The sequence below is a fragment of the Pan troglodytes genome, chromosome 7 (genome assembly GCF_028858775.2).
Source record: "Pan troglodytes isolate AG18354 chromosome 7, NHGRI_mPanTro3-v2.0_pri, whole genome shotgun sequence".
NCBI lineage: Eukaryota > Metazoa > Chordata > Mammalia > Primates > Hominidae > Pan > Pan troglodytes.
The window spans coordinates 51,398,871-51,543,049 of record NC_072405.2 but is presented as its reverse complement, the minus strand read 5'-3'; the positions used below and the strand labels follow the sequence as shown (position 1 = coordinate 51,543,049).

Below are 144,179 nucleotides of genomic sequence, written 5' to 3'. Positions count from 1 at the left end.
TCCTGATACCAAAGCCAGACAAAGCACAAAAAAAGAGAACTAAAGCACGATATCCCTTATGAAAATATAGGCAAAAATCTCAGCAAAATGCTAGCAATACTAACAAAATACTAGCAGCACTACTGTATAATCAAAGGATTGTAAACTATCACCAAGTGAGATTTATCCCAAAAATGCAAGTGTGGCTCAGCATATTAAAAATCGATCAGTGTAATATACTATAACAGTAAAATGAATAAGCACATGATTATTTCAATTGATGCAGAAAAAGCATTGATGATATACAACTCTCTTTTATGATAAAACTACCCAATAAACTAGGCATAGAAGGGAACTTCTGCAACATGACAATGGGATATAAAAAACCGACAGTTAATATCGTGCTCAATGATGAAACACTGAAAGCTGTTTTCCTAACATCTAGAACAGGACAAGGATGGTGCATTTGCCAATTCTATTCAGCATAGCACTGGAAATTCTAGCCAGAGCAATTAGGCAAGACAAAGAAATAAAAGGCATCTAAATTAGAAATGAAAAATAGAAGTAAAATTATATCTACACATGATCTTATGTGTATAAAGCTCTAAAGAATACCCAAAACCCATCAGAACTAATAAAAGAGGAAGGAAGCAAGACAAACACATGCTAATTAGTTGTATTTCTATATAGTTGTAATGAACTATGAAAACATTTTTAAAATTCCATTTATAATAGCATCAAAGAATAAGATATTCAGGCATAAATCTAAACATGGTGGTATGCACAAAACTTCACTGAAAGAAACTGAAGAGTTTAAATAACTGGAAAGACATTCTGTGTTCATGGGTTGTAAGACAATATTTGATGACCATACAATCTAAAGTAATCTAGAGATTCAATACGATACCATCAAAATCTCAAAGACATTTTTTGCAGACACAGAGAAACCCATTATAAAATTCATACAAAAATTCAAAGAATCTGACATAGGCAAAACCATCTTGAAAAAGAACATTGGAAAACTCACATTTTCCAGTTTCACAACCTACTACAAATCTACAGTAATCAAGAGGGTGTGGTACTGGCATAAAATCAATAGACATTTAAAATAACAGAATAGAATTGAGATCCTAGAAATTAGTCCTCATATATATGGTCAATGACTGTTCAGCAAGGAGGCCAAGACCAGTCAATGGAGGAAAGAACACTCTCTTCAACAGCTGGATATCCATGCACAAGAGTGAAGTTAGACCCCTACCTTGCACTATATACAAAAATTAACTCTAAATTAACAAAAGACTTAAATGTAAGGACTAAAAATATGTAACTCTTCGAAGAAAACACACACGTAAATCTTTATGACCTTTGAGTTTTAAATGCTTTTTGAAATACGACACAAAAGCACAGATAACAAAAGAAAAAATACGTAAGTTAGAGTTAATCAAAATCAAAAACTTTTATGCATCAAAGGACACTGTCAAGGGAGTGAAAAGACAACCCGTAGTATGTGAGAAAATATTTATCTGATAAAAGCAAAACATATATCCGATAAAAGCTTAATATCTCACAACTTAACAACAAAATTTCTAACATTCCAATTAAAAAATAGGCAAAGGACTTGAATAGACATTTCTCCAAAGAAGATATACAAATGTCTAATAAGGACAAAAAAAATGCTAAACACCATTATTCGTTAATAAAGTGCAAATCAAAACCAAAATGAAATACCAATTTCCATCCTCCAATATAGCTTTCATAACAACAATGAAACAGAAAATAAATGTTGCTAAGGATGTGGAGAAAATGAAGCCCTCATGAATTGGCTGCTAAAAACAGAAAATGATGCAGTTGCTGTGGAGAGCAGTTCGGTGGTTCCTCACAGAATCACACATAGACCCAGAAATGCCACTCCTAGGTATTATACACAAAAAAGTTGACAGCAGGATCTGGAACAGACATTTTTACACCAAAGTTTATTGTAGCATTATTTGCCATAGCCAAAAGGCAGGGACAGCCCATGTCCATCAACAAATGAATGGATAAACAAAATATGATACATATATAATAGAATATTATTCATCCATTAAAGGGAATGAAGTTCTCATACATGCAACATGGGTGAAACTTGGAAACGTGATGCTAAGTAAGCCAGACATAAAAAGACAAATGTTGTGTGATTCCATTGATATGAAATATCTAGAATAGGCAAATTTGTGAAGACAGAACAAAGATAAGTGTTTACCAGAGACTGGGGAAAGGAAGTAATGGTGAGTAACTGTTTAATGGGTACTTTATTTTGGCTTGTGATAAATAGGATGGTTGTACAACACTGTGAATGTACTTAATGCTACTGAATTATATACTTAAAATTGTTAAAATTTTAACACAATAAAAAATTAACATATATATCTGAGAATTATTCATTGTTATTTAGAAGTTCTTTGCTCAATTGCCAAATATTAAGGTTTTCTGAATATATTTTTGTTGTTGATGTTTAATTTAGTCCTATTTTGCTCAGTATACAAACCCTCTATGATTTAAATCATTTTATATTTATTGAGAATTATTTTATGGTCCAGTATTTGATCTATCTTGATTAATGTTCCACAGACACTTAAAAAAGTAGATCTGATTATCGTCACCTTTACTGTTGATGTCTGTTTCACACATTTTGAAGTTTCATTAGGCTCACCCATTTAATATTGTTAATTTTATGAACTGGCCTATTTTGATTGTGACTTGACCCCTTTATCTTTGGCAGTACTCCTGTTTGGAAGACCACTTTATCTAATATTAATATGGGCACACCAATTCTTTTAGGATGAGCATTTGTATGACACATTTATACCCATACTTTTGCCTACGTGTTGTTTCTATATCTAAAATATGCTTCTTGTGAACAGCATAGGGTTGGGTCTTGTTTATTTATTTTTTTAACCTCATAAGTAATCCGAACTTTAAAATTGAGATATCCAGCCCTTCTATATTTATTTATGTATTAGAAACAGGGTCTGGCTCTGTCACACAGGCTGGGCTGCAGTAGCATGATCATAGCTCGTTGTAACCTCAAACTCCTGGGCTCAAAGGATCCTCTTGCCTCAGCCTTCTGAGTAGCTAGGACTGCAGGGACATGGCACCATGCCCAGCTAATTTTTTATTTTTTTAAAAAAATTTTCTTTGGGAGGCCGAGGTGGGCAGATCACAAGGTCGGGAGATTGAGACCATCCTGGCTAACACAGTGAAACCCCGTCTCTACTAAAAAAAAATACAAAAAATTAGCCGGGCATGGTGGTGGGAGCCTGTAGTCCCAGTTACTCAGGAGGCTGAGGCAGTAGAATGGCATGAACCCAGGAGGCGGAGCTTGCAGTGAGCCCGAGATCGCGCCACTGCAGTCCAGCCTGGGCGACAGAGTGAGACTCCGTCTCAAAAAAAAAAAAAAAATTTTGACCGGGCACACGGTGGCTCACGCCTGTAATCCCAGCACTTTGGAAGGCCGAGGCGGGTGGATCACCTGAAGTCAGGAGTTCGAGACCAACCTGACCAATATGGAGAAACCCCGTTTCTACTAAAAATACAAAATTAGCCGGGCGTGGTGGCACATGCCTGTAATCCCAGCTACTCGGGAGGCTGAGGCAGGAGAATCGCTTGAACCTTGGAGGCGGAGGTTGTAGTGAGCCAAGATCGTGCCATTGCACTCCAGCCTAGGCAACGAGAATGAAACGCCCTCAAAAAAAGAAAAAAAAAAAAACACAGTGCAGAGACAGAGACAGCATCTCACTGCCAGGGCTGGTCTCAAACTCCTGGTCTCAAGTCATCCTCCCACCTCAGCTCCCAGAGTGCTGGGATTACAGGCATGAGCCATGAAGCCTGGGCTCTTTTATATTTAATGTAATTATAGAAATGACTAGGTTTAAGCGTACCCTGTTGTTATTTGTTTTCTATTTCTTCTTTTTTTTAAACTATTCTTTCTTTAGTGTGCCTATTTTTTAGTCTTCTGTTTTATCACTTCTGCTGGCTTCTTAGCTATATCTGTTTGTTTTCATTTTTTTTGTTAATTGAAAGATTACAATATGTAGGCCAGGCACAGTGGCTCACGACTGTAACCCCAGCACTTTGGAAGGCCGAGGCGGGCAGATCATTTGAGGTCAGGAGTTCGAGACCAGCCTAGCCAACATGGTGAAACCCTGTCTCTACTAAAAATTCAAAAATTAGCCGGGCATGGTGGCAGGCACCTGTAATCCCAGCTACTCAGGAGGCTGAGGCAGGAGAGTTGCTTGAACCTGGGACGTGGAGGTTGCAGTGAGCTGAGATCATGCCACTGCACTACAGCCTGGGTGACAGAGCTAGGCTCTGTCTCAAAAAAAAAAAAAAAGAAAGAAAGAAAGATTGCAATATGTATATTTATCACAGTCTATCTTGAATTAATATTTTAACATTTTTGTTTAAGGCAAGAGCCTTAAAATGGTATAATTCCAATTACTCTCCTCTGTCCTTTATGCTAGTTTTTTTCAATTTTTTATGTATGTTTGTTGTGAGTTGTCAGAAATTAGTATTGGATTTTGTCAAAATGCTTTTATGTCTTTTGAGATGATTCTATTGATTTACTACTTTATTTTATTTATATGATGTACTATGTTCATTGGGTTTTAGATAGTAAATCAAATTTGCATTACTAGGATTAATTCCAGAGAGTTACAGTGTATCACCATTTTACATGTTGTTGGATTTAATTTGCTTCCATTTTGTTAAATACGTTTGCATGTAAACTTATGACAGATATTGCTTGGTGCTTTTCCTCTGATGTCGCCATCCTGCCTTGGTATCAAGCTAATACTGGCTTTCTAAAATGTTTGGGCATATGCTCTTTTCTCCATTTGCTGAAAATGTTTGTGTATGACTGGTATTCTTTCTTCCTTAAATATTAGATGGAATTCACAGATTTAAGCCATCTGGCACTACACTCTTCTTCAGGGGAATATATTTAGTTACTAATTCAATTTTTTTTTACTTTATATACATCTATTAAGATTTTCTATTTTGTTTTTAAGTCAGTTTTGCTACTTAATATCTATCTAGGAATTTTATTATTTCATTTATGTTGTTAAACTTGTTGACATTAGTTGTTCATCATTACCTTAAATACTTTTTTATTTTATTTTATTTTATTTTATTTTATTTTATTTTTTGAGATGGAGCCTTGCTCTGTCACCCAGGCTGGAGTGCAGTAGCACAATCTTGGCTCACTGCAAACTCTGCCTCCCAGGTTCAAGCGATTCTCCTACCTCAGTCTTCCCAGTAGCTGGGACTACAGGCCTGTGCCACCACACCCCAGCTAATTTTTTTTTTCTTTTTTTTTTTGTATTTTTAGTAGTGATGGGGTTTCACCATGTTGGCCAGGCTGGTCTCGAACTCCTGACCTCAAACGATCCACCCGCCTCAACCTCCCAAAGTGCTGGGATTACAAGCGTGAGCCACCATGTCAGCCTTAAATTCTTTTTAAATTTCTGTTGAATCTGTTGTGAGGTTCTGCCTTTCATTCCTGATATTGACAATCTGTGCCTTCTCTTTTTCATCTTGATGAGTCCAGTAAAATCTCTACCAGTTGCGTTATTTCAAAGATACAATTTTAGGTTTCATTGTTTTCTCTATTGTTTTTGTGTTTCCTGTTTCACTAATTGTTGTTCTGATTATTATTATTTCTTTTATTTTATTTATTTTTGTTTTTGTTTTTGTTTCTTAAGTTCAAAGATTAGGTAATTGATTTGAGATGCTCTTCCTTTCTAGTAAAACATTTGAATTCATAAGTTTCCCTGTAAGCATTGCTTTAGCTTCTTTCCATGTATTTTGATTTATTGTGTTATTCTTTTCAATCCACTCCAGATATTTTCTGATTTCCCTTGTGATTTCTTGTTGAAATGATGGATGGTTCAGAGCTATTTTGTTTAATATTTGTTCTGTTTAATTTTTTAATACACATGTGTACATATCTATTATTTTATATTGTGTTTTCTGATACACGTATTAGATGTTTTCTTTTGGAGGTGAGAAAAAGGGCAGCATAGGTAAGAGAAAGAGAAATAAGGTTGGCTAGAAATGGGAGTCAGTGGTTATTACTTTATGAGAAACCACAAAACTATAGTAAATTAGTGGGAAACAATTATCTGCTTGAGATAGAACACTTTTCTGGATGAGCCAAAAATAGGTATCCCACTTCAGAGTAGATTATGGGAAGAGAAGCTTAATTTCTCAGCTTCCTCCTACCTTCTTTTTCCATTGACAAAGTATTCCCCATAGGACATTAACTCCCTCATACCTCCAGAATGTATCATTCTTTCAATAGTGAGTTCAAATGCCAAAGCCCAAGCTATTTTATGGGTTGCTAGTTCCTATAGAGGAAAAAACTGGAATCTCTGGGCAATCACTGCTGGACCTGGCTGTGTATCAGAGGCTATACTCCTAGGACAGACAGCACACTGGTTGTCACCAGGCAGCAAAGCTACTTGGGCCTGAGCAGGAAACCACAGGGCATGGCTGGTGGCAGAGTAGATGGCCAAGGATACATGAGACAGGTGCGCTAAGGAAACCAGTGACAGATCTGTGTCAGATCTACATACATACTTATTGATGTATAATTACAAACTTAGAAAATTATTGTGAAAGATCCACACAAGAAAGTTAACCTTTGGGAAAATTACAGCATGAACAGAAGAGGGAGCTTTTACTGCCTTTTTTTTTTTTTTTTTTTTTTCCGAAATGGAGTCTTGTTTGCCCTGTCGCCCAGGCTAGAGTGCAGTGGCGCGATCTCGGCTCACTGCAACCTCTGCCTCCCAGGATCAAGCGATTCTCCTGCCTCAGCCTCCTGAGTAGCTGGGACTATAGGCACATGCCACCACGCCCAGCTAATTGCTTTTACTGCTTTACATGAATTTCAATAATAATATTATGGGTGATTTAAAATTTTTTAAATATATTTTAGAAAAATTAAAAATGGTTGTTACATTAAATTATTGTACATTCATACAATGAATGTCTTTGCAGCTATTTAGATACATCTCAAAAAAATTAATCGTTTAAAAAAGCACCATGTTCATAATAGGTAAAAAAATATTGAACAGTATACAGTCATCCCTCATTTTATTGTGCTTTGCAGATATTGAGTGTTTTACAAATTGAAGGTTTCTGGCAACCCTGCATCAAACACTTCTATTGGCATCATTTTTCCAACAGCATGTACTTACTTCATGCCTGTGTGTCACATTTTGGTAATTCACATATTATTTCAAACTTTTTCCTTTCTGTTATATCTGTTATGGTGATCTGTAATTCGTGATTTCCAATGTTAATACCGTACTCGTTTGGGGTGCCATGAACTGTGCCCATAGAAGACAGCAAACCTAATCAATATGTGTTGCATGTGTTCTGCCTGCTACATTGACCACCCATTCTGCTCTTTTTGCCATCTCTCTCCCTTGGCCTCTCTATTACCTGAGACACAACAATCTTAGGCCAATTAATAGCTCTAAAATGGTCTCTAAGTATTCAAATAAAAGGAAGAGTTGCATTTCTCTCACTTTAAATCAAAAGCTAGAAATGATTAAGCTTAGTGAGGAAGACATGTCAAAAACTGAGATAGCCTTAAAGCTAGGCCTCTTGCACCAAACAGTTAGCTAAGTTATGAATGCAAATAAAAGTTCCTGAAAAAAATCAAAAGTGCTGGTCCAGTAAACACATGAATGATAAGAAAGCAAACAGTCTTACTGCTGATATGGAGAAATTTTGAGTGGTCTGAATAGAAGATCAAACCAGCCATAATGCTCCTTAAGCCAAAGCCTAATCCAGAGAAACGCCCTAACTCTCTTCAATTCTGTAAAAGCTGAGAGAGGTGAGGAAGCGACAGAAGCTGCAGAAGAAAAGTTTGAAGTTAGCAGAAGTTGGTTCATGAGGTTTAAGGAAAGAAGTCACCTCCGTAACATGAAAGTGCAAGGCAAGGCAGCAAGAGCCGATAGAGAAGCTGTAGCAAGTTACCTTGATCTAGCTAAGGTCACTGAGGAAAGTGACCACACCAAATGACAGACTGTCAGTGCAGCTGAAATAGCCTTGCATTGGAAGAAGATGTCTCCTAGGACTTTCATAGCTAAGAAGCGAAGTCAATGCCTGGTTTCACAGCTTCAAAGGACAGACTGACTCTCTTATTAGTGGGTAATGCAGCTGGACACTTTAGGTTGAAGCCAGTACTCATTTACCATTCAGAAAATCCTAGGGACCTTAGGAATGATGCTAAACCTACTCTGCCTTTGCTCTGGAAATGGAACAAAGCCTGATGACAGCATATCTGTTTGCAATGTGGTTTACTTAATATTTTAAGCCAACTGCTGAGACCTACTGCTCAGAAAAAAAAGATATTTTTTTCAAACTTTACCATACATTAATAATGTACCTAGTTACCCAAGAGCTATGACAGAGATGCACAAGGAGATTCATATTGTTTTAGGTCTGCTAACAGAATATCCATTCTACAGCCCATGGATCAGCAAGAAGTAAATTTGACTTTCAAGTCATATTATCTGAGAAATAAATTTCAACTATTCGATAGTACAACAAGCTGACTATACTCAATAGTAACTTAATTGTACAATTTAAAATAACTAAAACAGTATAATTGAATTATTTGTAACAATGCATAAATGCTGAGGGGATGGACACCCCATTCTCCATGATGTGATTATTACTCATTGCATGCATGTATCAAAACATCTCATGTACCCCATAAATATATACACCTACTATATACCCACCAACATTAAATTTTTTTTAATTAAAAAAAGAAAGAAATTTCATAAGATTATAGCTGCCACAGATAGTGATTCCTCAGAGAGATTTGGGCCAAGCAAATTTAAAACCTTTTAGAAAGAATGTACTGTTCTTGCAATAGTTTACTGAGAATGATTTCCAATTTCATCCATGTCGCTACAAAGGACATGAACTCATCATTTTTTATGGCTGCATAGTATTCCATGGTGTATATGTGCCACATTTTCTTAATCCAGTCTATCATTTAGTGGGTGCAGCACACCAGCATGGCACATGTATACATATGTAACTAACCTGCACATTGTGCACATGTACCCTAAAACTTAAAGTATAATAATAATAAATAAATAAGTAAAAAAAAAAAAAAAAAGAATGTACTGTTCTAGATGCCATTAAGAACATTCGTGATTCATGGAGGCTGGGCACGGTGGCTCATGCCTGTAATCCCAGCACTTTGGGAGGCTGAGATGGGAAGATTTCTTGAGGCCAGGAGTTCAACACCAGCCTGGTCAACATAGTAAGACCCCATCTCTATGTATACAAAAAAAAAAAGAATATTTGTGATTCATGGGAGGAGGTCAAAATATCAACATTAATAGGAGTTTAGAAGAAGTTGCTTCCAACCTTCATTGATGACTTTGAGGGATTCAAGACTTTAGTGGAAGAAGGAAGCACTGCTGTGGTGGAAATAGAAAGAGACCTAGAATCAGCAGTGGAGCTTGAAGATGTGACTGAATTGCTGCAATCTCATCATAAAATTTTACTGGATCTTCTGGAATGATTTGCATGGATGAGCCAAGAAAATGCTATTAACAGTGTTTAGATAACTGCAAAGGAATTCAAATATTAAATAAATTTAGTTGATGAAGCAATGGCAGGGTTATATAAGATGAACCCCAATTTTGAAAGAAATGCTACTGTAGGGTAAAATGCTATCAAACAGCATTGCATGCTACAGAGAAATCTTCCCTTAAAAGATGTCAGTAAATGTAGCAAACTTCATTGTTTTCTTATTTTAAGAAATTACCACAGCCCCCCAACCTTTAGCAACCACCACCCTGATTGGTCAGCAGCCATGAAAATTGAGGTAAGAGCTTCCACCAACAAAAAGGTTATAACTTGCTGAAGGTCCAGATGATTATTAGCATTTTTTAGCAATATAGTATTTTCAATTAAGTTATGTACATTGATGTTTAGACATAATGCCATTGCACACTTAATATACTACACTATAGAGTAAACATAACTTTTCTATGTGTCAGAAACCAAAAAGTCTGTGTTACTCACTTTATTGCAATATTCACTTTATTGTTGTGGTTTGGAACTGAACGCACAATATTTCTGAGGTATGCCTGTATAGAGAAAATAATTGAAAATGTAATCAATGTTTAAGGTTTTTAAATAGAAATTGCCATAAATATCTGCTGTTAATATTTGACCATGTGAATAAACTGATTAGAAAGTATGGAGAGAAAGAAAATACTATAAAAAGAATAAGATAAAATACATAATATAAATGAAACTGAATGTTTAGCTATCATAAACAAAATAGATTACAGAAAAATAATTCTATATAAAAAAGACTTGTGGAAGAACAGTGGTTTTGGACACTGACAAATGCAATTTTGAGTTCTGCCATTGCCATCTTGAAATTCATCCTGTTTGAGCTCTCATTTTCTTGCCTGTTAATAATTTTTAAAAAATCAGTATCTCACAGGGTACCTATTATGAAGAATAACAAGAACGTATTTTCAATGCTTTGGATAAATTGAAGGGATAACGATGTGAAAACGGAAGAGAAAGTTTAAACAAACTTTGTTTGATGGTGTCAAATGAAGGAAATTTATTTATACTATTGTTGTCTTTTCCCATGTAAATTAGTTGAGCTTACTCTGCTGTTAATTATCCAACTTCAATAAGAACAGTAAAACTTTTATTATATAACTGACTACTATTTCATGTGGGGGAGTTAATAACAACTTAGAAAGAAAATTTAAGATATTTGGTCAATGTGTGTCCTGCTTAAAAAACTATTATGTTACCACAGAATATTTACTTCTTTTTTTTTTTCTGTGAAGGAGTCTCACTCTGTCACTCAGGCTGGAATGCAGTGACATGATCTCAGCTCACTACAACCTCTGCCTCCCAGGTTCAAGTGATTCTCCTGCCTCAGTCTCCCAAGTAGTGGGGCTACAGGCACCTGCTACCATGTCTGGCTACTTTTTGCATTTTTAGTGGAGATGGGGTTTCACCATGTTGGCCAGGCTTGTTTTGAACTCTCGACCTCAAGTAATCCACCCGCCTCAGCCTCCCAAAGTGCTAGGATTACAGGCGTGAGCCACTGTGCCTGGCCAGAATATTCACTTCTATTTGTTTTGCTTTTAACACTCAAAACCACATGATGGAGTAACTTTGACACTCAAAATTAGCCTAATATGGCTTCAGAGAAATGAGAACAAACAATATTCATGGATTCAAATAATTTTTACAATTTTCTTTAAAAAAAAGACATGATTGTTAACTATCATAAGTCATGTTATAAAATGCTATTTTAATTTCTTGGATCTTTAAGGGAAACAAGATATTTTATTTAACATCTATACAAGAAGAGAGTATTCTTATTTCCTTATAATGCTTAAATCTCTAAGAAACTGAATTTTAAATGGGTGTCAAAACTTCGGCATGATAATTATAAGATAAGTAATTTGTAAGACAGTAATATTTGAGCAGTCATAACTTTTCTAACTAATTTGCATTATGATTATTACTCCTAGCATCAAATTTCAATTATAATCTATTAAATGTCATTGATATAATTTGGAAATTAAGTGTTTGCAGAAACTCAATTTTGAATTACAAACATGTAAATACATTCTGGTATTTCTAAATTTAAGACTCTCTTTTAAAGTAGACTTAAAGATAAAAGCATATATAACTTTTATCCAATTTGTGAGTCAATTCGGAAAATGCCAGGGGTTAATTTTAAGTAAACATTCACTGTCTAATAAACACATGAGATTAAAGCATTAAAAATCTGTGAACATAATTACTTTTGGGGCCCTAAAGATGATAACATTGCAATTCAGCCTTAGCAAAGATGACAGAAAAAGTTCTTACTATGTTAAATGACTTGGAAACTTCCCCCAAATCATAAGCTCAGTACAATATTTTTCTTTTTTTTTTTTTGAGACGGAGTCTCGCTCTGTCACCCAGACTGGAGTGCAGTGGCGCAATCTCAGCTCACTGCAAGGTCCGCCTCCCGGGTTCACACCATTCTCCTGCCTCAGCCTCCCAAGTAGCTGGGACTACAGGCACTCGCCACCATGCCTGGCTAATTTTTTGTATTTTGTTTTTTTTTTTTTAGTAGAGACAGGGTTTCACTGTGTTAGCCAGGAAGGTCTCCATCTCCTGACCTCGTGATCCACCCACCTCGGCCTCCCAAAGTACTGGGATTACAGGTGTGAGACAATATTTTTTATCTTAAATACATAATGTTTAAATTCCATCCCCACAATTATCATTCTCTCCCACTGCCTAGGAATACATTTAACCAAGGACGTGAAAGATCTCCACAAGGAGAACTACACAACAAAGATGAGGTAATTGTAGATGACACAAACAAATGGGAAAATATCCCATTATTATGGATCTGAAGAAGTAATATTAAAATGACTATACTGCCCAAAGCTATGTACAGATTCAGTGTAATCCCTATCAAAATATCAATGTCATTTTTCACAGAATTAAAAAAAAATCCTAAAATTCGTATGGAACCAAAAAAACCTGAAGAGGTAAAGCAATCCTAAGCAAAAAGAACAAAGCTGCAGGTATCATATTACATGGCTTCAAATTATACTACAAAGCTATAGCAACCAAACAGCATGGTACAGGTATAAAAATAGATCAATGGAACAAAAGAAAGAAGCCAAAAATAAAGTCACATGTCTACAGCCAACTGATTTTGACAAAATCAACACAAATATACACTGGAAAAAGGACACCATTTTCACTCAGGGGGGCTGGGAAAATCAGGTATTTATATCCAAAAGAATGAAACTGGGCACATACCTCTCACCATATACAAAAATCAACCCAAGATGGACCAAAACTTAAATATAAGTTGTAGAACTATAAACATAGCAGAAGAAACCTGGGAAAAACTCTTTTGAACAGTTTGTCCACACAAAGAATTTATTAGTAAGACCTCAAAAGTACAAGTAACAAAAATAAAAATATAGAAATGGGTCTTAGTAAACTAAAAAACTTCTACAGAACAAAAGAAATAATAAACAGAGTGAATAGACAACCTGCAGAATAGGAGGAAATATTTGCAAACTATGCATCTGACAGAGGACTGATACCTAGAATTTCCAAGGAACTAAAGCAACTCCATACACACACCAAAAAAAAAAATAACCCCACCAAAAAGCGGGCAAAGATTGTTGTACAGATTATACTAAAAATAAATAAATAAAATAAAAAGTGGGCAAAGAACATGAATAGATATTTTTCAAAAGAAGCCATACAAATGGCCATGAAGTGTATGAAAAAATGCGCAACATTACTAATCATGAGAGAAATGCAAATTAAAACCACAGTGAGACACTATCTCACACCAGTCAGAATGGCAATTATTAAAAAGTCAAAAAATAACAGATTCTGGTGAGGAGGTGGAGAAAAGGAAACACTTATACACTGTTAGTGGGAACTAAATTAGTACAACCTCTATGGAAAAGAGTATGTAAGTGTTTCAAAGAACTAAAAATAGAACTACCCTTCGATCCAGCAATTCTACTGCTGGATATGTACACAAAGGAAAAATATTATATCAAAAAGATACCTGCACTTGTATGCTCAGAGCAGCACTTAGATTGATTCCATATCTTTGCTATTGTCCATCAATGGATGACTGAATAAAGAAAATGTGGTATGTATATAATGGATTACTCTTCAGCCATAAAAAGAATAAAATCCACAATAGTCCCATCTAACAAATCTGTACATGTATTCCTATGTCTAAGATAAACTACAAAATTAAAAAATAAATAAAATCATGTCCTTTTTTTGAGACAGAGTTTCATTCTTGTTGCCCAGGCTGGAGTGCAATGGCAAGATCTAGGATCACTGCAACCTCCACCTCCTAGGTTCAAGTGATTCTCCTGCCTCAGCCTCCCAAGTAGCTGGGACTACAGGCATGCACTAACCACACCCGGCTAATTTTGTATTTTTAGCAGAGACAGGGTTTCACCATGTTGGCCAGACTGGTCTCGAACTCCTGACCTCAAGTGATCCACTCGCCTCAGCCTCCCAAAGTGCTGGGATTACAGGTGTGAGCCACCGTGCCCAGCCTTGAAATCATGTCTTTTGCAGCAATGTGGATGGAAATGGAGGTTATTATCTCAAGTAAAATAAAAGAAACAAAGTCAAATATTCCATGTTCTCACTTATAAATGGGAGCTAAATAACATGTACTCATGGATATAGAAAGTGGAATAATAGTCATTGGAGGTCAGGCACGCTGGCTCAAGCCTGTAATCCCAGCACTATGGGAGGCTAAAGTGGGCAGATCACCTGAGGTCAGGAGTTTGAGACCAGCCTGGCCAACATGGTGAAACCCCGTCTCTACTATAAATACAAAAATTAGCCGGGTGTGATAGCGTGCACCTGTAGTCCGAGCCACCCAGAGGCTGAGGCAGTAGAATTGCTTGAATCTAGGAGGCGGGAGGTTGCAGTGAGCCGGGATCCCGCCATTGCATTCCAGCCTAGGCGACAGAGGGAAACTCCATCTCAAAAAAATATATATATATATAGTCATTGGAGACTCAGAAGGGTGGGTGAGTGGGAGGGTGTAAGGGATGAGAAATTACTTGGTGGATACAATGTGCACTATTCAGGTGATAAACCAAACTTCATCACCACCCAGTGTATCCATGTAACAAAACTACACTTGAACCGCTTAAATTTATACAAATAAAAATTAAAACATGCATGACAGAGGACCTTAATTTTTCTTTTTTCCTTTTTTTTTTTTTTTTTTTTGAGATGGAGCTTCACTTCACTCTTTTTGCCCAGGCTGGATTACAATGGCAAAATCTTGGCTCACTGCAACCTCTGCCTCCCAGGTTCAAGCAAGTCTCCTGCCTCAGCCTCTCGAGTAACTGGGCTTACAGGCGTGTACCACCATGCCCAGCTAATTTTTGTATTTTTAGTAGAGATGGGGTTTCACCATGTTGGCCAGGCTGGTCTTGAACTTCTGACCTCAGGCGATCTGCCCACCTTGGCCCTCAAAGTGCTGGGATTACAGGTGTGAGCCACCGCGCCCAGCCAAAATCAGTTGTGAATTAATTTTTAAACATATACCTGGCAGGGGTCCCAGGAGTGGGGGGACCATTATTGCATGCTTTGAAATTTGAGGGTCCCATTCTGCTTATTAATCTCTTGAGAGCAAAAAACAGAACAAACAAAAAACTCTACAATGCCTATGAGAAAATATTTTGGGTTTGTACTGGTGTTTTGTTTTACATGTGCTTAACACAGAATTTTGTTTTACTTGGTGGGGAGGCTGCGATCTAATTGCCTGGTTGTGACCAATTTTTCCCTAGATGCATAAAATTTTTCTTAAGACTGGCAGGCCACTAGGGATCACCTTGCCTGCCCATGTACCAGTTGAGTAATCCTTACAGAAGAGACTTTTTCTTCCAAGACACATCCCTCATAGAACATTGGTGACTGCCCTAATGGCTTTTTATTTTATTTTAATTTTATTTTATTTTATTTTATTTTATTTTAGACAGTCTTGCTCTGTCACCCAGGCTGGAGTGCAATGGCGCAATCTCGGCTCACTACAACCTCTGCCTCCTGGGTTCAAGAGATTCTCCTGCCTCAGCCTCCCAAGTAGCTGGGATTACAGGTGTGCACCACAACGCCCAGCTAATTTTTGTATTTTTAGTAGAGACGGGGTTTCGCCATGTTGGCCAGGTTTGTCTCAAACTTCTGACCTCAGGTGATTCACCTGCCTTGGCCTCCCAAACCATTGGGATTACAGGCGTGAGCCACAGCACCTAGCCAATTGCTTCTAATATTTAAATTTTTTATAGTTATATTCATATGTCCTATATTTTTGTAATATGTGGCTCAAACCATGGTAAGTTCTCATATCACCTTTATGCACCTTTCCTAAAAACTATTGGGAAGATAGACTACTTTAAGATTCAAATAGTTTAGGTAGCATCAGTTTATCAATCAGTTCATTAGTAGAATTCCTTTCTGGATCATATGAACTTGGTGCTTTTGTGTATGTGAGGGACTCTGATAAACGTCTGTTTCTTTTATATATATTGTACAATTTAGAACTTCTATCTCTCTGGGGGTAAATGTTGATAAAATATATATTTATAGAATATATAACATCTACATTTGCAGGTTAATTTACATTGGATTGCCCAAATGTGTTTCCATTTATTTTTCCTATCAGTATTGGACTTCAAGTTGCTGTTTGCACTGTAACCTGCTGACACATCCTTCTCAAGTTCTTGGCATGATCCCATTTCTCTATTCATAATCAAATGATAGTTTGACACAGGAATCTGAGGATTAGCAGAAAATTGGATTTTCCATAGGAGACCATCTCAGGAAAGCACAGACTCCGGCAAGACGCGTGTGCTCTGCTGCCAACCCCTCAGTCTGGACTCAGCCCTTCCTGCTCCCTCCTTGGGAGCCTCTTCCTGTTGCCTCCAGGGATCGTGGAAAGCAAGAACTTCTGCCAAACACTCTCATCTCTCTGGAGATGCCCACTAGAAAATTATACTTGTTTTTGGTCATTGGTAACTGTGACAACGTTTCTTTAAAATATCTTTAGCTCCCCAAGTGTGCACTGTCATTGTTGCCACAGGTGAAATTCTCATTGAAGTGCTGAGAAATGGTGAGGTCACAGGACAAAAACCCATATCTGAGAGCTGGCTGCCTCCCTCCGCACACTCATCTGCTGGCTGTCCTGAGCATAACCCTGCACCCATTGTCCCAGCAGCAAGGGAAAAATCAGGTGAGTATTTTCCATTTCAGTCTAGAAGGCATAGCCTGCACCAGAAGGAAGTGTACTGGGAGATGGAGCAAAGGCTTTTGTCTGGGAAATGGGAATCTTCTGGGCTAGAAACTAAGTCAGTGCCAACACAATGCAGGGAAAGGGAAATAATCACTGGGTCATGGGCTGGACTCATGGAGAAGGAATGGAAGTCAAGACCATAAACCAGCCCCTAACTGCTTCTCATTTAATGTAATCCTCGCTGTTCATCATTGTTGGTTTCAATAAAGTCATTAAATCTTTTTTTGTTTGTTTGAGGCAGGGTCTCTTTCTGTTGCTCAGGCCAGAGTACAATTGTGGCCCACTGCAGCCTTGACTCAAATGATCCTCCCACCTCAGCCTTCTGAGTAGCTGGGACCACAGGCATGTGCCACAACATTCAGCAAATTTTAAAAATTTTTTTGTAGAGACAGGCTCTCCCTATGTTGCTCAGGCTGGTCTCCTGGCCTCAAGCAATCCTCTTGCCTCAACCTCCAAAAGTTTTGGGGTTATAGGCATGAGCCATCATACCCGGCCTATTTTTAAGTTCTCTAATATAATTTGGAAATTAATTTGCCAGCTGCTCTCTCTTATCTACATGAACATTTCTAAGATTTGTAGACTTGTTTCCATGACACCTCCATGCCTGTGATCATGTATAAGATGTAGCTGATTCAATTATCTTACTCTGTTCAGAAATAGTAAATATAGTGTTTTCACCAACTCTGTGCATAGAATATACCAAATGGAGACCGTAACTGTGTCGTGACAGAAAAAAAATCTGTTGTCTCTTTATTATGGTGAGGCTGTTTTCCTTCATGAAATCAGCAAAGAAAGGTAACTGACCTTAGGTTTTTGTATTCAGAAAAAAAGTTACACTCTTCAGCAGTTTTCAGAATTGCATTATTTTGTGATCTTTCCTCTGGTTTAAAAATGTTTTCATGCCATTCACAGTCTCAGTGCTCATCTTAGTACTATTTTGAGTCAATGTACAATCTTTACCTCTAGTTTTTCTTTTGCATGGTGGACTCGTGTTTTAATATAGTGAACCAGTCTGACATTGAAATACTATATTTGATATTTTTGCATTCACAAATACTCATTTTCTTTCTACACTCATGGTAATTTAGTTTCTCCTGCAATGTTTTCCCTCCTACTCATTTTCCTGCTCCCTTGCTTAGCGCATGCCCATTCTATTGTATGCTCCTTCCTGGTTAAGATGGAAAAGAACCTCCTCTTTTAATTCCATTTGTGCATTCAATAAATTCCATTTGGTTTATATAATTATTCTTTTAAGGTTATACTAAAATCAGCCCATCTATATTTTACTTGGATCTCTAATCACTATAATGTTTGCCTAGAAAACAAGCAATGTTGTTTTCAATCACAATTGAAAAGAAAAACAAGACTCACAACCATTCTTTAAAAAACTCATGAGATACAAAATATTTTTTTAAGTATGTGGATTGTTTTAAAAAATAAATATGTCTGGGCCGGGCACAGTGGCTCATGCCTGTAATCCCAGCACTTTGGGAGGCCGTGGAGGGCAGATCACCTGAGGTCAGGAGTTTGTGACCAGCCTGGCCAACATGGTGAAACCCCGTCTCTACTAAACATACAAAAATTAGCCAGGTGTGGTGGCACGCACCTGTAATCCCAGCTACTTGGGAGGCTGAGGTGGGAGAATCACTTGAACGTGGGAGGCAGAGGTTGCAGTGAGCCGCGATGGTGCCACTGCACTCCACTCCATCTCAAAATAAATAAATAAATAAATATATCTGCTGCTAAGACAGCATAGTGGTCAAGTACACTAGCAGCTTCTGACACTGCCTCTTACAAGGAAGTGATTTTGGGAGTGTCATTCAGCTTTCCTGTGCCCAAGATTGCCTCACCTGTCAAATGGGAACAATAAAGCCCTTCAGAGAATTGTTGTAACAGTTATACATAAAACACTGTTATAACACTCTTATGCTAGGAATATGTATCTATATACATATATATTTTTATAGCAAAACTCTCAGAAAAAGGAAAATGAAATTTAATAGGAAATTAATGGTTTGAAAACTATGGTCCACAAGAGTGGATTTCAGTTGTCATGGTACCACAGGCCTCCTGTTTTCATGCAGGATCCTCTCACTCTGAATAGGATGATCAGTCATTGAAAAATGGCAAATGGCCTCCAGGGATGTGACAATAGGAATGATCTTCTTATCTCAGGCCACAGTAGGATTCCTGGGCAATTGCTTTCTTCTTTATCATTATAGTTTCCTTTATTTCACCAGATGCACATTAAAGTCCACAGATCTGATTCTCCAGCACCTGACTATAGCCAACTCCTTGGTCATTCTCTCTAAAGGAGTCCCACAAACAATGGCCATTTCCTCAGTGACATTGGGTGCAAATTTGTTTTCTGTTTCCACAGAGTGGGCAGGGGTGTGTGCATGGGCACCACCTGATTTCTGAGTATCTTCCAGGCCATCACGATCGGCCCCACAAATTCCACGTGGGCAGAGCTGAAACTATAAGCTCCCAGATACATTGGGGCCTTCACCCTCCTGTGCTAGGTGCTGAACATGCTGGTAAATACCATTTTTCTTAGGAGTATGACTGACAACTGGAGTAACAAACATAACACACGGAAAAGAGATTTGGGATATTGTTGTGCAGTAAGTAATAACAGAATTACAGGATTACTACATACAACGTTGTCATGATCCTACGATGTTTTGTGTTTGGGCCTCATGACCTAGGCCAGCAGGTCCATGGTCTTTATTCGGCACAGGCACAGGGAGTGGGTCCAACACCTTCACAGGACTAACCTCCCCACCAGGTCCTCCCCTGAGTTCAGAGTGACCCAAAGCATCCTTGTTCTAGTGAGCACCTTTGCATCATTCTATACCCTCTCCTCTGTCTTCACACCATTTTTGGCTAAGTACCCTAACCCCAGCTGGTGGCTGGTGAACACGTCTGCACTGACCACTGCCTGTTTCCCCACAGTCAGCCCCTTTGTCCTCATGGGCCATGACCAGGGCATTCGGGCTCAGCTCTGCCTGATGTGGAAGGACTAGACAATCTCCTAAGCTAGTCGCATAGCTCTAATTTATGTGGTCTGTCTTGATTGTTTCTACACTGTGCAGTTATTTACTCTCCCTGTGCCGATGTTGAAGCACCACTGTGAGCAGTCACATGACAGAGAGTGTGATCTGGAAACAGATCCTCTGCCTTCGTAGGATTGTCATGGGGTGAGAATGGCAGGTGTAGACTAAATGTTTTGAAAATGATTTTATAATTTTTTTTTTGAGACTGAGTTTCATTCTTGTCAGCCAGGCTGGAGTGCAGTGGCGCCATCTCGGCTGACTGCAACCTCCGCCTCCCAGGTTCAAGCGATTCTCCTACCTCAGCCTCCTAAGTAGCTGGGATTACAAGCACCCGCTACCACGCCCAGCTAATTTTTTGTATTTTTAGTACAGATGGGGTTTCACCATGTTGGCCAGGCTGGTCACAAACTCCTGACCTCAGGTGATCCACCTGCCTCGGTCTCCCAAAGTGCTGGTATAACTTTCATTTATTAAACATTTTAGTGGAGAAGTTTAGAAGCTAAAAACTCTTTTCTCTTTTTTAAATGGGCCTCTAATAACTTGGAGACAACGGAAAGCTTATACGAGTATGTAATGTAGAACTGATTAATTAAAAATATCCTGAAATTAACTGGACACAGAAATATAAGAAGAGTTTAATAAAATGGAAAAGACTGAGTAATTGCTTATCAAGAAAGTGAAAAGGAAAAGCAGGAACACCACAGCAAGTGGCCTGGAATGAAGCATGAAGGAAAACAGTGTATCAGATACTGCAGGACATCAAAGACCAGTTTTGTCATTTTACCTTAAATCCTGAAAAGAAAGTTAATCATTTGAGATATGTGATTTTTTTGTGGGAAGAGAGTAGCATATTTTTCAAATATTTTCAGGTAAAAGTAAACAGAATGGCCTGGGTGGGGCAAAGTGAGCACAAGAATTTTTTTTTTTTTTTTTTTTTTTTTTTTTTTTTTTTTTTTTTTGAGACGGAGTCTCACTGTTTCCCAGGCTGGAGTGCAATGGTGTGATCTCGGCTCACTGCAACCTCCACCTCCTGGGTTCAAGCGATTCTCCTGCCTCAGCCTCCCGACAAGCTGGGATTACAGGCGCCTGCCACCACACCCGGCTAATTTTTATATGTTTTAGTAGAGACGGGGTTTCACTGTGTTAGCCAGGCTCGTCTCAAACTCCTGACCTCAGGTGATCCACCTGCCTCGGCCTCCCAAAGTGCTGTGATTACAGGCCTGATCCACCATGCCCGGCCAAGAATCTTATCAAGAAGTTTTAATTAGAACTTGATTCACAGCTAATAAATATTAGAATTGTGGTCGGGCATGGTGGCTCATGTCTGTAATCCCAGCACTTTGAAAGGCCAAGGTAGGTGGATCACCTGAGATCAGGAGTTTGAGACCAGCCTGACCAATATGGTGAAACCCTGTCTCTACTAAAAATTACAAAAATTAGCCAGGTGAGGTGGTGCATGCCTGTAATCCCAGCTACTTGGGAGGCTGAGGTGGGAGGATCACTTGAACCAGGAGTCAAGAGGCTGCAGTGAGCCGAGATTGTGCCATTGCACTCCAGCATGGGTGACAGAACAAGACTTCATCTCAAAAAAAAAAAAAAGAGGGAGAGGGATCATAGAGAAAACCAACTGGTTTTTGGAACACTTTGAAGGTAGAATATTCTGTATTCTTATCTCTCAAGTGATAATCTCAATTAGCCTGCTCCAAAGAAAGAAGTGGGATGAACTACACATTCTGAACTTTGGGAAGGAATCTATGGTGGAACCATCCACTGTCCATGGAGGAGCTGAAGACAAGGTATCTGGGAAAAACGGCCATGGCTTCATTTTTTAGGGAAGATAATTGCTGGTTTGAATAGTAAGGGGGAACTTTTGACAGAATCATAAGATAAAATGTACAGTTCTTTGACCACAGTGAAAAACTTTAACAGACCCTTTGTGATGTGATTATATTTGTGATAACACAGATAACATTTATTGATGATTCAAAATTTTCAACAATACGACACACATGCTTGTCCTAATTGACATATGCTGAATCTGAGCTTTGTATCACATTTTTCAGCACAATGAAACCATTGAAATATTTCGTTCTCAAAGAAAGTTGTTTTTTTTTTTTGCTTTTTCATGCTGGTTATTATTGATATAAAATAAAAAAATAGGAACTTACAAGGCTTAATTATGAAAATACTTTGTTTTTATTATAAATGTCTGTACTTTTTGATAAAAACTCCAACTTTATAGTTTGAATGTAATTTTATTTTATTTATTTTTTTTGTTATTATTATACTTGTTTAAGTACATGTGCACAATGTGCAGTTTACATGTGTATACATGTGCCATGCTGGTGTGCTGCACCCATTAACTCGTCATTTAGCATTAGGTATATCAAAGAAAGTTTTTTTGTTTGTTTTGTTTTGTTTTGTTTTTTGAGACGGAGTCTTGCACTGTAGCCCAGGCTGGAGTGCAGTGGTACGATCTCGGCTCACTGCAAGCTCCGCCTCCCGGGTTCAAACCATTCTTCTGCCTCAGCCTCCCCAGTAGCTGGGACTACAGGCACCTGCCACCACGCCTGGTTAATTTTTTTGTATTTTTAGTAGAGACGGGATTTCACCGTGTTAGCCAGGATGGTCTCGATCTCCTGACCTTGTGATCTGCCCTCCTCAGCCTCCCAAAGTGCTGGGATTACAGGCATGAGCCACTGCGCCTGGCCTCAAAGAAAGTTTTACCAAGCATAAAATATTTTAACCGAAGAGATTAGCTTTGCTACTTATAATGTAATAATATTTGTAAATAATATATTAAAGAATTTTAAATTTTAAAGATTAAAACTAGGCAATATTCCTAATAAATATTATTTTTTACACGAGAAGACAATATAACTCCTCCAAATCAAAGTTGTGCACGCTATTTGATTCAAGAGTTTTAGGCAAAATAAGATAACTGCAAATTCAATTACTAGAATAAAGGATGCCGACAATATGCATGCTTGATGTCAGTCTCTGGAACTTATACATAGAAGCATAGGCTAAATACAGTAATGTGTAACAACAAAGCATAAGGTAGACAGTAAAATATAGAATAATTATTACATAGAATATAACAAAAAAGGAATAAAATTATGATAAAATACACAGACCTAGTGCAATGGTGAGAAAAAGATGAAGAGACTAACTTAAATATTAATAAACACGATTAAACAATTGATAGTTTTTAAACCCGTAGAGACTAATATAAATAACCTTATGGTAATAAATTAGAAAACAGAGAAAAGTGATTTCTATATAATATAGTTGCCATTCTATGGCTGCACTCATCACTGCCTGTTTTCCCACAGTCAGCCCCTTTGTCCTCGTGGGCCATGACCAGGGCATCCAGGCTTAGCTCTGCCTGCTGTGGAAGGACTAGACAATCTCCTAAGTTAGTCGCATAGCTCTAGTTTATGTGGGCTGCCTTGATTGCTTCTACACTGTGCAGTTATTTACTCTCCCCATGCCGAGGTTGAAGCACCACTGTGAGCAGTCCCGTGACAGAAAGTGTGATCCAGAAACGGAGCCTCTGCCCTCCTAGGAGGTGTCAACTCAACTCAACTGGGAATAATTAGAAACTAAAAAAAAATTTTTTTTTTAATATTTGGAAGCATTCACCAAAAGTGGTCATTGTTTTCAATGACACTTTTTCCCATGTTTTTCAAGTTTAGGTATTCATCTTTCAAATCTATTTCATTAATCATGAAAAAAAAGAAAAGCCATGGAAAGATTGTGTGTGCTATTAGATCCACTATACCCAAACTTTTAAAATAGGCCAGGAAGAATTATGAATTTTGACATAAAATTACTAGCTAAGTATACAAAATGATGACAGATGGTTTATTTCAAAAATGCAGAGTATGCTAATAAGAAAATCAAATCTATCATCCAGTACATTGCAAATAAATGAGACAACTACATTCACTGAGGAAATCATTTTATACCCTTGTAAATGTCCTTCATGTGTAAATTAACTTGGGATAAATATTCTGAGGACTTTCAATTATTAGTGATGACAACACATCAGGATAGAGAAATAAATGATACAAGAGGGCAATGAGCACAGAAGACATTCTCAACATCCACTTCACCCCTGTTAGCATGGGTGTAGTTCAGAAGACAGACAAGTGTGGGTGAAAACATGAGGAAACTAGAACCCCATGCAGTGCTGGGGGGTTGGTGAAATGAGGCAGCCATTTTGGAAAACATTTTGGAAGTTTCTCCCAAGGTTAACATAGGGTTATCATATGGCCCAGCAATTCCACTCCTGAAGATATACCCAACAGAAATGAAAACATATGCCCACACAAAGACTTGATATGCTTTTCATACGAGGATTATTGATTATCACCAAAAAGTGGAAACCACCCAAATGTCCATCAATGGAAGACTAGATACACAGCTGAGACACATTCATGCAATGGACAATTAGCCATACAAAGGAATGAAGCACTGATATGTGCCACTACATGGACGGCTATTTAAAACAACATGATCAATGACAAAAGGCAGACATCAAAGCCAGAGACTTTATTAATCTAGTTGTATAAAATGCCCAGAATAGGCAAATCCATAGGAACAGAAAGTGGATTAGTGGTTACCAGGGCCTTGGGGAGTGAGGGGAGCAATAGGAAACGAGCACTTAATGGGTGTGAGGTTTCTTTTGGGGGTGTCATACTGTTCTGGAACTACATAGTGATGATTGTAAAATCTTGTGAACACAACAAAAAGCACTGAGTTGTAAATTCTAACATGATTAATATATTAAATGTTATATAAATTTTATCTTAATAAAAAGAATTAAATAAACTCCAAACCCTTGTGCCAAAAGTGGAAACAGCTTTTCAGCTATAAATGTGGCAAAAAACTCATCAACATGAAATTAACAGAATGGAAAATTGAAATGAGAAAAGCAGAGTCAACAAATTTCCACTGATGTTTTGCAGTCACGCAGGAGAGCCAAGAAAAGACACGCCCAGGCTTCAGTTATGCATTTGATGCAACTTTCTGTCATAGAAATTTATCTGGTCCTAGTAGTTGAATCAATTGGGCATATTGGTGTGACCTTAAAAATGCTTAAAATATATCTTTTTAAAAAAATTAAGTCTGGCACTCATAAAGATACAAACACATGTTAAAATATTTTATTTAACTTATAAGAGATTAGCAGATACAATAACCAGTAGAAAAAAAGAATCCAACAAACAGAGGAATATTAACCAGGAGTATTTAAATTAGTATGTAAATGGGAAGAAAGCTCATTTCCTTCCTCTGTGAGAGGAGAGAAAATTGACCCTGGACTGGACAACACATTGTGCATGTCTATCAGTGACCTAAAACTCAAAAAGGGTTGCAAAACACACATAGAGTGCAGGCTAGAGTCAGATAACCTGGCGTGGTATCTTCTAAAGAGGGTAAGGTTTTCCACTGAAGAACACATTTTTCTTTTTTTCTTTTTTCTTTTTTTTTTGAGATAGGGTCTCACTCTGTCACCCAGGCTGGAGTGCAGTGGTGCAATCTCGGCTCACTGCAACCTCTACCTCCTAGGCTCAAGCAATCCTCCCACCTCAGCCTCCCGAGTAGCTGTGACCATAAGCGATGCCACCACACCCGGCTAATTTTTTGTATTTTTGCTAGAGACGGGGTTTTGCCATGTTCCCCAGGCTGGTCTCAAACTCCTGAGCTCAAGTGATCCACCTGCCTCAGCCTCCCGAAGTGCTGGGATTACAGGCATGAGCTACCACCAGCCAGAACGCATTTCTTTCTACAATAAAAAGTCAAATGAAAGGTTAGGTTTGGTCACTAGGATGACCAGGGTCCTATCATGGGCACTTATAGGCCAAGTGGACACCAATGGCATCCCAGTGAGGGGCTGGCCCACAGGAACACAACGGTGGGAGTGAGCACTGGCATCTTGAGTGGCCCAGGCCAGGGGCAGGATCAAGCTGGGCCAATCGGAGCAAAGCTCCCTGTCTTCATCCTTTTTGTGCTGCTATCACACAACCTAAGAATGGATAATCTATAAAGAAAAGGGGTTTATTTAGCTCAGAGTTCTACAGGCTGCGAACTATAAGAGGCATGGGGCTGGCATCTGCTCGGCTTCTAGAGAGGACCTCGTGCTGCCTCCACTCATGGTGGAGAGTGGAAGGTGTGTGCAAAGAGATCACACGGCAAGAGGTGAATCAAGAGAGAAACCAAGAGAGCCAGACTCTTTCTAACAACCTGCCCTTGCAGGAAATAATGACAGTGAGAACTCACCCCTGGAAGAGGGCATTCTTTATGAGGGTCCACACCCATGACCTAAAATCCCCCACTAGGGCCCACCTCCCAACCCTGCCACATTGGCATCAAATTTCACAAGAGATTTTTTATTTTTGTGTTTCTGAGATGGAGTCTCGCTCTGTCACCCAGGCTGGAATGCAGTGGCATGATCTTGGCTCACTGCAACCTCCACATCCCAGGTTCAAGCAATTCTCCTGCCTCAGCCTCCCGAGTAGCTGGGACTACAGGTGCGCACCACCACGCTGGGCTAATTTTTGTATTTTTAGTAGAGACAGAGTTTTGCCATGTTGTCCAGGCTGGTGTCTCAAACTCCTGACCTCAAGTGATCCCCCCACCTCAGTCTCCGAAAGTGCTGGGATTATAGGTGTGAGCCACTGCACCCAGCTCAACATGAGTTTTGTTGGGGACAAATAACATCCGAGCCACACCATTCACCAAACCTTGTGTCTAGAAAAAGGAGACTTTTAGAGGTCCTATAGGCTTAGGAAGCTGCCTGGCATCCTCTCAGCAGGAGCAGAGCTGCCATACCCCCTGAACTCTGTGGACCCCTCTTGTGGGAGATCCACTGTGCCCAGTGGCTTGGCCCATGCACGCCTGATTTCCTCACTGCCACTGTTGAGGACCTGATGGCTGACACCTTGGTGGGTAATGAAGCCCACAAAAGCCACAGAAGGTGCAGCTATATTGTAATATAATATAAAGTGTATATATAAAAATTATACATAATAGGTATTATATAGTGTAGGTACATATATATGTAAATATTCTGGCCAAAGACATGTATTCAAGTGATTACTAGTTATTAAATATTCATGATCATACTTATTTATAAATACATTTTATTACAAACACAATTACTTATCTCAGATGAAACACCTAATCTGTCTAATCATTACATATTTTACAGAGCTTCATAGAGTTATCAGTGGCTGAATAAATGCTTTTTGAGATAAAATATATTCCACGTAAAGTCTTATCCAAGAGATAGACTCAAAACCCATGTAAGTCTTTTTTTTTTTTTTTTTTTTTGAGATGGTGTTTCAATCTTTCGCCCAGGCTGGAGTGAAGTGGTACTATCTCCTCTCACTGCAACCTCCACCCCCCCAGGTTCAAATGATTCTCCTGCCTCAGCCTCCTGAGTAGCTGGGATTACAGGCACCCACCACCACATCTGGCTAATTTTTATATTTTTAGTAGAGACAGGGTTTCACCATGTTGGCCAGGCTGGTCTCAAACTCCTGACCTCAGGTGATCCACCCACCTCGGCCTCCCAAAGTGCTGGGATTACAGGCGTGAGCCACCGTGCCCGGCCTGAACCCATATAAGCCTTACAAGCACTTTCATGGACTGCATTAAGATAAAAATGGGTGTCTCCCTCCTTCCCAGTGAAGTAAAAAAAAAAGTTACAAATAGGTGTCCCGTCAAATGTTGTAACAATCTTAACCCCATTCTCATGAGTGGCAACGTTTGAGGTTTTCTCCTGTTCATCAAAGGCTCAAATGACACCCTCTGCTGCTTGTGGCATTTTCGTAGAGAGCTGGCATGAGGCTGCCTAGCTCACCTAAAGTACGATCAGATGACCTGTCTTTGAGATATCAGTTTACCATTTACCAGCCATTTAATCCTGTCTATTTATTTATTCCATCTAAATGGCAGTTTCCTCATGTAAAATAAGGATAATGAGTTCCTCCATTGTTGAGTTAGCCCAAAGAATAAGTCACCTGGAGCCTATAACCTGCTGTTAGCACACGGCTTGGCACACCATGCCCTGAGTAAACAGTGCATCTGTCTTCTGTATACTCCAGATACTCACGTGTGCCTCCCAAAGACGCACCTGGGCTGGGTCCTCATATAATTCCCGGATTCTTGAGTCCCAGGCTATGAAACCACACCCTACTGAGCTTTGTAGCGTGTCAATCAGAGGAGGAGGACAGAGCTGGGTGAGTGAAGTGCAATCCACGCTGGTTTCCTCTCTTCCCCACTGCCTGGTGACCCATGCACTCCGCCTCTTCCCACCATCAGTCAAAGCAGCAGGACCTGGCTTGTCTTTGCCTCCTTTGCAAAGATGACCTAAGAATGAGATAAGTACTATTGGGATTGTGCTTAGAATTCATTGAATATGTGCTTCTATAATACAAAAGGCTTCATTGTCACATAGTGTTCATTAATACCCATATTTACAGAACTCTCATTGGTCATATGTCACCCAAACAAATTTTTTATTTACTATAGAGAGCCATGAAGCACGCTCAGCATTAGCTCAGTAAGCACAGACCATGGTGATTCACACCTGTCTGAGTCAGGGGCTGACTTAAGATTGCACCATCCCCTGTGCAAGGGTGTGGGGGCACAAGGGGCCAGAAGGGGCTAGGGTGAGGAGAGGGTTTGGGTGATGGGATTTTTCTCTAAGGGTTGTGCTACCTTCTCCCCTGTGGGCATCCCAGCATTTGGAGAGCACCCAGGATCCGGAATTTACTCCTTTCTGCCCATTTGCCACCACTCTAGACCCTACAGTCCTCTGGGGCTTCCACCTACCCTGCACCTAGAGCTCCCCGTGTGCTCCAGGGGACTACACAGGATGGTTAACTGAACACCTATCTCCAAAGAGTTACTCTCCTCTCTCAAGTACCCATTCATACTTGGCTTAATCTTTCAAGATGCTGAAGTTGGATACTGGTGGATGGGTGATTACGGAGTGCAGAGGGAATGGGCACCTCCATGCTGGTAAGAAAGCCACTAACAAAGCACATTTTCCTTTAGTTTCTAGCAGCCTCTTGCCACTCACAGATCAACCATATCAACTTCTAGTGCTTTGGATTCATTCAAGGCTCAGTGTCAGCTCTGGGGACCCCTTACCCCTTTTTCCTAGCAGGAGAAACATGAACAAGCAAAGTACTCAGGCTGCTTGTTTCAATCCTGTCTCACCCACTCGTCACTACATTCGCAGACAGGACAGTGCAGGACACTCATCCCCACCTTGCTCACCACTTGGCCAAGAGAATTCACAGGTCCTCTTACCAGGCCTACAAAGGGGCCAGAAAGTCATCTCTCAGCATCCCAGACTCATTACCAAAACTTTCCATAAGTGTGCAGCTTCTTCAATTCCATCCTATTGTAAGTCGTCATATTAACCTGCCATTTTCATGGATGCCAGTAGAAGCCATGGGATATTAGCTCCTTTTCAGGAGTTTGATGTGCAAAGACTCTCTCCTATTCCTTAGGTTATCTCATCACTCTATTTCCTTTGCTGGGCAGAAGCTTTTTGCTTTGATGTAATCCCATTTGTCTTAATTTTTCTTTTGTTATCCGTACTTTTGGGGGTCACATCCAAAACACTATCGCCCAGACCAATGTCATAGAGATTTTCCCCAGTGTGTTCATCTAGTCGTTTTAGTTTCAGGGAGTGTGGTCACCACAGACATTTTCTGAAATAACACTGCTGTCAGCATAGTGTAAGAGTAACATTCAAGAGACAGCTGTAATACCTATGTCTTTTTTTTTTTTTTTTTCTTTTGAGACGGAGTTTCGCTCTTGTCTCCCAGGCTGGAGTGCAATGGCACAATCTCGGCTCACTGCAACCTCTGCCTCCCAGATTCAAGCCATTCTTCTGCCTCAGCCTCCCAAATAACTGGGATTACAGGCATGCACCACCACACTCAGCTAATTTTTGTATTTTTAGTAAAGATGGGATTTCACCATGTTGGTCAGGCTAGTCTCAAACTCCTGACCTTAGGTGATCCACCCACCTCAACCTCCCAAAGTGCTGGGATTACAGGCATGAGCCACCACACCTGGCCTGTAATACCTCTCTTTAAGCATTCCTTAAGTGCATTACGGTGCAGTCATCACATCACTCACTGCCAAAACATTGTTCTTAACATAGTATGTATGTAGAATACCACAAAGCAGCTTTAAAACACGTGTCTTAGTACTTTGCTATAGGCATTATTTTATGGTCATCACATCCATTCTTTGAAACAACACTGTATGCGACATAGTGTACAAGTAGCCTTCTAAGAAATATATTTTAAACAAGTGTCTTTTAGCCCAACTCTGCATGCATTAGAGTGTGGGCTTCACCTCCACCTGAAGTAACACTGTTCTCCACATGGTGTATGAGAAACATGATGACAAACAGCTGTGAAATGTGTGTCTCTGCATCCACCTCATGCATTACTTGGGGGTTTTCATATCCGTTCTGTGTAATAAGACTACAACAACATAGTGTACGTGTAGCATTCTTAGAAATATCTGTAAACATGTGTCTTTTAATGCTACATACAGAGTGCTCACCACATCCATTCTTGGAAACGACACTGATCTCAACATAGTGTGTACATAGCTTTCTAAGAAACATCTTTAAATATGTCTTTACACTATAGGTATTATTGTGTTACCACCATATCCAGTCTCTGAAATAAAACTATTTGCAACATAGTGTATAGAAAGCATTCTAAGAAACAGCTTTTAAACATGTTTATGTATACAGTATAGTCACCATGTCTATACTGTTAAATAACACTCTCCCAACACAGTGTGTGAGTAGCATTCTAATCAACTGGGTTTTTTTTTTAATTTTTTATTTCTCTTCTTCCTTAGAATCAGGCATAACTATGTATCTCACAGGTTGGTGTGATAAACCAAGCAAATAATACTTGTCTAGTACCTAGCATTTAGTTAGGGCCGAATGCATACAGCTACTGGTATTTATTTTACCAGATACATATTTTAATTATTTTTCATAAATTTACAGCTAAGCCCAAGTGCATATTGATTAATCCTGATGCATATTATAGAATAATAGTATGCTAGGAGATTGGCTGTTGATTACTCCCCAGAAGTAGCCAAACTGCAAAGTCTCATGGCACATTCCTTAAGACTGCCTTTGCAAGCTTGGGGTGTTCACAAAACCACTGTCAGATACAGTAATTCACAGAAGGACTCACAGAGTTCAGTGGAAGCTATTATACTCATGGTTATAGTGTATTACAGGGCAAGGGTACAAACTCATATCAGCCAAAGGAGGAGACCCACAGAGCTGAGTCTGGGAGATTTATAAATGCAAAGCTTCCACTGTCCTCCGGATGTGTTAGCCTACCTGCATGGATACACAACACCACACTAGGAGTATTTTTAGCCAGGGAAGCCCACCCACACTCTGCTGTCCAGAGATCTGACCGGGGCTTTCCTATGTAGACATGACTGACTGACTGATGATTTCTCACATGGGTCAAGTCAGTCATCAGGTAAACAAACTCATATCAGGGGACCAAAGCCACTACCCTAAGTTACATGATTGGTCTTTCTGGCATAATCACCCCATACCCTGAGACTGTTAGGTGTGGGCAGCCTCTCCATTAGATCCAGTGTGGTCAGCCCGGCTCTACACAAGGACACTCTGTCAGGTGTGATATGGGTTACCTCCCTGAAGTCAAGAGAAGGGGCCAGACCTCTCTTTGGGCAAAGCCAAATTACTTACTATGCAGATATCTTGCCAGAAATGTACAAAGAAGATGATGTGTTTTGTTTTTGCTGCATTATTTTATTTCATAAGAACCCAGTAAACTGAATACAGTAATATAAAGTATGAAGTAAATACACAATGTTGCTATTAGAAAATTTTCAAAGTATAAGCTTCAATAGTCAATATCATAATGGTGTTCTGTTATCAAAGTTTTATTAATTGACAAATAAAAATTGTATATATGTATGTGCGCAACGTGATGTTTTGATATACGTATATATTGTAGAATGCCTAAGTCCAGCTAATTCACATAATCCTCACTTAACAAACTTTTATTGTTGTGGGGAGAACACTTAAAATCTACTGTCTCAGCAATTCTCAAGTGACTTCTCTCTGCAGGTTCACAGACGTAAACACATTGTTGTTAACTCTAGTCACCATGTTGCACAATGCAGCTCTTCAATTTATACCTCCTGTCTAACTGGACTTTTGTATCCTTTGACCCACATCTCCTCAATCAACTCGTCTGCCCCTGACAATCTCCATTCTACTCTCTGCTTCTGTGAATTCCTTTTTTGGATTCTACATAAGTGAGATCATGTGGGATTTGTCTTTCTGTACCTAGTTTATTTCAGTTAATGCCCTCCAGGTTTATCCATGTTGTCACAAATGACAGGATTCCCTTTTCTATTTTTAAAGGCTGACTAGTATTCCATTGTCAATATATACCACATTTTCTGGATTCATTCATTCATTCATGAACACTTAGGTTGACTTCATAAGGTTGGCTCTTATGAACAATGCTGTAATGAACACGGGAATGCAGATATCTCTTCAATATGCAAAATCCATATCCTTTAGATAAATACTTAGCACAGCTGGATCATATCACAGTTCTATTTTTAATTTTTTGAAGAACCTCCATACCGTTTCCCCTCCTGGCTGTACTAATGGGGTTCTCCAAGGATTTGGATGGGAGTCCGTCTGGGAATAGGGGGCCTCTAGGCTCTCTGTGGCCACCCCTACTGAACACCCACTGCCAGCTGCCTCTCTCTCTCCTCTTACAGATGGCCTGAACACGGCCCCCTCCATCACTTCCTGCCCCTCCACTGTCAAACATCTCACACAGGAGCCTCTGTCACGGTCCCCGCCCAGGACCTTCTCACCCCTGTTGGCAGTTACATCCCATCCCTACAGTTTGGAGCTTCACCCATGTCCACATATGACCATGGGTGGACAGGACCCGGGGCCCAGGAACCCATCGGCAAAGGTTGCCTATGTCCTCTGCCCAGGCCAGCCGCATGCACCCCCCTTTTCGCCAAACCAGGGGCTGTGGCCCAAACCTGTGGCCGAATAGACCTTCCTTGGGCTAGGCCTGCCCTGCTCTCTAGGGGAATGACAGAGATGGACCAAGAACGCAAACGATCTCTATACCTACTGGACCCATCCTGCAAAGCGTGCCTGCTAGTCCCAAGGCAGCCGCCAACGTGGGGCCTCGGGCCCTTTGGCCTGCTCTTTACCAATGCTCGAAACAAACGGAATGTTTGGTCAAGCCTCAGCTCTTACTGCAGGCATGGAGGAAAAGGGCACACTAAAGCCACGAGCGCACGAGGCTTCTACGGGCAGGCCCAGGTGCGGAGTCCCGGCTCCCTCCAGCAGGTGATGGCGCTTGCACTGGGCTCCACACTAAGGGATAATAAGGCCTAGCCTGGGCCTGTCAGAGAGCCGAGGGGCGCAGGAAGTTGAAAGGACCGTCTCCTGGGGCATTTGCTGCTGCTCTGGCTGCAGGACCTAGGCAGGAAGTCGGAATGACTTCCTCTTGGGCCGGGGGGGAGCCCCTTGAAGGTCTCTGTGCATGTGGGCTTGTGTGTGTGTGTCCGTATGTGTATGCTCGTGTCTGTGTCCTTGCACGTGTGCATTTGTGCGTATGTACTCGTGCATGTTTATGTGTGTGCTTGTGTGCACTTGCGCGTGTGCACTTGTGCATGTGTGCTTGTGTGTGCTTATGCATGTGCATGCTTGTGCGTATGTCCTTGTGTGTGTTTCTACACACTTGTGCATGTGTGCTTGTGCGTGTGTTTGTGTGTGTGCTTGGTGTATGTGTGCTTGGGTGTATATGTGCTTGTGTGTGTGTGCTTGTGTGTGCTTATATCTGTATGCTTGTGCATGTTTGCTTGTATTTGCATGTGTGCATGTTTGCATGTGTGCTTGGGTGCGTATGTATGTGTGTGCTTGTGCATGTATGCGTATGTGTATGCTTGTGTGTGTGGTGTGTGTGCTTGTCTGTGTTTGCACGTGTATGTTTGTGCATTGTGCTTGTGTGTATTCATGTATGTGTGTGCGTGTGTGTGCATGTGTGTGTGTGCTTGTGCATGTGTGCTGCTGTGTTTGTGCTTTTCTCCTCTTTTTGCATGAATCTGTGGACTCTATGAAACGCTTTGCTGATTCTTATGAATACTGAATAAGAGCAGGCCTAAGGGCCCCAGGCCCAGCAAGTCAGGTTTCCTTGAGCCTAGAAGACATACGCAGTCTGTTCAACGGGATGAGGGGTTGTGTCCTGGGTGAGTCCCCGTCTGGCAGAGGCCATTTCATTCTCCCAGAGAGTAGCCCAGGTCTAGTGGAGAGAAGGGATGTAGTTTGGGCGGGGCGCCTACTGGGGAATATTGGGAGCTCCCGCGAATGGCCAGGGTTCCCCAGCGGTGGATTCTGATGGAGGAAGTGGGGAGCCTTCACCAACGTGGGTGCCTGGTTGGGGGTCCTTACCCCCCTGGTCCTTTGTGAATATGGGTGAAGCCCCAAACTGTAGGGACGGGATGCCACTGTCAGCTGGGGCCATCCGATGGCCTGGGCACAGAGAAGTGACATAAACTTGGATGTGAAGTTCAACAGCGGAGGGGCAGAGGTGTTGGAGAGGGCCGTGCCCCAGCCACCAGCTGGGGGAGAGAGAGGAGTTTGGCTGGGGTGGGCATTCCGGAGGGGCGGGCACGGAGGTCAAAAGTCTCAAGGGCCGGTGCAGTGGCTCATGCCTGAAATCCCAGAACTTTGAGAGGCTGAGGCCAGAGGATCGCTTGAGTCCAGGAGTTTGAGACCAGCCTAGGCAATAGAGTGAGCCCCGTCGCTAGACCAAAAAAAAAAAAAAAGTTTAAAAAAATTAGGCGTGTTGGCGCGCCTGTAGCCTGGGAGGCTAAGGCGAGAGAATGGCTTGAGCCAGGGAGGTCGAGGCTGCATTGAGCCATAACTGCGCCATTGCACTCCAGCCTGGGCAACAAAGGAAGACCCTGTCTGGGGGGCCGTGGGGTGTGGCGGACGCCTAGAGGGCGCGGTATTCGCAGGTGTTCTTCCATCAGAGTCTTTGAGGCTGGATTTCACTTGCTTCCACGCGCAGCAGAAGAGCCCGGAACGTTCCTGGTGGGGGCAGTGGACGGCTCCGGGAGCCTGCCTGGCGTGGCCCAGACGCTAAGCTGCAGCCGCGGCCAAACCGCCTGCTAGGCCTGGGCGCAGCTCCTCGCGCTGGTCTGGGAGCCCATTTTCAGCCCCACCCAGCCCTGTGGGTCAAGGTCGAGGCCCCGCCTCCGGGGCAACCTCCAGGGGCGCGGGGCCCCAGAGCTGCGTCCCTCACTGGGCTCTCCCTGGCCACCCCTCACGCCAGGGCCCTCCTGCCTGTGCAAGCCACAATTCAGTGGGCGTCTTCCTACAACTTGCATCGCTGCCTCCTATTACAAAGACAGACGGTTTGTTTCTCCCCCGGACAACGCCAATGAACAGAATCCAGGTGGCGTGGTCACAAGGACAGCCATCCCGCTCAGTGCCTCCTCGGTGACGCACCCCGCCCTTTAAGACGTCTCCAGTCTTTGCTCTCCATTCACGCTGCACCTCCCTGCTGTGACAGTGTTAGTGGCCAGTGTCCTCTTAGTGTCCTTTGACAGGAAAGCATCACCTGGGGTTGTCACACTGCCGGGCTGTACCTCTGTTCAACCAGCTGTGACCTGGACAGAGCCGCATAGGATGTAGGGAGAGGGAGGCACCAGTTTGTAGCCAAATGACACTCAGACTGTGACCAAATATCAGAATAGAAACTCTCGTTTATGGAAGTATAGGTGTGACTACATATACGATAAAATACAAGAACAGCTGACCATGAAAGGTGGAAAATCAGAAAAAGAACTGATTTCTACAGAAAAATTTCCAGTAGTCAGAGTAGGATTCCACCGAACCGCAAATGGTAATGGACACTGTGGGAAGCCACAAGCTCCTCCTGACAGTGGGCAAGACAGCTGTCCTCACATCTAGCACTTTGGATGGAATTCTGGAAAGAACAGCCAGCAGGTGATGGCGTATTTTGCCTATTACAGTCTTCTGACAAACACAATTAAATAAGGCATTTATGAAGTCTGAGGCATTTTATGGCATAATGCAAACATCTAGCATTTCCATTAACTTTGTTTTTTGTTAGTTTGTTTTTGTTTTTGTTTTTGTTTTTGAGACAGAGTCTTGCTCTGTCACCCAAGCTGGAGTGCAGCACCGTGATCTCAGCTCACTGCAACCTCCACCTCCCAGGTTCAAGCAATTCTCTGCCTTAGCCTCCAGAGTAGCTGGGATTACAGGTGCCTGCCACCATGCCTGACTTTTTGTATTTTTTGGTAAAGAAGCAGTTTCACCATGTTGGCCAGGCTGGTCTCGAACTTCTGACCTCAAGTGATCCACCCACCTTGGCCAAAGCACAGGAATTACAGGTGTAAGCCATCACGCCTGGCCAAGCATTTCCATCCACTTTGAATTTGGAAATGCATGTAGCTTGAAGAACAATTTTAAAATGAATGCTCAACAGAAACCTATTACTAAAAGAAAAATGCTGGCTTACTACATTCTAGTGAAAACTGATAGATTACACAAATATGTAACTGGTAAGTTTCCCCACTTAATTTCAAAGCTTACCAAGAGGTGTGATAAAGACTTTAAAAGCTGGAATTATGCCAGAAGCTTCATTATTAATAGGGTCATGGCTTATATGGTGTATTGCTTAGCACTTTTAAAACTCTATCCCTAATTTTGTTTTGCTTTCTTTCTTTAGAGACAGAGTCTTGCTCTGTCACCCAGGCTGGAATGCAGTTGTGCAATCATACCTCACTGCAGCCTCGAACTCCTAAGCTCATGGGATCCTCCCACCTTAGCCTCTCGAGTGCCTGGGCCTATAGGCACACGCCACTGCACCCAGTTACTCCTAGTCTTCTTACAATCCATACAAAGATCTGTTTGTGAAAGGCAGTTTGATATGCTAAGAAATTTACTCAAAGTCCATTTGTCTCCCCCATTTATTTGGAAAACAGAATTACATTAAAAGGAAAAAGTAACAGCATGTTGAAATTTCACTTAAGTCGATACCCTTTGATACAAACTGGGTTATTATGCATTTATAAAAGATGCCCCTTGTTGGCCATGGAAAAGATACATTTTATGATCTACAGCGGCAGTATATTCACTTTATTATAAGTAGGAATTAGGAATATAAATGCAAAAAAAATTAAAATGTCACATTTTCTCTCCCCATTCTACAGAATAGAATTTTTTTGCTCCATTACTTAGGAGCTCGCACCTCCCTGCCTCCCTGTGAGATGCCATGCACCTGTTGCAGCTGTCAGCGGTTGTTGCCCCCTGACCATTCCTCTGCTCTACCCCTTACCCCAACACACTCCCTCTTCCCTTCCCAAAGGAAACCAATCTTGTGCTGGGGGTCGCCTTCCTCCACACAGCCACGGGCTCAGACAGTTCCCTGTCCCTGCTGGTCTTGGGACAAGCGAGGCGCTTCTAGCTGATAGGACAGGAGGGGAGGCTGCTGAGAGGCTTCTGGGAAGCATTTCCTGTTGAAGGGGATTATGGCACACCCTTCGTGGGAGGAGAGGGGATGCCTGGTGTCGAGCACCTGGGCCACCAGCAGCTGCCTCCGCTAGCTAACAGCAAGCTCAGGCTGGGTCTGGCCTCCCGCAGGACTTAGAGAAGCTCCCCCTGTAGCCCAGCTGACTCCGGAGTTCCTTCCTTACAGCTCAAGACACCCAAGTTGATGTAACCCACAGTTTGAGAAATGCTTCTAGAAAACTCACCTGGAGAGGCCCAGCTCAGCTTTCCCTGCTGAACTTTGGGATGACACAGCTGGGACCATCCACAGTGACTCACTGCAAGAAAAGGGTGGCAGGAGGAGGAATGACGACTGTCCCCACACGGCCCCAAGAACATTTCATGGGCACCCCGGATACATGCTCATCTTACCAGCACTTAAATATTTATTTTAAAAATCCACATCACTTTGCTTTAAAAATGTTTATTCAGTGCCTGCAATGTACAAGGCACTGTGTTTGGCACCATGAGGAATACAGAAACCAACAGGGCATGATTCTTGCCTTAGGAAGCTCACAGTCTAGCGTGGGAAATTAGAAATTGCACATGCACACAGGTAACTGTCACACCAGGCAGGAAGCACTAAATGCTGTGAGATTGATACCAACATTGTAAGAACCCAGAGGAAGAAAACACTATTTGGGGATGAGGATAAGAGATTAGAGAAGGTCCCTTAGAAGTAGGGGGTTTAAACATGACAGATCAAATGTAGATAGGAAAAAATTCAGAGGAAAATGTAATCGGGGAAGGCTCTAATTAAAACCAGAAGCAGGAGGTACTTCTGTGATGTGATGGAGGCAGGAGAAGCCCCGCTGGGCTGGATTCAGAGGGGAGGGGAGACAAGAGGATGGGGAGGTGGAGGAGGGAGCGGGGAGTGGAGTGGGAGGGGAGGCTGGAAAGATGTGTGGGGATCAAGACGGGAAGGTGAGTATGTGAGTATGTGTGCCAGACAATGGTGTTTCCATGTCAATGGAGGTTTCTCAGAGAGAGGTGATCTGGCTGGAGAAAGCTTAATCTGGTGGCAATGGACAGGTGACTTTAAGAAGTGGGGAACGAGGGAAGGAGGCCAGTTTGAAAATGATAACAAGGGTCCAGACTCAGTGATGCAGCAGTGACCATGAGAACAGAGCAGCTGCAGGTGGAAGATGGAGACAGAACTGGGGAGATCTGGTGGAGGTAAGCTGGGTGGAAAGATGATGTCAGGTTTATACCTAGAGACACATGATCCATTCACAAAGCCAGGGAAACCTAAAGAGAAAACACTTAGAATTTGAGGAGAAGAGGCTAGGGCTGGGCCTGAGACATGGGCTGGCCTCCAGGTGGAGGGGTCCAGCAGGCAGGTACAAGCCGGATGAGAGTTCAGGGCAGAGGGCAGAGCCGGAAACAGACCAAAAGCTGCCATGGAGTGGCGAGGGTGGAAGCAGCGGCACAGGCCGAGGGCCATCTCGCCGGGGAAGGGTGGGTACAGCACAACCCTGTGGCCACGTTTTCCTCACACAGGAAATTCCCACAGAACACCCAGGAGGGTGACGATGCCTCCCATGAACAATGCCGTGTGTCTCTGTTTGTCCTTTGTCCCCGATTTCACACCTAAGAAACAATGTCTTCAGCTGTGTGATGACAAGTAGGAACGCTGCCTCCATTGTGGAGGATCACCTTGAAAAGACTTACTCCAATGAGAGTTTTTAAAAGTTTTCACTACTATTTATTTTGAAGAGTTTTCTGTAATGGAACTATTTCTTCTGAAGATTTCAGAAAAGCTTCTGATGTCTGTTACCTCACCATGTCTAAGAGGTGGAAGGAACTGAGAGTCATCTTCCCGCTCATTTCACAAGTGAGGAAGCCAAGGCCCAGACGGGCCAAGGGTCTTGCCGAGCATCACCCAGGAGGGATGGCTCAGCTGGACCCACAGGCAAAGACAGTACCTGCCCTCCCCACAGCCACTCCCCTGGGCAGCGGCTGCCATCCAGATACACAGAGATAGGGAGGAAGGAAGATGATGGACAGACAGGCAGATACATAGGTAAGAGGGTTTGGGAATAACACATAGATATTTTAACTTTTCGAGAGAGGAAAAGGAAAAAATGGCTTGTGATAGACATTTTTTGGACCCACCAAAGCCTTGCATATCTGAAAAGAAAATTACTTTGGCTTTCTGGAAACATTAAACTGCATTCAATCAAAAAAACAGACTAAATTATAACACATCACAACCAGTAAGCTTCATAGCAGCCGCAGTAGGAGTGATGGCATTTCGTGTTGGTGTTTGCGTACACGTGGAAAGGAAGTTTGCAGGGCAACAAGGTCAGCAAGAACCAGACCTCAGATTGTTTCACCCACCACAGAAGAAAAACACCCATGGCAATTCCCTTTTGGAAAGTTAAAGCTTATCTCCTTGGAATGAAGTTCCAAAGACATCCATTTCCACAGAAGATGGAGGAAAAAAGACAATTACATTTCAAATCTGTAAGTCACAAATAGACAGGCAGAGTTCTGGCCAGCCGTGTCTCAGTTAACCAGTTTGAGGACATCAGTGTCTTCCCCCAGAGTCTGTAAACACGCAGCCAGTCGATTTCCTAATGAATGCTTCCCTTTAACGAAGGCTGCTTCAGTCCTCCCTGCAGGCCTACTAGAGTCTTCCAGCAGCACATCTCAGTGGGAGCCATCAGATTTTCCAAAAAATCTTCTTTCTATAGAGGATGTAGGCAATGAGCACCCAGAGGGCAGTGGCGACGATGTTCTGAGTCAGGTGCTCCTTGTGGGACTGGTTGTCCTTCAGCTTCCACTGAAAGGGGAAGTAGTTCTCAAACACCTCGTGGCCGACGTATACCAGAATGGAATTCATTCCTTAAGGAGAGAGACATACAGAAGATCATGTTTCTCACAGATGAGTCACATCTGACCATCTATTTAATTCTTGAAACCAGTTCAATGAAAAAACAGAAAGTGTGCACTTCCATTGTTGGCTACTGCCAAAAATAAGTAATGCATATCTTAGGTATTTAAATATAAACCATATCAAAAATTATTGAAAGGCCTGGTGTAGTGGCTCACGACTATAATCCCAGCACTTTGGGAGGCCAAAGCGGGTGGATCGCTTAAGGCCAGGAGTTCGAGACCAGCCTGGCCAACATGATGAAAACCCGTCTCTACTAAAAATACAAAATTAGCCGGGCGTGGTGGGGTGTGCCCGTAATCCCAGCTTCTTGGGAGGCTGAGGCACAAGAATCACTTGAACCTGGGAGGCGGAGGTTGCAGTGAGCCAAAATCACACCACTGCACTCCAGCCTGGGCGACAGAGCAAGACTGTGTCTCAAAAACACAAAAAAGGTATTAGATAATATTCATTTTATAACAGTACAATTCTTGAAAACTAAATCTGAAAGGAAAGCTAAAATTATTATTAATAACTTATATTTTCTAGGCAGAAAATCTGAGGTCCAAAGAATGTAACTATTCCTCGAATCAAAGGGCTGAAATGAGGCATTGAAATGATCTGATGTGTTTCTAAGTCCTCGGTTGGAACTGCATCTAAATCATTCCATTTATCCCTTGATATCACCTCTTGATATTTCTTCTAATGCACAATCTCTATAGTAGTGGATTTATATTAAGAAAGCAAGCATAGCACCATTATTAAGAACCAGAGGCTGGGCACGGTGGCTCACGCCTGTAATCCCAGCACTTTGGGAGGCCGAGGCGGGCGGATCACGAGGTCGGGAGATCAAGACCATCCTAGCTAACACTGTGAAATCCCATCTCTACTAAAAATACAAAAAATTAGCTGGGCGTGGTGGCGGGCGCCTGTAGTCCCAGCTACTCAGGAGGCTGAGGCAGGAGAATGGCGTGAACCTGGGAAGCGGAGCTTGCAGTGAGCCGAGATCACACCACTGCACTCCAGCCTGGGCAACAGAGCAAGACTCTGTCTCAAAAAAACAAAGAACCAGAAACTGGATAATGTGCCCTGAATCATTTCCGCTCCTTCACAATTTGGTATAGCCTGAAGAAACAGGTGGAGTCACAAACTGTCATACAACGACTCCACAACCTACACGGTGAAAATGGGGTGGACTGCTCTGGAGCAGGCCAGTGACATCTGGTGTGGGCTGGGACAATGTGGGCCCTGCTGCTTCCTCCCTCAGCCTGGCTTTTGGACACCTGCCGCTAGGGCAGTGGCTCAAGACCCCAGCACCAAGGATGCTCCAGAGGTCCCTGGGCCTGCCTCCTGGTCACCATCCCAGCTCTGTTTGAGGTTGGAGGTGACTTACCTGGATAAAAGAATGGGGTTCCTGTCCACAGCCCCTTCACATCCACAACTGGGTACAGGACCAGCAGAATGAAGAAGGCAAAAGAACTGAGCGTAGTGACATACGAAAGGGACCTGGGAGGGGTGGAGGAGACGTTTCAGTGCTCGTACGGAACAAATCCAATTTCAGCATGAACAGTCATCCATAAAATCATGCTTTTTCCATACATACCAGAGATTTTTGTTTACTGGAATAAAGCCTTCATTTTCAGAAACCTTCGTCAGAGCAACAGAAATGAGCCCCTGTAATGGGGAAGAGAAGGATGTTAACATTTTATATTATTATCTCAGAAAACACTTGGTTTCAACACCAATATATATTAGTTATTTAATCACGTAGAGAGGGCTGAAACTTGTGCCTTATATTTTTCTCTTTTAAATGGAAACATATTTTTTTAAATGTATGAACTGAAAAATATTCTCCCAAAATATCTTCACCATTCTACTGAGTTGAAGAGGGTAAGCTTACTGATTAAATGACAGTGACTCTGAAGAGGAGGCATGGCTGCGGTCAGGATGAAATGAACAAACAGTGAACCTTGCAACTCTCTTTCCCATATAATCTGGAAGTTGATGTCTGCAACCTGGTCTGATTTGCCCAGTCTCTCTGATACGCCTCTCCACACAGAGCCCATACCTCACATTTCTTCAGGCATTCCTGGCTATCTGATGGCAAACACTGCCTTATTGATAAAGACATTTTCCTAAGAAAATAAATCTGTGCATTTAGGTGGAAAGATTTGTTCCTCTCTGTTATTCAAGTGAAGAAAATGGTACCTGCTGCCATGTGGTGACAATGGCTAGCTCAGTGTTGCTAAACATTTTATTCCTTTTAAATATCTATACAGGTGAAGGAAAGGAATTTTAGCGAGGAATGCTGCTTACTTACAAGAATACAACACCAAGCAGTGAATCGAATCAGGATGTCTTTGGTCCGAGCCTTGTAATACAATAGTATTTTTCCTGCCTGGAGGAGATAACACAGTGTGACCAAAAGAATCGCCAAAGGGATATTTTTATTTTATATTAATCCACTGTCTTAAGTACCCGACAAAGAGATTCACTTGCTGGGCGCGCTACTAGGTGCTGGGATTACAGGGAGGCGGGAAACATCACCCCTGCCTTTGACTAGTGGAGACTGACAGAGGAGCATGGGACCAGAGATGAACGCCCTCTCTGGGGAGGAGGAGGCATCAGAGAGGACGAGCCACAGAGGTGAGGCCAGAGCACCAGAGGGTCCCCGCAGGAAGAGGCTCCTGAGCAGAATGGGGCAGCAGGCACAGAGCTCGGGGGAAGCATGATAGCCACACCACATCTCCACTGCTGCAGGGAACGCAGAAGCCCAGGTCATGGGGAAAGGAGGAGAAGGGGCGCCTGGGCAGGCTCCGTGGCTCTTACTTCCAGGCAGGGCCCAAAGAGAATTCTCCACAAAGGTGACAAGGGTTCCGTCAGACAGGCCTGTTTGGTGACCCAGTCTGGGCAGCACTAGGAAGAGGGACCGGGACAGGGTGGAACCAGAGGCAGGGTGGGGGAGGCAGGGAAACATTTAAAAACAGTGAAATATAGACTTCACATACAATCCCTCTGAAATTAGGTATTCATTTTTGAAAACATCAAAGGATAAGAAGCTTTAAAAATAATTTATAGTAATAGCTAATATTAATCAACATTTTTTATGTGCCAGTTCTTAGAACTTTACATGAATTAACTTATTCAATCCTTGCAACACCTTTCTGAAGTAGGTGCTATTGAAGCACAGAGGGAGTCAGCCACACGCCCGAGGTCACCCAGCTGGGAAGTGGCAGAGCTGGACACAAACCCAGGGAGCGTGGCTCCCGGTCTGCACTCCTAGCCTCCCCACTGGACTGACCGCTAGAAAGTGTATGTAGGGATTACATGAATATACGGAATATACGGAAAAGCACAATATCAACTAGAAAGTGCTACAGAGATAAAGGCCGTATTTCTAAATACAAAATTATTTCATCACCAAAATGTACAGCTGATCCTTGAACAACACAGGTTTGAACTGCGCAGGTCCACTTATATGCGGATTCTCTTCTGCCTCTGTTACCCCTGAGACAGCAAGACCGACCCCTACTCCTCTTCCACACCCTCCTCCTCCTCTTCTTCCTCTACCCCTCCTCCTCCTCTTCCTCCTCTTCCTCTACCCCCTCCTCCTCTTCCTCCTCCTCCTCCACACCCTCCTCCTCCTCATCCACACCCTCACCCTCCTCCTCCTCCTCTACTCCCTCCTCCTCCTCCAGCCCCTCCTCCTCCTCTTCCTCCACCCCCATCCTCCTCCACACCCTCCTTCTCTTCTTCCTCCTCCTCCTCTTCGTCCACCCCCTCCTCCTCCTCATCCACACCCTCATCCTCCTCCTCCTCTACTCCCTCCTCCTCCTCTTCCTCTTCTTCCTCCTCCTCTTCCTCCTCCTCCTCCTCTTCCTCCTCCTCGTCCTACTACTCATACTCAACATGAAGATGATGAAGATGCAGATCTTCATGATGATCCACTCCCACTTAATGAATAGGACTAGATTTTCTCTTCCTTATGGCTTTCTTAATAACATTTTCTTTTCTTGAGCTTACTTTATTGTAAAAACACAGTATATAATATTTATATAAAATATGTGTGAATCAACTGTTGATGTTATTGGTAAGACTTTGGGTCAACAGCAGGCTATTAGTGTTTAAGTTTTGGGGGAGTCAAAAGTCCTCTGTAGATTTTCCACTGCATGGGGGGACAGTGTCCCCATGCCCCGAGGTGTTCCAGGGTCACCTGTGTATGCTTCAGATCTGCACTACCCAACAGCCGAACCACTAGCCACAAGTGACCATCTAAATTTAAAATTATATTAAGTAAAATTTAAAATTCAGTTCCTCAGTCACACTCCCCACATCTCAAATGCTCAACAGCGACCCTGGCTAGGGACTGTCCCACTAGATAGCACAGAGAAGAAAAAAAATTTTTTTTGTTGGCTTCTGAAAAACAGAAATTTATTTCTCACAGTTCTGAAGGTTGGGAAGTCCAAGATCAAGGCACCAGTAGATTCGGTATCTGGTGAAGGCCTGTTTTCAGATAGATGGCGACTTCTTGTTCTGTCCTCACATGGTAGAAGAGGCAAGGCAGGTCTCTGGGGCTTCTCTTTCATAAGGGCAACAATCCCATTCACGGGATGCAGCGTGAGGGCTCCACCCTCATGAATGGCCTTAGAAAAGGGCTTGAGGCAGTAAGTCCTGTCTCTGCCCTTTCACCAGCTGGTGGGGACACTGTGTGAGGACACAGCATTTGTCCCCCCTGAAGGACATGCCCCAATCAAGTTGCCACCTTGGGAGGAGAGACCAGACCCTCACCAGACAAATGAACCTGCAGTGTTACTGTTCTTTATGAATTACCCAGTCTTGGGTATTTTGTTAGGTCAGGACACACAGACTAATATGAGTGTACATGAAAGAAGTGTGACAAATGACACAGTGACTTCCCAATGTTACCAACACCCACACACTCTGCACACTCCATCAGGAAAACCTTTTTTTCTTTTTTGAGACAGGGTCTCACTCTGTTGCCCAGCCAGGAGTGCAGTGGTGCAATCAAGGCTCACTGCAGCCTCAACCTCCTTGGTTCAAGCCATACTCCTACCTCGGCTCCCAAGTAGCTGGGACTACAGGTGTGTGCCATCATGCCTGGCTAATATTTTTAATTTCTTGTAGAGACAGGGTCTCACTATGTTACCCAGGCTGGTCTCAAACTCCCGGACTCAAGCAATCCTCCTGCCTTGGCTTCCCAAAATGTTGGCGTTATAGGCATGAGCCACTGCAGCTTGGCAAGGGAAACCTTTTATCTAGAAACTGCCGTGCTAAGATAAGCCATATAAATAAGAATTTTTTTGAGAATATAAGAATTATATCTAATTACTTGAATGTGCTGAATTTCAGTAACTTTTGGTTCTGCACAATCTGTCAAAGATAACAGAATATATTAGGCCCATAGCACAGGAGAGAATATGCTTCCAATTATTTTAATGAAATGGTTTTTAAATGAGTGAATAAAATATCATAAATTGTCAGAAAAAGTAACCTAATGAAATGAACAAATACCTGAACTCCTAAAAAGGCCATCACGATGGAGTTGATGGTGCCCAGGATGCCCTCGGGGTCATAGGCCACCTCGGTGTGGTAAAGCACCTTAACAAACAGAAGCAGAAGGCAGCACTCACTCACTGATCTGAAAACACATACAAACAGCTCCTAGACCAAATACAAACCTGAATACACTCCAGTATGTCATGGTTTTCTGTTTTTGCTGCAGAAATTCATTGCCAACTTATAGGGATAACAGGCAGAATGCTTCCGGCTAAGAAAGTGTGCAGTGTGGACACTCAGCAGGGAACAGAGACTTCCAGGGACAAGTCACAGTCCAGCAGCCACTGTGATTGCAGCGGGGGCAGCAAACAGCGCTGGCCCCAGGCCTTGTGACATGACGCCTTCCTGACCAGCTTCAAATGCAATGCACGGTACCTTCCTAATTTCCAGATTTATTCTTTTTGGTCAACCCTACTGTAGCAACAACAGCTTCCTATCTTCTTTTAAGGCAAATAACATTTTTAAATATGTTTCTTTTTTTATTATAAAATAAATGTTACTGCAGAAATTGTAGAAATCTGGAAATGAACAGTGTAATTAGGTGCTGTCACACACCCTCAGAGCCCTCCAACCCTTTCAGCACAAAACCTTCATTCCTCCAGCTGCTGGAAGTATTCATGACCACAGCTCTCAGACAGGTGCCTCTTCTGGATCTGCCCTTGACTAAAGAGAGCTGCCTCTCCAGGGATCAGCCTTCTGCAGGGGGCCTTCTGCACCATCCAGGGGTAGGAAGGGCCCAAACCTTTGCCTCAATTCAGAACAATTCTGCAGCGCCACCCCGGTGCCCCCGAGATTGGCTGGGGCCTTTGTTGGGGCTACAGTGCAGGTCAACTTCTCCCTCTGCACGGTCCTGCCTCCTTTATTCCCCCGCAAGGACTGCCTGATCAACTTCCTGCATGTGACCCTCTGTCTCAGGGTCTGCTGCCAGGAAATCTGACCTGAGACGTACAGAAAAGCACTGTGCTATGATCATTTACACAATGCATTCTCACTTGTTTGTTTTTTTTTTTTTTTTCTTCCTTACAGAGACGGGGTCTCACTATTGCACAGGCTGGTCTCAGATTCCTGGGCTCAAGCAATCCTCTCACCTTGGCCTCCCGAGTAGCTGGGAATGCAGGTGTGAGCCACTGTGTCCAGCTCCACATTCTCACTTTAAAATCCAAAATAATGTTTACACACTGCCATACAGTGATCCCTAAAGTCATTAAGTTAGCTGACTTTTCAAATAAGCATCAGTTCTCAGTGTGTTTTCTTAAATGGGCATGGTTTAAAGTTTGCTGGCTCTTTCTACTTTCCTTCACTTCTGAAAGCCTGAGTTCCAGTTCTAAGCAAACTCGAGTCTCACTCACAGCAGAAGATGGGTGCTGGTAAAGGTGATCGTCTCCCAGCAGCAGGCGGTCGATGTAGCCCGCAGCTCCTCCAGTGCAATTTGGATACTTGCCAAAATCTCCAATGCCCCCAGGACCAAGATAACCACTAGGAAGGTGAAAAGCATATGTAAATGACAAGACCTCAGAAGGGCGAACAGAGGGACAAGAATAAAAAAACCTCAGGCCGGGCACGGTGGCTCACGCCTGTAATCCCAACACTTTGGGAGGCCGAGGCGGGCAGATCACCTGAGGTCAGGAATTTGAGACCAGCCTGGCCAACATGGTGAAACCCCGTCTCTATTAAAATACAAAAATTAGCCGGGCATGGTGGTGTGCGCCTGTAATCCCAGCTACTCGGGAGGCTAATGCAGGAGAATTGCTTGAACCTGGGAGGCGGAGGTTGCAGTGAGCCGAGTTCATGCCACTGCACTCCAGCCTGGGCGACAGAGCAAGATTCCATCTCCAAAAAAAGAAAAAAAAAACATGGTTTATATTGGCTATGTATGCAGCGCAATTCAGAGAGCCCCAAACATGAGCCAGCTAAAACGTCCTTCTGGCTCATGCACGCTCACTGACAAACTGCTCCCACACTATGAAGGTGGGAGGCCCGATTTCTATTCAAGCTGACCCTCACACCACCCACAGGGAAATCACTCTGGACACGTGCCAATCTCCTCTCCCCATGCAAAGCAGGCCTCAAAGGAGAAGGAAGAGGGAAAGAGAATTCCTCTGACTCGAGACTTGTGAAAGCCCAGAACCTCTGACTGGGCAGAACAGGACATGCACAAGGGATGACCCCCAGGGGTTCGCTTACGTAGGGCACCCAGGGACTGGCAGGAGGAATGTCAAGCCCAGCCACAGGCCTTCCAGCACCAGGATGAGCAGCCACTGGGGCCAGCTGGACGTGATGTCTCGAAGAGAAAGGCAGCTCCTCTCCTGCGTGGGGGCAGAAAAATAAAACACACGTGAACTAAATGCAAATAGAAGGGAACTAAGCACATGTCTTTAGGAAATTCCCGGTGACTCATTTCTTGGCCTTTTTGGCAGTAATACAAAAACTTACTGACTACGTTAGGTTCTCCAGATGTTCCCTCTCCATGAAATCTCACAGCAAAACACCCATTCAAAAGAAATCAGCAGACAATTCTATTTCTATACCCAAGAGAACTGAAAACATATGTTCACACAAAAACTTGTACACATACATACAGGAGCATTGTTCACAACAGCAAAAAAGGGGACACAAGTCAAATGTTCACCGACTAATAAATGGGTGAGCAAAATGTGGTGTATCCCTAAAGCGGAATCTAATTCAGCAATTTTGGAAGGAAGTGCTGACATATGCAACATGGATGAACCTCAAAAAATATGCTAAGTGGAAGCAGCCAGGCACAAAAAGCCACGTTATATGACTTCATGTATACGGACTGTCTAGAGCAGGTACATGTGTAGAGACAACAAGTAGGCTGGGGTTGCCTGGGGCTGGGGGAGTTGTGATGTGGGGAGTGACTGGCGGTGAGTGCAGGGTTCTTCGTGGGGTAAGGAAAACCTTCCAGAATTACAGACTGGTGACAGCTGCACAACTCTGAATAGAGCAAATATCATCAAATTGTACAATTTCAACATGGGAGTTTTATGGTATGTAAATTATACATCAATATACCTGTGATTTAAAATTTAAAAATAAAATAAGTAAACTAACGAAATTCAAACTTTTGGATCTCTGTGGTTGAAGGAAGAAAGGGTGCAGCCCACCTGTTCTTAGTGTCCCACTGAACCCCTGACCCTATGGTGATGGCCCAGGATGCACCTCCGCGGACCCTCAGGTCCCACAGAAGGGCTGAAAATAGCAGCTTTGATATCCATGGCTGACCAAGCTCTGTGCCCACTCAGGCATGTCTCGCCTGTCCTTCACCCTAAGGAAATCCACAGCCAGAGGACACATTAATGACAAGGGCAGAGGGGGAAAGAGTAACAATGACTAAAACGCCCCCCAAACTAGATAACTAACATTGTAGGAAACACCCAGAGAAAGTGAGATTCAGTGATGAACTTGCTAGTTACGTATCTTGAAAGAAGCTAGAAGACAACACGGCTTTATTAACTGATTGTTGAATAGGACCCCAAATGGAAGATTTTAAACATTTCCATCGGAATTTTTGTCACTAATGGTGGGTGGGGGAAAGAAGTAACTGTCACCTGAGTGAACTCCACCTAGCAATTTATAGTAAGAGAGGAAGTAATCACAAATGAGATGGGACTCCTACATGCTTCTGATAAAGAAGCAATGCAAATAGCCAAGCACAATACCATCACTCTCCCATGCCCTACCTGGGGATTATCCTCAAAATTGAACTTTACAGCATTTGAACAGTTACCAAAACGTTACATGAATTTTACACATATATATGTTATGCTACAAGGAAATTGAAAAAATCGCAATAATGCCCCAAGAGACTGAACCAGTAAACTGGATGCTGGTGGTATTATTTAATACTATCAAGAATGGGGTCAGGCGGCTGGATGCGGTGGCTCCCGCCTGTACTCCCAGCACTTTGGGAGGCCGAGGCAGGCAGATCACGAGGTCAGATCGAGACCATCCTGGCTAACACAGTGAAACTCCATCTCTACTAAAAAATACAAAAAATTAGCTGGGCGTGGAGGAGGTTCCAAGATGGCCGAATAGGAACAGCTCCAGTATACAGCTCCCAGTGTGAGCGACGCAGAAGACAGATGATTTCTGCATTTCCAACTGAGGTACCGGGTTCATCTCACTGGGGCTTGTCAGACAGTGGGTACAGCCCACGGAGCAGGGTGGAGCATCACCCCAAGTGCAAGACGTCGGATAATTCCCTTTCCTAGCCAAGGGAAGCCATGACAGATGGTACCTGGAAAATCGGGACACTCCTACACTAATACTGCACTTTTCCAATGGTCTTAACAAACGGCACACCAGGAGATTATATCTTGCACCTGGCTCGGAGGGTCCCACGCCCACAGAACCTTACTCATTGCTAGCACAGCAGTCTGAGATCGAACTGCAAGGTGGCAGCGAGGCTGGGGGGAGGGGTATCCGCCATTGCTGAGGCTTGAGTAGGTAAACAAAGCAGGTGGGGAGTTTGAACTGAGTGGAGCCCACCGCAGCTCAAGAAGGCCTGCCTGCCTCTGTAGACTCCACCTCTGGGGGCAGGGCATAGCTGAACAAAAGGCAGCAGAAACTTCTGCAAACTTAAACGTCCCTGTCTGACAGCTTTGAAGAGAGTAGTGGTTCTCCCAGCACAGAGTTTGAGATCTGAGAACGGACAGACTGCCTCCTCAAGTGGGTCCCTGACCCCCAAGTAGCCTAAATGGGAGACACCTCCCAGTAGGGACCGACTGACACCCCATACAGCTGGGTGCCCCTCTGAGACGAAGCTTCCAGGGGAAGGATCAGGCAGCAACATTTGCCATTCTGCAGCCTCCACTGGTGATACCCAGGCAAACAGGGTCTGGAGTGGACCTCCAGCAAACTCCAACAGACCTGCAGCTGAGGGTCCTGACTGTTAGAAGGAAAACTAACAAACAAAAAGGACATCCACACCAAAACCCCATCTGTACATCACCATCATCAAAGACCAAAGGTAGATAAAACCACAAAGGTGGGGAGAAAACAGAGCAGAAAAGCTGAAAATTCTAAAAATCAGAGCGCCTCTTCTCCTCCAAAGGAACGCAGCACCTCGCCAGCAATGGAACAAACCTGGTTGGAGAATGACTTTGATGAGTTGAGAGAAGAAGGCTTCAGACGAATGGTAATAACAAACTTCTCCGAGCTAAAGGAGGATGTTCGAACCCATCTCAAAGAAGCTAAAAACCTTGAGAAAAGATTAGACAAATGGGTAACTAGAATAAACAGTGTAGAAAAGACCTTAAATGACCTGATGGAGCTGAAAACTGTGGCACAAGAACTACGTGATGCATGCACAAGCTTCAGTAGCCAATTCAGTCAAGTGGAAGAAAGGGTATCAGTGATTGAAGATCAAATGAATGAAATGAAGTGAGAAAAGAAGTTTGGAGAAAAAAGAGTAAAAAGAAATGAACAAAGCTCCAAGAAATATGGGACTATGTGAAAAGATCAAATCTGTGTCTGATTGGTGTACCTGAAAGTGACGGGGAGAACAGAACCAAGTCGGAAAAAACTCTTCAGGATATTATCTAGGAGAACTTCCGCAACCCAGCAAGGCAGGCCAACATTCAAATTCAGGAAATACAGAGAACACCACAAAGATACTCCTCAAGAAGAGCAACTCCAAGACATAATTGTGAGATTCACCAAAGTTGAAATGAAGGAAAAAATGTTAAGGGCAGCCAGAGAGAAAGGTCAGGTTACCCATAAAGGGAAGTCCATCAGACTAACAGCAGATCTCTCAGCAGAAACTCTACAAGCCACAAGACAGTGGGGGCCAATATCCAACATTCTTAAAGAAAAGAATTTTCAGTCCAGAATTTCATATCCAGCCAAACTAAGCTTCATAAGTGAAAGAGAAATAAAATACTTTACAGACAAACAAATACTGAAAGATTTTGTCACCAGCAGGCCTGCCTTACAAGAGCTCCTCAAGGAAGCACTAAACATGGAAAGGAACAACCGGTACCAGACACTGCAAAAACATGCCAAATTGTAAAGACCATCAATGCTAGGAAGAAACTGCATCAACTAAAGTGCAAAATAACCAGCTAACGTCATAATGACAGGATCAAATTCACACATAACAATATTAACCTTAAATATAAATGGGCTAAATGCTCCAATTAAAAGACACAGACTGGCAAACTGGATAAAGAGTCAAGACCCATCAGTGTGCTGTATTCAGGAGACCCATCTCACGTGCAGAGACACACATAGGCTCAAAATAAAGGGATGGAGGAAGATCTACCAGGTAAACGGAAAACAAAAAAAGGCAGGGGTTGCAATCCAAGTCTCTGATTAAACAGACTTTAAACCAACAAAGATCAAAAGAGACAAAGAAGGCCATTACATAATGGTAAAGGGATCAATTCAACAAGAAGAGCTAACTATCCTAAATATATATGCACCCCATACAGGAGCACCCAGATTCATAAAGCAAGTCCTGAGTGACCTACAAAGAGACTTACACTCCCACATGATAATAATGGGAGACTTTAACAACCCACTGTCAACATTAGACAGATCAATGAGACAGAAAGTTAACAAGGATATCCAGGAATTGAACTCAGCTCTGCACCACGCAGACCTGATAGACATCTACAGAACTCTCCACCTCAAATCAACAGAATATACATTCTTCTCAGCACCACATTGCACTTATTCCAAAATTGACCACATAGTTGGAAGTAAAGCACTCCTCAGCAAATGTAAAAGAACAGAAATTATAACAAACTGTCTCTCAGACCACAGTGCAATCAAATTAGAACTCAGGATTAAGAAACTCTCTCAAAACTGCTCAACTACATGGAAACTGAACAACCCACTCCTGAATGACTACTGGGTACATAACAAAATGAAGGCAGAAATAAAGATGTTCTTTGAAATCAATGATAACAAAGACACAACATACCAGAATCTCCAGGACACATTTAAAGCAGTGTGTAGAAAGAAATTTATAGCACTAAATGCCCACAAGAGAAAGCAGGAAAAGATCTAAAATTGACACCCTAACATCACAATTAAAAGAACTAGAGAAGCAAGAGCAAACACATTCAAAAGCTAGCAGAAGGCAAGAAGTAACTAAGATCAGAGCAGAACTGAAGGAGATAGAAACACAAAAAACCCTTCAAAAAAATCAATGAATCCAGGAGCTGGTTTTTTTAAAAGATCAACAAAATTGATAAACTGCTAGCAAGACTAATAAAGAAAAGGGAGAAGAATCAAATAGACACAATAAAAAATGATAAGGGTGATATCACCACCGATTCCACAGAAATACAAACTACAATCAGAGAATACTATAAACACTTCTACTCAAAAAAACTAGAAAATCTAGAAGAAATTGATAAATTCCTGGACACATACACACCCTCCCAAGACTAAACCAGGAAGAAGTTGAATCCCTGAATAGAACAATAACAGGCTCTGAAATTGAAGCAATAATTAATAGCCTACCAACAAAAAAACTCCAGCACCAGATGGATTCACAACCAAATTCTACCAGAGGTACAAAGAGGAGCTGGTACCATTCCTTCTGAAACTATTCCAATCAATAGAAAAAGAGGGAATAAACCCTAACTCATTTTATGAGGCCAGCATCATCCTGATACCAAAGCCTGGCAGAGACACAACAAAAAAAGAGAATTTTAGACCAATATCCCTGATGAACATCGATGCAAAAATCCTCAATAAAATACTGAGAAACCGAATCCAGCAGCACATCAAAAAGCTTATCCACCATGATCAAGTCGGCTTCATTCCTGGGATGCAAGGCTGGTTCAACATATGCAAATCAATAAATGTAATCCATCATATAAACAGAACCAAAAACAAACACCACATGATTATCTCAATAGATGCAGAAAAGGCCTTCAACAAAATTCAACAGCCCTTCATGCTAAAAACTTTCAATAAACTAGGTATCGATGGGACCTGTCTCAAAATAATAAGAGCTATCTATGAAAAACCCACAGCCAATATCATACTGAATGGACAAAAACTGGAAGCATTCCCTTTGAAAACTGGCACAAGACAGGGATGCCCTCTCTCACCACTCCTATTCAACATAGGATTGGAAGTTCTGCCCAGGGCAATCAGGCAGGAGAAAGAAATAAAAGGTATTCAATTAGGAAAGGAGGAAGTCAAATTGTCCCTGTTTGCAGATGACATGATTGTATATTTAGAAAACCCCATCATCTCAGCCCAAAATTTCCTTAAGCTGATAAGCAACTTCAGCAAAGTCTCAGGATACAAAATCAATGTGCAAAAATCACAAGCATTCCTATACACCAATAACAGACAAACAGAGAGCCAAATCATGAGTGAACTCCCATTCACAATTGCTTCAAAGAGAATAAAATACCTAGGAATCCAACTTACAAGGGATGTGAAGGACCTCCTCAAGGAGAACTACAAACCACTGCTCAACAAAATAAAAGAGGACACAAACAAATGGAAGAACATTCCATGCTTATGGATAGGAAGAATCAATATCATGAAAATGGCGATACTGCCCAAGGTAATTTATAGATTCAATGCCATCCCCATCAAGCTACCGATGACTTTCTTCACAGAATTGGAAAAAACTACTTTAAAGTTCATATGGAACCAAAAAAGAGCCTGCATTGCCAAGACAATCCTAAGCCACAAGAACAAAGCTGGAGGTATCATGCCACCTGGCTTCAAACTATACTACAAGGCTACAGTAACCAAAACAGCATGGTACTGGTAGTAAAACAGAGATATAGACCAATGGAACAGAACAGAGCCCTCAGAAATAATACCACACATCTACAACCATCTGATCTCTGACAAACCTGACAAAAACAAGAAATGGGGAAAGGATTCCTTATTTAATAAATGGTGCTGGGAAAACTAGCTAGCCATATGTAGAAAGCTGAAACTGGATCCCTTCCTTACACCTTATACAAAAATTAATTCACAATGGATTAAAGACTTAAATGTTAGACCTAAAACCATAAAAACCCTAGAAGAAAACCTAGGCAATACCATTCAGGACACAGGCATGGGCAAGGACTTCACGTCTAAAACACCAAAAGCAATGGCAACAAAAGCCAAAATTGACAAATGGGATCTAATTAAACTAAAGAGCTTCTGCACAGCAAAAGAAACTACCATCAGAGTGAACAGGCAACCTACAGAATGGGAGAAAAGTTTTACAACCTACCCATCTGACAAAGGGCTAATATCCAGAATCTACAAAGAACTTAAACAAATTTACAAGAAGAAATCAAACAACCCCATCAAAAAGTGGGCAAGGGATATGAACAGACACTTCTCAAAAGAAGACATTTATGCAGCCAACAGACACATGAAAAGATGCTCATCATCACTGGCCATCAGAGAAATGCAAATCACAACCACTATGAGATACCATCTCACACCAGTTAGAATGGCAATCATTAAAAAGTCAGGAAACAACAGATGCTGGAGAAGATGTGGAGAAATAGGAACACTTTTACACTGTTGGTGGGACCATAAACTAGTTCAACCATTGTGGAAGTCAGTATGGCGATTCCTCAGGGATCTAGAACTAGAAATACCATTTGACCCAGCCATCCCATTACTGGGTATATACCCAAAGGATTATAAATCATGCTGCTATAAAGACACACGCACACGTATGTTTATTGCAGCACTATTCACAATAGCAAAGACTTGGAACCAACCCAAATGCCCAACAATGATAGACTGGATTAAGAAAATGTGGCACATATACACCATGGAATACTATGCAGCCATAAAAAAGGATGAATTCATGTCCTTTGTAGGGACATGGATGAAGCTGGAAACCATCATTCTCAGCAAACTATCACAAAGACAGAAAACCAAACACTACATGTTCTCACTCATAGGTGGGAATTAAACAATGAGAACACTTGGTCACAGGGTGGGGAACATCACACACCGGGGCCTGTTGTGGGGCAGGGGGAAAGGGGAGGTATAGCATTAGGGGATATACCTAATGTAAATGACGAGTTAACGGGTGCAGCATACCAACATGGCACATGTATACCTATGTAACAAACCTGCACGTTGTGCACATATACCCTAGAACTTAAAGGATAATTTAAAAAAAAAATTAGCTGGGAGTTGTGGCGGGTGCCTGTAGTCCCAGCTACTCAGGAGGCTGAGACAGGAGAACGGCGTGAACCCAGGAGGCGGAGTTTGCAGTGAGCCCAGATCGCGCCACTGCACTCCAGCCTGGCGGACAGAGCAAGACTCCTTCTCAAAAGAAAAAAAAAAAAAAATGAGGCCAGGCATGGTGACTCACACCTGTAGTCCTAGCATTTTGGGAGGCTGAGGTGGGTAAATCACTTGAGCCCAGGAGTTCAAGACCAGCCTGGGCAACACGGTGAAACCTCGTCTCTACAATAAATACAATCATTAACTGGGCATGGTAGTACATGCCTATAGTCCCAGCTACTCAGGAGGCTGCGGCAGGAGAATCGCTTGAGCCTGGGAAGTTAAGGCAACAGTGAGTTGAGATCGTGCCCCTGCACTCCAGCCTGGGTAACAGAGTGAGACCCTGTCTCCAAGAAGTAAATAAAACAGAATGCATTTGAAACTAGCAGAGAGGATTGTGCATGTTCCTGACACAAAGAAATGATAATAACTGTTTGAGGTGATGAATATGCTAATTACCCTGATTTGATCATTACACACTGTATGATACACAGGTATCAAAATATTACTCTGAGCCTCATAAATATGTACAAGTATTACATATCAACTAAAAATAAGAGGAAAAAAGAATGCATGTGATTACTGTCTGCTGACAAATTTGTTAAGAGGATAGATCTCATGTCGTGTATTTTATAATAAAAAATTGACATAAAGATTAAAAATAACTAATGAAAGTGAAAATCAGAATGTATTTGATTAGCAGATGTACAGTATTGCATGCAGAAATTTTAGAAGTTCTAAAAACCATATCCCCCTTTGTTCTCCCTTTTTTTAAAAAACACTGTTTTGGCTGGGCATGGTGGCTCACACCTGTAATCCCAGCAATTTGTGAGGCCGAGGCAGGAAGATCACCTGAGACCAGGAGTTTGAAACCAGCCTGGACAACATAGTGAGACCTTGTCTCTACAAAAAAATAAATAAAACTAGCCAGGCATGGTGGTGCGCTCCTGTAGTCCCAGCTAATTAGGAGACTGAGGAGGGAGGATCGCTTGAGCCTGGGATGTTGAGGCTTCAGTGAGCCAAGATCACACCACTGCACCCCAGCCTGGGCAACACAGCAAGACCCTGTATCAACAACGACAAGAACACAGTTTCTGGCCAGGCATGCTGGCTCACACCTGGAATCCCGGCACTTTGGATGGCCAAGGCAGGAGGATCACTTGAAGCCAGGAGTGAGGGACCAGTCTGGACAACATAGTGAGACCGTATCACTACACAATACACTTTTTTTAATTTAAAAAAAGTTTTTCTTAATTAAAACATGGTTTCTCACCGAGGCACAATGTTCAGGCACAGGTTTAGCAAAGAGGAGCTCCAACACAGCAACCACAAAGTATGTCACTCCCAATCGCTGCAGCACACCAGGAATGCGCACCTTGTCCCAAGACACTGCGAAAGACACAAGTTAGGTCAAGTGTTAGCCAGGACTTCTCCTCTCATCCCAGGACAACATTATTTGTTTCCTAAAGGGGAAGACATACCTATACTGCATCTAAGTAAGTCTTTTTTAAGCTCTTGGACATGGAAATATATACGGTCAAGAGACATGGGCTCAGCCCAGCTTCCAAAAACAGGCCAATCCCTCTTAATAGAGGGAGGGTCAGTCAGGGACATGGCTCAAACTCAAAACAGGAAGCTGGCCAGATGAGAGACTGGGATAAGAACCAAAGCGTCTTACTCAGGTGTGGGGATAAAGCCAGGCCTGTGCCTGACCCTGGCTCTTTCCTATTAGGAATTTGCAATCAACCCGCATGTCTGCTAGGACTTTGCAGGCCCAACACAAGCCACTCTCCCTGCCCTACCCACTACCCAGCTGTATCACCCCAAGAACGCCACTGACTGACCCTCCCTGCCCTATCTGCTACCCAACCGTATGACCGGAAGAACAGACCTGACAACAAACCCTAAAATGAATCCTACTGGAAGCAGTGGCTCCCTTTTTGGAGATCCACCAAGTCCACATTCATATGAAACACCATCTAGAAGTGACCTCCATCTCTTGCTAGTGCCTATTAAAGTACATATTGCCTGAGGGCTCCATTTGGCCATTGTCTAGATGTTTGTGTCCTCTTCTGCTAACGACAATTGCAAGGCCCTTGAGGACAGTGACTAGTGCCCTCCCGACTCTGATACTCATTCAAAGCAGAGGGCTCACAAGCCTTCCCTCAGCTCTGCTGTCCCTGCGCACCACTAAACTAATGACAAAGATATTACTCCTTCCAGAAACCCAGCTGCCATACAAGTGCCGGTGAAGGTGGATTCGTGAACTGCCGCACACTATTGAAAGCTGATGAAATCACATTAGCAGGGGGCAAAGTTGGAGACCAAGGCGGCCTGGTCTGGTCCCTGCTGTGCTTCTCACTACACTCAGATAATCCAGAGAAAACCTTCAATCGCTCTTGGCCTCAGACTTTTCCTTTGCACAAGAGAAGGGTTTGAGTAGTCTCAGAGGCTCCTCCCAGGTCTAAAATTCAAAAATAATAATAATAATGCTCACAGTTAGACAACCATTGTATATACTTTCCTAATGATTACTCTATTTGCAGGCACCTGAGATGGAGGAATTGCATTTCTCTCAAATTACGACATATAGTTTCCATATTTCAACCTGAATATATATAACAGAGGGAAAAAGTACTTACATGGACCAAGGCAATAATTGGGATTCACAATGATAATTCCTATGCAGATTAACAGGAAACTCCTCCATGCAATCTTCCCCAGCAATCTGAATTTTGAACATCCCCGTTGCAGTATAGAAGTCATCGATAGAAAAATGGAAGATCCCATAATAAATACAAACCTAAAAAGAATCTAGTTATTAATAGGTGGCCATTTCCAAATTTTTTGTCTATGTATCAGTAACATTTTATAATATGCTATAAAAGAGAAGCAACCATAATTTGTTTAAAGTAGCCAATTACTGAAATAATACTGAGCTAACAGTAGAGGAAGAGTTCAGAATATAGCCCCATGGGGCTGGAAGGTTTTTGACAGTGCACCTTCAAGTCCTGTCTTAGGAGAAAATTTCTTTAATATTAAATGGAATTTCCAAGGACAACCCTCCCATTTCGTTATCAAAAAGAAATGATGATTCGAAGCCACAGTAATGTCTTCAAATAACTTGACATTCACTAGCACACCCTCAAAGCCCTTGAAAAACAGACATTTCAATCATTTCTATACACCCTTCTGCACCTGAAAGAAAAGTGAAAGCTTACTTTTTCTCTCTCCATTTAGTCTAAGTAATACACATTTCCTTTCTTTTCTTTGACCATACTAAATTACTCTTTTTTTTTTTTTTTTTTTTGAGACGGAGTCTTGCTCTGTTGCCCAGACTGGAGTGCAGCGGCACGATCTCGGCTCACTGCAAGCTCCGCCTCCTGGGTTCACGCCATTCTCCCACCTCAGCCTCCTGAGTAGCTGGGACTACAGGCGCCCGCCACCGTGCCCGGCTAATTTTCTTTTTTTTGTATTTTTAGTAGAGACAGGGTTTCACCGTGTTAGCCAGGATGGTCTCGATCTCCCGACCTTGTGATCCGCCCGCCTCGGCCTCCCAAAAGTGCTGGGATTACAGGCATGAGCCACCACACCTGGCCCTAAATTATCTCTTTAAAAAAAAAAAGTTAGAATACTGATTTTTCTAATTACTTGGCAAGGGATCACAGAGATGAAAGTTTGCTCTTGCTGCATTCCTTGGTGTCTCTAGGAAAAACTGAAAGCCTCTCCTCCAAGATCTGGAACGTGACAAGGATGCCTACTTTTCACCACTGTTATTCAACATGGCACTGATAATGAGTACAAAAATAGAGCAATCAGACAAGAGAAACAAATAAAGGGCATCCAAGTTGGAAAGGAGGAAGTCAAAGTAGCCTTGTTTGCAGATAACGTGATCTTATATTTGGAAAAACCTAGACTCCACCAGAAAACTATTAGAACTGATCAACAAATTCAGTAAAGTTGCAGGATACAAATCAACATACAAAAATCAGTAGCATTTCTATATGCCAACAGAAAACAATCTGAAAAAGAAATCAGGAAAGGAATTCCATTTCCAATTGCCACAAATAAAATAAAGTACCTCAAAATTAACTTAACCAAAGAAGAGAAGGATTTCTACAATGAAAACTATAAACCACTGATGAAAGAAATTGAAGAGGGCACCAAAAAATGGAAAGAAATTCCATGTTCATACATTAGAAAAATTAATATTGTTAAAATGTTCACACTACCTAAAGCAATCTACAGACTCAATGCAATCCCTATCAAAATACCAATAACATTCTTCACTGAAATAGAAAAAAAAATGCTGAAATTTATATGGAACCACAAAAGACCCAGCGTAGCCAAAGTTATCCTGAGCAAGAGAACAAAACTGGAAGAATCACATTACCTGACTTTAAATTATACCACAGAGCTATAGAAACAAAAACAGCATGGTAGTGGCATAAAAACAGACACATAGATAGTGGGACAGAATAAAGAACTCAGAGCTAAATCCATATAGCTACAGTGAACTCATTTTCGACAAAAGTGCCAAGAACACACATTGGAGAAAGGACAGTCTCTTCAAAAAAATGATGCTAGAAAACTGGATATTCATATGCAGAAGAATGAACCTAGACCCCTATCTCTCACCATATTAAAAAAATCAAATCAAAATGGATTAAAGACTTAAACTTAAGACCTCAAACTATGAAACTACTAAGAGAAAACATTGGGGAAACACTCCAGTACACTGGACTAAGTGAAGATTTCTTGATTAACACTTCACACAGCACAAGTAACCAAAGCAAAAATGGACAAACGGGATCATATCAAGTAAAAAGCTTCCACACAGAAAAGAAGATAATTAACAAAGTGAAGAGACAACCCATGGAATGGGAGAAAATATTTGCAAACTCCCCATCAGACAAGCAATAAATAGCCAGAACATATAAGGAGCTCAAACAACTCTATAGGAAAAAAAATCTAATAATCCAATTAAAAATGGATTAAAAGGCCGGGCTCGGTGGCTCACGCCTGTAATCCTAGCACTTTGGGAGGCCAAGGCAGGCAGATTACCTGAGGTCAGGAGTTCAAGACCAGCCTGGCCAACATGGTGAAACCTCATCTCTACTAAAAATACAAAAAAATAGCCAGGTGTGGTGGTGCGCACCTGTAATCCCAGCTACTCGGGAGGCTGAGGCAGAAGAATCGCTGGAACCCAGGAGGCAGAGGTTGCAATGAACCAAGATCATGCCACTGCACTCCCACCTGGGCTACAGAGCAAGACTTCATCTTGAAAGAAAAAAAAAAAAAAAAAAAAGAGGACAAAAGATCTGAACAGACATTTCTCAAAAGAAGACATCCAAATGGCAAACACGAATATGAAATGGTGCTCAACATCATTGATCATCAGAGAAATGCAAGTCAAAGCTACAGTGAGATATCATCTTACCCCAGTTAAAATGGTTTTTATCCAAAAGACAGCAATAACCAATGCTGATGAGGAGGTGGGGAAAAGGGAACACTTGTACACTGTTGGTGGGAATGTAAATTAGTACAATCACCATGGACAATAGGTTAGAGGTTCCTCAAAACCTAAAAGTAGAGGTACCATATGATCCAGCAATCCCACTGCTGGGTATATATGCAAAAGGAAGGAAATCAGTATATTGAAGAGATACTCCCATCTTTATTGCAGCACTATTCACAATAGCCAAGATCTGGAAGCAGACTAAGCATCCATCAACAGACACTTAGAAAGAAAATGTGGTGCATATACACAATGAAGTACTATTCAGCCATAAAAAAGAATGAGATACTGTCATGTGCAACAGCATGGATGGAACTCGAGGACATTATGTTAAGTGAAATAAGCCATGTGAAGACAAACTTCACATGTTCCAATTATTTGTGGAGCTAAAAATTAAAACAACTGAACTCAGGGCGATAGAAGGATGGATACCAGAAGGGAAGGGTAGTGGGGAGGGAAGGAGGGGGCATGGTTAATGAGTACAAAAATATAGCTGGATGGAATGAATAAGATCAAGTATTTGATAGCATGACAGGGTGACTACAGTCAACAATAATTTACTGTACATTTAAAAATAACTAAAAAATTATAATTGGATTGTTTATAACACAAAATGGTAAATGCCTGAGGGGGTGGGTACCCCATTTACCCTGATGTGATTATTACACATTGTATGCCTGCATCAAAATATCTCATATTTACCATAATATATAAACTATGTACCCACAAAAATTTAAAATTTGAAATAAAAAATAACAATAATAAGGCTGGTACTACCTGCTAATGAGGGAGCAATGTCACTTAATACACCATAGCAAAGATACAAATTCCACATCACATAGGCAATGTCCCTTCACAAGAATAAGAAGCCATGAATGATCAGAGACAGAATTGAGCTACTCAACTGTTATTTTAAATTTTAGTTTATGACTATCATTGCCCACCTACATATTTATTAGCATTCACTGATACCAATATACTGTAATTCTTCAGGAAATAGGATTTTATAAGTATTTTCAGGATTAATGGAACTGAACTACATGTTCAGAATGTATAATTTCCTACAAGGTTTCAGGATCTGGCATACCATATCTACACTAACAAAATATTCCCTGTAAAATCACTTTTTTTATTTATTTATTTTTTTTTTGAGATGAAGTCTCACTCTGTCGCCCAGGCTGGAGTGCAGTGGCGTGATCTCTGCTCACCGCAACCCCCGCCTCCTGGGTTCAAGTGATTCTCCTTCCTCAGCCTCCCGAGTAGCTGGGATTACAGGCACGTGCCACTGCACCCAGCTAATTTTTTGTATTTTTAGTAGAGACAGAGTTTCACCATGTTGGCCAGGCTGGTCTTGAACTCCTGACCTCAGGTAATTCGCCTGCCTCAGCCTCCCAAAGTGCTAGGATTACAGGCGTGAGCCACCGCGCCCGGCCCCAAATCACTCTTTTATACACACGTGTAGGCACTGGGTCAAGTATGAGAACTATCCAGTAACAGGACTTTTGGAAGGACTTCCTAACCACATAACACATGCCCGTCTCAGAAGAGAGGCTCCAGCATCATCTGAAAAACAGGAGACTGGAGTCAACCCGTGGAAGAGAAGAGGGCAGACCGGCAACTCACCACGGGAACACGAGGTCAGCCACTGTCAGCCCTGCAGAACAAGTACAAAGCATAAGCAAAAGGACTCTAGAATACAAATACCTCCTAAATCTAGTGTGGACTTCATTACACACTGGTATAGAAAGTAAACCCAGGGCAGGCGCAGTGACTCATGCCCGTAATCCCAACACTTTGTGGGGGCCGAGGCGAGCAGATCACCTGAGGTCAGGAGTTCGAGACTAGCCTGGCCAACGTGATCAAACTCCGTCTCTACTAAAAATACAAAAATTAGCCGGGTGTGGTGGCGGGCACCTGTAATCCCAGCTACCTGGGAGGCTGAGGCAGGAGAATCACTTGAACCTGGGAGGCAGAGGTTGCAGTGAGCCAAGATCGCGCCATTGCACTCCAGCCTGGGTGACAAGAATGAAACTCCATCTCAAAAAGAAAAAAGAAAAAGAAAAAGAAAACTCATAGGCTAGGTGTGGTGTGGCTCACACCTGTAATCCCAGCACTTTGGGAGGCTAAGGTGGGAGGATCGCTTGAGCCCAGGAGTTTGAGACCAGCCTGGGCAACAGAGTGAGACACCATCTGTACTAAAAATTGTTTTAAAAAACTAGCCAGGTATGGTGGCACACACCTGTAGTCCCAGCTACTCAGGAGGCTGAGGTGGGAGGATTGCTTGAGCCCAGGAGGTCGAGGCTGTGGTCAGCTATTATCACACCTCTGCAATCTAGCCTGGGCTACAAAGCAAGACTCTGCCTTTAAAAAAAGAAAGTAAACTCACAAACTCTTCCTTGAGACTCCGCAACCAAGCACTGGACCTGGCTGGGACACTTCCTATGAACATAACTAGACACAGGAAAACCAAACTAGAAATATGTAGACACGTTTGTTATGTTTAAGAAGCACTAATCCATTCGTAAAGCAACTACCAAGCCAGACTTACAGATATTATTCACCACCACTCAGACCAATCCTAGTTCAACACCATCTCAAAAAGGACCATAAGTCCTAGAAGACAGAGCCCCCAAGAGCATGGTGGCTGTAATAGAAGGCATATCTAGAATATGACCATGATCATTTACAACCAAATCCATAACATATTCTGCAGAGTCCCTCAGTCCCACAGCAGAAACTTCTAGAGTCTGTTATTACAGTGAAGCTTTACAGATTCACAGCACACAAAAGGAGGAACAAAACTAAAGGGCTCGCAGAATCATCTACAGGTCACCCTAGGAGGGAGCAGGAGCTCAGTGGCTCAGAGGAGGCTGCTGGGGCTCATTTCTGGAGTTTCTGGGGAGAATGCTGAGTGATTCTCCTGCCCTGAAGCTCTGTGAAGGACGTATATAAGCAACATTACTTTTAGGAAATATCTTACCATTCCAACTTGCGTGTTTGAAGTACCAATATTTTCCTCCTCCATAATTGACAAAGACCATGAGTATAAGAGCAATCCTAGAAGAAGCCAACAAAGAGAAGCCTTTCAGGGTTTGCTATGTGAAAAGGAAGGGCTGAACTGAAGACACATTTATACTCACAAGGTGCAATCATGCAACAATGCAATTCTACTGAGCATTTTATTACACAAGATGAGACATCAAGGCCAAGAAGCGATTATTTTCTAGTCATCGCAATTAGGACCATGCACTACAGTTAGGACCATTGCCAACACTGCCAACATGATGTCTTAACCAAAGTGTATACTGCAGTCTTAAACTATATAACTTGAAAACATTGCAAAATATTTCCAATAACTCAGTTTTGTGCTAATTATTTAGATGTCTCGGGTTAAAGAACTCTGGTGGAAGGCACACAGCCAGCTGAGTCAGCGAGCTCAGAATTCCAATCTTGGATCCTTTTCTGTCATTAGCCATAAGACCCTGGGCAAGGTTCTCATCAGTAAACTCCGTGTGCTCATCTGTAAAAGAAAGTGCCCTAACCACATGTGACTTTTAAGGAGAATGATGTATTTTACAGCAGCTAACCAGTGCCCAGCATATTTTAGACACTTAATAAATGTTAGTTCCTGTCTATCTGTGACCATCTTATCTCCAAAAGTAGCAATGGAAATCTAAAAGACAGAGTAATAGATTCCGGATGTGCTACTGTTTGAGGCTAACTGTGCAGAATGCTGAGGGTGCTGACCTTAGGTGTCAACAGACTAATTTGGGAGACTCTGTAACCCAAGTGCCTGCAATCAAACCCTGGCTTTCCTATTTGGTACCTGAGTGAGCTTGGGCAAGTTACTTCACTCAGCAGCACAATTTCTTTTACTTTTAATGTGAATCAGGCACATTAAAAGTATATATCTCATAGGATTACTAAGAGATTAAATAAATTAAGACAAGTTAGAACAGTGACTGGCATATTATGAGAACTCCAGAATTGTTAGCAAGTTTCATTATGATCATATTGTTCTTACTACCTGCTTCCAATCTACCTGCCAGGGCACTCAGGGCTCTGGTGAGACTGGGGCAAAGTTATAGGGTTGTCACTAGAGTTCAGAAGGCTTCAGTATGTAGAAATAAAAGAGCTGATACCTGTGTATTTATTCTTCGCTATACAGTTTTTAAACTTTATTTTCAGATTTCAGTCCTGGCCCTTGTTCTTCTACCAGGGCTATGGGTTTGCTAGCACGAGGGCCTGATACTCAAGTCACTCTGCTAGCAGCGCAGGATCAGCCCTCCCTCTGCCACATGCTGGTGTTTCCTCGCTAGACTAGTGCATCTTCTGAGCCGTCAAGCTACTGACTGGACATGGGATACAGTCTGCAGCCCCAAGTAACAGCGACTTGCCCAAATAAAAATGCCCTTCACTCAGCAGACCACGTATCCAAGTGGACACTGGCTCTGGCCTCATCCACTACTCCTCTGTCAACACAGAGACTGAGGATCATGATGGTCTTCCAGACTGGAGAGGCTGCAGAGTTTACTTTTACATCCAAGAAATCCTTCCTAGCCTAGAAAGTAAAAGATATGTAAAAGTCCTTAAAAGCTAAAAGTGTGTGTATGTACAATTATGTAGTCCTGTGACTACCTGCACCCACTGTGCTACAGGGAGGCCCACATACCCCCTGAAGGTGTCCACGCTGCGGAGGCGGGGCGGCAGGGCAGATAGACGCCACGTTGCTGGCTGAACATCACCATCGAGAGGGTCTGTCCTGCTGGGAGATCCCAGCTCCTTCAGAAAAAAAGGGAGAAAGATGACAACTCATAATGCTAAGGAGTAAATTTCATTTTGTCATTTTTTGATTTCTTTTTTTGTTTTGTTTTGTTTTGTTTTGTTTTTTGAGACAGAGTCTCGCTCTGTGGCCCAGCCTGGAGTGCAATGGCAAGACCTTGGCTCACTGCAACCTCCACCTCCTGGGATCAAGCGTTTCTCCTGCCTCAGCCTCCTGCGTAGCTGTGATTACAGGCATGCGCCACCACGTCCGGCTAATTTTTGTATTTTTAGTAGAGATGGGGTTTCATCATGTCGGTCAGGCTGGTCTCAAACTCCTGACCTCATGATCTGCCTGCCTCAGCCTCCTAAAGTGCTGGGATTACAGACGTGAGTCACCGCAACCGGCATCAATTTTTTATTTCTTTAGGAAAGAATGTGATATAGTAGAAATCTAAAAATAGTTTAGAAAGCTAAAAAATAGTTTTTCTGTAGGCACAGTGGCTCACACCTGTGATTTCAGCACTTTGGGAGGCCAAGGTGGGCAAATCTCTTGAGCCCAAGAGTTTGAGACCAGCCTGGGCAACATGGTGAAACCCTCTCTCTACAAAAAATACAAAAATTAGCCAGGTGGAGTGGTACACACCTGTAGTCCCAGCTACTTGGGAAGCTGAGGTGGGAAGATCATCTGAGCCCAGGAGGTTGAGGCTGCAGCGAGTTGAGACCACGCCACTGAACTCCAGCCTGGGCAACAGAGTAAGATCCTGTCTCAAAAAATAAAAAAGTTTTTCTAAACAATACTTGGATTTGCTTTTGTAAAGATCCCATCTAGAGGTCTGGTTGTGTACTTTATCAGCTTTTCCTGCCTTTTACTGAGTTTGCCAGTGGCCACGTTGATAAATGACACCAAAAAAACTAGTCATAAGTGCATCTAGCACAAGCACAGAAGTCAACATCCCCATAAATGAGCCTGAATTTATTAACAAAAATTTAATGACATATTTAAATCATTAGAGGAGGCCATCAGCATTTATAGATTTAATATTGTTGTCTCTTATTTCTTTGTTTTAACTTTGACACTCTCTACTTAACTGGATTGATTCAACAATGCTGCCTGCAGAGTGAAAAATGTCTCTACCTCAGGTATCCTGATAGAGCGGAACGTTCCAATGTCACTGAAGCAAGAGAAGGGATGGAGCCCTTCCCAGCAGCTGAAGAGAGGGCTGCTCTCTATTAGGAATACAGGAGCTACAACCTGGCCTTCCTCAATATAAACATAAAACTGGACAATAATGATTAAATAAGAAACTATAAATTCCAAGTTTAGAAAACCACCTGGGCAATACACTATGCATCTCATAACTTACAGAATTGATGAGGCGATCAGTTTCTCGAGAACTTATGGCTTTAGAAATCCAATTGTTAAAGTCATCCAAACTGAAAATAAATAAAGGGCTCAATTAATTTATTTTCATTGGCAGAATTTTTTAAATGATTGGATATTATATGGAAATAAAATTAAAGCTCATATTCTATATTACTAAGTAATTAAACATTCTAAACATTTTTTAACAATATAAAAATAGAAATCACAATTTTCAGCAGCTCTACTTATAAATACTCAACTCTCACAGCATAGTTTCCTCATCAATAAAACAGGAATGATGACAGAGCTTTCATTAAAGACTTCAGAAGGTAAATGAGGTAACTATTCCCCGTGGCTGGGATTCTCACTAATAATACTATTAAAATTAAAATAGCAAAAACTTGGAAACAACCAAATTTACTCAAAACAAGGATGACTAAACACAGAATATGACAGCTGTGTGATAGGATGTGATACAGTCATGAAAGCAAAAGAATGTGGGCTCTGCCCACACAAAGAAACATTAAGATGAAGATATAAATTATTAGGCCAGGCATGGTGGCTCTTGCCTGTAATCCCAGCACTTTGGGGGACCGAGGTGGGTGGATCACTTGAGGTCAGGAGTTCGAGACCAGCCTGGCCAACATGGTGAAACCATGTCTCTACTAAAAATACAAAAATTAGCCAGATGTGGTGGTACACGCCTGTAATCCCAGCTACTCAGGAGGCTGAGGCAGGAGAATTGCTTGAACCCAGGAGGCGGAGGGAAGTTGCAGTGAGCCGAGATCACGCCACTGGACTCCAGCCTGGGCAACAGAGCGAGACTCCACCTCAAAAAAAAAAAAAAAAGATCAACTATTAAATACAAAAAGCAAAAACCTAACATTTACATTCAATTACAAACAAAAATGCATATGTGCACACTGGGAAAAGTTGAAAGCAACTTTGGGGTGATTCAAATAGTTAATGTACTGGGTTCTTTTTTAATATGGTTGCTTTAATTCAAAAAGATCCAGGCTGGGCGCGGTGGCTCACGCCTGTAATCCCAACACTTTGGGAGGCCAAGACGGGCGGATCACGAGGTTAGGAGATCAAGACCATCCTGGCTAAGACGGTGACACCCTGTCTCTACTAAAAATACAAAAAAATTAGCCAGGCATGGTGGCGGGCACCTGCAGTCCCAGCTACTCAGGAGGCTGAGGTAGGAGAATGGTGTGAACCCGGGAGGCAGAGCTTGGAGTGAGCCGAGATGGTGCCACCGCACTCCAGCCTGGGTGACACAGCAAGACTCTGTCTCAAAAAAAAAAAAAGAAAGAAAGAAAAGAAAGATATCCAGATAACGTTACATTGATTTACATGACTAACAAAAGATAAATATATTAACTGGTTTTTCTTTAAAATGAGATTTCTACCTGGGAAGAAATCTTTCGAAAAGTATACCCTACCCTGGCATAAACAAATTATCCAGTGCATAGGATTTTTTCCCCTTTTATTTTTTGGTCATGAACAGTTACACAGAAGCAGAGAAACCAGTACAGGCATAGCTCGAGACACTGCAGGCTTGGTCCCAGACCACCACAATAAGGCCAATATCACAATACAGTGACTCTCACAAATTTTCTGTGACCCAGTGTATATAAAAGTTATATATTACACTATACTATAGTCTATTAAGTGTGCAATACCATTATGCACAAAAAGACAGTTTACATACCTTAATTTAAACATGTATTGCTAATAAAAAGTTAATGATTATTTGAGCCTTCAGCAAGTCCTAATCTTTTTGCTGGTGGAGGATCTGGCCTCCATGTTGATGGCTGCTGAGTGGTCAGGGTGGTGGCTGCCGTAGGTTGAGGTGGCTGTGGCAATTTCCGAAATCAAGACAATACAGTTTGCCACAGACTTTTCCTTTCACAAGATTTCTCTGCAGCACGTGATGCTGTTTGATAGCATTTTACCCACAGTTAGACCTTCTTTCAAAATTAGAGTCAATCGTCTCAAACTCTGCCTCTGCTCTACCAACTACATTTATGTGATATTCTAAATCCTTTGTTGTCATCTCAGCAATGTTCACAACGTGGTTACCAGGAGTAGATTCCATCTTGAGAAACCACTTCCTTTGCTCATCTATAAGAAGCAACTCCTTGTCTGATCAAGTATTGTCATGAGATTGCAGCAATTCAGTCACATCTTCAGGCTTCACTTCTAATTCTAGTTTTATTTCCACCACATCTGCAGTTATTTCCTCCACTGAAGCCTTAAACCCCCGAGTCATCCATGAGGGCTGGAATCAACTTCCTCCAAACTCCTGTTAATGTTGATAATTTTACTTCCTCTCATGAATCACAAATTTCTTAATGGCATCTACAATGGTGAATCCTTTCCAGAAGGTTTTCAATGGACTTTGCCCAGATTCATTGGAGAAATCACTGTCTATGTATGGCAGCTATACAGCTTTATAAAAACCTATTTTTTAAATAGTAAGACTTGAAAATCAATATTACTCCTTGATCCATGGGCTGCAGAATGGATATTGTGTTACAGGCATGAAAACAACATTCATCTGCTTGTACATCTCCATTGGAGCTCTTGGGTGACTTGCTGCATTGTCAGTGACCAACAATATTTTGAAAAAAATATTCTTTTCTGAACAGTAGGTCTCGACAGTGGGCTTAAAATAGTCAGTAAGCCACGCTGTAAACAGATGTGCTGTCATCCAGGCTTTGCTGTTCCATTTATTGAGCACAGACAGAGGAGATTTAGCATAATTCTTAAGGACCCTAGGATTTCCAGAATGGTAAATGAGCATTGGCTTCAACTTAAAGTCACCAGTTGCGTTAGCTCCTAACAAGAGAGTCAGCCTGTCCTGTGAAGCTTTGAATTCTCCTTCCTGGCTATTAAAAGTCTTAGATGGCATCTTCTTCCAATAGAAGGCTGTTTCATCTGCATGGAAACTGTATTGTTAGTGTAGCCACTTTCATCAATTATCTTAGCTGGATCTTCTGGATAACTTGCTGCAGCTTCTCCATCAGCACTTGCCGCTTCACCTTGCACTTTTATGTTATGGAAATGGCTTCCTTCCTTAAACCTTCTGAACCAACCTCTGCTAGTTTCCAACTTTTCTTCTGCAGATTCCTCACTTCTCTTAGTCTCTACAGAACTGAAAAGAGCTAGGGCCTTGCTCTGGATTAGGTTTTGGCTTAAGGGAATAGTTTGATCTTCTATCCAGACCATTCAAACTTTCTCCATATCAGCAGTAAGGCTGTTTCATTTTCTTCTTTTTCTTTTTTTTTCTTTTTGAGACAGAGTCTAGCTCCTTTGCCTAGGCTGGAGTACAGTGGAGCAATCTCAGCTCACTGCAACTTCTGACTCCCGGGTTCAAGCAATTCTCCTGCCTCAGGCTCCAGAGTAGCTGGGATTACAGGCATGCAACACCATGCCCAGCTAATTTTGTATTTTTAGTAGAGATGGGGTTTTGCCATGTTGGCCAGGCTGGTCTCGAACTCCTAGCTTCAAGCAATAATCTGGCCTCAGGCTCCCAAAGTGCTGGGATTACAGGTGTGAGCCACTAAGCCCAGCCTGTTTCACTTTCTTATCATTTGTGTCTTCCCTGGAGTAGCACATTTAATTTTCTTCAAGAACTTTCACAACTTGGCTAACTGTTGGGCACAAGAGGCCTAGCTTTCAGCCTATCATGGCTCTCGACATGCCTTTCTCACTAAGTTTAATCATTTCTAGCTTTTGATTTAAAGTGAGAGACATGCAACTCTTTCTTTTACTCACTTAGAAGCCATTGTAGGATAATTAATTAGCCTAATTTCAATATTGTTGTATCTGAAAGGATAGAGAAGCCCAAAGAGAGGGAGAGAAATGGGGGAACAGTCAGTGGGTGGAACAGTCAGAATACACTCAATACTGATTAAGTTCACCATCTTATACAGGCAGGGTTGATGGCATCCCAAAACAATTACAGTAGGAACATCAAAGATCATTGATCACAGATCACCATAACAGATATAATAGTATGAAAAAGTTTGAAATATTATAACGATTACCAAAATGTAATGCAAAGACAAGAAGTGAGCACATGCTGTTTGAAAAATGGTGCCAACAGAATTACTCAATGCAAGCCTGGGCAACACAGTGAGAACTTCATCTCTACTAAAAAAAAAAAAAAAAAAAAAATTATCATGGTGGCACATGCCTCTAGTCCCAGCTACTTGGGAGGCTGAGATGGGAGGACTGCTTGTGCCTGGGAGGTCAATAAGGTCAATAAGCGTTGAGTATGTTCTGACTGTTCCTCCATCTCCCTCCCTCTCTTTGGGCCTCTCTATTCATTCAGATACAACAATATTGAAATTAGGCCAATTATAATTGCCCTACAATGGCTTCTAAGCGTTTGAGTAAAAGAAAGAGTTGCATGTCTCTCACTTTATTTTTTATTTTTTGAGATGGAGTCTCACTCTGTCACCCAGGCTGGAGTGCAGTGGCGCGATCTCGGCTCACTGCAAACCTCCACTTCCTGGGTTCCAGCAATTCTCCTGCCTCAGCCTCCCGAGTACCTGGGATTACAGGCGTGCGCCGCCATGCCCAGCTAATTTTTCTATTTTTAGTAGAGATGGGGGTTTCACCATGTTGGCCAGGCTGGTCTCGAACTCCTGAGTTCAAGCGATCCACCTGCCTAGGCCCCCCAAAGTGCTGGGATTACAGGTGTGAGCCATGGTGTCCGGCTGCACGTCTCTCGCTTTAAATCAAAAGGCTGCAGTGTGGGAGGTCAAGGCTGCAGTGAGCTGTGATGGCACCACTGCTCTCCAACTTGGGAGACAGAATGAGACCACGTCTCAAAAAAAAAAAAGAATTGCTGGATGCAGGGTTGCCACGAACCTTCAATTTGTAAAACATGCAATATCTGTGAAGTGCAATAAAGCAAAGCACAATAACACAGGGTTTGCCTGAATAATGGACCTCCATCATCCAGCTTCAACAAGTGTCTACACATGGCCAATCTTACTTCATATGTCCTCTCACCCACTGTCCCTCATTCCTGCCTCGGATTGTTTTATAGAAAATCCTAGACATCATATCATTTCATGCAAAAACAATTTAGTATGTATCTCTAATGGATATGGACTGTTTTTATTTCTAAACATAACCACAATACCCTTATCACATTTTTAAATGTTAGCAGTAATTCCTTAATATCGTCACATAGCCAGTTCAGTTTCCCTGTTTCATAACATGTTTTTATAGTTCAGTGGTTCAATTCAGTATCCAAATATGATCCATATGCCCAAGGCATACATTTGCAATTTCTCTTTTTCCCTCACAACTCAACTCTGATTTCTAGTTTATTCAACATGGATAACATCACCATCACATGTAAAATGTTAAAATAGACACATCTAAAGAAGGGTGGCCAGGCATGGTGGCTCACGCCTGTAATCCCAGCACTTTGAGAGGCAGAGGCAGGTGGATCACGAGGTCAGGAGTTCAAGACCAGCTTGGCCAAGATGCTGAAACCTCATCTCTACTAAAAATTAGCTGGGCATGGTGTCACGTGCCTGTAATCCCAGCTATTTGGGAGGCTGAGGCAGAGAATTTCTTAAAACCCAGAGGCAGAGGTTGCAGCAAGCAGAGATCGCACCACTACACTCCAGCCTGCGTGGCAGAGTGAGACTCCATCTCAAAAAATTAAAAAAAAAAAAAAGGGTGAAAAGGAGAAGTTAAGATTTTTAAAAATAAAACAAAAATACTTAATTTTCTTGTTCATGCCTGTTGCCTAAGTGAAAAAGAGAGGGGCTCTTTATTCTCTCGACTTTTTCTGGTTGTTTTTTGGCTCACAGTCATCTGAACCTCCCTGGGTATGTTGGAAAGCGAGGGGGCGAGGAATAAGGGACTCCTGCTTTGTCAAGAAGAGCATTCTGCCCGCAGGCTGGAAGGGCAGCATCATGTGCAAAGAGTAGTTTCAGTTCCACATGGGGCAAGGTGGAATCTCTTCCCTTTGAAAATGCTTGATCTCAGCTATCAATTACTTTTTTTTTTATTGAGAGTCCCCGGCTGGAATGCAGTGGCACAATCTCAGATCAGTGCAACCTCCAACCTCCCTCCCACCTCACTGCAACCTCAAGCAATTTTCGTGCCTCAGCCTCCTGAGTAGCTGGGACTACAGGCACCCACCATCACACTTAGCTACTTTTTGTATTTTTAGTAGAGATGGGATTTCATCATATTAGCCAGGCTGGTCTCAAACTTCTGACCTCAAGTGACCCATCTGCCTTGGCCTCTCAAAGTGCTGGTATTAGAGGCGTGAGCCACCGTACCCGGCCTAGCTACCAATTACTTTAAAAAGTCATGTAATATGACCAGGTGTGGTGACTCATGCCTATAATCCCTGCACTCTGGGAGTCAGAGACAGATGGAACACTTGAGTCGAGGAGTTCAAGACCAGCCTGGGCAACATATCAAGACCCCATCTCCACTAAAAATACAAAAATAAAATAAAAAAAAACCATTAGCCAGGCATGGTGATGCACGCCTGTAGTCCCAACTACTTAGGAGGCAAAGGTGGGAGAATCACCTGAGCCCAGGAAGTCAAGGCTGCAGTGAGCCATAATGGCACCACTGCACTCCAGCCTGGATGACAAGAGTGAGACTCTGTCTCAAAAAAAAAAAAAAATCCATAATAGATCCATTCACGTGAAAAGCATCCTGATATACTGAAATAGCATTTGCATTTTATCAAAAGGTTGATGAGATAATACCTTAACTCAAAGAAATGAAACTCCACTGCTAGAATCTTCCTCTATCCCTAAAAAACAGGTTACACACCGGCTTCTGGGCAACGTGTGGTTCTTTTACCCTATACACAGTTGGGGTCCTCACACATGGAATTATACTATTTCTAAGATGTACAAAGCTAGAGTATCACAGTGCAGAAATTCCCCAAAGCTTCAGGGTTTCCCACGCTAGCCGACTTAAAGGTTAGGTTTTCATTCTTTCAGTTTGGATATTGCTTACCAATAAAACCTTGTGGTTCTTCTTGAGACCCTAACAAGATAAGCATGAGAAAATTCACTCTTATTCTTTTTAAAACATGAAAAAAACTTTCCTTTGAAAGTTAATTAAAACTGGACCTATTTTACTTTCTTGTTCTAGTCTACTAATTCACTCTTACCAGAATCGCTATTCACCACACAGAGCAGGACCAGTCCCTTCTCCACATTGGCTAACAAACTTAACCAAGGGACAGGGAGTCCGTGCGAGGTCCAGAAGAACAGCCACCAGGCATACATCTGTGCCACCAGATGCCTGGGCTGGCAGAGGTTGGGCAGCTGGACTAGAAGGTGCCTCAGGGCTCAGGGCCAGAGAGGGGGAAGGGAGTTCAGTGCAGCGACCTCCTCCTAAAATTGTCATGAGCCACTTCTGCTCGTTAAAAAGTCGGATGCTTTAGGAAATAATGATTTCTCAAGCATTTTATTCCTCTTCAGCCATGTGGGAGGAAGGAAGGCAAAAATCCACAAGCACCTTTAATATCACTTCCCTAAAGTCAGAGACCACGTCTTAGTCTACATGAGTCCCTGAAGCCTAGCACTGGATGGACATGGGGGACACAGAAATGTTCATATCATCGAAGAATATGGCCACTTGAGGGTGACAGCTGCCCCTTCTGAATGTGTTATTTCTATACTCTGCCTTTCCAGTGGCGTCCTCCCCAAATATCTTACCTCAACAAGAGCCTCAGAAAGGATATCACAATGATGACAGCAAGACCAATAAGGAATGCAATGCTCACAGCTAGAAAAAGAGAAGAAAACACATTAGCCCCCAAAAATGTCATCATGAACATCAAAGACATCACATCATTACATTTAATCTATAAATGAAAACCAGTGAGGGGAAGCCTATATTCTCATGCTGAATTTCCTATGCTCACCCTGAAGGGAGTGATAATTGTCATTATAAAAAATATCAAACATAAACAAAAGCACAGAGAATGGTACCATCACCCTATATATAACCCATCTCCCAGATCCTAGAATTATCAAGATATTGTCCCTGTTGCTTCATCTATAACTACCCACCCACCCCCATGTCCTGCTTTTTCTGGCTAAACTATTTCTTTAGGAATCCAAGACATCATGTTATTTCATCCCTACATACTTCAGGATGTGTCTCTAAAGCCCTTGTAAAGACAGCCTGACACTGTGTGCCTCCTGACACAAGGCACTGAGAAGGACCCAGCCTCGCTTTTGCTGTATACCAGTAAAAAATGCAAAACCTCTACCTATTCATGAGAAAACACCAAACATCAAGCAAATCCAAATCAAGGACAGTTGACAAAATAACCAGACATTACCCTTCAAACCATCAAGGTCATGAAAGACAAAGAAAGACTGAGGAACTGTCCTAGACTGGAGGAGACAAAGGAGATCTGAAAGCTAAATGCAGTGTGGGATCCTACCTCAAATCCAGCACCGGAGAAGGGTATTAAAAGGGACATTTAGAGAAATTTAAATAACCCCAATCCATACTGTATCAATATTATGTTCAATGTTAAGAACAATGTTAAGTTGCTGGTTTCAGTAATAGTATGTGGGATAATTACACTGTGATTTTACAGTTTAGGGTTTAGGGGAAGCTAGGTGAAGGATATTTGAGAACTCTTTTTGCAACACTTCTACAAATCTAAAACTATTTCAAAACTAAAAGTATCTTTGAAATGGGCCTTTTGTTATATAAACACAATGTCATATGAAATTAACAATAACTTCCTGGCCAACACTGAAAGTGTACCTGTTGCAGTTGCCCCATGACTGGTGGATGTGTTCAGCTGGTAAAAATTCCCCTTCACCTCGTGGTTTCATCCACTCATATAGTATATGCCTGAATCACAATCACTTACTCCATTAAGGGTTGTGACATATCCTGCCCTTTTGCTGTATTTATTACCTGGAATTCTTCTCCACAGAATTTTCCCTCAACAGGGACTATCTTTGGTTACCCTGAATTACAGTTAAAACGGGCAAAATAAATGCTTAAATCTCTCCTTTCAACTGACAATTTTAAATCACACAGTTAACATCAGGTGCCCTGATTACCTATAAAGACAAAGCATTGTTTTTGTTTTCTTTGGGAAGGCAGGCCTTGCTCATTTTAGTTTCATATGACCTCATGGTTTTTATACATTCATTATTTTTCTTCCACTACATATATTATTCTTCTTAATGCTTAAATTGTCCTACATTGGCCTTTTCATATCGGCTCCTGCGTTCTTTTGATATAACCTCATAGGCTTTAATAGCTTCCCTGTGAACAGTACTTGTTCACACCACAGGGATTTGTTACTGCCTTTCAAAAGGCAGCACATACATTGTTACCTAATAGGGAGTTCTGAATGGCAGATTTTCTTCAGTGGGGTTATTAGATAATGAATGATCCCTCCTTAACCTAAGAGGATCTCTGGACTGGCAGCAGAAGATATGCAGGAAATACTATACCCTCACTCCTAAAACAAGGAGAGATATTTGACAGTCAATTACCCTATTTCTAGTTTCTTTCCACTGCATTAACTTTTTTGGCTTATTAATGCTTCATAATTAAACTAAAAACTATGAGAATGTATTGATATATCATATAATTTTTTTTGAGACAAGGTCTGGCTCTATCACCCAGGTTGCAGTGCAGTGGTACAATCTTGGCTCATTGCAACTTCTGCCTCCCAGGTTCAAGCCATCCTCCCACCTCAGCCTCCCAAGTAGCTGGGACTACAGGCATGCATCACCAGGCCCAGCTAATTTTTGTATTTTTTGTAGAGATGGGGTTTTACCACATCACCCAGGCTCGTCTCAAACTTGTGAGCTCGGGTGATCTGCCTGCCTTGGCCTCCCAAAGTGCTGGGATTACAAGCATGAGCCACCATGCCAGGCCAATAAATAATTTTTTAATGTCACATAATTGTATTATTATATACAGATAATACAATAAACATATTTTAAATACATCATAACTAAGTAGAAATAACCTATAATTTATGTGGATTTTTTGGGGGGAGTGGTGCTCATCAATGACCTAAGATTTAGGTTTTCAATTACAGAAAGCGTCATGGACTGCTTTGCTTTACAAACAGTACTCAAAAACTGAAACCTCTGAAAATGCAAATGTGAAAATCAGCAGAGAACATATACGTACGAAGGTTACTATCAACTGGATCCTCGTTCACAGCCAGGTCACAGGCAATTTCACTAACTCCATTATGGATGTTCTTTACCAAGAGAGAATAGTTTCCAAATTCTCCAAATCTGTATTCCAACCTACAAACATTAGGTAAAATTAAGACAAGTGGTTAGATTAGAAAATAAGAAGTTGGATTTTGCTAATATCATGGAGGCAGAATAATACATGTTCCTGGGTACAGACCAGAAAAGATAAAGAAAAATACTGTAAAGAGAAAAAAAGCTAAAACCAAAATAGAAAAAGAGAAAATGCAGACTTCACTTAGATCACAACAAAGCAGGCACAAACCTACAAACTTCTTTCTCTTCCAAGGTGTCGTTCAGCTGCAGGATAGATCCGTGCTGGGTGCTGACAGAGGCAGCTGCAGCACTAGGCTTCCCTGCTTTTGGACTCTGAGGAACGTTTACCAGAACCTGAAACAAGCACTGTAAATAAAAGCACAACAGGTCAACCGCCAGAGGTTTTTCAACATCTGTTGATTGCTGGAGGACATAAATATCCAACTGGAGATCCTGACATGACTTTTCCTTCATACTTATAAAAAAACCTCTACATTTCAATAATTTAAATTTACCTATTATTTTGTACTAAAACAATGACTGGGCTGGGCGCAGTGGCTCATACCTGTAATCCCAGCACTTTGGGAGGCCAAGGCAGGCGGATCAGGAGGTCAGGAAATCAAGACCATCCTGGCCAACATGGTGAAACCCTGTCTCTACTAAAAAATACAAAAATTAGCTGGACGTGGTGGTACATGCCTGTAATCCCAGCTACTTGGGAGGCTGAGGCAGGAGAATCGCTTGAACCAGGGAGTAGGAGGTTGCAGTGAGCTGAGATCACGCCACTGCACTCCAGCCTGGCAAGAGAGCAAGACTCTGTCTCAAAACAAAAAACAAAACAAAAAAAAAATCACTGTGTCACTATGGAATTGTACAATCTTCATAGGTAAACTTCACAAATCAATAAGTAGAACATACATTAAGTCTTGCATTCTGTTGTTTTATTTAATATTAACAAGTAAGTTTCCATGATTTTATCTAATGTGCATATTTGTAACTTAATATATGTATTCTAGTCCATCAAATACTTTGAGTATTTAGGCTGGTTTCAAAGCTTTTTTAATCTATTTATTGTTTTTGCTATATAAATTATGTGTTTTAAAAGACCTACACATGAGGTTCTTATTACTTTTTTGTTTTGTTTTATTTTTGTTTTGAGACGGGGTCTCACTCTGTCACCCAGGTTGGAGTGCAGTGGCATGATCTCAGCTCACTGCAACCTTCACCTCCCAGGCTCAAGCAATTCTCCCACCTCAGCCTCCCAAGTAGCTGGGACCACAGGCACGCATCACTATGCCCAGCTAGTTTTTTGTACTTTTTGGTAGAGATGGGGTTTTGCTATGTTGCCCAGGCTTGTCTTGAACTCCTGAACTCAGGTGATGCACCTGCCTCAGCCTCTCAAAGTGCTGGGATTACAGGCATAAGCCACCATGCCTGGCCAAGGTTCTTATTCTTTTCAATTCTTTCTCTAAAGCAGATTTCTAAGGGTAAGATTACTGGATTAAAAAAATAGTCATTTTAATAGCTCCCGTTACAAATGACCAAATATTAGTTAAATAAATCAAATTAAAGCAATATATTTATTTCTCACCAGCTTTACTAGGATTTTAAAATCATTTTTTGTTCAGTTACTAGATATTTATATCACAGCATTAAGATTATATTTTAAAATGATCACAAATTAAATAATTCAATAATTTTGTTATTTTGTTTCCTATGGTGTGAAACACTGTTTACATACCAAGTTCCCTTGACATAATCTTAGAAATATGTCCTCATATACTATAATATTAAACTTTTAACCCTCTCAAATATTTCTCCATTCTAGTGCTTTCTGTTTCATCCTGCTATATTATGTTTTCAATTATAAGTTTTAAATTTTTAATATAGCCATACTAATCTGGCTTGTTGTTTCTTCTATTGCTTCATTAATTCAAAAATGTATTCTGCTGACATAGAATAGTTGAAAGGATTAAAAAAAACAGGCCCAACTGTATGCTGCCTACAAGAGACTCCCTTCAATTTTAAGAACACACAGACTCAAAGAAAAGGGATGGAAAAAGGTATTCTATGAAAATGGAAACAAAAAAGGGCAAGAGTAGCTGTACTAATACAAAAGACATAGACTTTAAGCCAAAAACTGTAAAAAGAGAAAAAGAAGGCCATTATATAAAAGGCCATATAAAATGATTAATACAGCAGGAAGATGTAACAGTTATAAATATATATGCACCCAACATTGTAACAACTAAATATATAAAGGAATTATTAATAGACCTAAAGGGAGCAAACAAGTCTAAACAAAGTTTAAAAATCAAAATCATATCAATTATCTTTTCTGACCACAATGGAATAAAACTAAAAATCAGTAACAGGAGGAACTTTGGAAACTGTACCAATCCATGAAAATTAAACAACATATTCCTGAATAACCAATGAGTCAATGAAAAAATTTTAAAAATTAGCTGGGCATGGTGGTGGGCACCTATAATCCCAGTTACGTGGGAGGCTGAGGCAGGAAAATCACTTGAACCCAGGGGGTAGAGGTTGCAGTGAGCCGAGATGACACCACTTCTCTCCAGCCTGGGCGAAAGAGTGAGACTCTGTCTCAGAAAAGAAAAAATTTAAAAGAAATTTAAAATTTTCTTGAGAAAATGTAAAAAGAAATTTAAAACTAAAAATGTTGTTTCCATATGAAAATGGAAGCACAACATTCCAAAACCTATGGAATACAGCAAAACCAGTTCTAAGAGAGAAGTTTATGGCAATAAATGCCTACATCAAAAAAGTAGGTGACTGGGCACAGTGGCTCATGCCTGTAATCCCAGCACTTTGGGAGGCCATTGTGGGCAGATCACCTGAGGTCAGGAATTCGAGACCAGCCTGGCCAACATGGTGAAACCCCATATCTACTAAAAATACAAAATTAGCCGGGCATGGTAGTGGGTGTCTATAATCCCAGCTACTCAGGAGGCTGAGATGGGAGAATCACTTGAACCCGGAAGACAGAGGCTGCAGTAAGCAGAGATGTGCCATTGCACTCCAGCCTGGGCAAAAAGAGCACAACTCCATCTCAAAAAAAGAAAAAAAAAAGGACACACATTGAGGAAAGGACAGTCTCTTCAATAAATGGTGCTGGGAAACTGGATATTTACATGAAGAATGAAACTAGACCCCTATCTCTCATATCTTTCACAAACCAACTCAAAATGGATTAACAGCTTAAATGTAAGACCTGAAACTATGAAACTACTAGAAGTAAGCATCGGGGAAACATTGCATGACACTGGTGCATAGGTAACAGAAGCAAATCTAGACAAATGGGATTATACTAAAGTGAAAAAGCCTATGCACAGTGAAAGAAGCAATCCACAGAGTGAAGAAACAAGCTATAGAATGTGAGAAAATATTCACACACTACCATCTGACAGAATATATAAGGAACTCAAACACCTCAATAGCAAAAAAAAAGGCTCATTTTTTAAATAGGCAATAAATCAAAATAGGTATTTCTCAAAAGACATATACAACTATTATGTATCAGGGGAAAAAAAGAAGATATAAAAATCCCAACAGGTATATGAAAAAATGCACATCACTAATAATCAGGGAAATGTAAATCAAAACCACAATAAGATATCACCTCAACTCAGTTATTTAGATTGGCTACTATCAAAAAGACAAAAAATAATGCATGCTGGCAAGGATGTGGAGAAGGGGGCACTCTTACACACTGTTGTTGGGAATATAAATTAGTACAGCCATTGTGGGAAACAATATGAAGGTTCCTAAAAATTAAAATAGAACTACCACATGATCCAACAATCCCACTACTGGGTATAGATCCAAAAGAAAGAAAATCAGTTTGTCAAATTTACAGGAAAAAAAACAAACAACCCCATCAACAAGTGGGCGAAGGATATGAACAGACACTTCTCAGAAGAAGACATTTATGCAGCCCACAAACACATGAAAAAATGCTCATCATCACTGGCCATCAGAGAAATGCAAATCAAAACCACAATGAGATACCATCTTACACCAGTTAGAATGGCGATCATTAAAAAGTCAGGAAACAACAGGTGCTGGAGAGGATGTGGAGAAATAGGAACACTTTTACACTGTTGGGGGGACTGTAAACTAGTTCAATCACTGTGGAAGTCGGTGTGGCGATTCCTCAGGGATCTAGAACTAGAAATACCATTTGACCCAGCCATCCCTTTACTGGATTACCCAAAGGAATATAAATCATGCTGCTATAAAGACACATGCACACATATGTTTATTGCGGCACTATTCACAATAGCAAAGACTTGGAACCAACCCAAATGTCCAACAATGATAGACTGGATTAAGAAAATGTGGCACATATACACCATGGAATACTAGGCAGCCATAAAAAAGGATGAGTTCATGTCCTTTGTAGGGACATGGATGAAGCTGGAAACCATCATTCTCAGCAAACTATCGCAAGGACAAAAAACCAAACACCGCGTGCTCTCACTCATAGGTGGGAATTGAACAATGAGAACACATGGACACAGGAAGGGGAACATCACACACCAGGACCTGCTGTGCGGTGGGGGGAGGGGGGAGGGATAGCATTAGGAGATATACCTAATGTTAAATGACAAGTTAATGGGTGCAGCACACCAACATGGCACATGTATACATATGTAACAAACCTGCACATTGTGCACATGTACCCTAAAACTGAAAGTATAATAATAAAAAAAAAGCAATACAAGTCTATCTTGCTACAAGAAGTTTGTGTGGCTAATAAGGAATTTCTAGCATGAAATTCTTGCCTTCAAAGCAGCCCCCTGGCCTGGATTCTACAATAAAGATCAATCTCATTTTCATCCTTCAAGAAAAAAAAAGAAAAGAAAAGAAAATCAGTTTGTCAAAGAGATACTTGTACTCCCATGTTTAATACAGCACTATTCATAATAGCCAAGATATGGAATCAACCTAACTATCCATCAACCAATGAATGGACAAAGAAATGTGCAATATATTCACAGGGGAATACTATTCAGCCATAAAAAAGAATAAAATCCTCTCATTTGCAGCAACATGGATAAGCCTAATGGACACTATGTTAAGTGAAATAAGCCAGACACAGAAAGACAAATACCACATGATCTCACTCGTATGTAAAAGCTAAAAATGTGACCTCATAGAAGTAGAGAGTAAATAGAGGTTAGTAGGAAAGAGGAGATATGGAGGTTGATCAACAGGTGTAAAAGTCACAGTTACAATGGGATCAGTTCTGGTGACATATGGCACAGTAGGGTGACTATAGTTAACAATAATGTAATGTATATTGCAAAATAGATAAAGAGATGATTTTGAACCATCGTACCACAAAGAAATGACAAGTGTTTTGGTGATGGAAATGTTAACTACCCTAACTTGATCATTACCCAAAGTGTACATTGGCTGGGCACGGTGGCTCACACCTGTAATCCTAGCACTTTGGGAGGCCGAGGTGGGCGGATCACTTGAGCTCAGCAGTTCAAGATACTGTACCCCATAAATATGTACCATTATTATGTCAATTAAAAAAATAAAACTTTTTAAAAATGTATTCTGCCTTTTAAAATTTTTTTTAGTTTGTGGGTTTATTTTTTAACTTGAATCCTCTTGGAGTACTTGATACATGGTATACAGTAATTTTAAATACCTTTCCCCATGGTCTTAGTTATAATACTCTAGGTTCTTACATAAATTAGATTCTACTTCTCACACTTACATTGGTCTGTTAGTCTTCATTTCTCTTTTTTGGCTACATAAACGATTATGGCCTCACAATATATCTTATCTAATACAGCAAGTCTCCACATTGCCCAATCTCCTTTTGGGCCTTTTTTTTTTCTTTTAAGCTAGTCAAGCATGGTTGTCGGGGGAGACAATATTAAATCAGCTTAACAATAACCCACAATACTCAGACCAATTTGGGCCGTCTTTTGATCCTCTGACTCATTTACTTTTTCATATGAATTTTGAAATTATTTATGTAGACTATATAACGAATTCTATTTACATATTAATAGAAATTAAGTATATTAATTAACTTGGGAAACACTGATATTTTTCCTGTTTAGTCTTGATATCAATGGTTATTGGCTATCTCTCCATTTAACCTTTATTTTTCTCATTTAAATGTATCATTTTTAGCCAGATCTGTGGTTCACGCCTGTAATTCTAGCACTTTGGGAGGCCGAGGCAGGAGAATCACTTGAGGCCAGGAGTTCCAAACCAGTCTGAGCAACACAGCAAGACCTTGTCTCCACAAAAATTTTTAAATAAAAAATTAGCTGGGTGTCATGGTCCACGCCTATAGTCCTAGCTACTTGAGAGGCTGAAGCAGAAGGATTTCTTGAGCCCAGGAGTTTGAGAGTGCAGTGAGTCATGATCACACACCACTGCACTCCAACCTGGGCAACAGAGCAAGACCCTGCCTCAAAAATAAAAAATCATTTCTCAGCTTGTTCTTACTTCGATTCTGCTATCATTTTCTACCTTATGTATTTATTAATATTATTGCTTCTTTTTCTTTTTGTTTGGATGATTACACTGTTTGCTTTCAAAAACCTTGAGATCCCTACTGAATAGCTTTGCATTTCCCCTTTTCTTTCTTGAGATGGACTCTCGCTCTGTCACCCAGGCTGGAGTGCAATGGCATGCTCTCAGCTCACTACAACCTCCGCCTCCCAGGTTCAAGTGATTCTTCTGCCTCAGCCTCCCGAGTAACTGGTACTACAAGCGCCCACCACCATGCCCAGCTAATTTTTGTATTTTTAGTAGAGATGGCGTTTCACCATGTTGGTCAGGCTGGTCTCAAAACTCCTAACCTTCAAGTGATCTGCCCACCTGGGCCTCCCAAAGTGCTGGGATTAGACGTATGAACCACTGCATCCAGCCTCCCCTTTTCTTTCTGATTAACATAAATACCAACCTCCAAAGCTACAGGGAGGGGTGAATTGTAGCTTTGCCACCTAACAGCTAGGTAACCCAGAAAAATGTCACTTTATTTCTCTTAATTTCAGTATCGCCAGCAAATCCTCTCTCCTGGATAGAATCTCTCTACTGGAGTGTTGTAAGTTAAATGAGACAGACCTAAAACACTGAACAAGTCCTCAGGAAACAGTAGCTGCAATTTCTATTACCATCGTCTTTATTATTATGAACATTTACATGCATTTTTTTCATAGGAATTGCTTTGGCCTGATCTAAAGATTTTCAACGAAATGTTCATATTTATATTATAACCCTTATTATATTAGTTTGTTTCTTTGTTGTGCAGAAGTATGAGGTAGAATACATAATCCCTGCTTTTTTTAATTTATCCAGTCTCTTTTGACTTAACATATGATGAGTGTTTTGTGAAACGAATATATACAGGAATTTTTTAATTATCGACTTTTTTCATTTAATTTCTGCCACACGTGTTACTTATTTCTATTGCCAGTAACACTGACACGTGGAGAGGTCTCGCTCTGCTTCAGCTTACAGACACTCAGTCACGAAACACTCCCAAGGAGCTCAGCGGCAGGTTCCGTTATTTTTCCAGCTTCACAGGGGAAGAGAAGCAGAGAGAAGGTGAGAACCATACCCAAAGTAACACAAGTGACAGAGGTGGGATTCAAACCAGACACTTGGACTGCAGAATCCAAGCTCTTAACCACCTCACTCCCTGACATTATTCAGCTCAGTTCACCAGCTCTATGACGAAACCTTCAAAATGTTTGCCCTGGTAAGAGTATCTTATCATTTGTCTCTACTACGACTTTGTTTTGTATTATTAGCTGCTACCATTATTTTCGATGTGCTTTGGGGACCCACATAAATTTGGTGCCTTTTTATTTAGGGTGTTCATATTTTAGCATTAGTATTTACTATTTATGCAAATGCTTAACTAGCCCCCTTTATTCTAATATCTACTTCATCAAAAAGTATAAGTTTTCATTGTATTCTTTATGAGTGCAATAATATATTTTAGTTTTTAATACTTTATTTACTAATGTATGTATATATAGCTCTTCTCTTTCCAAAAGCAATTTTATTTTATTTATTTATTTATTTATTTATTTATTTATTTATTTTGAAACGGAGTCTCGCTCTGTCACCCAGGCTGGAGTGCAGGGGCGCAATCTTGGCTCTTTGCAAGCTCCGCCTCCCGGGTTCACGCCATTCTCCTGCCTCAGCCTCCCGAGTAGCTGGGACTACAGGAGCCCACCACCATGCCTGGCTAATTTTTTGTATTTTTTAGTAGAGACAGGGTTTCACCGTGTTGGCCAGGATGGTCTCGATCTCCTGACCTTGTGATCCGCCCACCTCGGCCTCCCAGAGTGCTGGGATTACAGGTGTGAGCCACTGCGCCTGGCCTCCAAAAGCAATTTTAAATACTCACAATATCTTTTCTTTTTTATGTATTTTCCACATTGTATAGTCTTGTTTTTGTTTTGTTTTGTTTTGTTTTGAAAGAGATGAGGACTTACTTTGTCCTCATCTGGTCTCAAACTCCAGCTGGTCTCAAACTCCTACCTCAAGTGATCCTCTCACCTTGGCCTCCCAAAGTGCTGGGATTACAGGTGTGAACTACCTCGCAGGGCTCAGTCTTCTTTTTTTAGCAATATTTTAAAGATACAGAAACATTAACTGTTTACCATACTGAGAACATCTTACTTATAAAAAACTAAATGTTGGCTAGGCGCGGTGGCTCACGTCGGTAATCCCAGCACTCTGGGAGGCTGAGGCGGGCGGATCACAAGGTCAGGAGTTCAGGACCAGCGTGGCCAAAATGGTGAAACCCTGTCTCTACTAAAAATACAAAATTACCGGGTGCGGTGGCGGGCGCCTGTAGTCCCAACTACTCGGGAGGCTGAGGCAGGAGAATCGCTTGAACCCAGGAGGTGGAGGTTGTGGTGAGCTGAGATCGTGCCACTGCACTCCAGCCTGGGCGACAGAGCAAGACTCCGTCTTAAAATAAATAAATAAATAAAATAAAAGGTCTTTCTACTTTAAGGAAGTGAGATAAAGAGGGAAACAGAACAGGAAATTCTTCAACTCAGCTAGTAACTGATCTCTTGGGCATACCTTCACCTTAAATATCTTAAAGATATCCTTCCATCAGCCCCAGATTTTTATTATCTGGTTTACTAAATGTATGAAGTTATTATAATTTGCATTTTTTGCATACTTGTGTCTCCTATAATCTACATCTGCTTAAAATTTAAAAAAAAATTTTTTTTTTTTTGAGACAGAGTCTTGCTCTGTTGCCCAGGCTGGAGTACAGTGGCCCGATCTCGGCTCACTGCAAGCTCCGCCTCCCGGGTTCACGCCATTCTCCTGCCTCAGCCTCCTGAGTAGCTGGGACTACAGGCGCCCACCACCATGCCTGGCTAACTTTTCGTATTTTTTCAGTAGAGACGGGGTTTCACGGTGCTAGCCAGGATGGTCTCGATCTCCTGACTTCATGATCCGCCCGCCTCGGCCTCCCAAAGTGCTGGGATTATAGGCGTGAGCCACCGCACCCGGCCTAAAATTTTAAAAATTATCATTAAAGTTCAAAATTTAAAACAGTTTATGTCTAGACATAATTTTATTAGTCTCTAGTTAAAAGAGTCATAAGTGTCTTTCCAGTTTCCAGGGTAAAATCTTTTTTGCAATAATGGGATATTTTCTACTACTATGATTAAATACAAACCCTGTGTCACTTCTTTATACATTTTCCTGACATAATTATCTCCATGCTCTTTTAAATAAATCGGCAATTTTTTTCTTAAAACAGTCTCGTGTAGTTAATTCTTTTATTTATGTATTTATTTATTTTTTGAGACAGAGTCTCGCTCTGATGCCCAGGCTGGAGTGCAGTGGCTCGATCTCAGCTCACTGCCACCTCTGCCTCCCGGGGTTAAACGATTCTCCTGCTTCAGCCTCCCAAGTAGCTGTGATTACAGGCACCTGCTACCATGCCCGGGTAATTTTTTGTATTTTTTAATAGAGATGGGGTTTCACCATGTTGGCCAGGCTGATCTCTAACTCCAGACCTCAGGTGATCCACCCTCCTTGGCCTCCCAAAGTGCTGGGATTACAGGTGTGAGCCACCATGCCTGGCCTCTTTTTTAATTCTTTAATTTGTCCACAGCATCACTGTTGTATGCCAATGATCCTACTTTTTTATTCTAATAATGGTCTTACTTGCCCTACACCTAACACCTTGACGACAGTCTTTTTCCCCCCTCAACTTGTTTTTCTGTGGATTTTAGACCCTTATTAAGTCTTTTTAGAAGACATTTTGCCCATTCACTGAATTATCTGATTCCCGTCACTTTTTAATTTCAGTTATGGTTGATTATTTTCAAGATTCTTTTAGGTTCTTTTTTTAGGCCGATAAATTTTTTCTTTTTCTTAAGCTACTTTTTCTGAATATAATAGATTTTTTTCTTGTTTCATATTACTTTTCAGACCTTTCAGTAGGTTTATTCAAATAGAGAAGGTATCATCTATTGCTCCATCATCTTTTCAGCTGGTGCCCATACTGGAGATTTTAAGTTTGTTTTTTAAAGCATTTTTATAGTAAACAGTCACTTAATATAAATTAAAATTCAACCTCTGATGGTAGGTATAACGAAGCTCTCAATTTGGCAATAAAAATTTTTTTTTTATTTTTTTGAGACAGAGTTTCGCTTTTGTTGCCCAGGCTGGAGAGCAATGGCGCAATCTCGGCTCACTGCAACCTCCACCTCCTGGGTTCAAGCGATTCTCCTGCCTCAGCCTCCCAAGTAGCTGGGATTACAAGTCATGTGCCACCATGCCCGGTAATTTTGTATTTTTAGTAGAGACAGGGTTTCTCCATGTTGGTCAGGCTGGTCTCGAACTCCTGACCTCAGGTGATCCCCCTACCTCGGTCTCCCAAAGTGCTGAGAGTACAGGCGTGAGCCACTGTGCCTGGCAAAAACATTTTATCATTTCAATTTTTATTTTAGATTCAGGGGCACATGTGCAGGTTTGTTACATGGGTATACTGTATGATGCTGAAGTTTGGGGCATGAATGATCCTGTCTCCCAGGTGGTAAGCACAGTACCTAGTAGGTAATTTTTCAGCCCTATAGGTACTACTCGGCTCTAGTACCCAAGTTTTTCAGTACTGCTTGGGTACTGCAGCCCAAATAGTCCCTAGTGTCTCCTGTTCCCACCTTTATGTTCATGAGTACCCAATGCTTAGCTCCACTTAGAAGTGAGAACATGCAGTATTTGGCTTTCTATTCCTGTGTTAATTTACTTAGGATATTGGCCTCCAACTGCATCCATGTTGCTGCAAAGGACATGATTTCATTCTTTTTTTATGGTTGCATAGTAGAATATTTTATTTTACATGAAAGAATAGCCTTGTCCTTAAAAAGCAACAAGGTCTAGAATAGGAGTAAAACCTTCAGAGAAAATGCATTTGTTATCATCAGGGAGGCAGGGCCCTGGAATAACTGCCATTCCCTCAACTTGCACCACTCTGCTGGCCCCTGGAGAATACCCTGGTGTCTCACTCCTTCCTTCTCTGGTCCAGCAAGAGGGTTATGCACTAGAGAGGAGGAAAATAAAACACAGTCTATCAAGGTTGTTCATCCCTGAGAACTGGCTTTTTAAAGGATGAGTAGATGAAAAGATAAAAATAGATGCTGTGCATTCCTAGGCATCCTCCCCTGACTGTATTTCTTCCGACTCTTTATATAGCTTCTTTGTTTCCTTAGCTGCAAAACTGAAATTAACTTGTGAAGGGCTTTAGACATGAGAGCATTAAGGATCATATCAAACAAGCCCCAAAGCAAACAGAACTGAGTGTGAACTGATACATACATGATAACAGCATTCAGATTTCCAGTAGACGGTCAAGTTGGTCCAGAGAAGTTCATTATGGATGAGTAGCAAAGCCTGATCCATCTTCAGCTCTGCATGTCTTTTTTTGTCTAAGTCTGGTAGAAATTAGGAAAAGTTAAAAAAAAAAAAAAAGGCACCCGAAAGATGTGTTAGAGACAAAGTACATTCGTGTGAACAGTTGCTTCCAGTAGTGCTTCTCAAAAGCTTACACTCTGGGATTTCTGGGATCTCTCACACATTACTTTGTGTATGCGCAGATATATGTGCGTGCATGCATGCATGTGCACACACACGCATGCATGCATGTGCACGTGCACACACACAGGTCTCCTTTTGCACAGATGTCTCTACTACAAGAGGATTCAGTCAACACCACTCAAATCTAGTGCATCAAAGGATCATGTAAGGAACTTATATTCATCGAGTGCTAAGATGTGACATGTACTGAATTTAGTAGTTTCCCTATAATAATGACAATCTTATGAGCTAGGTATTTTCCCCACTTTACAGATGAATAAATTAAGCCTCTCAAGAATTAGATAACTGCCTGTGACCACGGTTTTTCAATGAAATAATTGATATGAACCCAATTTGTATTACTCTAAAGTTCAAGCTTTCTCCCCTACCATGTTACTCAGCTGCGATTGTAGCCAGGCAGCTTGTTAGAAATGCAGAACCTGCTTGAGTCAGACAGGTTAGTGAGGCCCAGGGGCGGGGTGCACGTGTCTTGAAAGTTTGAGAAGTGCTGCTTTCTATCACTTTGTTTTGGAGTTTGGAATATCCTAATTTCCATGGCAGATCGGAGAGGGGTAAGCAGACAGTTTTAAGACAAGCCTCAGTCTGAAGGGCAGAGAAACTCACTGCTCCTGGATTGGGAGCAGTGAATCCTGGATTGGGAGCATGCCCCAATCCAGAAACTCACACAGCTCACCAGTTCACTAGATGATGTGCTGAGGATGACAGAAAGATGACGCACATTCTAAAATCACGTGTGCCAATTTGGTAGGAAAAATAAAGTGAACTGCTCTTGTCTAAAAGTCAAAGCAAAGTGGTTCATTTCAACCAACTGGGCCATTTATATGATATTATATAAAAGAGAAGTTAATTTATCCTCTGAGTAAATTTACCCAAAAGAAAAAAATGGGGAACTACTTAATAACACAATGAGGAAGGTAAGAACTCGGTCTCTATTTTGTAATGGGAAAGCTTCCTCTGGGCTCCCTAGTCACTCATTTGAATGGCAGAATCATGAATTCTTCACGTGGCCAGCTCAATCCCTCTTTCTTTCTTTCTTTTTTTTAAATGGAGTCTTGCTCTGTCACCCAGGCTGGAGTGCAGTGGCGCGATCTCGGCTCACTGCAACCTCTACCACTCGGGTTCAAGCCATTCTCCTGCCTCAGCCTCCTGAGTAGCTGGGACTACAGGCACGCACCACCAAACCCAGCTAATTTTTGTATTTTTAGTAGTGACGGGGTTTCACCACATTGGCCAGGATGGTCTCGATCTCTTGACCTCGTGATCTGCCTGCCTCAGCCTCCCAAAGTGCTGGGATTATAGGCATGAGCCACTGTGCCGGGCCTCAATCCCTCATTTTTAAGTTTATCTTACTTTACCCTTATTTAGCTCTCAGTGAAGACAAGCCCTGCAGTATAAAACTCTTAATCCACTACAGCTGGCTTTTCCTTGGTGATGAAGGGGTAGAGATTGAGCCATGGGGATGGTTTAGGTTAAAGAATGCTTTTTTTTGGCCATCATGAGGATCTAACAACAGAGTAGAAGGAAGGATGCCCTAGGTCAGCACGCAGGGTGGTGGGAGGGCTTTCATCTTCCTTACCCAAGCCTCTCTTTTCACTTTTCTAGAAGTTCGGAAGTTGTTATATGATGAAATAGCCTCCTCTAACGTTTATTTCTGGGTGCCAAGGGAGGCCCATTCCTCTAACATTCTGATAATTCTTCTCAAAGGCCTATGATCTAAACATTTCACCATGGCATCCACTTAGCTGTGAGGCTGCATACACAGTCTCCACCTCTGAAATCTGAACTTCATTTACCAGTGGTGCTGTTTGAACTTCATAATGCCAGCACTTCCTGAACACTTACTGTGTGCCTGGCTTGTGCTCCTGAGTGCCTTATATCACAAGGAAACGGCAAAATCAGGGGACTGGTATAAGTGGTGAAGCTGGGCTTGAATCTAAGCTTTGTCTTCAGAGCCAGTACCCCTAACCTCTCTTTCTGTAAAACATTACTTTTCAAAGAATGAAGTTGTAGCCAAATCTTGAAATTTTTCATTTACCCTAAGTGAGAACAAATAAAGCTTTCAGCAAAATAATAATAATAATAATAATCCACTATAGCTTTTGGTTCTCTAGGCCAAAGAAAGCTTTCACAATCATTTTTTCTGTTCTTTGGTCTCCTGGAAAGCTTTCAGTGGAAGCGATGTTTGGGACCTGGAGTATGACACAGTGGGATAAATTCAAGTTAAACTTGAATCTGAACCCCAACCTGCCTCAGTTTCCTCACCAATAAATTAAGGGTCATAAGAGTATGTGCCTCATGAAACCGCTGGGAAAGCTAAACTTGACCATCTACAAAGTGGCTGGCACAGAAACAAGTGCTCAACACATAGACATTACAGTGATCCAGGCCACATCCAACCAATGCAGAGACCAACAGAGCCTCTTCAGGATCGGGAACATCCAGTTAAAATTTTTTTTTTTTTTTTTTTTTTTTTTTTGAGACAGAGTCTCGCTCTGTCTCCCAGGCTGGAGTGCAGTGGCAAGATCTTGGCCCACTGCAGCCTCAACCTCCTGAGTTCAAGCAATCCTCCCACCTCAGCCTCCCAAGTAGCTGGGACTACAGGGGCATGCCAGCACATCCAGCTAATTTTTTTTTGTCTTTTTTGGTAGACACAGGGTTTCACCATGTTACCTAGGCTGGTCTCAACCTCCTGGGGTCAAGTGATCTGCCCACCTCGACCTCCCAAAAGTGCTAGGACTACAGGCGTGAGCCACCACACCGGGCCCAAGAGTAAAATCTTTAACCAAAAACAGGCTTTTGAATAGCTTCTGATATGCATTACAAAATTTCTCTCCAATTCAGTTGTGCTGATTTCTAATGACAACTGTGATGGTTGAGATCTCCCAGGTAATACAAAGAACCACACTTACCAAAGAACCACCAGGCCCCAAGAGCCCTATGAAATAGCTCCTGGTGGGCCAGGCACGGTGGCTCACACCTGTAATCCCAGCAGTTTGGGAGGCCAAGGAGGGTGGATCATGAGGTCAGGGGATCGAGACCATCCTGGCTAACACGGTGAAACCCCATCTCTACTAAAAAATACAAAAAAAAAAAAAAATTAGCCAGGCGTGATGGTGGGTGCCTATAGTCCCAGCTACTCGGGAGGCTGAGTCAGGAGAATGGTGTGAACCCAGGAGGCGGAGCTTGCAGTGAACTGAGTTCGCACCACTGCACTCCAGCCTGGGCGACAGAGCGAGACTCTGTCTCCAAAAAAAAAAAAAAAAAAAAAAAGAAAGAAATAGCTCCTGGTGTCTCCATTTTGGGATGAGGCATCTGAGGCCTGAAGAGGTCAAGCAGCTTGCCCAAAGTCACCTACTAGCAGCCAGGATTTAAGCTGAGGTCAGTCTAACTGTGCACATAACGGCTAACCAGTCTCCTGAGCCTCAACAGATCCCTCCCTATAAGCCCAGCCAGATTAGCCTTTCCATGTTTCCCTCATTTGTTAGCCAGGTGGATAGAAAATGGCACGTCCTAATTATTTTAGTTTTGAATTTGTGATTAACAAGTTTGAACATGTTTTCCAAATGTTTACCATCAGTATGTGACTTTCATATTAATTCTTGAATTATTTATTTAACCACCTTTATTTAATCCCTGACACCTTCTGAGGTATTTGCATTAACTTCTCTACATTAAAGACAAAAATATTAAATCCTTTGTCAATTTGTCATCATTGTTTTAAAATAGTTTTTCATTTCCCTTCTTCAGTTTTAATGGCTTCCATTTTCACATTTCTAGTCACTCTCTGTAGACTTTTTCCTACACTTGATCATACCCAAGAGACCATGAAGCCATGAGCTTTTCCTTCGTAATTTCTCCACACATCATCATCCCTTCGTAGATGGAATAAGTACTGTGTGTACTCATGTTTCTCTAAGCCTTTGGTGGTGGGCGGAATAAGGTACTTGTTTTATACTTAGATTATCCACACGAATTTTAGGCTGAAAGCTCTTCATTGTCATTGTTACTAACTATGCTATTTGGGAATGTGCAGAGGGGCTCAGTCTTCATTGAATGTCAAAATTACCTGAGGAAGCTCTAAAAAAAATACAAAAGTTACCAATGCCCTGGCCCCATTCCAGACCAATTAAATCAGAATCTCTGCCCAATCAGCATGATTTTTTTAATTTCCCACAAAAAACAACGAACCTCCCAAAGGGATTCGAGTGTGCAGCCAAGGGTGAAGACCACAGCTAGGGAACCACAGCTAGAGACTGTCAGAGTAACGCCAGCGGATTTGGACACCTTTTTTTTTCACTTTGCATTATTTGAATGTGGTTTTTAAAAATAATAATAACAGTCTGTATCACTTACAGACACGACCAAAGGACCCAATTACTAAGCCATCAAATAAGTCATCAAATATGACCTCGAAACTGAGCTTGATGTTCAGCTTCAAGAAAAAGCTGTCACCTTCCCACACAGCAGCTGACCTAAGAAATTCCAGGGCAATACCCCCAGAGCGTTACAGACAAAAGAACAATTAATTCCTTCTCTCTCCTCTGGTCTACCTCGTCTTGGTGGGCAAATTACCAAATAAAGTCACCTTCCAATGGTGCGGGGATAAATGTGCTGCTTGTGTATTACACCTTTATTTCCTTTCCAAATATTTAATTTCTGGTCTAGCTCTCTGCTCGTGAGTTATCTTTGCTGGGCATATTTTTAAAGACATAGTCTACTTTTTTTTTTTTTCAAGTAAATGCTGAATTTTCAAAAAGAAGGAAGATGATGACGTTTTTAGTAGGAAAGCTGTGCGGCCCAAACATGGGCTCCAGGTGACAGGGAAAGCCTTGCGGTCCCAACGCGGCTTCCCCTCACTACGTGTGATTACTATTTACAAACCACCTCTCTCTAAAAGTTAAGTGCCCTTTGATAAGCTAATACTGGTGCTAAAATGCAAAGAGTGTTCGGCGGGATCAGACCCTGACAAATTGTGATCAGGCAGATTACATAACCTCCCCGGGGTCCTTGCAATTTTAAAGGAGGGGAGCGCAGGAGATCCAGGTTGGGTGGATCAAGGATCGCACAAAATGTAATCCTCTGAGCCGCTTTTCCAAAATTCACAACGCCTTTCTCCTCCAGCTTCTGCTTGGAGAGGAGGGGTCGTTTGAACTCCATACACAGACACTAAAACTTCGTATTCTGACCAAGAAAAGGGCGCGAGAGGGGAAAGAAAGACAGGTGACTCCCACCGTCCCTCCTACCCAAAGGGGTTTGCGATGCTTGCCCGACCCCTCTGGGAGGGGCGTGTGCGAAGGACCTAGGGCCTGGGGCTCCCCGGTGCAGGGGTCTAGATGGAGACCTGGAATCTGTATTTGTCACCGTTTTCCCCAGCGAGTTCGGAGAGCAAGCCAGTTGTGCAATCACGGTATGAGCTGAGCGCCTCTTAAGCCAGCGCACCGGACAAACGCCCGGGTTACGGGGCCCGGGGCCCGGGGCAAAAGCGCCCAGCCCGGCCCCTCCCAGGCGGCGGCGGCGGCGGCGGCTTCCCCGTCACCCTGGAGGGAAAACGCGCCGAGGGTAGACGCGCGGAGGGCTCGCCCGGGACCGGGCTGCAGGCCGCGCCCCCACCGCCTTCTCCGCGGTTCCTCACCCGCCGCACATCTACGCAGGTTCAACCCCAGCGCGGGGCGAACGCGCGTCCCGGCCCCAGGCTTCCCACCCGCTGAAGCCAATGGGTCGCACGGCTCCGGCGCCACGTCCTCGGGGGCGAGGCCCTCAGGGAAGGGACCCTGCTCTAAGTCCCTCCGAACAGTGGACTGGGTGCAGGGGGAGTCCGAGCCCCCCTGATCCACGGCTGGCCCGCCTCCTGGCTGCCAGTTTGTGGGGTCCCGGCGTCCCGATCCGAGGCCTCTGTTTAGACGGAAGGCGCCAGGACGCAGGCTCCGCTGGGGTGGGCGCCGCCTGGGCGCCCAGGTTCCACTCCGCCGCGGTCCGCACCGCCCCCTCCCCCGCCTACGCGGGGCCCGGCCGCAGCACCCCGAAGTCCGGCCTCCGGTCTGGGGCGCGGGACCGCGAAGTCGCAGCAACAGCCCAGGCCACGGGGGCGGTTCCGGCCCGGCCTAGCGCTCGGCGCCGCGCACGGAGATAGGGGCGGCGCCGCGGGGAGGAGACGCTGCGCTCGGAGCCGGCCGGGCGGCGGTAGGAGGTGTGCACTCACCTCGTGGCGGCGCGGCCTGGGCATCGCGCCCCGAAGAGCCGCCGGGGGCCAGCAGCGCGGCGCTCAGCACGGACGCGGCCAGCAGCAGCGCGGCCAGCGCCCTGCCCGCCCCGCTCATGCCCGCCGCCCGCTCGGCCGCCCCTGCCTGCCCGCCGCGCCCCGCCCTGCGCTGCTCCGCCGCGGACGCCCGCGCGCCCGTCATCGCCCCCTCCGCTGCCGTCACCGCCGCCTGAGTCACCGCGGGAGGCGGAGGCGCCCGGGAGCCGCGGGCGGGGGAACCCAGGGGCTGGGCCGGGCCATGCTAGGCCCTGCCTTGGGGGAGCTAGCCAGGAAAGAAGCCGAGGCTCTGCGCCCCTGCGTTGGGAGTGTTTGTCTTCGGGAGGAGAAACAGCCGGAAGAGAGGCCCCTGCAGGCCAGGAGCCTTCCTCCCCCGCCCCACCTTCTCCAGCCGCATTCTGCCAAACTCCCGCGCCCGCCGGCCACCCTCCGCACGGGTGTCAGAGCCCTCGGTCCCTGTTTTGGAAAACGCCTCAATAAGCAAGACTGCAGAGTCCCTGCCCCCAAGGCGTTTATTACCCAGAGGGAGAGGCACGACTTAGAAGCCACCAAGCGGCCCCACCTCTTGAAAGAGCCCCCGGCCAGGCTGACGAAGTGGAAGGGAGCAGGTCGAGGAGTGTGCACACCCATTCTTGGCTGTATGCCAGGAGACGCTATCGCAGGTATAAGGGACAGGTACAGTAATACCTATTATAGCAGAGGTGCTTGTAATTGCAAAACCTTGTCAACAAGCTGAATGTCCGCCAGCGAGAAAACAAACTGCCCCACAGCAGGGGAAGTGCTCTACAGCTTCCCGCATCCACATGGATAAATCTCAAAACAAGGCTGGGGAAAATGCAAATTGCAGAATGCCTTTTTAATATATAAAGCAAAACAATAATGTATGTTGTTTAGGGACATCCATATATGTAATAAAAATACAAAGGCACACATGAAAATGTTGCGGGACTTTTACTTAGTTCAGCTAAAGACGGTGGAGGTCCTTGTCACACGCCAGGAAAGATTAGGCTCGCAGACAATTTGAAGGGTAAGGCAGGGTTTTATTGGGTGTAAAGGAAGAAAAAGGGGAACAGGGACTCAGCAGAGCCAGAGTTCTCCTAGTTGTAAGCTTCCCACCTCACAGATTAAATCCCAGGTTCTCCCGAGGAAGAGGAGGGCCAGGCTCCTCCCAGCTGCAAACTGAGGAGCGAACTTCTGTGGCTCCACCCCAGAGCAGTGCACAGGCCAGTTGGAGTTTTACCAGGGAACCCTTCCCATCTTGCTCATTCCTCGCTCTAAAGAAGTCTGTCTAACTGCCACTAGGATAAGAATAGGGACAAAGAGATCTTAACTGCTTCCTGCTGATAGGGGGCACTGTTTCGGGAAAATGGCAATCAGATCTCCCTCAGAGGCCTATCTAAGGGTGCCCAGCAGAAGGGGCCATAGTCCGAGGCTCCAGTAGCATGACCGTTTGATGTTCTGAAGGCAAGAAGAGACACTGGGTTATTAAACACATATGGCCGGGCACAGTGGCTCACGCCTGTAATCCCAGCACTTTGGGAGGCCAAGGCAGGTGGATCACGAGGTCAAGAAATTGAGACCATCCTGGCCAACATGGTGAAACCCTGTCACTACTAAAAATACAAAAAATTAGCCGGGCGTCATGGCAGGTGCCCGTAGTCCCAGCTACTTGGGAGGCTGAGGCAGGAGAATCACTTGAATCCGGGAGGCAGAGGCTGCAGTGAGCCAAGATTATGCCACTGCACTCCAGCCTGGCAGGTCAGGAGTTCAAGACCAGCCTGGCCAACATGGTGAAACCCTGTCTCTACTAAAAATACAAAAATTAGCCAGCAGTGGTGGTGCCTGCCTGTACTCCCAGCTATTTAGGAGGTAGAGGCAGGAGAATCGTTTGAACGGAGGTTGCAGTGAGCCAAGACCACATCACTGCACTCCAGCCTGGGCGACAGAGTGAGACCCTGTCTCAAAAAGAAAAGAAACAAGGGGAGGGATAAGGACAGCTCAAAAATCCTGAGGCTTTTTACCAATTTGTACATGGAGAAGGGGGCCAAAAGTCCGAATGGTAAACAACTTTACCCTTTTGCTGGCATGTTGGGCTTCTGGGTTCCCTTCCCCTGAAACCAATCCTAAGCCAGCCAGTTTAAGGTTTAGGAAATTAACTCTTTCCAGTTTGGAAAATGCATCTGAGGGGAGTGTCCCATAGTATGGAGACACAATTAGCATTGTCATTGTGAACCGAGGAGGAGAAAGGAAAAAAGAAGGCATTTTTTCAAAGGAATCCGAAGGGTTCCAGATGCATTTGAAAGTGGTGCAGACTGAAGATAAATGGCTACCCACATAGAAAGAGGGGAGCAGGCATCCCTGGTTCTTTTCCTAGCAAATACCTGGGGTACGTGAGGGATAGAAGGAATAGCGTCCTCTTCCATCCTTGCATCCCCATGCAACCTTCGCAAGTGCTACCATGGGTGCCAAAATGGCTTGCATCCATGAAGCAGGGGTCTAGAGGGTGGGAATTATCTCCTCTACCCATGAATGCCCTATCACCCCTGCTGTCAGTAGTCTTGGAGTTCCCTAGACCTCACTTATGCTCAGGGGTTGAGGGGTTGCATGGACTCCTTCTCATAAGCCAAATGCTAAGGAAAAACTGTGGAACTGAGTCCTCCAACAAGGGAGAGAAAAGGATGTCTTGTGACACACCCAGATAACTGGTGGCTACAGTTATGTTTGGTAGGATTTGGGTGCATGGTGCTTGGCTTTGGTTAGCTCCCTTGGTCTTACTTTCCCAAAAGGAAACCTCTGGATGATGGGCACCCTATTTATTCCCATTGCCTAGCAGAATTTGCAGGATAATTGCTCATAACTAGAATACTAATCCAGATTTTTTTACATTACCCATCCCTCTTGTTCTTTCTGAGCTGCAGCTGGAGATTGCTGGTTGGTTCACAAGCAGGGTCAGTCTAAAAATGCAGGCAAAAATTTAAAAACAACTGAGTTTAGAATTGAATGACAAATGTATGATAAGTTTTGGAACATAATTTCTCTCCAGGCCTCATTTTTGTTAAAAAAAAAAAAAAAAAAAAAAAAGAAAGAAAAGAAAAGAAAGAAAAGAAATTATGATAGGACTCAGTTGTTTGCAAAATAGACTTCAGTCTTATACTTGGCCTGATTATTTACATAAAGTGCAGCAAGAATAATTATTTCTACAAAGGCCTTTTGGACTGGCTTTGATGGAACTCTGTTCCACAAGGAATCTCAGATAAGATAAAGCCAAGCCCAGCCATGAACTGGGCTAATCCTCTCAAGTTCCCATGATACACCTTGGGTTGGGTGATCCTCTCCTCTTAAGGTCCCAGGATAAACTTGGAGCTCGTGGACCTGTTAGCAAGTGACATTCTTTACTGACCACAGGTCAGGAACCCTGTACAGGGACTGTGTAGACAAGAGTATGAGGCCAACTTCCCCACTGGGCTTTTATTGGCCCTGCAAGTCGAGATTGATTCTTTAAACAGAAGCATAGCCTTCCAGTGAAAGCCTCGGGAAAATAACCAGTTTTTCCAATTGCGTCTTGTTAACAAAAGATAAATGGATTCCTATCACACCGATCCAAACAACTATATTGCCACAAGTTAAGAATACTCACAGATAGTTTCCAGATTCTAGAGGAACCAGGCCAGGCGCAGTGGCTCACAGCTAATCCCAATACTTTGGAAGGCCAAGGCAGGCAGATCACTTGAGGTCAGGAGTTCGAGACCAGGCTGGACAACATAGTGAAACGCCATCTCTACTAAAAGTACAAAAACTACCTGGGCATGGTGGCCCGCGCCTGTAGTCCCAGCTACTCAGGAGGCTGCGGCAGGAGAATCGCTTGAGCCAGGGAAGCGGAGGTTGCAGTGGGCCAAGATCCCTCCACTGTAGTCCAGCCTGGGCGAAAAGAGTAACACTCTGTCCACAAAAAAAAAGGAACCAGGCAAAGAGAAACAAGCATGCTCCAAATCTTGTCCACAGGAGTATACCTCAGTCAATTATTAAAGACCATAAATAGTTTAAAATAAGTTTCCCTGACTCTGAAAAACAAAACAAGGATCAACAATATTCCCAGCAAAAGTCAAAAAGTTTGCTTCAGCTTTGAGTTCAGTCCATTTAGTTCTTGTTTTGCTTGATATTCGTGAACACTTCAGCTCTTTATGAATCCTGTACATTTGCCTTTATTCCAATGTGACAATCTCCAAAGTTATCAGAAACCTGTATTTGAGAGTACCTGCCAGAGTCCTATGGCTTATTATAAACCATCTTTTGAAAATGATTAAAACAAGACAACAATTGTCTGTGACTAGCCAAATGTCCAGGTTAGTTGCAGTTAGAAACACAATTGACAAAGAGGTTTGGCTATCTCTGTGGTTTACAATAACTTAACAACCTTAATTATGGTTGATAGCATATACTTAGACATTAGAGTTTTAGAAATCCCATATAATTTTGGAACATACATTAGCATTATTCACAAAAATATAACCTAAAGAAAACTGAACATCATTTTGGCAATCCCATGTACCTAAACATGTCAAATGATCCTGTTTACCTATTTCTTGGATATTTCAGGGGCACTCCAAACGGTCCAAAAAGCCAAACATCAGGAAAGACAATTTTGAAACTGAAGTTTGATTTTGGGAAGGCTGTTAAATATGTTCGAGGTTTAAAGCACTTGATGTTATGAAACAGAATTCCAGATTACCATAAGTTATTTATTTTGCCAAAATGATGACTCAGAAATTTTAAAGAAGCAAAAATCTTTTATAACCCTTTACAAATTTTGCTGAAGAGCAGATCAGTGCCTTAAGAATACCTTGTTGTGCTTTTATTTCGATGCTCAATTTACAGAAAAATCATATAATACCCTTTGAAATTTAGTCAATATGTTCACATAGAGAACCCCTTTGCAAGATTAATTTCCACAATGCTTCCACCACTTGTTTGAACCTGCAACTTCATCCTAATTTAAAACAATCCTTTAACCCTAGGCAAAAATTTACATTTCCATGCCTTCTTATAACCTTTTACAAAAAAACACATTTGGCTGGGCGTGGTGGCTCACACCTGTAATCCCAAGCACTTTGGGAGGCTGAAGCGGGTGGATCATGAGGTCAGGAGTTAGGGACCAGCCTGGCCAACATGGTGAAACGTCATCTCTACTAAAAATACAAAAATTAGCCGGGCATGGTGGCGCATGCCTGTAATCCCAGCTACTTGGGAGGCTGAGGCAGGAGAATAGCTTGAACCCAGGAGGCGGAGGATTCAGTGAGCCCTGATCACTCCACTGCACTCCAGCCTGGGCGACAGAGCAAGACTCCGTTTCAAAAAAAAAAAAAAAAATTTACTGTTCTTACACACCTCGCATATAAATCTATTTCCAGTAGTCTCAATTACATGTTAAAACAGTAACTCCTAGCAATTTTTAATTTTAATGTAAAACTTGGTAAGCTGTTTTGTGTGCCAGATGCAGCCAAAGTTTGACTCCTAGCATAATTAAGGGTGTGGTTAGTTCCATATGTTCCCAGGTCTTAATAATTGTGAAGCCAGCAAGACAAATAGTTCTCAAAACCCAAAAAGCAGTTTATAACCTTAAAACACTTAGCAAACCTTGCATCTGGCCTGCATAATTTAGTCCGCCTATTTACATTTTGATGGCATCTGCTTTTTACCAATAATCTTTAAAGCTGTTTTTATTTCTCAAAGATTAAAGTCACATAAACTGAAAGGTACCACAGCTTTTATCTTCTCTTTAAAAAAAATTTGATCTAAGCGCTTGTCTTTCTTTAGGCCAGATTAATTAGAGCTCTTTTTACAGACATCGTACACAACATATATATATAGTTACACAGGCAGGCAGAAGAAACCTCAGTCACTGGGTGGGATCCTTTAAGAGACAGGGCTAGGAAAACATGCAGCTATCAAACTAGAAAGGGACTCACTCCCTAAGGCAGGATTGCTAAATAAAGCCTTACCAGGGAGTTACAGGCCATGCCCCCAGATTGTAAAACAAGATGGAGGCCTGCAGTGAAGTTACCTACAAACCACACAGACATGCAAAGCACACCAGTGTGCAGGCCAGTTGGAGTTTCTCTGGGGACCCCTTCCCACCTGGCTGTCTCAGAAAGATAAACATTAAATTCCGGTAAGGGTTGAGAGCAGGAAGGGAGGAGAACCTTAAGGGCTTCACTGGCAGTGTTTCATTGCTTAAGTTGGGTGATACGGTGCATTTTGTATTATTTTTTATACTTCTTTGGGTGTCTGAATTATTTGATAATTTTTTAAAGCTACAAGACAATGTGATTAGTGCTATTAGGAGAAGGACAAAATGCTAAGGTGGCATTTGACAGAAGCACCCAGGCTTGTCTGGGAAGGCTTCCAGGAGGACTGTCATTTAAGTTGAGCCCTGAGAGATGTTAGCCAGGAGAAAGCAGAAAGAGTGTTCTCAGGAGAAGGAACAGCCTTTCCAACAGCGCAGAGAAAGTGTCAGTTTGTGAAGGAACTGAAAGAAACCTGGGGCAACTGGAGCAGGGTTCTCTAAGGGGAGAGGGGAGACAGGAGGTGAACTAGATAGCAGAGTTGAGTACAGGCTTCTCCCTAAGTACAGTAGAAGCTGTTGGTGAGTTTGAAGGTGGAGAATAACTCAGGAAAGTAATGGTCATGAGCTATCTCACAAACTCAAGTTCAGTCAAATGATTTTTCTCAAAGAAAGCCCCTATGCCAGAATGTCAGGACATTCAGGTACTCCCTCTTTCCTCTTTGCCCCCTGCCCCATCGCTCGAAATCCCAGGAGCTGAAGGACGCTGGCATCGGAGCGGTCTGGCCAGGCCATGGCCAACTAGTCATCTTCTGCCTAACACACAGCAGCGGCCCTCTCTAGCCCAGCCCTGGCTTAAACCACAGAAGTCACTGGGTGAATGTGCCCTTCTCTTTTCACTTGGAGGACAGCTTTGTCACACCCTCCATGTCTAGGAGAGTCTGGAGTTCCTGTCTTAGGGCTGTGCATAGCTGTTCCTGTACCTGGAAGACCCTTCCTTACCCAGACACCTCATGGCTCCTCCCTCACTTCATTCAGCTCTCAGGCCAACTGCTGCCTCATTTAAGGAGGCCTTCCACAAAAACCGTTATCTAAAGCTAAAAGGTGCTGGAGCCTCGGATCCTGCTTTTCTTCATTACACTAATCTCCATCTGACATTACGTGTATTTGTCTGCCCCACTTGCACTAGAATGTAAGCTCCATGAAGGCAAGGAGTTTGTCCTGAGGGCAAGAACCTTCTCATTAGACTACAATACATTAACAAACAGCTCCAAAACCTCATGGCTTACCCCAACAACAATCCCTTTCTTGTTCACACTGATGCCCAACGCTTCATCACAGCAGAAGCGGCAGTGGGAGGACAATGTAGCAAATCCTACACTGGCTCTTCAAGCGCCTATCTAGAAGAGATGTCTATGACTTCCTTCATGTTTCTCTGGCCAGAGCAAGTCATATGGCCCCATGTGATCAACAGATTCAACACCTATTCAACTCTCAGCAACTAGAAAAAGAGGGAACTTCCTTAGTATGATAAAGGCATCTCCAAAAAACCTAACCTGACACTTGCAAAGACCGAATGCTTCCCCCTGTGGATCAAGAACAAAGCAAGGATACACAATAAGGCAAAGAAATATAAAAGCAAACAAACTGGCTCCATTCAAAGATGGCCTGATTGTACATGTGGAATATCTTAAGGAATCTACCATCAAAAAGCTACTAGAACTCATGAGTTTGGCAAGATCACAGAATTCAAAGTCAGTATACAAAAATCAATTGTATTTTTATTTTCTGGACATAAACAACTGGATGTTGACACTGAAAAAACTGGAATTTACAATTGAATTTTTTTTCTTTTATGATGCAATTTTTTTCTTTTTTTTTTGAGACAGAGTTTTGCTCTTGTCGCCCAGGTTGGAGTGCAATGGGACAATCTCGATTCACTACAACCTCCGCCTCCTGGGTTCAAACGATTCTCCTGCCTCAGACTCCCAAGTACCTAGGACTACAGATGTGCGCCACTATGCCCAGCTAATTTTTTTGTATTTTTAGTAGAGATGGGGTTTCACTATTTTGGCCAGCCTAGTCTCGAACTCCTGACCTCGTGATCTGCCTGCCTCAGCCTCCCAAAGTGGGAATTTTTTAAATTTAACAAAACAGGTACAAGACCAGAACACTGAAAACTACAAACAATTTAACAAAATTAAGACCTAAAAAGTTGGAGAGATATACTGTGTTCACAGATTGGAAGAATCATTACTGTTAAGATGCCAGTTCTCCCCAAATTGATCTATAAGTTCAATACAATCCCAGTCAAAGTTCCAGGAGTTTTGTTGTTGTTGTTGTTGTTGTTGTTAAAATTGACAAGTTGATTCTAAAAATGTATGTGGAAATGCAAAGGACCTAAAATGGCCAAAACAATTGTGAAAAATAACGAATTTGCAGGTCTTACAACTACCTGATGTTAAGATTTACTAAAAAAAGGATAGGTGCCAGGCGTGGTGGCTCATGCCTCTAATCCCAGCACTTTGGGAGGCCAAGGCAGGCAGATCATGATGTCAGGAGTTCAAGACCAGCCGGACCAACACGGTAAAACCCCATCTCTACTAAAAATACAAAAATTAGCTGGGCGTCGTGGCGCATGCCTGTAATCCCAGCTACTCAGGAGGCTGAAGCAGGAGAATCACTTGAACCCGGGAGGCGGAGGTTGCAGTGAGCCGAGATCACGCCACTACACTCCAGCTGGGCAACACAGCAAGACTCCGTCTCAAAACAAAAACAAAAAAAACAAAAAGGGACAGGATAGAGAGCCTAGAAATAAACCCACCCATTGGTTTTTCACCAAGCTGCCAAAGGAATTTAATGAAGGAAAGGATAATCTTGTCAATAAATAATGCTGGAACAATTGGATATCCACATGGAAAGAAACCTTGATTCTAACTGCTACTTGGGAGGCTGAGGTGGAAGGATCACTTGAGTCTAGGAAATTGAGGCTGCAGTGAGCTATGATTGTGCCACTGCATCAAGCCTGGGCAATAGAGAAAGGCAATCCAAAAAACAACAACAAAAACAAAAAAACCCTACATTGAGACACTAATCACACCCACTAAAACAGCTAAAATTTAATGGGCTGAAATAAATAACAAGTGTTGGCAAAGATGTGGATCAAATGGAACTCATACATCGCTAGTGGGAAAATAAAATGGCACAACTACTTTGGTAAACAGTTGGAAGTACATGATATTAAACATATACTGACATATGACCATCTGACCGATCAGGTATTTGCTCAACACAAATGAAAACATATGTCTACACAAAGACTTATATTTTAAGGTTAACAGCAGTTTTATTCATAATAACCCAAAACTGGAAACAATGCAATATCCATCAGCAGGTAAATGAAGAGTGTGGTACATACATACAATGGAATAACTATGCACCAATAGATACAACCTACTAATACATGCAACAACATAGATGAACCTCAAAAACATTACACTGAGCAAAAGCAGACAGACACAAAAAAATATATACTACACTATATTACTATATTCTATGGTGTGAATATTTGTATCCCTCCAAAATTCATGTTGAAACTTAATCTGCAATGCAATAGTATTAAGAGGTGGGGTCTTTGGAGGTGATTAGGTCATGAGAGCTCTTCACTGGTGAATGAGCTTAAGCCCTTTATGAGAGGGGTGCTACACACAGCATTTGCCCTTTTTTTTTTTTTTTGCCCGTCTGCCCCTTCTACCATGTGAGGACAGTGTTCAAAACACCATCTTCAAATTGGAAACTGGGCCCTCAGACACCAAACCTGCTAGTGCCTTGATCATAAACTTTTCAGCATCCAGAACTGTGAGAAATAAATTCCTATAATTTATAAATTACCCAGTCTCAGGTATTTTGTTATAGCACCACAAATAGACTTAGACACTGTATGATTCCATTACTGGAACTCTAGAAAAGCAATTCTAATCTTTCTAAAAAGATAGGAAAGAGTCATTGTTTGCAGCCAGCAAAGGGGAAAGGATTGATTGGGATGGGACACATAGGAAATTGCCGGTGTGATAGAAATGTTTTGTCTCTATCTATGAGGATAGTGACACAAGTACATAAATGTATTAAAACTCATTGAAATATACACTTAAAACTGTTGCATTTTATTATATAAAACAATGAGTCAATAAGCTGAGTTTTTAAAAACTCAATAATATTTCTTCCTGGAGTCAAGAATAACTATGAGGTTTCTGGCTTGGGAAATCAGATGTATGCTGTGCCACCTACAGATGAGGAAACACAGAAGCAGATTTTGAAGAAAGAAAAGTTATCTGGGAAATCTTGAGCTTGAGATGTTCTTTAGAAAAATGTTCATTCAAATCTCTTCTCCATTTATTAATTGGACTGTTTGGTTTCTGTATTGAATTACAGGAGTTCTACATGTACACTGGATATCAATTCCTTATTAGATATATGACCTGCAAATAAAATAGATGTAAAGGTCGGGAGAAATAGGAATTTGGGGAAAATCAGCACATATATGGCAAGTGAAGTCATGGCAGAGAATGAGATCACCCAGGTAATGTGTGTAAGGCTGAGAACAGAACCTTCAGGAGCACCAGGGATGGACAGAGACTGAGAAGAAGCCACAGTGACAGGGGGAAAACTAGGAGAGTATGATGTCACAGAAGCCAAGGCTTGTATATTACAAGGAGGAAACAACAAAAGATTATCTACTCAACTAAGCTACCCAGTCCTCAGTAACCCAGTGACAGCAGTTTCAGGGCAGTGGTAGTAGCAAAGGTCCAACTGCCTTGGTTAGAGGAGTCAAGGGAATATAAAGAAGTGTAGGCATTTCAACAAATAATGCTGGGATACCTGGACAGCCAAATGCAAAAGAATGATGTTTGACAGTGACTTTACATCATATACAAAAGTTAAGTCAAAGATCTTAATGGCTCAAAGACCTTAATGTAATAGCAAAAACTATAAAATTCTTAGAAGAAAACATAGGAGTAAATCTTCATGACCTTGGATTTGGCAGTGGATTCTTAGATGCAACACCAAAAGCATGAGCAACCAAAGAAAAATGTAGATACATTTGACTTCATAAAAATTTAAAACTTTGTGTATTAAAAGACACTACCAAGGAAGTGAAGACAACCCACCTGGGAGAAAATATCTGCAAAGCATATATCTGATAAGGGACTAGTATAAGGAATACAAAAAGAACTCCTACAACTCAACAACAAAAAAAACCCTGATTTTTAAATGGACAAATTTAAAAATTGGCAAAAAGTCTGAATAGACATTTCTCCCAGGAAGATCTACAAATAGCCAATAAGCATATGAAAAGGTACAACATCATTAGTCATCAGGAAAATGCATGTGTTCATATACTGGAAGACTTAATAGTGGTAAGATGTCAATACTACCCAAAGCACTCTACAGATTCAATGCAGTATCTATCAGACTCCTAATGGCAGAATTCCAGAAATAGAAAAATCCATCTAAAATGCATATGGAATCATAATTGACTCAACAGCCAAAATAATCTTGAAAAAGAAAAAGTTGGAGGTCTCACACTTCTGAATTTCAAAAACTACAAAACTATGGTAATCAAAAAACCGTGAGCCTGGCACTCAACTCCTCCACAACAAAGGACCAAAAAAGCAAGTAGTTAACCACATGTCAGGTAGAGCACCAAAGACAGAACACTATTCAACAGGGAACTTCTGAGGCACAAAGGGAGCAGTAAATAAAGCAGCCAGCATGTCTTGGACTGCCTCAGAAGCAGGAGGGGAATCCCATTTCTGGGAAAAGAAAAGTCAAAGAACTGCAGTGGTCCACATTCGCAGCACAGATGCTGGCACCCACAGGGTATGCCGTCAGCCTTCACAGGCCCTGAGTCCAGTATACGGAGCTGCCTGGAATCCATGCAAATGTGTTCTTCTAGAAAGGGAATTCCACTGGATCCTACTCACATCCCAAGAAACATGCTGCTGTGGCACAGCACCATTTTAAGAGGCTAGCCCCCACCAGATTATATCCTGCCCACTTGGGGTCCAATAAGCCCCTGCAGTCCACATCCCTGGGCCCCCAAGAACATCCTCCCACATCCATCCAGAAGGTTGCAGTATCACAATCACCCAGCAGTGCAGCCAGGTCCCCAGTACTCTGACCCATGAAGTGTCTTATATCCCAGGGAACAGGCAGTATAGCACACCAGGGAGGCTACCCCAGGAAAAAGGGAGCTGAAGCTCCCAGAACCTGGGAGCCATCTTCCCAACACCAATGCCACCAACAGAACCTTGCCCCTCTCAGCAGGGCAACAGCATGCCTGTGTGCACCTTCAGGGGGCCTGAGGACCAGTGTGTCCATATGTGCCATCCAAGAACCTAAAGACAGGCCTGCTCCACCCACTGTCACCAGTGTTCTCCAGTGCTATCTTTCCCTCATGCCACTACTGGTGCCTATATGCTCTGTAGGGGGGGCCTGACGACTGGCCCACCCCATCCAACACCACTGGTGCCCACGCACACAATCCCAAGGCCTGAACAGGCCTGCCCCACCTACCACCACCAGTGCCCACCCAAGTGCATCACCTAGGGGGCTAGAAACTGTCCCATTCATCCTGCCACAGCTACTGCCAACAGCTATGATTGCCACCTGACAGTCCAGTGTCTAGCCCACTGCTGCTACTGCCACTGCCAGCACCATAAATGCTGCCTGGGGGCTTGAGGACCAGCCCACCTGGGCCCCCCACTACCAGCACTTACACCAGCTGGGGTCCTGAGGACTAGCATGCCCAGCCCATCGCCACCACAGCTAAAGCCTGCCCATGCCACCAAAAGGCCCAGGGATTGGCCCCTCTGGCATCCCTTTCCCCAGAAAAGCCTCACAACAGCCTCAGCTAACAATGGCAACTTAAGCCACTGAGGACTCACAGTGACATGGTTACATGACACCAGTTACATTGGTTACAGCTGAAGAAATCATTGAGCCTACACTCCTGTGCTCACCAGAATCAAAGCCAAAACATCCTAATCACAACCAAAACTACAGATATGCCTACAAAAAAGTCTTTCCTTATGAAAGCCAATCCATAAAATTGGAAGAAGCAACTCTTCCACTAGCTGAATAGATATCAATGTAAGGACACAAGAAACATGAAAAAGCAAGGAAATGTGATACCTCCAAAGAGACACAATAATTCTCCAGTAACAGATTCAAAAGAAAAGGAAATCTATAAAAATGCCAGAAAAGGAATTCAAAATAATGATCTTAGGGAAACTCAGCAAGTTGCAAGAGAACACAGATAATACAAAGTAGGAAAACAATTCATGATCTGAATAAGACAGTCAGTAGAGATAGATATAGAAAAATAACCAAACAAATCCTGGAACTGAAAAATTCAATGAATAAAATTTAAAAATGCAACTGAGAGCTTCAAAAGTATGCTAGATAAAGCAAAACTAAGATTTTCTGAACTTGAAGACAGGTCTTTTGAAATAACCCAGTCAGACCAAATAAATTCTCGGTGTTTCAGGAAAGAGAAGGGAAGAGGCACAGAAAACCTATTTAGCAAAATAATAGTCAAACATTTCTTAAGTCTTGCAAGAGATACAGACATCCAGATACAGGATGTTCAGTAATCCCAAAAAAGATTCAAACCAAAAAGGTCTTCTGCAAGGCACATTACAATCAAATTGTCAAAAGTCAAAAACAGAGAGAATTCTAAAAACAGCAAAAGGAAAGCATCAAGTCACTTATAAGAGAATTTCCTGTTTAAAAAAAAAAAAAAAATTTACAGGTCAGGAGAGAATGGGATAATATATATTACAGTGCTGAAATAAAAAAAAACTGCCAGCCAAGAATATTAAACTAAGTAAAGCTATCCTTCAAAATTGAAGGACAAATAAAGTCTTTCCCACACAAGTAAAAACTGAGAGGAGGAGGACCCCAGGCCCTCAGAGGAGCCTCATAGTGAGGCATTATACAGGTCCTGTGAGGGAGCACCATCAAGGGTCCCTCAGGGTTGAGGAGTCGCCTCTGGGATCCCAGGACAACTAGCGATTGCACCCAAGGCAGGAGGAGCAACAGGAGGGCTGCCAAGGTCCAGTTGGAGGCTCAGGTCATGGCCACCCAGGAAATGGAACAGGGAGAAAAGGATCCAGAAACTGATGAGCACAGGGAAAGAAAACCTTTTGCAGAAACAGATGAGGAAGACAAGGGGGTTGATGTAGAGAAGCTACAAGTAATTGCAGCTGCCATTAAACAGGGTCTTGCTGCAAAAAGAAAAAGGCCTCAAAAGTATATACAAAAGCTTGCATCAACACCGAGAACATAACTGAATGTTATTTTGAGAACACAGAATGCAGAAATGGAATTATAGATATCCTATACAGTTGCTGACTTTGCTTCAAGAATACAACATAGACATGTAGAAGACTGAGGAGAGGAAGAAAAACTAATTAAAATATTTCAAGAGCAACAAAAGAGGTGGCAACAAGTTAGCATTGTTAGGAGACAGCAAATGAAAGAGATTAAGCTGCTATATGAGCAATTCACGAAGAGTATCATGAAAGAACTCTTTTCAGTGAAGAAAGTCAATTTAAATCGCCAAGTTCCAAGATAAAATTGTGTCAGAGACACTGCAGCAAGAGTTGGCACTAATTCATAACTTGAGCTACACTAAACCACATGACAGTATTTTGATATTCTTGTATAAACCAGTTTATTTCCTCTATCATTAGTCTGTTAAATGCCAGACCTCATTTCTGTGGTCTGTTGAATGAATCCTAGACAGTTCTGTGAGAAAGCAGCAATTACAGTTATATACATGGTCAGTTAAATTTTAACATTAATGATAATTTAGTTTAAAAAAAAAAAAAATACTGGCCAGGCACGGTGGCTCACACCTGTAATACCAGCACTTTGGGAGGCCGAGGCGGGTGGATCACGAGGTCTGAGGCGGGCAGATCATGAGGTCAGGAGATCGAGACCATCCTGGCTAACATGGTGAAACCCCATCTCTACTAAAGATACAAAAAATTAGCCGGGTGTGGTGGCAGGCACCTGTGGTCCCAGCTACTTGGGAGGCTGAGGCAGGAGAATGGCGCAAACCCGGGAGGCAGAGCTTGCAGTGAGCAGAGGTTGTGCCACTGCATTCCAGCCTGGGTGACAGAGTAAGACTCCATCTCAAAAAAAAAAAAAAAAACAGGGAAATCATCACAACCAGATCAGCCCTACAAGAAATGCTTAAGGGAATCCTACATCTGGAAGAGAAAGCCATACTGAGGCAGGAAATTAAAGAAAGAAAAATAAAATTAAAAAGAGAAAAACAAGCTTTCTATATTAGGCTGACTCATCCCAAAGGCAGTTAACAGGCAAAGCCTGGACCCAGACAAAGTCTCGATAACATTATCTAAGCAAAGGCTCAAAGGAATGTGCTCTGGAGACTCTCCCAGCACTCCCTCAACATAGGGAGAAAAAAACAAATTTTCCTTTCCCTTATGAGTAAACATATGAGTTTATAGATTCCGGTTTTCTGTAACCAGTAACTTCAAGTACTCTGTTTTAACTAAGCAGCACAGTGAAGGTTGTAAGACATGCCTGAGCAGGCCTGGGCTGCGGCAGTCTGGGTGCCATAGCGAACGTTATGAGATAAGCCCATGCAAGGCTCTTTTGAGCAAGCCTAGATAACAGCCATGTGAGCTGCACAGCAAGGGTCATATGTAATCCTGGCTCATGAACCTGTCACAGTTTGATTAGCTGCCTTTGTTCTGACCCTGTATCTTTGCTTCACGCCACCATAAGCTTGTTTCAAGCTAGCCCACCCCCTTTTAGAAGTGTGTATAAAAGTCAAGTACTGTCTTTGTCTGGGCCCAGTTTTTGGATGTTATCAGCTGGGTCTGAGTGCACTCAATAAAAATCCTCTTGTCTCACCCCATTGTCTCTCCAGTCCTCCTTCATTCCCACATTAATACCACCCTGAACACGCCCAATCTCATCTGATCTTCAAATAGACAGGATGGTATCTACCATCATGAAAACAAACAAAGGCTTAAAGCTCACTAATAGAACAGAAACACAAATGAGAAAAAGGAATCAAACATTATGACTATTTAAAAAACCACCAAATTGTAAAGTAAACAATACAAAAGAAGATAGGTGAAATCCCATCTCTACTAAAAGTACAACAATTAGCTGGGTGTGGTGGTGGGCACCTGTAATCCCAGCCACTTGGGAGGTTGAGGCAGGAGAATTGCTTGAACTTGGGAGGCAGAGGTTGCAGTGAGCCGAGATCCTGCCACTGCACTCCAGCCTGGGAGACACAGCAACACTCTGTCTCAAAATAAAAAATAAAAATAAATAAAAAAGATAGGAAAAAATATATACAAGACAATCAGAAAACAAATGCACAGGACTAAGTCCTCACCTATCAATAAAAACCCTGAATGTAAATAATTTAAATTCTCCAATTAAAATACATAGACTGGCTGAATGGATTTTAAAAAACAAGATTCAACTATATGTTACCTATAACAAACTCACATCACATGTAAAAACACATATAGACTGAAAGTGAACAGATGGAAAAAAATATTCCGTGCAAATTTAAACCAAAAATGTGCAGGAGTAGCTATACTTATTCATAATAGACTAAGTCAGAAAACATAAAAAGGGACAAAGAAGATCATTACATAATGAAAAAGGGATCAATTCAGCAAAAGGATGTAACAATTTTAAATATATATGCACCCAATACCAAAGTACTCACATGTATAAACAAACACTATTAGAGCTAAAGAGAGAGGCAGATCCTAATACCAAAAAAAGCAGGGGATTTTAATGCCTCACTTTCAGTATTGGGCAGATCATCTAGAAAGAAACATCAGACTTAATCTGCATTATAGACCAAATGGACCTAACAGACATTTACAGACCCTTTCTTCCAACAGCTGCAGAATATACATTCTTCTCATCAGCACATGGACCATTCTGCAGCATAGACCATATGTTAGACCACAAAACAAGTCTCGATAAATTTTTAAAAATCTAAATCATATCAAGTACCTTCTCAGACCACAATGGAAGAAAAGTAGAAATCAGTAACGAGAAACTTTGGAAACTACAAATCCATGGAAATCTAACAACTGGCCAGGCATAGTGGCCCACGCCTGTAATCCCAACACTTTGGGAGGCCGAGGAAGTCAGGAGTTCGGGACCAGCCTGGCCAACATGGTGAAACCCCACCTCCACTAAAAATACAAAAATTAGCCAGGCGTGGTGGTGTGCCTGTAATCCCAGCTACTCAGGAGGCTGAGGTGGGAGAATTGCTTGAACCTGGGAGGCAGAGGCTGCAGTGAGACAAGATCACATCACTGCACTCCAGCCTCGGCAACAGAGCAAGACTGCATCTCAAAGAAAAAAAAAAAATCTAACAACCAATGTGGACTACATACAAATGTACATGTGGATGTGGACAACGAACCACATGGCTAAGCCATAAAAAAAAACAATAAAACACGAAACTCAGGCAAAAAACTCCACCATCAGAGTAGAATGCTGTAACTTCCATTCAGCCCTTCAATTCCACCTTCATTGGCTGGACTGGTTTTCACAGCATCTCTCTTGCCTGAGACATCATGGCATCTCTAAGTGTATCCAAGACCTTCTGGTAGGTCTCCAGAACGTCCTGGGCAGTGGGTCTTTCTGAGGGAGTCTGGCTCTTGCATGCTTTGTGAATATCAAACAAATGGAATCGGACCATATCACTCCCTTCAGTGTGCCCCAGAAGGAAACTGGAGATGTCTGGGATCTTCCAAATGTCAATCTTCTCATCATATGAGGGCATGAGATCATCGCGGAAAGGCACGTCCTCTCCATAGGGCCACAGTTGCTCTGGAGCCACGAAATCCCCATGCAGCTCCCTGTGGCCGCACTTCACCAGCATCCCGGAGCTGTGGTTCACCAGGGGTAAGGCGTCCAAGTCATTTGCCAAAATGCTGAAGTTGCTTGTTAGCAGATACTGGGACAGTGTCTTCGGCAGGTCGTTGGAGTCGCACATGACCCGTGTGCCCACAGGGCTGTGGTGTAGGTAATTAATGATGCTGACATAGTCCATGGCCAGCTCCAGCCTGTGCTGCCACGTGTTCACATTTTGGTACTTTGAAAGGTTTAGTGTTTCTTCCAGGTTACTCAAGGAACCTAGAGGGTGATATTCAGTAAGCATAGTGTTGTCGTCCTCACAATAGCCAAGCAGCGTGACAACATGTGTGCCTTGTAGAGATTTCAGCATCTGCAGTCCATGGAGGAAATCATCTTTCATCTCCAGGCTGGTGAGCTGTGAGAGAGCAACTTTGTGCTCCTTCCACTCAGACAGAAAGACCTGCAACAAAGCCATAGAGAGCATCAGGCCTGAACTCTCACCTAATTTAGTGACCAAAGAACAACAAATATCTTTTAAGTGGCAGGTGTTCTGCAGAAGATACAGAAATTAACAAGGTGCAGACCCCATCGTAGAGTTGCTCTCCGTCTAGTTATGAAGAGAGACCGATGAGCAAACACAGCATTCAGCAAGGCAAGTGCCACATTAGTGGGTGGAACCTCAGGGCAGGAAGCGATTGCCTCTGGGCAGGACACTGAGAGCTGCTGCAGAGGGTGCTGGAAGGCTTCGGGAAGCTGGTCTCATAGAACGAGGGGGACCTGCAGATTCGATGTAGGGCAGGGGAGTGCTAGCTCAGGAGGGAAGACTCCATATAACTGCATGGCAGGGAGGAGTGGCAAGTAGACTGCCAGTTCCAATGGACCACCACACAGTGGGTGGGGAGGAAGAGGAGGCAGGGGAGTGGACTGGAAAAGTGGGTAAGTGTGGAGACCCCGAAAAGCCTACATGAGGGCGTAGAGCCCTGCCCATCACGTGTAACAATGTTACTCATTAATTTTAAAAGGTGGCATAGTAAATCATAAATAGGAACATTTATATGTAAGGAAAACATTTTTGCATGTTCTGTGGTTTGGTGTTACTTCAGCTGTAAAGGCAGGAGCTGAAATGCTACATAAACACTAGACCTTCTCATAGAGTCCACAGCTAATAGAAGAGCAAGTGCACATTTCTGCCTTGGATTTTCACCTTTCATTTGCTTGCAGGAAGCACTGTAATTAAAGAAAGAACCTCTGATCTTTTGCTTAAATCCCAAGAGAAGGCAGAAGATTACAAAAGAGAAAGCAGGCTCAGGACTCAGGAGATTCCTGCCCCAGGCTCATTCTGCAAGCAGTGTGCCATGTCATCGTTCAAATAAAGGTTATGGTTTCCAAAGCAGTTTTTTGCATTATTTATCAAGAGACTCTAACATCTAAATCTAAGGCAATAATCGGAAATAGGTAAGAAGCTCCAGGAATAAAAATCTGACATTATTTATAAAAGCATACACTGAAACTTATCAAAAGATGGGAGCAGCATGATCAACATAGTGAGAACCCATCTCTACAAAACATTTTTTAGAAACTAGCAGGGTGGGCCAGGCGTGGTGGCTCACACCTGTAATCCCAACACTTTGGGAGGCCAAGGCGGGTGGATCACCTGAGGTCAGGAGTTCAAGACTAGCCTGACCAACATGGAGAAACCCTGACTCTACTAAAAATACAAAATTAGCCAGGCGTGGTGGTGCATGCCTGTAATCCCAGCTACCTGGGAGGCTGAGGCAGGAGAATCACTTGAACCCGGGAGGCAGAGGTTGCCGTAAGCCAAGATCACGCCACTGTGCTCCAGCCTGGGCAACAAGAGTGAAACTCTGTCTCAAAAAAAAAAAAAAAAGAAAGAAATTAAGAAACAAGCAGGGTGTAATGGAGCGTACATGTACCCCCAGCTACTCAGGGGAGGCTGAGGTGGGAGGATCATTCAATATATATATGTCATGTGGTCACCAAAATGTATATATTTATACAGTTATAACAGATAAAAGTAATGGTACGGCTGGGTGCGGTGGCTCATACCTATAATCCCAGCACTTTCGGAGGCCAAGGCAGGCAGATCACCTGAGGTCAGGAGTTGGAGACCAGCCTAGCCAACATGACGAAACCTAAAACCTAAAACCTCTACTAAAAATACAAAATTAGCTGGGCATGGTGGTGCATGCCTGTAATCCCAGCTACTCAGGAGGCTGAGGCAGAAGAGTAGCTTGAACCCCAGGAGGTGGAGGTTGCAGAGAGCCAAGATCGCACCATTGCACTCCAGCCTGGGTGAACAAGAGTGAAGCTCCATCTCAAAAAAAAAAAAGCAATGTTACAAATGAGAAGTATACAAAACCGTTTGTATAATATTGTTCCAACTGCATAAAACGAGACAAATTTAAATTACAGCACATGGAAATCAAAGGAAATATGCTAATGCCTTAGTTGTCTTTATGTGGTAAGATTCTGGGTGATTTTTTTTTTTTCCTTCATATCTTTTGGTATTTTCCAAGATGAACATATATTACTTTTACAACTTAAATTTTTTAACTCAAAAATATATAAAATTTCAGAAAAACTAACATTGGGAATTTAAAAAAAAAAAAAGAAAAAGAAATATTATATAAAATGGAGTTGGACCCAAGGACCATGAAGATCTTTTCTGGATCTAAGAAGGGAGGTTCATTATGGAAAAACCCAGATAACTTTGATTGGCTCATAACATTCAAATGAAAACTCTTTCAAGACTCTCTAATCCTCATATTTGAGAAATTTCACTAAGGATAATAACTTCTATTAAAAAGCTGTTTTTGGGCCGGACGCGGTGGCTCATGCCTGTAATCCCAGCACTTTGGGAGCCGAGGCAAGAGGATCACAAGGTCAGGAGATCGAGACCAGCCTGGCAACATGGTGAAACCCCATCTCTACTAAAAATACAAAATAATTAGCTGGGCGTGGTGGCGCGCGCCTGTAGTCCCAGCTACTCGGGAGGCTGAGGCAGGAGAATCGCTTGAACCCAGGAGGCAGAGGCTGAAGTGAGCCAAGATCACACCACTGCACTCCAGCCTGGTTAGAGTGAGACTTCGTCTCAAAAAAAAAAAAAAAAAAAAAAAAAAAAAAAAAAAAAACTGTTTTTCACTCTGGCTGCTACATGCACTAAAAATTTCCTAAATTTTAAGGACTAGATAAGACCACATTCTAAAAATTCAAGATTTTTTTAAATTTTCATATTGAACACACGCTCTCCATAGATTTGCATCCCACTGAATCTGATAATTGGCTCTAATACAAACAATTGAGGTTTTGTTCAGATCCATGGCTTCCTTACACCCACCTCTGCATGGTCACCACCAGAACTGGCAATGGCTTTGGTTTTCTAGGCCCATTTTTCACCTAAAAACGATGCTGGCTTTTGGGAAGCTGCTGCTACACATTCAACAATAAGTGGGGGGCCGGCCGCAGTAGCTCATGCCTGTAATCCCAGCACTTCAAGAGGCCGAGGCGGGCGGATCACGAGGTCAGGAGATCGAGACCATCCTGGCTAACATGGTGAAATCCCATCTCTACTAAAAATACAAAAAATTAGCCGGGCGTGGTGGCAGGTGCCTGTAGTCCCAGCTACTCGGGAGGCTGAGGCAGGAGAATGACAGAATGGCATGAACCCTGGAGGCGGAGCTTGCAGTTAGCCGAGATCAGGCCACTGCACTCCAGCCTGGGCAACAGAGCGAGACTCCGTAACAACAACAACAAAAAAACAGTAAGTTGGGGAGGCTCAGCCACAGGCCCCAGGGCTCCTGATCCCTCATTTGTGTCTAATTCATTTTTGTTTCAGATAAATGAAGATTATTAAATATTATTATGAAATACTATTAGTCTTTGAGATCACACACAAATATTTGAATCCTCCAATATAAAAAATTTGCTAGTCATGGACTGTTTAAGAATCATTTCTCACAACCTCTAATTTAGTTGCTTTTAATCATTTTCTAAAAGACTTTTATTTGGAAAGAACAGTTAAAATACTTTACTTTTTTATTATAAAATTAATCATGAACACTTTTCTTGGTAAAAACTCAAATACAGAGGATAGGCAGGATGTCTCCCTGCCCCCAGTTTTACTTCCCGACCCAAAGGAAACCTGGTAACTGGCTGTCATCCTCCCAGAAGTTTTTCTATGCCTTTATTTATTAATGTACACTTGTAAAACAGCATTTGGGTTTGCTGTTATACTAATGGCGTTATAACATACATACATTGCAGCTTTTTTTTCATTTAACTGAGCCTCAGAAATCCTTTCCATATATACATGTAGATCTAGGCCATTCTTTTTAAAGCTGAGTAATGTTTCATAGTGTGGGCATAATACCTACACTTGTGTATTTCCAGTAAGCTTTTACAGATACTACTACCTTTTTTCTTTAAAATTAAAGTATAATATAATAAAAATACCAGGAATTTGGAATGGATGCTGTCAAAATAGATTGGATTCTTTCTTAAGATTATTATGTAGCTATAATTTTGTAAAGACCTTTAATAAGATCTTATATGATCTATTTCTAAAGACCTGGACATTTAAGTTAGTCCCTTTTCTAATGACAATGCTACAGTGTATAACCTTATATTTACATGTCTATGTACATGCACAAATATTTTATAAGCTAGGTAAGTAGACAGAATTTACCGAATATCTATTGCCATCATTACCCTCCAAAGTCTGTGCTAGCATGCACTTTCACCAGCAGCGCATGATAGAATCTTAGGAATACACCCTTAGTCACACCAGATTATTACCACTGTTTGTAATTTGTGCCAATCAATGGATGAAAATAACTTACTCTTCTAATTTGTATTTCCCTGATTACTAATGAGGCTAGGCATTTGTCATCTTTTTAGGCATTTCTGTATTTCTGCTGTCAAAAGTCTGTTCACTGTCCTTTATCCAATTTTCTATAGGGTTGTCTGCCTTGTGCTTATTAATTACTGGGAATTCTTTATATATACTTGACCCTTGAACAACACGGGTTTGAACTGCGCAGTTCCACTTACACACAGATTTTCTTCTGCCTTTACCACCCCTTGGATACCAAGACCAACCTCTTCCTTTCCTCGTCCTCCTCAGCCCACTCACTGTGAAAAAACCAAGGATAAAGACGTTTGCGATGGATGATGGATCCACTTCCACTTAAAGAACAGTAAATGTATTTAATTAACAGTAAATGTATTTTTTCTTATGATTTTTCTTAATAACATTTCTCTCGTCAGGCTTCTGAGCCCAAGCCAAGCCATCGCATCCCCTGTGACTTGCACATATACCCCCAGGTGGCCTGAAGTAACTGAAGAATCAAAAAAGAAGTGAATTTGCCCTGCCCCGCCTTAACTGATGACATTCCACCACAAAAGAAGTGTAAATGGCCGGTCCTTGCCTTAACTGATGATATTCCACCACAAAAGAAGTGAAAATGGCCAGTCCTTGCCTTAAGCGATGACATTACCTTGTGAAAGTCCTTTTCCTGGCTCATCCTGGCTCAAAAAGCTCCCCCACTGAGCACCTTGCGACCCCCACTCCTGCCCGCCACAGAACAAACCCCCCTTGACTGTAATTTTCCTTTACCTACCCAAATCTTACAAAAACGGCCCTACCCCTATCTCCCTTGGCTGACTCTCTTTTCGGACTCAGCCCGCCTGCACCCAGGTGATTAAATGCTTTATTGTTCACACAAAGCCTGTTTGGTGGTCTCTTCACACGGACACGCATGAAATCTACCTATCTTTAAGAATACAGTATATAATACTTATATAAAGTACAGTTAACCAACTATGAAATCAGTAGTAGGCTTTTAGTTGTTAAGTTTTTAAGGAATCAAACAGTATAAGCAGATTTCTTATTATGTGAGGGATCAGTGCCCCTAACCTCCACATTGTTCAAGGGTCAATGTATTACCTATGAGATCCTTTATTACAAATGTAAAAGACAAGATCCAGAAAATAATTAGGCCAGACACAGTGGCTCACACCTGTAATCCTAGCACTTTGGGAGGCCAAGGCAGGAGGACTACTTGAGCCCAGAATTCGAGACCGGCCTGGGCAACATAACAAGATCTCAACTCTTTAAAAAAAAAAATTGTTTTAATTAGCCAGGCATGGTGGCACACGCCTGTGGTCCCAGTTACTCAAGAGGCTGAGGTGGGAGGATCACTGGACTTTGAGGTTGCAATAAGCTATGATCCCACCACTGCACTCCAGACTGGGCAAAAGAGAGAGACTCTGTCTCTGAAAAGAAAAAGAATATAATTCACTTAGTTAATGTGGTCTTACAATATTTTAACTGCTATGTAGTCAAATGTGTCTTCATTATGTCAATAAACATAAATCCCTACCACCATGAAATTTACATACTAGTACAGTAGGCAAACAATGAATAAAGTAAATAGGAAATGTATAAAGTATATTGGAAAGAGAAATGCGCTTTAGAGAAGAATTAAGCAGGGATGGTTTGCAATTTTAAACGGGGTTGAAGGACTTCTCACTGGGGTGGCCTTTGAGCAAGACCGTGAAGGAGGTAAGGGAAGGAACCATTTGTTATTTGTGGAACTACAGCCCAGACAGAAAACAGCAAGGGCCAAGGGCCCTGGAGTGGAAGCATGCCCACAGGCTTCCAGAACAGCATGGCTCTGATGCTGGAGTAGACCGGACAGGGACCATGGAGCAGGAGAGAGCTGGAGGGAGGTTGTTAAGTCTCGCAGGGCCTTGTCGTTGCAAGGGCTCTTTTACTCAGAATGAGACAGAGAGCACCAAAGGATTTTGAGCAGAGGAATGACACTATTTGACCAATAATTTAGAAGAGGCATTCTGAGTGCTGTGTTGAGAATAGACTGAAGAGGTAGGGAGCAAGTGTGAAGCAGAAAGACCATTTTTGGAGGCTGGTGAAACAATGTAAGTCCAGGGTCAGGGTGGTTTGGGGGGCTGGGCTGGGTCCTGGTGCAAGCCTGAGGAGTGGTCAAATTCCAGGTCTCTTCCAAAAGTAGAAACAATGTAACTTGCTGATGTACTGAAGGTGGATGAGAGAGAGGTCAGGATATTGACAAGATAGGTGGCCCGAACAGCAGGACTGATGGAGTTAGGAAATAATAAAAGGTGAGTAGGCTCTGAGGGAGATCTGTGACATGGTGAGTTTGAGAAGCCTCTCAGAAACCCCAGGTACATGTCGGGCAGGCAGCTGGATAGAAAACTTCAGGGAAGCAGTCTCTGCACAGATGAAGCCAGAAGGCTGGATGACGTCATGCGGGGTACAAGCACAGAAGACAAGAGGTCCAGGATTAGAAGGGATGGAAGGGATGAGGAGGCAGAGCTGGCAAGAGGCCAAGAAGTGGACACTATTCCTCCATGCTTTAAACAGACTGTTCATGTAACATCTTTCCAGAAGGTAAGCATTAAATATAGCCTCAAACATTAAGACATCATAAGGGATCCTCCCAAAGGTTACACAAAATGAGAGCTAAAAAATAATTTAAGAGAAAGAATCAAATCCACTCTTCTGACAGGATCCAAGCTATACTGTATGGATTTTTAATGTACTATACAACAGGCCCTTCAATAAGTCATTTCATTATAACGATGAGAAAAAAAAATTTGACTCCCGGCTCTGCTATAATCTTTCTTCTTAATATTCCTGTTGCCCCAAATCTACATTCCAGACTTTGAGCAGCTCCCCTGACACAGGTGTACTGTGTCCTTGAGATGACTGAGAGAGTGCACAACTGGTTCTTTTAATGTAATCTTGGGTTTAAAAATCTCAAAGCATCAAAGGGGCAAGATGGCCGAATAGGAACAGCTCTGGTCTACAGCTCCCAGCGTGACTGACGCAGAAGACAGGTGATTTCTGCATTTCCATCTGAGGTACCAGGTTCACCTCACTAGGGAGTGCCAGACAGTGGGTGCAGGACAGTGGGTGCAGCGCACCGTGCACGAGCCAAAGCACGGCGAGGCAGTGCCTCACTCAGGAAGCGCAAGGGGTCAGGGCGTTCCCTTTCCTAGTCAAAGAAAGGGGTGACAGACGGCACCTGGAAAATCGGGGCACTCCCACCCCAATACTGCACTTTTCCCACGGGCTTAAAAAACGGCACACCAGGAGATTATATCCCGCACATGGCTCGGAGGGTCCTATGCCCACGGAGTCTCACTGATTGCTAGCACAGCAGTCTGAGATCAAACTGCAAGGCCGCAGCGAGCCTGGGGGAGGGGTGCCCGCCATTGCTCAGGCTTGCTTAGGTAAACAAAGCAGCCGGGAAGCTCGAACTGGGTGGAGCCCACCACAGCTCAAGGAGGCCTGCCTGCCTCTGTAGGCTCCACCTCTGGGGGCAGGGCACAGAGAAACGAAAAGACAGCAGTAACCTCTGCAGACTTAAATGTCCCTGTCTGACAGCTTTGAAGAGAGCAGTGGTTCTCCCAGCACGCAGCTGGAGATCTGAGAACGGGCAGACTGCCTCAAGTGGGTCCCTGACCCCTGACCCCCGAGCAGCCTAACTGGAAGGCAACCCCCAGTAGGGGCAGACTGACACCTCACGCGGCCGGGTACTCCTCTGAGACAAAACTTCCAGAGGAACGATCAGACAGCAGCATTCGCGGTTCACGAAAATCCGCTGTTCTGCAGCCACCGCTGCTGGTACCCAGGCAAACAGGGTCTGGAGTGGACCTCTAGCAAACTCCAACAGACCTGCAGCTGAGGGTCCTGTCTGTTAGAAGGAAAACTAACAAACAGAAAGGACATCCACACCAAAAACCCATCTGTACATCACCATCATCAAAGACCAAAAGTAGATAAAACCACAAAGATGGGGAAAAAACAGAGCAGAAAAACTGGAAACTCTAAAAAGCAGAGCGTCTCTCCTCCTCCAAAGGAATGCACCTCCTCACCAGCAACGGAAAAAAACTGGACGGAGCATGACTTTGACGAGTTCAGAGAAGAAGGCTTCAGACAATCAAACTACGCCAAGCTACAGGAGGAAATTCAAACCAAAGGCAAAGAAGTTGAAAACTTTGAAAAAATTTAGATGAATGTATAACTAGAATAACCAATACAGAGAAGTGCTTAAAGGAGCTGATGGAGCTGAAAGCCAAGGCTCGAGAACTACATGAAGAGTGAAGAAGCCTCAGGAGTCGATGCGATCAACTGGAAGAAAGGGTATCAGTGATGGAAGACGAAATGAAAGAAATGAAGCAAGAAGGGAAGTTTAGAGAAAAAAGAATAAAAAGAAATGAACAAAGCCTCCAAGAAATAGGGGACTATGTGAAAAGACCAAATCTACGTCTGATTGGTGTACCTGAAAGTGACGGGGAGAATGGAACCAAGTTGGAAAACACTCTGCAGGATATTATCCAGGAGAACTTCCCCAATCTAGCAAGGCAGGCCAACTTTCAGATTCAGGAAATACAGAAAATGCCACAAAGATACTCCTCGAGAAGAGCAACTCCAAGACACATAATTGTGAGATTCACCAATTGTTATGTGTATATTTGATCCTGTGATTATGATGTTAGCTGGTTATTTTCCTCATTAGTTGATGCAGTTTCTTCCTAGCCTTGATGGTCTTTACAATTGGCATGATTTTGCAGTGGCTGGTACCGGTTGTTCCTTTCCATGTTTAGCGCTTCCTTCAGGAGCTCTTTTAGGGCAGGCCTGGTGGTGACAAAATCTCTCAGCATTTGCTTGTCTGTAAAGTATTTTATTTCTCCTTCACTTATGAAGCTGAGTTTGGCTGGATATGAAATTCTGGGTTGAAAATTCTTTTCTCTAAGAATGTTGAATATTGGCCCCCACTCTCTTCTGGCTTGTAGAGTTTCTCCTGAGAGATCTGCTGTTAGTCTGATGGGCTTCCCTTTGTGGGTAACCCGACCTTTCTCTCTGGCTGCCCTTAACATTTTTTCCTTCATTTCAACTTTGGTGAATCTGACAATTATGTGTCTTGGAGTGACTCTTCTCGAGGAGTATCTTTGTGGCGTTCTCTGTATTTCCTGAATGTGAATGTTGGCCTGCCTTGCTAGATTGGGGAAGTTCTCCTGGATAATATCCTGCAGAGTGTTTTCCAACTTGGTTCCATTCTCCCTGTCACCTTCAGGTAGACCAATCAGACGTAGATTTGGTCTTTTCACATAGTCCCACATTTCTTAGAGGCTTTGTTCGTTTCTTATTATTTTTTCTCTAAACTTCTCTTCACGCTTCATTTCTTTCATTTCGTCTTCCATCACTGATACCCTTTCTTCCAGTTGATCGCATAGGTTACTGAGGCTTGTGCATTTGTCACGTAGTTCTTGTGCCGTGGTTTTCAGCTCCATCAGGTCCTTTAAGGACTTCTCTGCATTGGTTATTCTAGTTATCCATTTGTCTAATTTTTTTTTGAAGTTTTTAACTTCTTTCCCATTGGTTCGAACTTCCTCCTTTAGCTCGCAGTAGTTTGATCATCTGAAGCCTTCCTCTCTCAACTCATCAAAGTCATTCTCCATCCAGTTTTGTTCCATTGCTGGTGAGGAGCTGCGTTCCTTTGGAGGAGGAGAGGCGCTCTGATTTTTAGAGTTTCCGGTTTTTCTGCTCTGTTTTTTCCCCATCTTTGTGGTTTTATCTACTTTTGGTCTTTGATGATGGTGACGTACAGATGGGTTTTTGGTGTGGACATCCTGTTTGTTAGTTTTCCTTCTAACAATCAGGACCCTCAGCTGCAGGTTTGTTGGAGTTTACTGGAAGTCCACTCCAGACCCTGTTTGCCTGGGTATCAGCAGTGGGGGCTGCAGAACAACAGATATTGGTGAACCGCAAATGCTGCTGCCCGATCGTTCCTCTGGAAGTTTTGTCTCAGAGGAGTACCTGGCCGTGTGAGGTGTCAGTCTGCCCCTACTAGGGGGTGCCTCCCAGTTAGGCTACTCGGGGGTCAGGGACCCACTTGAGGAGGTAGTCTGCCCATTCTGAGATCTCAAGCTGCATGCTGGGAGAACCACTACTCTCTTCAAAGCTGTCACACAGGGACATTTAAGTCCACAGAGGTTATTACTGTCTTTTGTTTGTCTGTGCCCTGCCCCCAGAGGTGGAGCCTATAGAGGCAGGCAGGCCTCCTTGAGCTGTGGTGGACTCCACCCAGTTTGAGCTTCCTGGCTGCTTTGTTTACCTACTCAAGCCTGAGCAATGGCGGGCGCCCCTCCCCCAGCCTCGCTGCGGCCTTGCAGTTTGATCTCAGACTGCTGTGCTAGCAATGAGTGAGGCTCCATGGGCGTAGGACCCAGGAGCAGGATATAATCTCCTGGTGTGCCACTTGTTAAGCTCGCTGGAAAAGTGCAGTATTAGGGTGGGAGTGACCCGATTTTCCAGGTGCCATCTGTCTCCACTTTCTTTGACTAGAAAAGGGACTCCCTGACTCCTTACGCTTCCCGGGTGGGGCAATGCCTCGCCCTGCTTCGGCTCAGGCATGGTGTGCTGCACCCACTGTCCTGCACCCACTGTCCGGCACTCCCCAGTGAGATGAACCTGGTACCTCAGTTGGAAATGCAGAAATCACCCGTCTTCTGCGTCGCTCACGCTGGGCGCTGTAGACTGGAGCTGTTCCTATTCGGCCATCTTGGCTTCACCCCCAAGACTTTTTTTTTTTAAGATGGAGGCTCACTCTTGTACCCCAGGCTGGAGTGCAATGGCACAATCTCGGCTCACTGCAACCTCCGCCTCCCGGCTTCGGCTTCAAGCAATTCTCCTGCCTCAGCCTCCCGAGTAGCTGGGAATATATGCACCCAGCACAACGCCCGGCTAATATTAGTATTTCTAATAGAGACGGGGTTTTACCATGTTGGCTGGTCTCTTAACTCCTGACCTCAGGTGATCCTTCTGCCCCGGCCTCCCAAAGTGCTGGGATTATAGGCGTGAGCCACCACGCCCAGCCAAGAAATTTTATATAAGAAAAGATCTTGTATGGTAAAATCTGGTCCTAAAGTAAAATGACTGTTTAAAAAGAGGGATGTTTAGGAAAAGTCTGAAAGTCCAAGCATGTTGTAGATGGTCTCTGTAAGTTGTGAACGTATTCATGAAAAGGCAATTTATGCAAGAAATGTTGTACAATTCAAAGGTTGTTAGGCCTGTTAAATACTTCATAAAATGCCACTATGACTCTTACTGTACAACTTGCCTGCTTTATAGCTAGGTAAGACCTGAGACATGTGGAGTTAGCCACACTCCCTAGCTACACTGGAAACAGTCAGACCTTCTGGTGTCCTAGGCTCCACTCCTGGTACGTAATTGAAATTGCTTACTCGCCAGGCTTTCCACCAAAAGTAAAAGTCACTGAGTTAACAGTGTAATATGCACTTGAGACTACTGAAGAAACAGTTCTATACATGAGGCATGTAAGGGAAGTAAAATGTACTTTTGGTAAAAGATTATGAGAAGGCATGGGAATATGGATTGCTTGCCTAAGTTTAGAGTGTTAACGGACTGTTTTAAATGAGATAGGAAAAGTCTAAAGGTTTGAACAAGTTGTGAAAGGGTTATAAAAACTTAATTGTAAGAGATTCTGTGTGTGAACATATTGGCTAAAGTTTAAGTCACGTTATGCAGTTTTTCCACAAATTGGAAATTGGAATAAAAGCACAACAGAGTTTTCTTAAAACAGTTTTGTTCTAAGAAAAAAACAAAATTGTAAAGGGTTATAAAAGATTCATAAAAATCTTACCTTATGGCAAGCCAGGTGCGGTGGCTCACGCCTGTTATACCAACACTTTGGGAGGCTGAGGCAGGTAGATCAAGGGGTCAAGAGTTCGAGACCAGCCTGGCCAACATAGTGAAACCCTGTCTCTACTAAAAATACAAAAATTAGCCAGGTGTGGTGGCACATGCCTATAGTCCCAGCTACTCGGGAGGCTGAGGCAGGAGAATCGCTTGAACCCAGGAGATGGAGGCTGCAGTGAGCCGAGACCATGCCATTGCACTCCAGCCTGGGCAACAGAGAGAGACTGCGTCTTGAAAAAAATAAAAAATAAAAAAAAAATCTTACCTTATGGTCAAACTAATTAGAACTAGACAGAGTTATAAAATGTAATTAAAACTGGCTTTAACGTTAAAAATACACTAATGGAAACATAAAATTCGGTTTTCTCTTTTAAAAAGGATTTTTATGGAATATTAAAAGATAATGAAAGGTTTTTATTTACCTTTTAAGTAAACTACAAAAGAAAAAAGGGGGAGGGGAGAGAGAGGAGGCAATCAGCCTCATGCTATCTTCATTGGGTCTTGTTTGGAAAGCTGAGTCTCCTACCAGAATAATGGTTTTTCCTTTTTAAAATTTTTGAGTTACTTTGGCTAAATGAATGACTTACGGAAACCTAAGACTCCATTTTGTAATATCCAATGTTTTAAATGTTTGGTATTTAACAAACCTTTCAAAATCAAGCTCTAAGTCAAAATAAAAAATTTTTAAAAATTAAGTCCCCTAAAGTACAAAAGACATATTCAGCTTATTTAATGTATTAAAATCATGCAGGAAACACTGTCAAATAGAAAATGGTGTTTAACTTTCTTTGGGTTATATTCATATAAATTTGTGATATAAAGTTATGTGCTGCAAAACTGTATAAAATTCCTACAATTCTGATATGCCTCAGTATATGTCATCAGTAATAACTGTTGTGTTGAATTATTGTGTGCCACAGATTAACAAATTTCCTTGTCAATTGTGTCTTTGTGGCTTCCCTAAAATGCTTTTCTCATCCAAAGATAACTGCTGTTTTAATTTGGTCCTCTTTAGAAGATGGTTTTATAATCAGCTATAAAACTTTGATATGTGCTCTTGAATGCAAGTTTCTGATAACTCTGGAGATTATGACATTAGAATAAAGGAAAAAAAACTTTTAGAACTCTCATGGAAAGCTGAAATGTTCATAAATATCAAACAGAAGTTAAATGCATGGACTAAACTAATAAAAGTCTGAAGTAACCTTTTTGTTTAAAATGCTGCTGATTCTTTGCTTTTTCAGAGTCAGGGAAATTTCTTTCAAGCTATTTACAGCTTGTAGCAACTGAGTAAAGTACACTCCTGTGAATAAAATTTGGCGCATATTTGTTTCTACTTGATTTCTCCAGAATTTAAAAACTATTTGTGAGTATTCTTAATTTATGGCAATACAGTTATTTTCATAAATACAATAAGAATCTGTTTTCTTTTGTAACAGGACACTATTGAAAACACTGGTTATTTTACCAAGGGTTTGACTAGAATGGCATGCTTTCCTTTATGGAATCAACCTTGACTTGTTAAAGCCAGTAAAAGCCCTTGGGAAAACTGAGCTCATACTTTGTCTACACAGTCCCTGTACAGGGTTCCTGACCCATGGTAAGTATAGAATGTCACTTTCTGACAGGCCCAGGAGCCCCAAGTTATCTAGGGACATCAAGAGGAGAGGAACTTACCCAACTCATAAGTATTTGAAGGTACAAACCTATGGCTGGACTCAGCTTTAGAAAGTCTTACCTGAGATTTCTTATGGAACAGAGTTCCATCAAAGGCAATTTAAAAAGCCTATGTAAAAAATAATTATTCTAGCCAGGCGCAGAGGCTCATGCCTGTAATCCTAGTACTTTGAGAGGCCAAGGAAGGCGGAATGCCTGAGCTCAGGAGTTCAAGACCAGCCTGGGCAACACAGTGAAACCCCGTCTTTACTAAAATACAAAAGAAATCAGCCAGGCATGGCGACGTGCACCTGTAGTCCCAGCTACTCGAGAGGCTGAGGCAGAAGAATTGCTTGAACCCGGGAGGCGGAGGTTGCAGTAAGCCACAATCACACCACTGCAATCCAGCCTGGGTGACAGAGCAAGACTCCATCTCTACCAAAAAAAAAAAAAAGTATTCTTGCCAGGTGATTACTGGTTCATGCCTGTAATCCCAGCACTTTGGGAGACCAAGGCAGGCAGATCATGAGGTCAGGAGTTCGAGACCAGCCTGACCAACATGGTGAAACCCTGTCTCTACTAAAAATACAAAAATTAGCCAGGTGTGGTGGCACACACCTGTAATCCCAGCTACTCAGGAGGCTGAGGCAGAAAAACTGCTTGAACCCGGGAGGCGGAGGGTGCAGTGAGCTGAGATCACGCCACTGCACTCCAGCCTGGGCGACAGAGCAAGGCTCCATCTCAGAAAAAAAAAGTATTACTGATGGGCTTTATGCAAATAATCAGGCCAAGTATAATAAAATTAAAGTTTATTTTGCCAACAAATCAGTCCTATCGTGATTTGTTTTAATAAAAATAAGGACTAAAGAGAGAAAAATTATGTTCCAAAAACTATGGTACACATGTTGTTAGTTTTTTTTTTTCTTCAATTTAGACTAAATCCTAATATTTTTGTGGACTATAAGTCCCCAGACTAATGCTTTCAAACCTTTACTTTTAAAACTGGAAATTGCACTCCTTATCCTAAAACTCATTATTTACCTTATAGTAGACTGTCTGTTTAAATGCTGTACTAAAACTATAAAGATACTACTGCCTTTGTCACGAAAGCCTTGGAACCACAGCCTGGCCTGCATGAATATACTCAGACAGCTGCAAAGCAGTTCTACTCCTCTCACCTTAGGGTCAACTCCAACCCCAACTATGCCCCCTGTCAGCATGAAGAAGCTAGAGTGATCAATGGCCTTTTCCCATCTTCATAGCCCACACCTTAAGAATAAGATGCTACAAAACCCCAAAGGGAGGGATTGAAACCGCCTTTGCAAAATTATAACTGAGGGCTGGGACCAGTGGCTCATGCCTGTAATCCCAGCATTTTGGGAGGTCGAGGAGGGCGGATCACCTGAGGTCAAGAGTTCAAGACCAGCCTGGCCAACATGGCGAAACCCCATCTTTACTAAAAATACAGGCATGGTGGTGGGCGCCTGTAATCCCAGCTACTCAGGAGGCTAAGGCACGAGAATCTCTTGAACCTGGGAGGTGGAGGTTGCGGTGAGCCAAGATCATGTCACAGCACTCCAGCCTGGGTGATAGAGCAAGACTCAGTCAAAAAAAAAAAAAAAGCAAAAATAAACCAATGGGATTATAACAAACCAAAAACCTTCTTCCCAGCAAAGGAAACAAACAGAGTTAAGAGACAAACTACATAATGGGAGAAAATATTTGCAAGCTATTCGTCTAACAAGGGATCAATATCCAAGGAACTCAAACATCTCAACAGAAAAAAATAACAATATGATCAAAAAATGGGCAAATGATCTAAACTGACATTCTCGAAAGAAGACATACAAATGGCCAATAAATTTGTGAAAAAATGCTCAATGTTACTAATCATCAGGAAAATGCAAACCAAAATCACAATGAGATACCATCTCACCCCAGTTAGGATGGCCATTATCAAAAAGACAAAAAATAACAAATGCTGGTGAAGATGCAGAGAAATGGGAACTCTTATACTCTGTTAGTGAGAATGTAAATTAGTACAGCCATTATGGAAAACAGTATGGAGGTTCCGCAGAAAATTACAAACAGAACTACCATATGATCCAGCAATTCCACTACTGGGTATATATCCAAAGGAAAGGAAATCAATATATCAAAGAGATATGCACAGCCAGGCTAAGTGGCTCACGCCTGTAATCCCAGCACTTTGGGAGGCCGAGGTGGGTGGATCACAAGGTCAGGAGTTCAAGACCAGCCTGGCCAACATGGAGAAACCCCATCTCTACTAAAAATATAAAATTAGCCGGGCATGGTGGCACATGCCTGTAACTCCAGCTACTCAGGAGGCTGAGGCAGGAGAATTGCTTGAACCCAGAAGTGGAGGTTGTAGTGAGTCGAGACTGCATAATTGCACTCCAGCCTGGGCAACAAGAGGGAAACTCCGTCTCAAAAAACAACAACAAAAAAAGAGATATGTGCATCCCGATGTTTATTGCAGCACTATTCACAATAGCCAAGATATGGAATCAACCTAAGTGTCCTTCAGCAGATGAATGGATAAAGAAAATGTGGTATATATACACAAAATAGAATACTATTCAGCTATAAAAAAGAAGGAAATCTGTCATTTATGGCAACATGAAAGGAACTGGAGGACATTATGTTACGTGAAATAAACTAGGAACAGAAAGTTAAACACTACAAGTTCTCATTCATATGCAGAAGTTTAAAAAAGCTTACTCAAAGAAGTAAAAAGCCTAACAGTTTTCTACAGGCTGGGAAGGGTAGAGCAAAGGCGAGGATAGGCAGAGATTTGTTAAAGGATACAAAATTACAGCTAGATAAGAGAAGCAAGTTCCAGTGTTTCATAGCACCATAGGATGACTATAATTAACAATATATTATACACTTTCAAATAGCCAGAAGAGAAGATATTGAATGTTCCCAACCAAAAGAAGTGATACATGTTTGAGATGGCAGATATGCCCTGATCCGCTAACTACACACTATAAGTAGGTATGGAAACATCACTGTGTACCCCATAAATATGGATAATTATTACGTGCCAATTAAAAATAAATTGTTAAAAATCAGTATAATACCATCACAGAGTTTGAAAAACAGGAAAAGAAATTGCCCATAATCCCCCTTTCACCCTAGCACAATTTCTATCATTTTCATATTTTTTTTTTCCTTCGGAGACAGCATCTTGCTCTGTCACCCAGGCTGGAATGCAGTGGCAAGATCATGGCTTACTGTAGCCTCAAACTCCCCAGGCTCAAGAGATTCTCCCACCTCAGCTTCCCAAGTAGTGCGCACCATTATGCCAGGCTAATTTTTGTATTTTTGTAGAAAATGGGTTTTGCCATGTTGCCCAGGTTGGTCTGGAACTCCTGTGCTTAAGTAATCCGCCCACCTCCGCCTCCCAAAGTGCTGGGATTACATGTATAAGACACTGCGCCTGACCATTTTTGTATTTATCTACATATACACGTAATTTCACAGTTGAAAAGTCAATTATACAATTTTATATCTTGTTTTCTTCACTTATCATCATAAGGTTTTATTCATGTTGCCTCTTGGGGTTCCTAACTACACAACAGTTGCAGAATATTCCGTCAAGTGGATGGACCATCATTTAATGAACTATTCTAAAAGTTTTGTTTCTAGTTTTCTATCACTATGGCACTCTTTTATGCATTTGACTTTTTTCCTGCCTTGGATTACTTATTAAGATAAAGTCCGATTGGGAGGCCAAGGCAGGTAGATCACTTAAGGTCAGGAGTTCAAGACCAGCCTGGCCAACATGGTGAAACCCCATCTCTACTAAAATTAAAAAATTAGCCAGGCGTGGTGGCATATGCCCATAGTCCCAGCTACTCGGGAGGCTGAGTCACGAGAATCGCTTGAACCCAGGAGGTGGAGATTGCAGTGCACCGAGATGGCGCCATTGCACTCCAGCCTGGGTGACAGAGCGAGACTCTCAAAAAAAAAAAGATAAAGTGCCAGATGTAAGATTATTGAGCTCAACAATAAAAACGTAGAGCTAGCAGGGCTCCTAACACTGGATGCCACACTGCTTCCCCAAGGGCTGAAACCTATGCCTACTGCAGCACTATTCACAATTGCCAAGATACAGAATCAACCAAAGCAAATGTGGTGCACATATGCAATGGAGTACACTTTGGCAGTAACAAAGGATGAAATTCCATAATCCGTGCCAGCATGGATGGAGCTGGAGGACACTGTGTTAAGCGAAATAACATGATGACAGCAATCGCAAATGAACCCGGACTCACTCTCTTTACAGCTCCTTCCCCAACACGCTTCAGCTGTCTCACTTCTGTTCTCAGCTCCTCGCAGGACAGCCAAGGTGAGCAGTTTTTCATCTGTCCTATCCTGAAGTGACCATAGGGACAGTGTGTGGGGTCCACAGTGGACTGTCGAGGAGCGATGAAGAAGTGGTCGAGGCAGAGGTAGAGCAGAGTATTCATCAGGGCCATGATCAGCAGCAGCCCAACAGCTGGCGGCACCTCTCGGGGGGCGAGGCCTCTCCTGCTGTTCTGGGGCTGCTTTTCCATGTTGACGGCCTCTGCAATTTCCTAAAATACACAATGAAACAAGAAGTCATGACAGTCAGCTTTCACTTCCTTTCATTTCCAAAAATGTGTTCTGATGCCTCTTCTACTCAAGGGTCCTGTAAGCTGCAGCGTTATCGTGGGGATTAAAGCAGGTATCGAACACCAGGCTTATCCCAAATGCCCAATGTTAGCTGTTTCCATAATCATTACTTTTTATTACAAACTAAAATGCAGGTTCCTCTAGATTAGGTTAGGTGGGAGGTGTTTGTGTCTGACTCTGTCCGACTCACAGTAGCACGCATTAAATAGATGCTCATGAATATTCAGTAAAATGAAAGCAAAATGTATTAGTCAACTGGTGGGACAGGGACAGAGGGTGGACAAAGGACAGCAGAAGGAGGCTGCTTAGGGTAGCAGGTGGAGGCTGGGAAGCTGAGGGCCTCTGTCGAACTCAGCTAAGCAGCTGTCCTGTTCCCTGGGAGGTACTCAGAATCCCCTAAACAGTTTTAAGAAATAAAAGCTACTCTTCAGCAGTTATGAAAGGTAGATTTGGGGTGAAAGAGACTGAGGCTGGGAGACCAGTTATTAAGAAGCCCTGGTTATGACCACGGACAGGAGCTGACAAGTACATGAGCTAGAATAACAGCGATGAGATTGGAGAGATGACCACTCAGATGTCACACCAGCGATAAGTAACCACTGATAATGTGTGGGCTCTACCGCTGGAGCCGTGCAAGGCCATGGTGGAGGGGCCTGGCTGCGGAGAAGCCTGAAGTAGGACCGTGGATGGCAGGGGTGATTTACAGAAGCAGAATGGAGCAGAATGGAAGTATATGGAGACTTTAACAGTGGATGTGGCCATGCCAGTGGGAGCCAGCTAAACAGCACTGGAATGCTGGGGCACTGGGACAGAACTGGGTCAGAGACAGCTGTGACATGCAGGGTTACCTCCCAAGCGCATCTCCTTCTCCAGCTCAGGTCTCCATCCAGGTACCTGGTCAGTCCATACTCTAGTTGGCGCCCAGGGACTGGTCGGGAAACACCCTGCCACAAAGTACCAAACAGGAAGTGTGTAAACAGAAACTGCAGCTATGTACCCAGACAAATCGCCATAGTCCAAACGGTCCAACTTTCCCAGGGCCCTCCTCCTGCCTCAAGTCCAGGTTTCCTCAGGTTCTCAAGCCCCAGGACAGAGCAGGGCCGTGGGGAAGCCCATCAGAGTCTCTCTGTCCCAGTCTGCTCTCTTCACCTCCATCACTGACTTCCAGCTGCTCATTCCCGCAACATGTCCTGAGCAGCTTCTATGTGCCCAGCCCTGCAGTGGGTGCTGGAGACATTCACACACAGTGAATTACACCAGCATGGTTCCTATCCTGCTGGAGCTTAGGGGAAAAGTCTAGTGGGGAAGACAGACAATAAACAAGTAAATAAATAGGTCTATCATCATCCTGTGATGGGGGTTCAAAGATAGAGAGTAACTGTGTAGGAACTCCCTGGAGGAAGCATCCCAGGAGACCTCTCTGAGGAGGTGACCTTCACACTGTGACTAGAGGCCTGAGAGGAGCCATCCATGAAAAATCCAGGACAGGAAGCTTGTTCCTACCTCCTCCTTGAGAAAACAAAATCCACTCCCATATACAGAGCTGGGACAAGACGTCAATGAAACCACAAAGTTAACAGGAAACGGCATTTCTCCTAAGAACACACTGCAGCCATAAAGTGTCAAAAACCCCCTTTGGATGAAGACTCCTTTTTTACTACCTAGAAATTCTGTTCTCTACAATCACAGACTACCAGAAATTTTGCAGTTTGAAGTCTTATCAGTTGGAATAAAACATCCCACGCTTTCCTGGAGGATCAAAGTCACTCTGACACACAGAAGCAACCTCAGTTCCCAAACAGGGCAGACCTTCAGATAAGGAGTTTCTGGAGATAATCCTGCACATCTATGTTGACCTGGTAGTCTCCAAGGAAAGAGGACCACTTTGCAGTCCAGACTAGATCTTGGCCCCTTTACACTCAGTTCTACATGGCTTTGAGCCCATCAAAACACTACTTCATTTAAATTTGCCTAAACTTTACTCATCTCCAAAATTCTATGATTTTCTTCCTTTTTTTTTTTTTTTTTTTTTTTGACATAGGGTCTGACTCTGTCACTCGGGCTGGAGTGCAGTGGTGCAATCATAGCTCAATGCAGCCTCAAACTCAAGCAATCCTGTCACCTCTGCCTCCTTAGTAGCTGGGACTACAGGTGCGCATCACCACATCCAGCTAATTTTTGTTTTTTTTTTGTAGAGACTGGGTCTCACGATGTTGCTCAGGCTGGCCTTGAACTCCTGGCCTCAAGCAATCCTCCTGCGTCAGCCTCCCAAATTGCTGGGATTACAGGCATGAGCCACTGCACCTGGCCTTTTAAATTTATTTTTATCCCCTCCACGGCTCTACTCATCCCCTGCATCAGTATTCCCTGGAACCTCAACACATTCCAGTACCCCACAGACGCAAGCACACAAGCTCATACTGTTCTGGCGCTCTTGAGCGTACTCCAGACCTCACACTGCTGACTCTCCCAGCAATGGCACACACTTCAGTGCCTCTATGGCTCTAAACCCACAGTAGCAGCCTCTAGAACGCCTTAAACCATCCGGCTGCCCCTTCCTAGAGTGTCCTCGTGCTCAGGGACACACGTGCACCTCACACCAACTTGACCCTTAGCGCACCAGGCCTCTGACAGTACCAAGACCCTTCCCGCACCACCACCACCCCCTACCTCACAGAGATCCACAATCCTCATCCCCGCTAGCACAGGCTCAGGTCTCCCACCGCCCTCCCTCCATCAGATCCCTCCATGAGGTCCCTCCAGCTCTGTTCCATTAGCATGCACTGGGCTCCAACTACCCAGACCTTTATTAGCACATGCACACACCCACCACGGCACAACCCCCACAAGCGCACACCCAGCATTCGAGTCCTTCAACCACCTCCCCTCCATAAGCACCCCATTCTCTCCTACCCTGCAGGCCCCCCCAGACACACACACAGCACTAACACCATACACACCCCCATCACCACACACGAGGCCTCAGAGGCCTATTAGCACACACCCTGGTGCCTCTACCACACTATCCCCCATTAGCACACACACTGGGCCTCTCTCCAGCCATAACCCCTATTAGCTTGCTTTGGAACTTCCTCAACACCCTACCCCTGTGATACACCCACGGGTCCCTCACCCGCTCTGCTGCCCACTTCCCTAAGCACACACTGGGCCTTGAGCCTCACCTGCCATAAGGCTCATCACCACATGCTCTGAGCCCTGCTCAGCCCAGGCCCCCATTGGCAAAGCTCCAGTCTCTCCCGGCTCCACCACCCATTCCCATATCCTCTGTTCCTCTGACCCCCTGCTCCCTATTAGCACTCATGGCACTTCCATCCCCAGCTCCCTGCCCCGGGCCAGGTCAGAGAGGCCCCGAAGGACTCCTGCCCCGTGCCCTCTCAGATGACTCTCTGTCCCTCTGATGAAGATATGCAAGTCCCGCCAGTATGCAGCCTCGCTTATTGCAGTGAGTCAATAAAAGTGATAGGTGTGTCCCGAGTGGCCTTAGGCTAGCTGGAAGCTCACACTCTCCTTCTCCAAACATGTACCACCTGTTCCCCCACCTTCACTCTCAGCTGATCATCTAACGAGATCATCCTATTTTACTAGAAAAACAGAAGCAATCAGAGAGCATTTCCACCAGTTTCCAAGCCCCACCCCAGGTTCCTGCACTCTCCTATTACTACAAACAGTGTGTTACCATGAAACTGGCCCCGAGCCCAGCTCAGGCAAACCCCACGCCCAGCTCTGTCCTCTCATTCTCTCCAACTCACTGCCACTGCACCCAAACTGACCTTATCACAGTCAGCACAGGTGGCCTCCACATCACTAAACACAACAGTCAAAGCATAGCCCCAGTCTTCCTTGATCTATCAATAGCATCTACCGTGATTGATAACTCCCTCCTTAAACGCCTTATATAATTGGTTTCCAGGAAACTACATTCTGGCAGCTCCTCATCTCTGAGTCCACGTAGTGGGGTCCCCCAGAGTTCAGAGCTCAGGCCTCTGCCACACTCCCTGGGAGAGCTCACCCAGACTCAGGACTTTTCATCGCTGCCTGCTGACAACTTCCAAAGGTAAAACTCCATTCCCAGCCTCTCCTCAGAACCCAAGGCTTGCTTCCTTGACATCTCCATGTGGATGTCTGGTGAACAACTCAAAAGATTCAAAAAAAACAACTCAATTTAAAAATGTGCAAAGGGTCAGGCATTGGTGGCTCACACTTGTAATCCCGGCACTTTGGGAGGCCAAGGCGGGAGGATCGCTTGAGCCTAGGAGTTCCAGACCAGCCAGGGTAACATAGTAAGACCTCCTGTCTACAAAAACTAAATTTAAAAATTAGCCAGGCATGTTGGCCTGTGCCTATAGGCCCAGCTACTCAGGAGGCTGAGGTGGGAGGATCATTTGAGTCCAGGAGACCAAGGCTGCAGTGAGCTGTGATCGTGCCACAACACTCCAGCCTGGGTGACAGTGAGACCCTGTCTCAAAAAAATAAACAAATAAAATTTTTAAAATGGGCAAAGGACTTGAACAGACATTTCTCCAAAGTAGATACACAGATGGCCAACAGGCACATACATGAAAGATGCTCAGCTTCACCAGTCATCAAGGCAAACACAGATCAGAAGTGTGACAAGATGGCATTTTACACCCATGAGGATGGCTATAATACAAAAATCAGTAACAACATAGGGGAATGTGGAAAAACTGAAATCCTCAAACATCACTGGTGAGAAAGTAAAATGCAGCCACTGTGGAAAGCAGTCTGGCCGCTCCTCAAAAGGTTAAGCACAGTCACCACACGACCCAGCAACTCCACTGCCCAGTATGTACCTATGAAAACACACACACTCACACACACACTCATACATGAATGTTCACGGAAGCATTATCCACAACTGCCAAACAGTGGAAACAAGCCAAGTGTCCATTGGCAGATGAATGGATAGACAAAATGTGGTACATCCATAAATGGAATATTATTCAGCCATAAAAAATAAAGCACTAATTCATGCTGCAACATGGGTGAACCTTGAAAACATCATGCTCAGTGAAATAAGCCTGACAAAAAGGCCACATGCTGTAAGATTCCATTTACATGAAATGTCCAGCAACAGCAAATTCAGACACAGAACATAGATTTGTGGCTCCCAGAGGCTGGGGAGGCAGGGGGTGGAATAGCTGCTGACAGGGATGGGGTCTCTTTTTGGCTAAAATGTTCCTGAATTAGACAGTGATGATGATTGTACAACCCTGTAAATATGCTAAATATCACTGAATTGTACACTTTAAAATGTCAAAAGTTATGGTTTGTGAATTATATCTTCCTTGAAGTCTCCCCCTAACATTTAAAAAGATAAAAGCATTCCCAGCTCTCAGGCTACGCAAAAACAAGCAGAAGCTGTGGTTGGCCAAGCCCTGCCTTAGGTGATGGCATTCCTCCAGGTCTGCCAAAGGCCCAGGTAACCTCACCCACACCTGGGACACTGGCAGCCATCTGAACTCTGCTGCTTTCTAAGTCTGCATTGCAGCCCAGGTCTCTCCTATGCTTTGCTCACTGGCCTATCAAGGTATGGGATGTCCACTGCAGAACTCCCCAGTCCCCACATGCCCCTCCTCCAGGGTTCCCTCTGTCATGGGCTCATGACCCAACCACCCACTCAAGTTACAGACCAGGTGTGTGTGACTTGATTCCTCCCTCCCCTAAACTCTAAACCAACCAATTACCACATGCAGTCAATGCTCCCACCAAAACCTCCCTCACAACTGCTTGCATATCTCCTTCCTTGCTGCCCTTCCCCTCCACCCCGCTGCGTGAGCCAGCTGCACCTCTCACCTGGGTTTCCACAATAGATTCCCAAGCAGACGCCCAGTTTTTCCTCTCTTGCAGTCCATTCTCAGGATTACACAGCAAACAGGATCCTTTTTCTTTAAGTGTTTCACACACAGAGAAAAAAAAAATCATAAGCATTCATCCAGCTTTGTCAAGTCACACTGCATCATTTTTTCAGATCTTTTTTTAAAGAAATTAAATATTACAAATAGAGTTGAAGACCCTCTGGACTCCTCCCCATCCAATTCTACTCCCCCTCAAGAAGTGATCACTATCTTCAAGTTGGTGGACATCAGAGATTCTCAAACTGTGCTCCCCAGACCTGTGGCGTCATAGCCCAGGAACCTGGGAGAAATGCAAATTCTTGGGTCCACACTCCAAACCTACTGAATCAGAAATGAACATCTGTGTTTTATAAATCCTCTAGGTGATTTCGATGCATGCTAAAGTCTGAAAACCACTGGTGTATATAATTCCTATACATGCTGTCTATCTATCTAATCGATCTTATCTATTTACCTACCTACTTATCTATCTACTTAAGACATGGAGTCTCACTACGTCGCCCAGGCTAGACTCAAGTGATCCTCCTGCCTCCACCTCCCAAGCAGCTGGGACTGACTACAGGGATGGGTTACCAAACTCCGCTTCTCATACATGCTTTTTATTTTCACAAGTATGTGCCCATAAATCATACATATGTTTTCAAGCTTTATACAAACAGTGATGGGCTGGTATTATCCTCTTGCAACTAGTTTTTTTTAAAAGCTCAACATTACGTTTCTGAGATTTATCCATGCAGATGCACAAAACTCAGTTCACTATTTTCAACTGGTTTGATTTTGCCACAATTAGTGAGACAAGCTGTGTATACATCTCCCCAGGCATACATGGAAGTTTCTCTGATACATGCAGGGAGAGCTTTCTTTTTTTTCTTTTTTTTTTTTTTTTTGAGAAGGAGTCTCACTCTGTCACCAGGCTGGAGTGCTATAGCACAATCTCAGCTCACTGCAACCTCTGACTCCCTTGTTAAAGGGATTCTCCTGCCTCAGCCTCCTGAGTAGCTGGGATTACAGAGCTGGGATTACAGGCACGTGCCACCATTCCCAGCTAATTTTAGTATTTTAATAGAGACGGAGTTTCACTATGTTGGCCAGATGGTCTCAATCTCCTGACCTCGTGATCCGCCCACCTTGGCTTCCCAAAGTGCTGGGATTACAGGCATGAGCCACCACGTCCGGCCCATGCAGGGAGAGCTTTCTAAAGCACGGATCTGATCCCACCTTGCTTAACATTCAACAGCCCCCCACTCGGCCCACAGGATCAAGTCCAAACTCTTATGTGGCCTCCTGAAATCTAGCCCCTATCTGCTTCCCTAAACCCTCCCTGCACCCCACTCTCTGGCCCCTGAGCTTTCCTCAAAGGCTCCCTTTCTGGGATACCCAGGCCCCGGCTTCCTCTAGATTCTGAGCACCAAGAGGCCTGCCTGCCTGTCCTGTTCACCACTGCACCCCAGTGCCTGGCACACAGCGGGTACTCGGCAAAGACGCACCAACTGCCTGGTCACTCTGCGCCTCTCCCTCTTCATGGCCTCAGCCGCACAGGCTGCTTTCCCTCTCCTGTGTTCGCTCCACCGAATCCGCTCTTCCTCTCCTCACGGCTCCTGTCTTCTGAGGACCCTCATCTGCCACCTCCTTCTCCAATCCAAGTTTCCCAGCTCAAACCCTGCGATAAATCCTTTCAACCCTCCAACCCTCCTTACCCCTAACCTCCCACCAATCCTTCCTTGCCACTAGTGGATTCAGGTTTTATGGGGCCTGAAGCTTATACAAGTTGGGGTGAGGAGTGGTAATTCTTTAAGAGAAGAATAGTTATGAATGTAAAAGTGCTGAGCCTTTTGCCAGAGTTTTGGCAAGAGGATTTGTGCAAGGTTTTGGAAGTTATTTGTGCAAGTGAAGAGGCTAGAGGCTTCATCATAAACCCAGATCTGCTTGTCATTCACCAGACCCATGTAACTTGCCCTGTCCACTTCTTCATTTCCACTCAAAGGCTGCCAACATCAGCTACCAAACTCTGTGGGACTCTAGAAATGCATATTTTCTAATCTCTCTTGGACCCTCAGCATTACTCAGAAAACCTTTAATGCATTTCTTGCTGAATTCAAATTTCATATGCCCCAAAAACTTTTTATATATCCCTAAGTCCTCACATTCACTTCTGAATCCTCTCTCGACAAAACCAAACCAAACCAAACCAAACCAAAACAAATAAAAAAAATACCCAAAAATTCATTTGACTTTTATACACTGTCAACTTCACACCAATTCTGTGAAGTGGATGTAATTTTGTTATTCCCATTTCACAGATAAGACAACTGAGTCCGAGGTGAAGTAATATATCTAAGGTCACTGAACTATACACAGAAGAGCCAAGTTTTCTGGCCTCAAGCCCATTCTTCCCCTAAATACCGCAATGCTCGGGAGTTGAACTAAATCAAACCCAGCGTGGTCAGCTAGGGGCTGGGCTGGGGTACCCTGGGACTGCCGGTTTCTTAAAGAAGACTTCAGCCCACCTCAACCCCGATTTGCTTTTTTGTTTCAGAGGCATATTCTGGAGTAGGCCGCCCAGAGCATAGCATGAGGCTGTGTGGCTGAAGGAACTTTCGTGTCCAGAAGTAAGCAAAAACCACTGAAATTTACTGGTCCTGAAAACAGCCTGCGCATTAAGGAATAAAGATGGTGGGGCAGGTTGGGCAGGAGAAATTCAGGCACGACTGAAATGCAAAGCATTTCTGACACTGATGGGAAGGCTTATTGATAGAGAAAGGCTTGGGACCCACTGCTCCACATTTACAGCTTAAAAAGAAAAGAAAAGCAAAGGGACAAAACTAGTTTTTACCGACTTACAAGATATTTTCTACAACTAGGGAAGACACAGAGTAGTGTCATCCAATACAGTTTAGAGTAGAATTCCATTGTGCCAATAAAGCACAAGGTACATTAAGAGAATTATTTTAAATATTCTGAACGCTTATTTAGCCTTAAGGTTCTATAGCAAAGGCAAAGGGTGGCAAAGACAAGATTATGCAACAAAACAGCGAAATTTTGCTTTCTAAAAAAAAAGAGAAGAATATGATTACACTTAACACCTCCTGGCAACAATGATCTCGTGCAGAATAAACACCCAAAGGCAAAGAGCTGAGACAGAGTCCTCGGTCCTTTCTGGTTTTTTTTGTTTTTTGTTTTGTTTTGGTTTGGTTTGGTTTTTGTTTTTTTAAACAGAGACAGCCTCTGCCGGACCCAGTAGCTCACGCCTGTAATCCCAGCACTTTGGGAGGCAGAGGCGGGCGGATCACCTGAGGTCAGGCGTTCGAGACCAGCCTGACCAACATGGGGAAACCCCGTTTCTACTAAAAATACAAAAATTAGCCGGGCGTGGTGGCGGACGCCTGTAATCCCAGGAGCCAAGACCGCGCCACTACACTCCAGCCTGGGCGACAGAGCGAGACTCCGTCTCAAATAATAATAATAATGATAAAATAATAATAATAGAAACAGCCTCTCACTCTGGCCCCCAGGCTGAAGTGCAGTGGCGCGATTCCGGCTCACTGAAACCTCCGCCCCCGCCGGGTTCAAGCGATTCTCCCGCCTCAGCCTCCGGAGTAGATAAGACTATAGGCGGCGCCACCGCGCCCGGCTAAGCGCTTTTTTACGGAGACAGAAGTTCCGCCATGTTGCCCAGGCTGCTCTCGCCTGAGGTCACGCGATCCTCCCGCCTCGGCCTCCCAAAGCGCTGGGATTACAGGCTGGAGCCACCTCGCCCGGCCCTTCTCTGGTTCTTTAACGTCCCGCTACCGCGCAGGGGTGGACGCGGAGATAGGGGCTGGGCGCGGTGGACACGGCCGCTCAGGCCCAGCGCAGCCTCCTAGGGAGCCTCCGGACAGGCCGCGGGCAGGCTGCGGGGGGTGCGGCCCAGGCCACGTACAGGGTCCCCCGGGAAACCCAGCTACACCCCCCCTCGCCCCTTCGCCCTCTCACCCCTCGCCGCAGCACCTACCTGCAGCCCAAGCCTTCTGCGGCCCCTGCCACCCCGGGCCAGCACGCACTGGGCCTACTGCGCTTGCGCGTTCGGAAGCGCGTCCTGGGCGGGCGAGCGTGGCGCTGCTGCCCCCTGGCGTCCTCCTCCGGCCGTGCACTGAAGCCGGAGCGAACGCCGCGGCGGTACCAGCGCGCACCTACCCAGTCTCCCTGTCTGGCTTCTGCCTCCCGAACTTGGGAGAACGATTTTGTGTTGACCGACTATTGCTTCAGCCTGGAGCCAGGCTCATGCAGAGCAGCTGTCAGATCTAGACGCACTGCGAGGCCTTCCAAAGCGTAGTCCTCAGACCCGCGGCATCTGCAGGGACCTTGCTGGAAAGGCTGATTCCCAGCTCCGGCCCAGACCCGCCACTCGGGGACCCAGATGCCTGAAGTTGGACAATCGCTCTGTAAAAGAAACTGTGGGGCTTAGCCTAGACGCAGTAAAGCTGAGCTGCACACATCAAGCGCAGCAGACAAGACCTTGGCAAGCCTCCGCGGAGGGGCAGGACTGGG

General features: G+C 42.9%; 3 protein-coding genes and 1 pseudogene across 6 annotated transcripts; 1 reads left to right on the top strand and 3 right to left on the bottom strand.

The window, feature by feature from the left end:
* On the top strand, window positions 19,022-19,903 carry PANTROV1R-PS238 (vomeronasal 1 receptor panTroV1R-ps238 pseudogene; annotated as a pseudogene).
* On the bottom strand, window positions 38,021-39,056 carry LOC134810675 (uncharacterized). Its single transcript, XM_063816329.1, has one exon. The coding sequence runs from the start codon at window positions 39,054-39,056 to the stop codon at window positions 38,436-38,438; it is 621 nt and encodes a 206-aa protein (XP_063672399.1). The 3' UTR covers window positions 38,021-38,435.
* On the bottom strand, window positions 38,021-96,738 carry HGSNAT (heparan-alpha-glucosaminide N-acetyltransferase). Of its 3 annotated transcripts, XM_009455291.5 has the most exons (19): window positions 96,581-96,738; window positions 90,103-90,218; window positions 78,473-78,609; window positions 78,140-78,261; window positions 75,676-75,745; window positions 67,953-68,022; window positions 66,497-66,606; window positions 64,805-64,881; window positions 63,448-63,478; window positions 58,949-59,109; window positions 57,580-57,695; window positions 48,249-48,370; window positions 47,414-47,540; window positions 46,020-46,106; window positions 43,317-43,403; window positions 42,808-42,885; window positions 42,091-42,161; window positions 41,881-41,993; window positions 38,021-40,459 (listed from the first exon to the last, which is right to left on the bottom strand). In XM_009455291.5, exons 1-19 carry the CDS (start codon window positions 96,696-96,698, stop codon window positions 40,278-40,280), a joined length of 1,995 nt encoding a protein of 664 aa, XP_009453566.3. In that variant the 5' UTR covers window positions 96,699-96,738; the 3' UTR covers window positions 38,021-40,277. The 3 variants fall into 3 exon arrangements, with proteins under 3 accessions (XP_009453566.3, XP_519741.5, XP_063672397.1); XM_519741.9 differs by lacking the exon at window positions 43,317-43,403 and having other exon boundaries at window positions 96,581-96,713; XM_063816327.1 differs by lacking the exons at window positions 43,317-43,403; window positions 63,448-63,478 and having other exon boundaries at window positions 96,581-96,731.
* A 9,284-nt stretch (window positions 96,739-106,022) lies between these two features.
* POMK (protein O-mannose kinase) lies at window positions 106,023-143,791 on the bottom strand. Of its 2 annotated transcripts, XM_519740.9 has the most exons (5): window positions 143,644-143,791; window positions 139,591-139,682; window positions 134,604-134,699; window positions 133,374-133,676; window positions 106,023-115,092 (listed from the first exon to the last, which is right to left on the bottom strand). In XM_519740.9, the coding sequence occupies exons 4-5, from the start codon at window positions 133,653-133,655 to the stop codon at window positions 114,322-114,324; spliced, it is 1,053 nt and encodes a 350-aa protein (XP_519740.3). In that variant the 5' UTR covers window positions 133,656-133,676; window positions 134,604-134,699; window positions 139,591-139,682; window positions 143,644-143,791; the 3' UTR covers window positions 106,023-114,321. The 2 variants fall into 2 exon arrangements, with proteins under 2 accessions (XP_519740.3, XP_016814936.2); XM_016959447.4 differs by lacking the exon at window positions 134,604-134,699 and having other exon boundaries at window positions 106,843-115,092; window positions 143,644-143,696.
* Between the last annotated feature and the right edge of the window lie 388 nt (window positions 143,792-144,179).

Coding starts and splice junctions, on each gene's coding strand:
- LOC134810675 (XM_063816329.1), bottom strand. CDS start 39,056: ATGGCCCTCGGCCTGTGCCGCTGCTTCCACCCTCGCCACTCCATGGCA.
- HGSNAT (XM_009455291.5), bottom strand. CDS start 96,698: ATGAGCGGGGCGGGCAGGGCGCTGGCCGCGCTGCTGCTGGCCGCGTCC. Junction 43,404..46,019: donor TGGCCTTTTTAGGAGTTCAG/GTATTTGTTCAT, acceptor CCCTCTTCCTAG/TGCTGCCCAGACTGGGTCAC. Junction 42,886..43,316: donor TCTTTGGGCCCTGCCTGGAA/GTAAGAGCCACG, acceptor TATCTCCTCCAG/GCAGGAAAAATACTATTGTA.
- POMK (XM_519740.9), bottom strand. CDS start 133,655: ATGGAAAAGCAGCCCCAGAACAGCAGGAGAGGCCTCGCCCCCCGAGAG. Junction 115,093..133,373: donor GGGAAGGAGCTGTAAAGAGA/GTGAGTCCGGGT, acceptor GCTTTGTTGCAG/GTCTTTCTGTCTGAGTGGAA.